This window comes from Falco rusticolus, chromosome 7 (genome assembly GCF_015220075.1).
Source record: "Falco rusticolus isolate bFalRus1 chromosome 7, bFalRus1.pri, whole genome shotgun sequence".
In the NCBI taxonomy this organism is placed as follows: domain Eukaryota; kingdom Metazoa; phylum Chordata; class Aves; order Falconiformes; family Falconidae; genus Falco; species Falco rusticolus.
The window spans coordinates 52,352,897-52,493,531 of record NC_051193.1 but is presented as its reverse complement, the minus strand read 5'-3'; the positions used below and the strand labels follow the sequence as shown (position 1 = coordinate 52,493,531).

Sequence of the window (140,635 nt, the reverse complement as noted above, 5' to 3'; positions counted from 1 at the left end):
CAGGTGTGTGTGGGGGGGCGAAATGACAATGGCATGACTAGTTTCCCCTAGTAGTCTCACTGAGAAGCAGGATGGTATCTCTCTGAAAAGTGAGAGAAAGCCTGAAGACACGCTGCTCCACACCACCATCTAGGGCAGAGTGAGCTCCTGTCCCAGTTCATCCTGATTCAGAGGAAACAGAGAATTTGTGGCCTGTGAATGTGGGAGAGAGGGATGCTGAGAATGGACTGGAAGGATGCTGCAAAGCATCAAGGTGGATTGAGTACAGATGTTCAACATCAGGCAGGATTTAGCCCCAAATTACACCAGTGAGCTCTTCTTCCAAAAGAGGGGAATTTGCTTCCTGCTTCTTGCAAACATTGGAGGTGAAATTGGATATATTCTTTCACTTCTTGGTGTAAATAACTGTGCAGACCATAACAGACAGATGCTCTGTATGGTACTCTGTCTTCCTGTGTCATATGATGCTCTTCATGTATGCTTTCAGACATCATAAACACAAATATAATTATCAGTATTGTTCTGCACCGTTCAGAGACATGTATTTACCTTGCCATGCATCACTTAAGTTAGAAAGATTTAAGCAGGCAAATACAGTAACATCCATGATTTTCAAAACCAGTGCAAGATGTCTCCATTTTTAGACTGTTTGGGAAACCAGGCTCAGGGCAGCCAGATCTGAGGAATCCAGGACTACCAGGCGCTTTGGAAATCCTTCTGGCTGTGCTTCATGATGAAGTGGTGGGGAATGCAAAATAGTCATATCACTCTGGAGAAATGGTAATGGACTTGAAGGAAACTTCCCCCACCATTCTGCACTGCGGAGAGGTACAGATGACTTAACTGGTTTCTGAGAAGCAGAGTGGAAGAATTTACATTGGGGAAACATGTAAATCATCAGGGTTTAAAGAGAAAAGGCCAGTTTTTATTTCTTACAGCCATTTGATGAACACCCAGTAACAGAAATTATGAACAGCTACAGCCTGATCACATGATAATTTAGAGACAGCAAATGTGTCTAACAGTTTTCCTACCTTCTAGTTTTTCTTATTTGTCAAGACACTTCCAACCTGCAGAATCTGGAAGAATATGAGAATTGGCAAATTCTGGGGGAAAAAAAAAGGAGGAGGGAAGCAAACACATTCCTTGAGAGAAGTCCTGGGCTTTGTATTTTAAGGCAGGGGGTCCTATTGTATTGCTTCCCCACTCTCATACTTTAAGAGCCCATTGTTGAAACCTACTTTTAACACCTCCCCAAATGTGGTGAGAGGTCTCAACTGCTGTTCAGCAAGTGAGGATTTTCAGCATTTTCCAGGAGATGCTCAGCACCATGGAGATCCAAGCCCTAAGACATGGCTTGCATTTCTGGATGCTGCCTCTTTGGTTCCTTGGAGTTGAGTTGCAAAGCAACAATCCCCATAGTCATAATGTTATACTTAGCTGTGTAAGATGCACCTAGTGATCTCTCTTACAGAGGTTGGTAGTACTACAAATAGAAAAATGTTATTAATTGCCAATATCCCACTCCTTTACCTATTCCTGCTTGCACAGCGCAGAGGATGGATTAGACGATTTAGTGTAAAACATCAGTGCAATAAAATGTAATAAAATCAAGAACAGCTGTGAGCTTTCTAGTATATTAGAGCCTCTTTCCTAATTGTCCTTGCCATTTGTATTTCTAACTTCATGATCCTCACTTCCCAAAACTCTTGCCTGGATTTCTGGGAAATGTCTTAATTTTTCACTCCTAACCCCATCCCAACTCTCTTAGCTTTTCATGGACTCCTTAACAAAAGTGAGAGTGTGTTCTTGGCCAGAGTCTCGTGAACCTACAGTGATGGGGGGAGATTGTTTCTAAACTTGGGATAGTTCCCAGATCCACTGGACCCTTGCCCTTGTGAAGAATTGTACCAGCACCACGAAGGGGAAGAGACTAGCTTGCAATGTGAGAGGGAGGCACAGCAGCAACAGGAGCTACAGAAGTCAGTGTTGCTGATGGGAAGGATGCCTGCCTGTAACTGCAGCAGCACTCTGGTTTTCCTTATTTAGTCTCCTAGAATTCTCTTCTCCTCTGTACAAGATTGCTGCTGATTTCTGTGCGTGTTATTCAAACCTTGCTGGACCCAGTGGGTCTCCAATAAAGTCTTTCTGATCCAATGGAAGGAAAGCAGGCTTTTTCCAGGGCAGCAGGCAGAGCCACTGTGGGAACAGTTAGACATACATCCTACTTTTCCAGCCTGCAACAGATGAAAAGAGGAGGGAGCCTGAGGGCATTGGGGTATTTCTGGTTACTGTTTTCTGCTCTTTGTGTGTAGCATATTAACTACAGGTCATGAGCTTCCCTGGGGAGATACCTGTTTTCTTGCCAAGAACATCCATAAGCTTCTGTAATGAGGCCCGGCAGGTGAGCTCGGTCACTGTACAACAATGAACAAGGCTGTGTTGAAGTGACCCTTGACTTCTGTTTTGGGAAGTCTCACAGCCAAGTTTCAGCATTTATATTCTGCAGATACACAAAAACTTTGTAGCTCTGGGATTTAGCACTTAAATTTGAACTGCATGTTGGGCTCTTACAGTACAGAATTCAACAAGTTACACTCTTTTTCATAATTTCTACTTCCCCCAGTCCAGGCCACTTTACCAGTAAGAACTCGGCACCTTTGAAATGCAGACATTAATTTGGTGGAGTTCAGTGGAGTATACCATGCTTCATGGGAGACTAGGGCAGGCCTCATGCCCAGAGATCAGGCGAAACTTGTGCTTTTAAGAAGTACCATGGAATAAATCCCATCATAATCCAGGGATAACTGGAAGCAAGGCAAAAAAGGGAACCAAAGCAGGGGTGATGTGTTTGGAGGAGAGGAAAAAGGGGCCTGAAAGAAGCTGCCAAGTACAAAACATCTCTCTCCTTCAGGGCCTCTTTATCTGAGTTGTATTCCCCTCCTACCCTGCCCTCACCATCCCAAGTCCTCTTTCCCTTTACTTTCTTTCCCATTTACCTGACCTTCCAAAATTGGCTCCTCAGCCCTGCATCCTGGAAGTAATGTGACTTCTGGGACTGCACAAGTACCTGAAGAAGGAGTTATGTCCTCCTGCTGACTGGGGGTCAGCTGTGCTTGTTCAAAGCACAAGCTTTAAGGCCAAAGTGACTTACAGAGCTGTCTTCACACAGCAAACATTTGCAAATATTGTTTGAAGTGTGTCATTTTGTGAAAATGATGTTTTTTTCCTCCTGTAAAAACCTTGATATTACATTTCTAGCAGAATATACCCTAGATTGCTTCCTTTGCTTTCACAGTGTCGCCTGAACAATAGAATCAGGAATTATACCTCCAGTCCCATATTCCTTGTATCACATACTCATTCTATCTACTTTCATCCTGCAAGGCAAATTGAGTAGTTGACCAACATTGCCCACATACTTCCGTTTGCTTCCTCCTTTCATCCCTGGAGGGGAAGCTGTTTGCTGCTCAGAAGTGCAAAGGAGCATCATGTGCAAGAGAAGCAGACTCAGCTCGGGCAGCTGCTGAGCTCGTTCTGCAGAGGGACATAGAGGGTAAAATCATCCGGTGGTACCTTACCTGCAGAGTCACATTAGATGCCCATGAAACACACTGTACAGCAAAATTGCCACCTCATTGGGGTTAGCATCCTTATTCTATAGTATGGGCACAGAGACCTTTAGTAACCCAAGGTTAGGGCTTTTTGTTTTCACATTTTACCTGCTAGTTGTCCTGTACTAAGGCAGGTATTTGTGGGCTTGTTTGCTCAGCACTTATGGGTTTCTGTGTCAGTCTTTAAAGGACATCCCATTTCACAGCCCTGGCACAGTACCTCCATCTGGTGCAAAAAATAAGGAGGCTCAGGGACCAGAGATGCTAAATACAACACCATTTTCCATGTTCCTACAAGAGTAAGGGAATGAACTAAAGTGCAGAAGAGAGCACAGTGGAAATCAGAGACCATAAAGCACAAATCCCTGACAACTGGTATACCTGTGTACTAACCAAAAGCTTGATCCAGGCCATGCTCAGTGCAGTCTCTTCTGGCAGAGGCAGCTGAAGGGGAAGAGGCTGCTCTGAGGCACAGAGGAAGCCATGGTGCAGCAGCAGGTACCCATCTCCACCAGCAGAGCTCTGAAAGGCAGAGCCAACCTGTGTTTTCCACATGGCCAAGGTAGTAAGAAAGCAGGAAAGCCTGGTTACTTCTCGAGACTGGATGAAATCTGGGCTGGTTCATTCCTGGTGCCACCAAGGGGGAGACTCAGGTTTGCATCTCTTGTTCTCATCCTCTGGCTGAGCAGAGCTTGCCAGATGACATACCCATGGCTTGCAGATGCAAGAGACAGAATTTGTTGCTTCTCTCACTTCCTGGGCCCAGACCAAAACTGGCCATGGAGCAAGTGTGACAAGCTTTGGAGGCAAGTGTTGTGAAGTCTTTCTGGAAACAGAACAGCAGCAAGGTGGTAGCGGGAAGGCAAGCACAGGGATTAGTCTCTTTCCAGCTCCACCCTTGCCCTCACAGAAAATCATTTCTTGTGAGAGAATCACTGAACTCTCAGACCTGTCATTATTTAGCCCCGGCTTAAAAACTTCCCTTAAAATCCCTTCCCTTCACTTTGATGTTCTCCGTAATTGCAAGTCTGTAATTTTGTAGCATAACACTTAAAAAACCCAAACAAACAGCCCTCCTCCATCTTCAAGTACATTACTGGTACGGTGGTATCCTCAGGCTGTTTTCAAGCAGAACCCCTTTTTGGCCATGGCTTGGAATGACTTTCCACAGAGAGAGCCAACAAATATTTAATTTCTTCTGAGCAGGGCAGCTTCCTCATCATACCACGCCATGCTGCACCAGCTTCCTTCCCACATGGCTCTACTGATAACCTGCAAGTCTAACATTGACCAGAGTAGCCATAGTCATTGTTATGCCATCTGTCACTGCTCTGGGACACGCTGGCTCCATTACTGTTAGAGCTGGTACAGTTAAGGCATGCAACAGCAGGTTACAGTTGTTGCAATAGTGTGCCAGCAATCCCTGCCCGACCAAAACCACCGCTATGCCTAGGTATGTTCAGAACAAAGTGGTTTGGGGATGCTTGCTCAAGTTTTCACAAGCTGTTTCAGTGGTCTGCAGCCGGCTGGAGACCCCAGGCTCCATCCATCCATCCATGGTGCAGTTTTGCACCAGATAAGCATCCCTGGGGGAGATCTGCAGGATACATGAAGCAGCCCGCTTCATGAAGAAGTCTGCTCCAGCATACACTGGGCCTGGCAAGGATAATGCCTCAGAAACGGATTACCAGAAAGCTCAGTGCTCTGGTCACACAGCCCCTCCATCCCTGACAGGCTGCTTATGCAGTGGCTGCAGAGAGCTGGTGTAAGACCTGATCACACATGAAGTTCATTTGTTTACAATTTTTGATCCCTGCGTGATGCAGGCCCGGGATGACCCCCATAGGGGGAACCATGGAGAGCGATTGATGGCAGAAATCTGATACAATGCAAAATGCAATACAAGCAGGCTACGCGGCTACTGCAATCTGATTCTAGGTGGAGTTGTTCATAGTGCGAGATGGCGTAACTTTGCATTGCATTGCTTTTGAGGCTGTTAGTTATATATGCAGAGCAAACACAGAAGAACAGATATCAACAGGTCTGGAGCAGTCTGTACTGTGAGCAGCCAGGGAACACTGTGCAATTACAGCAGCATGGCAAGATATGTGTGCTTTGCAGGCCATTGTAATGCCAAAGCTGCAGCTCTCTCAGGCCTTCCCCAGGAATTCCATGCCCAGAAGTGCACACACACAACAGTGTCATTTGTAGGACGTGAGAACAAAACCTTTTGTTCCCCTCGGCATTATAAGGCTGTGGATGGAGCACTGTGCCTGGCTCTGAGTGCAGTTTTTAAGAAAGATACTCATCAGTTGGAGAGAGTCCAAAGGAGAAGTAACAAGAAGGCTCAGAGGTCTAGAAAACCTGAGCTTTGAGGGGAGACTGAAAGAAGCACACTTGTTTAGTGTAGGGAAGAAAAAACTGAAGTGAGACACAGTAGCAGACCTCAAATACGTAAAAGTTTACTGCAAAGCAGAAGACACTGCACCGTTTGCTGTAGCCACCAGAGAATCTGCGAACGATCAGGATAGCAAAGCACTTGAGTAGATCACCAAAGGAAGCTGCTGAATCTCCACTGCTGGAGGCTTTAAAGAACAAGTAGCACAGCTATAAGAAAAGCTAAACTTCAAGGACAACTGATTCCACCATGAGCCTGGAGGATGAACCCTGTGTCATCCCCATCATGTGATGGGAAGGAACGGAAACAGGTCCCTGCTCAGGGAGGAAGCAGGCGAGTCACGTCCCGGCCTGCTTCACCTTCCCTGGTGCCCCTGTGCTACAGGTGTGCAGCTCTGGAACCTGAGGGCCAGGAAAGTGGCGATGTGGATGGAAGCCCATCCAGGCTGGAGGAGTTGCCCAGGGAGAGCCGCTCAGCCCCAGGCATCATGACCAGCTCTGCTGGCAAGAAACAATGGTGGATGTCATTGGTGACTCCACTCTGAGAGGAATGGAGGGCCCGGTATGCCGACCGGAGCCAACCCACAGAGAATCCTGCTCCTCCCCGGGGCCCAGGTAAGGGATGTTACTGGAAAACTCCCCTGGCTGGTACGGCCCTCAGTACTGCCCTACAAAGCCCAAATGACAAGGAGTCTGAGGGCAACCAAGAGAGACCTCAGGGCCTTGGGGCAACTGGTTGAGGGATCAGGAGCACAAGCAGTGTTTTCTCCGGTCCTGCCAGTTGCAGGGAATGATGGGGTGTGTAATTGGAAGGTCACACAGATCAATACCTGGATCCAGGCCTGGTGTCACTGGCTGAATTTTGGTTTCTTTGATCATGGGTCAGTTTACATGGCAGCAGGCCTGCTAGCAGCAGATGGGGTTCACCTGTCTCAAAGGGGGAGAAGGATCCTAGGTCAGGGGTTAGCAGGGCTCATTGAGAGAGCTTTACACTAGATTCCAAGGGGGAAGGGAATAAAACCGAGCTCATTAGAGATGAGCCAGCTGGTGGCATGCCAGGGCTGGAGGTGAGATTGATAGCACAGCTGAAGTGCATCTGTGCCCGTGCCCAAAGCATGGGCAACAAGCAGGAGGAGCTGGGAGCCAGCATGCAGCAGGAAGATGACATAGTTGCCATCATGGAAACATGGTGGGATAACTCGCATGCCTGGAGTGCTGCAATGGATGGCTACAAACTCTTCAGAAGGGATAAGCAAGGAAGGAGAAGTGGTGGGGTAGCTCTGTATGTCAGGGAGTGTTCCGACTGCCTAGAGCTGAATGATGGTGACAGCAGGGTTGAGTGCTCATGGGTAGAAATCAGGGGAAGCCAACAAGGCGGATATCATGGTGGGAGTCTGTTACAGACCACCCAACTGGGATGAAGCATTCTACAAGCAGCTGAGAGAAGTTGCAAGATCACTAGCCCTTGTTCTTATGGGGGACTTCAACCTACCAGATACCCACTTGAAATACAACACAGTGGAGAGGAAACAGTCCAGGAGCCTCAGGGGAGAACATTGCTCTCTACAACTGCCTGAAAGGAGGTTGTAAGCAGGTGGCTATTGGTCTCTTCTCCCAAATAACTAGCAATGGGATAAGAGGAAATGGCCTCAGGTTATGCCAGGGGAGGTTTAGACTGGATATTAGGAAAAATTTCTTCACTGAAAGGGTGGTCAAGCACTGGAACAGGCTGCCCGGGGACATGGTAGAATCACCATCCCTGGAGGTATTTAAAAAACGCATAGACGCAGTGCTTGGTGACAGGCTTAATGATGGACTTGGCAGTCCTGGGTTAACGGTTGGACTTGATGATCTCTAAGGTCTTTCACAACCTAAATGATTCTACGATTCTCTTTTGGGATCCCCTCTGGCTCTGTTTCACGGCCCTGCAACACAGTCAGCTTCAGAGGGTAAGGCAGTACCATGAAGTGACATGACATGGTTGTAAAGAGACTAATGACGAAAGAAAATCATTTATGGTTGAAGGGATGTAAAAACAGACATATGGAACCTGACCTAGAGAGTCCCATCAGAGGTCCATGTGTAAAGCACACTGAAGCATGACTGCAGCATGAGCTAGACTCAGCTGAGAGGTAATTAAGGTGAAAGGTGCTGTGAGAAAAAAATACAACCACATATTTATGTACACTTCCATGGACAAAAACCACTTTAAATCCACTGGTAGCTCTCACAAAGGAAGCAGCAGTTCTCTTTTGTGTTACAGCTGCCAGCAAAATTCACCATCAGCACTTCAAATGGTGAGGGGAGATGCTTCACTCCTAGTTTTGGCTTTCAGATGCACCTCTTGTGGCTGCACCATCTCTTCATGCTTTTAGCATCAATTGTTTATTTCAGTAGCAAGAACAGGTCACATTGACAGTGTCCTGCAAACTATACTCACAATCCATGCTTGGTTTTGAAGCCATGACAATAGATAGTTCATAAAGGCCTAATAAAATTAAGATTCATTATGACTGAAGGGTGGCCTAGCCTCATCATTAGTGTACCACCAGGATGAGTGCTCTTAAAATTAGGAGGAAGGGCGTGGGCTAATTCTTACCTGTTAGCTGTGATCTTCAGGACACTAATTGAGGCTCTTGTAATACCATGTAGTGCTGCAAAGCCGCTCTGGGAGAACAGGGAGAAAGAGCTGAGCTGCAGATTTTTGGTGTCTTCTGTACCATACCAAGCCACTCACCTCCACCAGCAGCAAAGGTGGCACAGCTTAGCACAGCGTGGTGTAGAGGAAGAGCTTGCTTCTTTCAGAAAAGTAGTTGGTACAGCTGAAAAACACACCAAACAGCCTTCCAGGGATGCCAGCTTTCCCTCAGCACATAGTGCCCATCAGTGAGCAGGGAACATGATGCTGAGTCAATGAGGCTGGCATGCAAATTCAGACTTGTCTCAGAAGTGGAGCAGGACCCACACACTGAGCCTAAAGCCACCGCTCCATTAATGTGCCTTCCTGAAGTACAGTTGCTGCAGCCTAAAGTTGTCCGTTGTATAAGGAGTGATGGTTAAGGACTTCGCCTGAAGAAGCCTTTTCATCCCACTTCTCTGGAGGGTGCAGGGAGCACCCGAGTGGTCAGCAGCCTGCCTGCCTCTGCAGAGCAGGTTAAGCTCCTGTGCTCTGCAAGTAAAAACTGCTGCATAGCAGCAGCTATGGGTTATACATGCTTTTGCACAGAAAATCATCTTGTGTTCATCATGCTTGTCTCCGAACTGGCTCATTCTCCTTGCTGTTTCTTCTCTGTACAGTGGGAGCAACCATGCACAGCTACCTCAAAACAAACTGTGCGGTACAAAGTTACCCCCTACATCAGAAAGCTTCTTTTCTAGGAAGCAGCAGCAAACCTCATACTCTCATGTTTGCAGTACCTCCACTGTCAGGAAGGTGACACTTGTGGAGCAATATGTCCAGTGTTGTAAAACGGAGCTTGAAGAAGACACAAGTGAGGAAGATGCTAGTGGGTGGCACCAACAGCACACAGCAGGAGCAGCCACTCAGCCAACAAACTAGGTAAGCTGCTTTCCCCAGCTTCCTTTCATTTCTTCTCTGGCAGGATTTCCCCCGCCCCTGCTCCCTATCTCACATAACATACACCTGTGATTTTGCTTCTAAGAGGAGGCTCCAAACCAGCAGTGCAAGCCCAGGGTTCCTCTGTAATGCTTTGCCTCTTGTGTTTTCTGGGCTGTGACTACTGGCTCATGCCTTCCTTCCAAGCCTACCATAAAACTAGCTTTGAAACACAGCAAGTAAAGAGGGATAAGAGAAATGCAGACAGTGGCACTTTTAGACCAAGGGAAGGAGGCTCTCGGGGCAGCCCAGCCACTACCACGTCCAGGCTGGGCTGCTGCATGTATGCACATGCCTGTGCTCTCTGTAGCTGTAGCCTAGCAGTCAGGGCCAGGGCTTGGAAGTCATCCTCGGTGTTTGGAGAGTTTGTCCCATAAGCAGGTCCTTCCCCATCTGTAACAGCTCCTCCCAGGGCATCCTGCTCTCCATTTATATATTCTGCTTTTTAACATTTTTTTTTTCTCTGAGAAAGCCTCATCTGTTTCCTCAATAGCAGAGAGGGTGGTGAAGGGGTTGAGGAATAATAAATAATGCAAAGTGGTAGAGCAGATCTCACTTTAAACCTGAAGTCTACCTGTCCAGACATCACTCTCTCATGCCTTTTGTTGGATCAACCAATTAACCCCTATGGGTACATGCTTCTTTGCTGGACTTCCTGAAGGACATCAGCAAAAAATCTAGACAATATTGATTTGGCTGGTTTTTTTTTTTGGCAGGGTAGGCATGAAGCAGAGTCCTTCCCTGCAGTTGTGCTCCTGTCATGGGAAGGACAATTTTTCTCCCATGAGAGATGCCTGGAAATCAAATTGTAGGCTTTTACATGACATCATTTGAAGCTTTAAATAGGAGTTTAGTGCAACTGCTGCCCAGCCCAGCAGTCAGTGACTTGACTGCGTCCTCCTGGATAAGTGATGCACACAAGCTGCATCTTGTGGACTGGACTCACTGTTACCCACTCCGTCTCTCCCTGGCTCCAGTGGTGGCTGCCACTGGGTACGGGGACAAGAGCTGAGTACCCCTGGTCATCCTGGTGAGTCATGCTACCTGCCTACCTGAGGTTTCCCCCATGCTAGGCAGCTCCAGAGCACTTGACTGGGAGCCTGAAGGTTTTCACAGCCATCTACAGTAAGTCTGGCTCCCAGGGGCACATCACTGGTGCCCTCTGGATGGCATCCCTTCCTTCCAGCATGTTGACCACACCACACAGCTTGGTATCGTTGGCAAACTTGCTGAGGGTGCACTTAATGCCACTGTCCATGTCGCTCATTAAGATGTCAAAGAGTGCCAGTCCCAGTACCAACTCCTGAGGAGCGCCACTCATCACTGGTCTCCACTGGGACATCAAGCCATTGACCACAACTCTTTGAGTGTGACCATCCAGCCAAATCCTTACCCAGTGAGTGTCCATCTGTCAAATCTGTGTCTCTCCAGTTTAGAGACAAGGATGTCATGTGGGACAGAGTCAAATGCTTTGCTCAAGTAGATGATGTCAGTTGCTCTTCCCTTATCCACCAATGTTGTAACCCCATTGTTGAAGGCCACCAGATCTGTCAGGCACGATTTACCCTTAGTGAAGCCATGGTGTCTGTCGCCAGTCCCCTTATTTTCTGTGTGCCTCAGCATAGTTTCCAGGAGGATCTGCTCCATGATCTTGCCAGGCACTGAGGTGAGGCTGACCGGCCTGTAGTTCCCCGGGTCATCGTTTTTTCTCTTGTTAATAACAGGGGTTATGTTTCTCCTTTTCCAGTCAGTGGGAACTTCACTGGACTGACACGACTTCTCAAATATGATGGAGAGTGTCTTAGCCACTTCATCCACCCATTCCCTCAGGACCCATGGATGCATCTCATCAGTCCCATGGACCTGTGCACCTTTAGGTTCCTTAGATGTTCTGGAACCTGATCTTCTCCTACAGCAGGTGGGTTTTCATTCTCCCAATCCCTGCCTTTGCCTTCTGTGGCTTGGGCAGTATGTCTGGAGCACATGCCAGTGAAGACCAAGGCAAAACCACTGCTGAGTAGCTCAGCCTTCTCCATATCCTGGGTAACCAGCTCTCCCATTTCCTTCCAGAGATGGCCCACATTTTCCCAGGTCTTCCTTTTATCACGGACATACCTAGAAAAGATTTTCTTGTTGCCCTTGATGTCCCTGGACAGATTAAATTCTATTGGGGCTTTAGCTTTCCTAACCTGATCTGTGGCTGCTTGGACAGTTTCTCTGGATTCCTCCCAGGCTACCTGTCCTTGCTTCCACCCTCTGTAGGCTGCTTTTTTGTGTATGAGTTTGTCGAGCAGCTCCTTGTTCATCCATGCAGGCCTCGTGGCATTTTTGCCTGACTTCTCTTTGCTGGGACACATCGCTGCTGAGTTTGGAGGAGGTGATCCTTGAATAGCAACCAGCTTTCTTGGCTTCGTCTTCCCTCCAGGGCTTTATCCCATGGTACTCTACCAAGCAGATCAATGAAGAGGCCAAAATATGATCTCCTGAAGTCCAGGGTAGTGAACTTGCTGTGCACCCTCCCCACTGCCCTAAGGGTCTTGAACTCCACCATTTCATGATCACTTCAGCCAAGGCTGCCCTTGTGCTTCACATTTCCCACCAGTTCCTCCTGAACACCTTGGTGAGAACAAAGTCCAACATAGCACCTCTCCTTGTTGGCTCCTCTATTACTTGGAGAAGGAAGTTATCATCAATGCATTCTGGGAACCTCCTGGATTACTTATGCTCTGCTGTGTTGTCTCTCCAACAGATACTAGGGTGGTTGAGGTCCCACATGAAGACCTGGGCTTGTGAATGCAAAGCCATTCCTGTCTGTCTACAGAAAGCCTCATCCACTCGGTTTCCTGGTTGGATGGCCTGTAGCACACCCCCACTATAATGTCACCTCTCCCTGCCCTCCCTTTAATCCTGACTCATAAGCTCTTGGTTGGCTCCTCATCCATCCCCAGGCAGAGCTCCATGCACCCCAGCTGGTCATTGACATAGAGGGTGACACCCGCTCTTTGTCTCCCCCATCTGTCCTTCCTACAGAGCCTGTATCCTTCCTTCTCAACACTACAGTCATAGCAGTCATCCCACCATGCTCCATGATGCCCATAAGATCATAGCCCTGCAGGTGTGCACGTGTCCCTTAACTCCTCTTGTTTACTCCCCATGCTACATGTGTTTGCATAGAGGCATTTAAGCTGGACCCCAATGAACCTGACTTACTGGCTGGAGTGGCTGGAATTCCTTTGTGCTGCCCTTCAGGTTCTCTCCCGCTGACCTGTGATCCCTCTGCAGGCTCTGGGCATCTTGCTGGCACTGGCATCAAATTGGTAGGAGTGGGATGGATTTAGGTTCTCCTGCCCTGGCAATTTTGATTTAAAACCCTCTTCACTAGCTTGGTAAGCCTATGAACTTAAGGTAAAGACTCTCGTGGTAAAGAGCCACAGGTACTCTCTACCCTCCTTCTTAAGGTTGAGCTACAAAGCATCTTTCAGGCACTGTATCAGCCAGGATTTTGAAAAGTAGTCATGAAAATAAAAGCCTTGGAAGAAAAAGAAAGTGACCCAATCTTACTGTAAGATCCAGCAGCTCTGGAGCTGAATTTGTGGCACTATCCTGTTCTTCTGAACACCCCTCTGATACCTGACGTTTCTGGGACACACTGTTCACAGAGCTGAAGTCTGGCAGAGAGGAACTGGAAATGCCAAGATACTGAGATTTTGTGAAATATCCTGATTGTTTCTTATAAGGTCCCGTTCCAGGTCCACTGCTGTATAGATGAACTTAGATGGCTCTCAAGACACCCCATGGGCAACAGCCCTAGATTATCATCTGTCTTTCTCTATAGCAACATCCACATAGAAGAAAAACCCTTGCGGCATAGTCTGCTTGTCTGTTTATAAAGGCAGTTTTTTCTTTCTGAATGGTAAGTAGCTTCTGAAGGGGAAAATGTGAAAAAATTGTGGGCTGCCAATTGTGTAAAATGAGTTAACAGTAATTGTTTGTGAAATACAGTGAAATATATTCTTTTCTACTGCAAATCACTACAACTACTACTAATACACACAGTTCTGTGTTTCCTAATGCTCATGGCCATCTCAGGTACAGAGCCGGAAATACGGTCCCAGAGAAACAATTCTAGTTCTCTGTTGATAGACCTCCACCCATAGCCGATGAAGCATATTGTAACCCCCCTCTCTGTTACTTTCAGATCCAAGCGTACCTTGAGTACCTGTAGTACCTGGTACTTTGAAGAATAGTGGAAATTGGAAACAAAAAAAAGTTTGAATATTTTACTAAAAACCTAAGGGAACTTACATGCAAATTACCCATTTGCAAAGTACTGCCAAGGCAGTGCCCAATTCAGCCCTAGCACAAATATGAACTTGGTTGATGAAGGGGTTTTGCTGGAAAGTTCTGGTTAAGTTCTGTTCTGACAGGACCTCGTTGGGGCACCCTGTGATTCTTAGCAGATGAAACTGGGAAGCAATTTCCATCATAGGTCTGTGCATAGACTCTGTTCCACATACTCATAATTTCTGAAACATAGAGTTTTGGAATTAATCATGTTTCCAGGCTCTTTATTCAAGGATGATTTTCTGCTTAGGCAAAAAAGTAACTAAACATCTGCCTCCATCCTCCCAATTCTTAACTTTCCATTCTTTGTATGACAGACAATGCAAAGAATACACAATTGACATGGTAGAACATAAAAATAAATAAATCTCTATCACTTGAGTCAAGTAAGTTTCCATTTTGGGTTTTGAAAGGTACCCAGGTCTGCCTTGTGCTGAGTTCAGTTTAGCACCATCGCTTGACTTGAGTGAGAGAGAAGGGGAGGATATATGAGTTTAAGGTTATTGGAATATCACTTTATAACATGCTCAAATAGCATCTGCTAATAGTAGAGCTGAGCAGAGCTCACAGCATGGTGGCATCTACGTGCACACCCCCTCCACCCAGGGGCTTGGGCTGGGGCTGTAGAGCTGCTGGAACAGGCTGTGTGGGTCTCACTGAAATGAAAACATAAATAACCGTGCTCCTCTCTGATCTTGTTTTCTTAAACCGGCAAATTAGCCACAAGTTATGTTGCCTTAGCTAAAAATAAAACGTAAGTATCACAGGGTTGTCTGTAGACATCTGGTCTTTTTGTCCCTGACACTTGAGATCCCTACAAGTGAAAAACAAAGTGGAGGGCACAAGGCTCCCCGTTTTCTCCATGCTTTTGTGGTTTGTTGTCTCTGGACATTTGTCAGCACTGTGCAATTGCTGAGTTTCCTCTCCAGGGCCAGTTTCCTTGTTTGCCCAGCCCTTTCAAATAGCTCCAGGGAGGGAAAGCCCAACCCCTCCTGTACGACCACCACAGACGAGAGGCAAGTCCCAGCCCAACTTCTTCTGGGGCATGACCAAGGCTGACGGTACTTGCACTTCTTTTGCAGTGCAGCAATGGCACAAAATCTTCACCGATGCCAGCTGGTTGGGGGTGAGTCCTCTAATCCTTCTTATTTTGCAGCACAGCCCATCTCAGGGCAGTTGCACCCTGGCCCTTGGGCGCTCCCTGGGAGTGACTCCCATTTGCATCATAGCTTTTGCACTCAAGTAATGAAAACTTTCACAAGGGAAAAAAACTACACAACAATAGTGGTAATTATGGAAAGAGCAATTTAAAAAAGAGAGAGGGAGAAAAAGGGTCTGGGACCAGTCCAGATTGTGTGTGCCCAATACGAAAACTACCATGACCTTCATCAGGACCGAGTGCTGGCGTCTTCCTGATTCCCAAATAAAGCTACAGAATAGGCACACCTTGGATTTATAGCAGCATTTTCTCTTGTACCGTCTTATCTGCTTTGTTCATTTATCTGTGATTTAGCATTTGTATTTACAAAGTTCAGCCCATCCAACAGGTTTCTGGGAGCATAGTGTATTGCATACATCTAGATCACCCTGAGAGAAGAAACCAGCTCCAAGAGCTTCTTAAACATCAATAGACTTCAGCTCTGCCAGAGCGTTATTACAGAGGAGTGCAAACAGCTGAAAGATTCCTGCCACTGTTCTCCAGCCTGGTTCAGCAGAAGCACCAACCTCTTTGCAGCAAACTCATCCTTCCTGATAGCAGGTCTGTTTCCCTCTGGTCTCTGCCCGCACAAGCAGCCCAGAGAGCTCCAGGCGTGCATGTTTCAAAGCAAGGACTGTGGTGTCCCCTGAGCACAGCCCTGGGCGGTGTGTGTTAGCACTCTCACATCTGCACCGTCCCCTTTTACTAGGCACAAGCTCAGACCAGCCGGCTCCTAGCATAGGTCTCTATTCTCAGATAAGCCCGGGATGGATGCCCTGAAGAAGGAACAGGGCCGGTATTTGCCTTTGACCTCCCCTGGAAGAGCAGAAGCAGCATTCGCTCTACACAGTCCTGTTAAGAAAAATTCAGGTCTTCCATTTTAATCTCTAAATACAGACACGACTCTCACTCCTTCCAGCTCCAGGGGTGAGACTTGGAAGGGTGAGGCTTGGAAAGAGCTACCACTGCAGGGTGTTGCCCTCAGGGACACGAACATGCATGGGCGGCTGGGTGGGAGGAACTGGCTGAGCCACAAAGCCGGGAGGGCTGGCTGGTGGGGAGCTCCGTACCAGGGAAGGCCCTGCCTGCTTCCACACAGTTTGTTTAAAAACAAAACCAGAAAACCACAACAGGTCCTGGGCTTATAATGTAAAAAGGCATTAGGAGCTTGAGTCTCATTCTGGTTTAATGTCTATGAAAATCCGGGACAAATTTTTCTGCAGACCAGTAGGAGTCTGTCATTGAGTTCAAATCAGGCAGTTCAGGTTGGAAGGGCCCCTTTGGAGGACATCTGTCCAGCTGCTGGCTGACAGTATGGACAGTTTTGATCAGGTTCCTCAGGCCAAAACCCCTTGATTCCACTAACACTTGCTTATACATCCTATCTGCTGGCTTGAGACTGGCTTGTGTTTTTACCACATTTTAGTCACATAGCGATGCAGAAACCACTGCAGCTCTTCCCAGCTAAGGAGTCAGGTTCTGTTTTATTTTTTCCCCTGGTTTATATAAAAATGGCTATTGGTAAGAGCCCAAACTGTCCTCAGCTCCACCAGAACAATGGCTATTGTTCTGGGAAAAAGCAAGTCACGCTGAGCCCCATTATGCTTGGGCCACATTGTCTTTGATAAAAATAACCCAGTGCTATTCTTTATAAAACATGCTCTGAGCTCCTCATGAAGGACAAGGTCTTTTGATAAAAAAAACATGCCTGAAAGACAGTATCTGCTGTAGCATGGCCTCATAGCACCACAACTAAAATACTAAAAAACTAAACTAGAACTAAAATACCGCTGGTGACCTCTTCTCATGGTACCCGGTTTGCATTGGAGATCTCCTGGCCAAACAGTGTGCCGGGTCTGCACTGCCTGGGGACCAGGTGAGCTGGTGGTCCTTCCCTCACAGCCCTCTGGCTTTGCCAGGAGTCCTGTGCTTTGTGACTGCTCGTGCTAGAGTTCATGGACCATGCAAGGGAAAATATGATGTGTGGCTCTCCATCATGCAGTGCTGGGTGGGATAAGCAGCATTTTGGCCAAGCATTGAGACCAGGCGAAAGGAAAGACGTGGAGAAGGAGAGGTTGTAAAGAACCACAGAAAGGGAAGGAGGAAGGATATATTGGGGCCATCAGGTTACGTGGTCCCAATGGGAAACTTAGCGATGTTTGGGTCTGTCTAGTTTTAGGAATGAAGTCCTGCCTCCTCCATGGAAACTTATGACTATGTGGAAAACATCTGCTCTGTGTGAAAGCAAGTTTCTTGCCTTCAATGTTTGAGTAAGACCTGGGTCTCTCCCCTGTATGTTCACAAGATGGACAACATCTCCTGCTGGTGCAAGACTGGTGGCCATGTGTCCTGCTGGTGGATTGGGCAGGGAAAGGGTCTGGTGGCAGATGGAGCTGCTTGCTGCCCTTGCCCTGCACCATGGTAAAGAAGTAAAACTGGAAAAACACAGCAGCAGTGGCACAAGGGATGGAAGCAGGAGGGGTTTGATGGGGAGATTAACGAGGGAGCATGCAGAGAGACACTGTCTAAAGTGATGTGTCAAGAGAAGCTGAGGAGGACACAGGCTTCTTACAACCTTGCAAGACTCTTCTAGCCAGGCTTTGAAAAGGGTACGGAGGAAATAGCTGGAATTTAACGCTTGGCATGCCTACATTCTATACAAGAAGTAGCATTTTTGTCTTTGCTTGTAAAGAAAACAAGCCATTTAAAACAAAGGTTTAAATGATTGAAAAATCTCTTCTGGGCATACTTTGTGGGTGTCTGGTAAGTGGCAAATGAACCATTTTGATAGCATAGCATCTTCCCCCACTGTATTTTAAAAGGCATAGAGGCTGCTACTCGCAGGAAAAATTGCCTGAGGGAAATGACAAATAACTGATAGATTGAAAGGCTTATGTCAAAATCCTCCCTCGCTTTCTCCCAATGCAATGTCACAGAGAGGTCAGAAATAGGGCTGGAACACTCTGAGGGTCCTAAGGACTTTGGATGTTGTCTCTTTGTCCTACAGTTGGCAGATTCAAGCTTCCAGTGAAGTGTTTCTAAAATTGCTGTTGTGTTGATGTCAATACAATCCCCCAAAGCAGAAAATAGGACACACTCAAGCAAGCAGGCAACTTTCCAGAGAGTCTGGCCTCTTTACATCATTTCCTCCTCATAACTCATCCTGCGTGTTGTACCTCTGATTTGCACATCTCCGGCTTCCTTTAGATAAGGGGGAAATTCTTCTGGTGTCACATGAACTTCTTCAGTTTTATCGCCAATCTCTCTGATAAGGGCTCACATGAAGCAATCCTTGCCATGCTCACATTCCAGTCTTCTCACAGCAGAACATGGAGCTTTCCCACCTTATAAGGATGAGTTTCACTGCTCGTCTGAAAGTTGCTGCAACTGCTTTAAAAGATTGCACAGCCCACGTGTTGTGAAAGGAATCGTACCTGTACCGGCCTTTCTGGATTAGCTGGCTACCTGCTGCTCCTGGGATGCTGTTTTGTGTGCCTGAGCAAAAGGTTTTTGTAAAGCTATATTATATACTTTTATTTTTTGTAGATAGATTTTTGTCCATCTACCAGCCTAAGCTAATGCTGGCTGTAGTTAATGCAGCAAGTCGGAAAATTTCTGCAGTGAATCAGAAATCTGTTTCGTAAATAGGGAATTCACTTTCCCCAAAGCCTGCTCTCCTCACTGGTGGTTGAACTCCTGAGGCTCTAAATGCATGTCTGCTACTGGTGCCTGAAAAACAAGCATGCTAATGTGCTTCTATCTAGAAGAACCCCAAAGAGTTCCTTTTTCACTGTGCGTGAAGAAAATTGGAATGTAAATGTATTAACAAAATAAGCATTGGCATTTAAAATGAAGCAGAGAAACCAGATGCTCCATCTCCTTCTTTATGCAAAGCAAGAAGTAACTGTCCCAAGGAACACCGAACAGTCCCTGTTGTAGGGAGACCAGGCTGCCTTTTCAGACTTCTATGCAATAAAATGAACACTTTAAAATACACCAAATAAGCAGTTCAGCCTTTTAATTTTCTTTCTTTTTTGTTTTGTTTCCAGTTTTCAGGTTAGAAGTCCTTGTTCTACTCACAGAAAAAAATATCTGCTTTGGGAACCAAGGACTAGGGGGGAGAGGAAAGGCTCCCTCTTTGGCAGCTTATTTGAACATCCCGGCTGCAGCGATGAGTGATGCACTATGACCGTTTCATCATGAGCTGGGCTGTTTTCACGAGGTTTCCTATTTCTCACAAGCCTCCCTGCTCGCAGCAAGGAAAGCTCAAGGGCAGAGCTGTGGAGCGCGCCAGGCTGCCCTTCCAGTGCTGGGTGGACGCTGGGCTGCGCAGTGCTGTCCTGAGAGAGCTCACCCGGTCCCTCTTTTCTTCCTCTCTGCGTTTTCCTTCCACATCCACCTGTGTGAGGCAACTCAGTAGGGAAGGTCAGGAAGGGCCAAGGACAGACCTGGGGGGTTACACTGAACAGCAAGGAGGCAGAAGGGTCGTCTCTGGGTGGGAGCAAGAGCGGATCAGAGAGGTTGGAGGCTTGTGTCCAATTCTAACTGCTTCAGCCAAAGATGTGACGCCAGGAGAAGGGTAAGTTATTTTTAATTAAACCAACAACAGAGAAGGACCCATGATATTGTTCTTGAATGGGAACTATTTAAAGGAATAAATCATCACCATGGAAACGGGGAGCTTTGCCAGAGCCAAGCAGGAAATGAAGTTCAGTGAGAGATGCCCGAGGAATTTTCAGCCATGGTATCAGCAGTAACCGCTCCTTTTGGGGTTGCACCTTTGGGCTAAGGGACCCCAGGTTGCCTTCTTGAGCCCACAGAGCATGTGGGAATCAATCGACCTAGGCGCTTGTGGTAGGGTGCAGCACCTCTTCAAGGTTACCCACCGGCACCACGTACACCTGAGGTGGGATGCGAGAAAGAACAGACCCTTTGACAGAGCCTGCAAAAGGGCTTTAGGAAGTAAAATTAACTACACATGGATTAGACCAAAATGAATCCAGAGGGCCTGAAAGCCTTGAAATGTTGTTATCAGCCTGGCTGCTCCTGTAAGTCCTGACTAGATCCAAAGGCCTGCTCTTTATCTTGAAGTCCTAAGAGGCAAAGACAAGAGTTTAGCTGAAGGCAACAATCCCTTCATCCCATTTAGGAGTTTCTTAGGTCGCCCACACTCATTCTACCACTAGGGAAGATAGAGACACCCCATTCTTGGCTGTTGCAATTGCAACAAATCTCCTTATTGCATAGGGTGGGTTATAGAGCTTACACAAACCTATCAGCACCTAGCCTTCCTCCCTGTGCTGTCAGCGAGGCTGACTCCTCAGTAGATCGTTTCATGCAGTATGGTTTTGGCCTTTTTTGAGCCATTTCCGTGCTCAGGAGTCCAACCTGGGCTCCTCCACTGCACTTGAAGCTAAGCAGGCTGTATGGGCAGCTGCTTCGTGTTGTTCTTTGTTGGGTGCCTTTTCAATGCAATTCCAACCATGGTTGGGTGTGCAAGCAGAACCAAATTTGAAGGTACAGAAAACCCAGAAAAGAAAAATCCAGTTGTATAGAACAAGCTGAAGAAGTGACAGCAGCAGTACTCCAGGCAACAATACGGTGGCAAGAAGGCTTAGGGAAGCCTGAAGGAGCAGCACCACCAATATGAGAGGAACCAGCAGCCACCATCTTCACTTGAGAGCAAGTGCATTGTTTGTCTGGCCTCCTTGACACGCTAGTATTTCATTTTGTAACAAGAAACTCCATCACTTGTGCATGAAAGCCAGTCAGTCTGTAGTGAGGGTGCTGGTGACCTCAGAAGTGACCTCAGTTTAAGTGGCAGTCATCTGCCTGCGAGTCAGCCCGGAGGCTTGCTGTCATGAACATGTGTCTGTAGGCACTTTGAAATCCATCTCGAGCAGCAGCTCTTGGCTGTGATGGAAGAATGTTCTCTGTGGTCAACACTTTCATGGGATCTAATGGCACTCACAGATCCCAGGATTAGTCCTCAGTAGGTCAGTCCTCCAGGTGGATTGAAGCAGAGCTGGGGAACCTGCTGCATCTGAGAAGCAGCTGGGGTTTTAGGTGCCTAAATGCAGAGGGGGTGTCTCTACTTCAGTGATCTCATTGTGTATCTCCTCTTCTTTTATGGGAGCAGCAGCCCTACAAGCACCCTGGGGACACACCACACCAGAGTGCCTGCGTTGGTCCTCAGGGCAGCTGGGCTGTCGCCAGACCCAAGCCAAGAAGGCAGCAGACCAGACGGAGGCTAATATTACTCTTCCCAGAGGTTCAGTAGGTCACTGCTTCATCCTGTGAGCAAGTCCAAATTTCAGGGCAGTGAGAGAATTGTTTACATTGGCTACTTGTATGAATGCTGGGGAAAAAAAAAAAAAAAAAAGATTATTATGGGACTTCTGTTCTTTAATTCCAAAAAGAAATCAAACATGTCTAGACTGTTGCATGCACGTGGCTTTCTTCCAGGCTTCTCCCACCTGGAGTAATAAGCAGGCTGGAAATTCTCCACAAAAGAGTTTTCAACAGCCATTTAAAAGCGCTCTCAGCCCCATGCACACTAGCCGGTATCGACCAGCTAAATCCTATTAGGAGGCAACATCAAATAGGGAAAAAGCGCCCAGGCACAGGTCACGGAAAGCCTCAGTGGTTTCCTCTTTCCCTTTCCACAGAGGGAGACTGAGGAACCAGACGACAGCTCGCCCACGGCCAGGGCACGGGCAGCGCAGGGGGGGCTGCCTGCCTTCCTGCAGGGGGGCTGCAGGGCGGCAGCCACGCACTTGCCCCACAGGGGACACGTGTCCCTCCTCCAGCCACAGCCCCATCCCCAGGGGCTCACCCTGGCACCCAACAATGTGAAACAGGGCTGCAGTTCATGTGTGGGGTTTTTATCTGGTGAACTCGAAATCGCTGCTGACAAGATGTCAGAGCTGGTCGTGGAGAAATACATTTTCCCTGTAGCTAGGAGGCTGCCCAAGTCCAGACTTCATTCATATCAGCTCACTGAGGAACTGCGATGGCAGAGGTGGGGGAGGACCAGCAGCGGGTGCTTGGCCCTTGCAGCCCATCCAGCCTGTCCTCTCCAATGAGGCTGACAGCCAGGGAGGGCTGTGGGAAACAACTAGCAGTAGGGACAAGGGAATCGCCGTGCTGATTGAAGCCTGAGGTCTACCTCATGTGGCAGGAGCCCTGTGAGGCGGTTCAGAGGGGAATGGAGAACTGTGCGGTCAAGCAGACACAGACTGTCACATACCTGAAGTCAGTCTTGGCCTTGTGTGAGGTTTGCTGAATCTCCTGAATACTGGAGCTCAAGCTACCGTGACCTTTGTTGTGTTAAATCTTCTCGCCAAGGGTAACCAGTCCCAGACTTTTCATTCTTTCCCCTCATGTTGCAGGCAAGATCCTTTTTAACTCAGTGCTGTAGACATCTGTTCAGCAGAGGCTGGGGTGAGACACCAAAGTACCTGCATAACCAGTCAGAGATGGGAACAACCGCAGGAGCTGGCTCCAGAAAGCTCCAGAGCCTCATTCCCTCCCTTTTCTTAACAGATCTATAGGGCTACCTTTAACTGGCTTCCCTGCATGCCCTTACTCACAAAGCCTCAACATTTTGCCACCACCACCATCACCCAGCCTTTCCAGAGCTGCCAGGGACATGGGTAGAGGGTTTAGCCCCATGGGGGGAAGAGGGCCAGAGAAAAAGGCAGTGGCTTCCACACTGCTTCAGTCCAAAAAAGTCCAGATCGTGTAATTTCATGGATGTGATGCCAAAGACAAATATTTGAGAGGTTTTGAGAGATCTGCTCCCACAAAGGTGAGTGGCTTCTGAACTCAGACAGCAAGTTTGGTCCCTGGATGAAATATTGCTTAGTGCTGGTGGAATGTTACTACACAGTAGTGGGGTGTAAGTAGGTCTAGATCATTGGATAGGAATCTTTCTAAAGCTATGAAGTTTGAAATAAACAGAGAGCTGGGGTCAGACTGGGTCAGTTCCCCAGGGCTCGGGACTATGGAGGAAGAACCCCCTGCTCAGGAAGGGGGTGCTGAGCCCATCTGCTGACAGCGTGCTCCACCTCACCTGCACAGACCTGGGGTCAGTCTGCATGGCTGAGGGCACCAGCCCTGCAAGTAGGTCATGCAGCCCTAGTCCTGCAACTACACTTTATGGACCTGCTAGCAGCTTTTCATAAGGAATAAAGGTAGAGCTGATCTCTATTTGGTGTTTTCTGACTACATCCACCAGGCAGGCGAGGAAGAGGGCCTTGGACCATGCCCATGTTCATTGCCCGGACTCCACCTGAATGAGACGAAGGCCACCCCTGTCTTGCTTCACCACAAACCCACCTCTGGAGTGCCCAGGCTCAACACTTGGCCAGCAGTGCTGTATTTCCCAACAATCTGCACGCTACAGCCTGAGCACACAGCCCTCTGTCTCCCAGCTGGCTGCAGCAGAGGCACCATGGCGCGCAGGCTGCAACGCGCCTGGGGCGAAGGGGGCTGCCTGCACAGGTCAGCCACTGCCCGAGCACCAGCACAGGTGCTGGGGCAGGACCCCCCAGCCTGCCTGCCCAGGAGAAAAGAGAGGACCGCTGCTGCTCCTTCAGCATTGCGCACAGGCTGGTGTCGCTGCACCCACCCTGATACTGATCCACCATGCCAGCGGTCTGAATCTCTCCCCCCTTTAACTACTGCAGCTGAGTAAAAGCACAAGCAGCCACCTCTCAGCAGGCCCCAGTCGGGCCCTGTGCCCGGGAAAGCCAGGAGCCATCCTCCCCAGCCACCTGTGACCGCAGTGGTCCCAGACGCGCTGTGCTGCCCTGGGGGTACTGCCTGGGGGTACTGCCTGCCTCCCGGGGCCAGCGTGTTACTAAACACTGGGGAAGGCTGGCCAGGGCAGGAGGGAGGGACAGGAGTCCTTTCTCTCCCAAGGGATGCTCATACTTGGAGTTTTTCTCCTCCTACAGCTGGGCCAGCTCCTCTGCTGGGGCAGGGACCATCCCATTCGGCAGCAACTGGGATCTCTGACACAGGAGGAAGACGCAGACCACAGATGGGCTGTGCAGGAGCAGACGTTTCCCATCTGGCAGAGCCGACAGCTCTTAGGTGGATGGATAACACTGTGGTTACACAGATACGCCATGTCCAATCAGCTATTCATATATAATTCAAGATGTATGTGGTGACATGCTTTAAGCCCTATAGAAGAATCCAAGATATGTATGAGATTACCAAGTACTTACTTTAACAGGTTATCCCAACCCACTGCCTCGGTGGCATGCTTGTGCTTTGCGCTAACGACATCCCCGCATCCAGCATCGCTTTGCCGCCACTGTAGTGTTTCATGGCTAGGCACAACCTGGACAGAACAAGGCAAGGAACAGGCAATTATCATCATTATCTAAAAATTATTTCTCTGGGAAGCTGAGTAATTTGATCAGATACTTCCATCTTCTTCTTCTGACTGCCCAGGGCCAAGCACATTGCTTTCCTCACCAGCAGGATGTGGCCTTGTTAATATTACAGGAGTTATAAAAGGATGAATGAGTGATACCTCATATCATTCCATTTCCTCCATGGAAAAAAATAATTAGATTTATTTAAGAAAAGAAGAACAACATATTATTCACCACAGAGCACTCCACCGAAAAGGTTACAGAGCAAGGGAGAAAAACCAAGCCCTAGAGTCAGCTCTTTGAGTTAAAGTAATGCAATTTCTCCAGGAACATTCATAGATCTCTCACTAATGCTAATTCAGCCTCTTCCTCTGTTTATGCAATGATGAATCCTCTGACTGATTAAACTGGCTCCCCCATCATACTTTTCATGAGAAGGGAACTTAAATCAGTTTGGTTTGTTGAAGTTAGTCAAGTACCACCATAAACAAAATCCAAGGTTTTGGAGAAAAATCCTCAAACTGCTACTTTTCAGAGATGAACCGATGAAGTGTATAATGACCTTGGTGAACATGACCATGACTGTTTGGTGAATTAGTTTATTATTTCTCCAAGCATTTGAATGCTGCCATGAAAGCATCACACAGAACAGATTCTGCAGTCAAAATTTCTGTATATCCCGCCCTTCCTCAGTCTGTTGCCATATAGAACTGAATGCCCCCATGGATTATTTTCCAGAGAACTGTCTGTGTTCATAGATTTGTAAGCATCAGTTAAAGGTTGGACTAACAAGAAACGGCACGGTCTCAGTGCAGTGCTCTGAGGAGCCCCTTGGAGACAGGAATCAATGATGTTATGATCAAACTTGGACTGTTACTGACCTTTTTCCCACCTCCTCTTCTAGTCATCATTTAGCACTGCTGAAACTCCTGCTGCTGTCCAGCAGGGTGCTGCCAGTGTGGCTGGCTCTAGCTGCCCGCTCGGTGGATACAAAGGGTGGGGGAACAGTGAAAAGAAGCTGCAAAAAAGAAGAATCACAACCTGCCTTAGTTTTGTCTCTGTATACGAGCAAATACGGCTTTCACACTAATCTAAAAAGCAGGCAACTGGACCAGCCAGCTATAGTACCTTAGGAATGGCATGTGTAGGTTTAATGTAGCTTCTGATGGATGCACGTAGCCTTGTTACCTGAAATGACATTTGAAATGCTTTTTCAGGAGTTCCTCTCTCCGCTTGCCTCTCCAGTACATCAGGCAGGTGCAGGTTCACATCTGCAGAGCACTAGGCATTGCACCATTAACTTCCAGCTAGAAACTGGGCTGTTTAATACAAGATTTACAGGGACAAATGCCTGTACTGCTCATGTCCCCATGGTACACCCGCCGAAGAGTCAGCATCACGCAGCCACCCAGCCACAGCGCTGCAAGCAAACTTGTATCTTTGTGAGAAACTCCCAGGTCTGACTTGTGCTGGGGCAGCCAAGGTGATCATCAGCACGGCAATTAAATGCAAGAATTGTAGGAACTGCTTGGAGCCTGATTTCATTTAATTATGCTAAAAGATGTTAGGAAAAGGTAACATTGAGCTACCTGTTTTACACCCCTCAAACATACAGATTCCTGCTTTTCTGGGATTTGTTTTCTTCCCATAGCCAAGTCCCCCAGGTCTACGTGCTTATTCCAGCCATGACATGAGATCCATGGTTTATGTCTCCTCTTACTCCATGATCTCGCCCCCAGCCCCGTGCTGCCGGTGCCTCCCCACACTGCTTCACTAAGGGGAGGAGATCCCTGTGGCCTGTCGGCACAGCAAGGTGGCACACCTTGTCCCCAAAAGCTGGGGGTGAAGCAGGGCGCAGCATTCCCATAACCAGCTCCCAGCAGCCAGGGCCATCTCAGGACTCGCACAGCTCCTCTCGCAGAAGGCTGTTAAGAAGCCAGCACAAGTGGCAGGTGAGTAAGAAGAGATAAAGCCTCGTGGTTCATCTTTTATCCAACAGCTGCTTTTCTCAGGAAATAGGGCCAGATTTGGCCTAAATGAGCACTTGTTTGGTCCCTGGTAACAAGCAATATCCAGGTGCTTCAGCATCACAGATGCTTTCATTTGCCAGCATCAGCCCTGTTCCTTTTTCCGTCCTTCCCGACCCACTGAGAGGCTCCTGCTTGTGCTGCCTCGAGAGTCACGGCTGTGCTGTATAGATCAGCTATTTAATCTTCGACAGGCCAAGGCTTCCAAACACCGGATCCTTTTATCACGTCTAGGATGTAAAAGATAGGGGTTCCTGCACCCTGCAAGCCAGTGCTGTACGTGCAGTAGTACAGCTTTTCCATACGCTTGGGTTTAGCACGTGAGGACAGCTCTGCTCTCCTCACAGTAAGCAGGCACCGGCTTTGGGGCTTAACTGATGCTGCCACAGCAGGCGTGTTTAAACAGAGCGGCATCTGTGTGCATAAACATAGAGCTATACATTTTCATAGAATACAAACATACACAGGCAAACAAAACCAACCTAAGGCATTTGAATGCATAAAGCATTTTTCCTGCTTCCATCTACCCTCTGGAGGGCTGAAGCCTGTGCTGCATTCCGTCTCCCCAGACCAGGCACAGTCCTGGGGGCCTCAGCAGGGACCCCTGGCACAATGCCTCAGCGTGGTCAGACCCCCAACCTGCTCTGAGCATCCAGCCCCGTGCCTGGCAGCGACCTGAAACCCAGCCCGGCTGGGAGGGCGATGGCACCCCGCTGGGGAGCCACCACAGCAGCCTCGTGACACGTCACAGGCTCTACCAGCAGCAGTGGTTGTCACTTGGGCGTCAGGACTAAGGAGACCAAACCTTTGCGAGGCTGAGCCTGGCTGCTGATGGCACCTCTGGGCATTCAGCACTGGTTCACTGCCCACGGTGCCGTTCTCTTGAGTGATGCTCTTGGGCTGTTAATCTGTGTCTGAGTGGTAGGTAGAGACGCCCAAGTCTTTTGCTCAGCTCCTGTATGGCCCACGGGTGCTGCGATGGTCTGGGGTGCCCCCGGCAACAGGGCCTGATCCAGGGCGGGCTGCTCAGCACGACGGGCTGCGGAGCCCCGTCCCCGCTGCTACCTTTCCTGCTTGTAATACAGGCTGCAAAGGACATAGTTATGCTTCCATGTGTTGCCCAAATATTAATAAAGATATTAATAGATATATCAGTACCTGTTTCAGGCTCTGCTGTCCACTGAAAGTGTCTCTAATGATTCCCTGCTTAGGGTTAACGTTGGTTAATGCTGAACACACTGAACGCACATTGCTCTGGTTTAATAGGCAATGCTTGGACCTTTCAACCCCCCAAAACAACTTCAACCTCTCCAGGAGCCCAAGCATCACTGCAACTTCTACATTTATCAGGCAAACCTGAAATATTGTAAAATATGCTTAGCTCAACACAGTTCATTTTCTACACCATTCCGTATCAATTTGTTTAATTAGCCATGATGATATTTTCTTGGGTTTTTTTAGTTCGTCCCGTATCAAACCTTCCATCATTCTGCTGGGACAGAAAGCAAGCAAACAGGACTGGAATTAGGTCATCCCATTTCCACAGCTGCTTCCCAGTCCCCAGAGGTCCCCTGAGCTCCAAGACTCATTAATAACCCCCCACCAGCACTCTATTAGCAGTTCAGAGATCTCTCCGTGTGGTTAGCTGAAAACCCCTGAGCGCAAATTATCCACTCCCGGTGGTTTGAAGATACCCAGCAAGAGCACCAGCTGCTGAGCAGCTTTCCTGCGGCGGGGGCATCTCACCCAGGGACCTGCACACCTGCCGCGCGCTGCTGCCCACGCTGTGCTGCCGCAGACAGACTGCGCTTTCAGCTAATCCTGGGCAGAGAACAGGTTCCTTCTGATCTGGATTTAACTGAACACTCCTTCTTGCCCTTTATTATTTCTTTTTTCCTTAGGACCTTTGTTTCCCTCATTACTTCCCCACATTTTCTCATTTCTAATTCATATTTATTGCAGTGAACTTCCCCTTGTCATTGTTTGCTAATTTTAAATATGTATTTTATGACTGCATTTACTGCCCCCGAACCCCAGCTCATTTGCAAACAACCAGCACCCCACTCTCTTAGTGTGGTTTTTAGACTTTCTGGGAAAACATCCTAAATAAACCCATTTTAAATCAGAGCTGGAAGGAAAGAAGCCACAGCTACGCTGGCCAGCTGCATTATATGCTGCTACCGGCAGCAGTGAAACGGGGTTTTCACATCCTGAAATCAAAAGCGAGGATGCCAAGTGGTGTCAGGGAGGGAGGGAAATGGAGTCCTGGTGCCTCCCCTCCCTCCCCAGGGCGTCACTCTTCCATAGGGCAATGCTTCTGTGGAAGAGCCTCCCCATTTCCCGGGGATGACAGAAGCCAGAACACCCTGCTTCCAGCCTGGCTCCCACCAAACACGCCTGCTGCTCCTTCTGGGATTTTCCTTGCAAGTGAACAAGCACGCTAACCCAAGAGAAACCTGTCAGCTTTCCACCAGCTTTGGAAGCTGAACTGGTTCCCATGGGAAGCCCAGCAGCATGGGACTGCCTGCCTCCGTCCCGGAGAAGAGGTTTCCCCTCTGCAGCGGTTTCATGGTAGCAGATCTCAGCTACTAATGAAACCATCAGCCTCCTTCTTACTCAGAGTTTGCAGTTTAAAATGTTTTTTTCCAACTGCACACAGATGAACTTCTTTTCAGGCAGCGTACTGGCTGTATAGTATGATCAGCTGAGGAATTCATTTGGTTTAAACTTCACGAAGTGTAATCAGCTAAGCAACACACTGACTTCAAGTTCTGTAATCATTTTCATCTGGCAAGAGTAAGACTGAAGTAGATTTGCCCTTGGGCTGGGAACAAACACTGACTTGGGAAACTGCAGCATAAAATTGTTAGAAACATGAAAAGTATTTCAGGCCCGGCAGCAGGAGACCTCAAGACGGGTCACTCAGACTGAAACCTCCAACGTTTGCACAGATTTTCAATTTAGAGAATAGTGAAGAGATTAACGAGCCATTACTACTGCTGTCTGCTGCAATTTGTGCTTCTCTAGCAAGGTGATCTACTGTCCCAACATGTTCATTAACTGTGGGGAGGCTGGGCCAGAAAGATCTGTATCTTTAGCATCTATATCATTAGTGGAGGGAATGAGAAAGTATGCCCTTCCTGGCCAAATACGAGGGAGATGAAAGGTGAAGAGCCCTTGAGTTGGGTGACAAACTGCAAAAGTTTTGACTTTAAAAGTCTGTGTAAGTAAATAAAAATCTCCATCTAAGGCTGTAAATTGCTTCCAGTGTTCCTCAGAGGCATTATCCTAGTCAGTCAGCCATTCAGGAATTCAAAACATTGCTACAGACTTTCCCAGCTTAAAAATAGTTTCTTCCACATCATCAGAAACATGTATGAGCTAAAAAAAGCTTTTTTATGGAAAGACTGGAGATCTGTCCCATCAGACGTACTGAATCAACTCTCAGATCCCAGTCTGAATCAAAGGGCACGCAGGACTGCCGCCACCGTCCCCACGCAGCACCAGCAGCCAGCCCCCCTGCAAGGAAAACCTTGGGAACACCGGGAGCTTGAGGAGGAGTGCATACGAACAGCTCCAATCATTTACTTCCTTTCATTCCAGGACTGTTGAAGCCCAGATCATCTTTCCCTTCTCTCCCTCCAAAGCTTAGACAGGTGGGAAGCAGACGACTTCTCATGCTTTGGAGAAAATTGTATTCAAGGATATAATCCAAGCCAGGAAATGCCAGATCTGGCCATAATATACCAGAGATGTCACTGAAGCAGAGAGCCTTGTGACATCCGGGGCTAGGGACAGTTTTTTGCTTTCTAGCCACCCAACACTGCAAGTCACTCTAGATCCTAGAGAAAAGAAAAATGTACAGGGCTTCTGACGGAGGAGTAGAATCCTCAGGGAGGGGAAGAGCAAGCTAGGGGCGGCTCCTGCCTTGGACTTCTCTGTTCCTCCTGTAAGGATGCATGAATTTTCTTTCCTCGGTTTATATAAGCTGCATAAAGATCACCCTGAAACGCAGACCCAGAACTTCCCTCCAAAGCTGAAAGGCAAACATGAACTAAACCCAAAGTGCTTTCCTCTAGGGTTCTAGACCAGACAGCTGTACAGACAATGGGACAGAACCAGCTGGGCCGCTGGGGCAGCCTTGCTGCTGGGCACCTCTCATCGTGTTCCCTGCAAGCCGAGACCGAAGTAGCAATGCCTACTGGGGAACACACGACGGCCAGCCCGCTCACTTGGCCTCTACGGGTCAGCCAAGCTCAAGTCACTTCTGTTAACGTATTGCTTAGGCTTTTAGGAGCCAGATTTAGTAGCAGGTGATGAAGTTATTCAGAACATAACTGGCATTGAGGATATGGGGTGTTGGATGGTTTGTGTTTAAACACATTTCAGCTTCTTTCCCCTTCCCTGACAGAATTCAGTTCTGAAGCTCATGCCATTTCTCTTTCTGCCATACATCCATGTTTAGAGTTCAAAATGTACCTCATGAGTATTTAACCTTAAATGCTGAGCGAAAGCCAAAGCTCTTTGAAAATGTGCATCAGGCTTTCCTTGAAGCAATTCTTGTTTCAGAGAAGGAGAACACGAACCTTTCAATCTTTGTTCAGGAAGGAGAATGCTTACACACGACTTTCCCAAAAAGCATATGGTTTGACCATTTCAAAATGACCAGAATGCAAACCCTGCAAGTAAGCAGGAGCTGGTGGTTTCAGCTGTTAATGCCGCTATAAACAGCTGTCGTTCATGAAGTACAATGCTGCAGACCACCGGCTCACAGTGATGTGGTCCTGGGGGTAGATTCTACCTAGAAATGTGCAGCTCCCCTAGCATCTGGTCACGGATGTGCTAGACGTCTAGCTAGAGGCACCATCTGGCTGTGAAGGACAACGGTCCCCCATCTAAAGTTGGAATTCAGGCAGTATGTATTTTTATAGGAACATACAAAATGTTTTTACTCCTTCAGACTACCTACATCCAAACAGCCAGCGTGCAAACGGCAGCTTCATCAAAGGGGCAACTCTGGTCGGCTCTAAAAGCAGCGACAATGCCAACCTACACGTTTGCAGCAACTCCAGAGGTGCTGGCCGATACTCAAGACTAGAACCAAACAGAAAAATATTCAGAAGACAGAAAAGCTGATGACCCTGCCAGCCATATTTCAGAACAAACAGTTCACTGGCCTGGGCATGCATTCAGGAGATAGGTATTATCTCTCAGGAAAACTATAATAAAAAAGAATAATCATACATACTCTGCCCATTTTGGAAAGGACAACTGTCCCATGTTCAAGACAAACGGGATGCATACAAGGCTGGGTTAGCATCTCTCTCTGGCTCCCTGGACCAAAGATTATACGAGGTGGAGAAGGGAGAAAGAATCCTCCAGCATTTTTCACAGCAAACTATAAACCAGCAGACCTGGGCCCAAGGCTCTGCTCCAGTATTTATGGAACTGTTTCCACTTCCCTTCCCCTTTGCATTTCAGACAAAAGAACAACAAAGCCCAGTCCTGAATAATGCAATAAGCTGATGCTTAGGATGCTCAAGTGAAAGGCAGGAAACCCAAGTGCAAGTCTTTGACTTGAGTCAAGCAGAGTACAAACATCAAATCCAGATTGCTTATTTCCTATGACAACGCAACACACGAACACTTCGTTTGAGATTTCATTACTTTTGATCTGCACGACCACTGGAGAACACTTCGGCAAACCTAGCATCTGCCATAACCACTGGATTTTTTGGTGGTTCCCGCTCCCCTCCCCCCGCACCCCTCCCCCCCCCCCGCACTGCCATTTGCTCAGTAGGTGCTTGAAACAGAGTTCATGTTCATATTAGTGTAGCATTAGCTGGGTTAATTAGTGCACGGCTGCAAGAGTGCACTAATGTGTTTTATAAATTATGTATGTGCTAGAATTAGCTTATTAAAGAATTCCTAAAGAACTATGTGCATATGCACGTAGTAATTCAGTTGTTGCTGCTATTTGCATTACTTTTTGGTACTCTGTGACCCCGCAGCAAAGCACTGAGCTCCCCAGGTCTGGCAAAGACAGTCAGAGAAATCTGAGTGGGTGAAAATGAGAGGAAGCATCAGGCGTGCAGGGTACCTATCTCAATAGTAGTGCCCAGGGAGGGGCAGAGATCTGAAAAACAACATGGAACATTTCAACTCAATGAGGTTACAACAAAAATCCTGTCTTGCTCCTGTCCACAAACAGCAAAATAAATTATAACTGCAAATGCATCCCAAGACCTTAGTAATATGATGGCCACAGTGGGCAAAAGACCCCTCTCTCTTCACTAGAATGTGACAATGCAACAAAGTACAAGACCTCAGAAGCTGACCTAACTGCGTTTGTCTTCCTTAAGTATCTGAGGAAGAGTGATTTTCTAGCTACCAAGTGACCTGGCTTATAAACAGAGATTAGGACCAGGTTTCAATCACTTAACTCTATTATGAAACTTAGTGGGGAAAAGAACCCACGGCAATTTTTGAAGAAAAGGTTCTGAAGTAAGTTCTCTTCCCAGTTACTACTCCAGCTGAGACAGGCTGGTTTTCAGAACATACTGCAATCAACTGGTATGCCCACGGTCAAAACTCTGTGCTCTTCCCTTCTCAAGGCAGCTGCATCTTTCTGCATGTACTTTGGAGAGCGAGCTGCTCCTCAGCACCAAAGCACGATCTCCACTGAGCCATCCACCTTGGAGAAGACTCACCAGCTTTGGCAAGAGGATCACTTGAGAGTTGGGAAAACCCCAGCAGAACTTCAGCTGACAGGCCTCGTATCCTCCTGCATCTTTGAAAGTGGTTAATACCCCAGCCCAGAAACGCCTCATGCCTGCCTGCTTCAGAGGAACAAGCAGCTTTGACTCCCACAAACAGGTTGCTTGACATTAATGCTTTAAACAGAGGAAGCTGCTGTAAGTAAATATGTAGCTTGTGAGCTTGTAGGGATAGCAGAAAGAATCTGTTTAAAGATCAGTCTTTCTCTGTTCAAACTGTTACAAAGAGACATACGGCAGTTTTTCTTTCCTACTTGTTGCAGTTTTCTGGAGATGAATTGTACAACCTGGCCTAGCAAATTTCCTGCTGTAAGAAGTTGCGATAAACAAACAGTGGCTAACTAACAAGTTAGTTCAATATTTACACAACCTTTTCATTTCTAAGTACGTGGCACAGATTATTAGAAAAGACGAAATCCCTTCAGATAAACACGTAAGATTTTCCACTGAACAGCTTGCTCCCTCCCCAGAAACAGGGAGCGACAATCCCCAGCGTACAGCAACACTCAGATCTAGCAGCTGGCATGGGATCCACAACAAAGCAAAGCAACCTACAAAGAGCAGCTCTTTTCATTGCTGGATACCTGCAGCAGGCAGGCATGCTACTGGTTGCTTGCATTTTTTTTTTAGTCTTTACCAGATAACGCAGCTGCCTACTGCTGATAACATTTATTTATGTGAGAAGGTGAACCCGCTGATTAGGAAGCTACAGTTCTTGTGTGCACTGAAATTTCCTGCGAACAAAAGGTTAAGATCGCAGCCTATCTTCCTCCTCCTGCTCGACAGAAACTGGAAATAACAAGCATACACACAGCATGGGAAGCCGTCTTTGGGGAAACCACAGCAAACCTTTACACCCAGAGCCTGTAGAGGAGGCGTGAACACCAGACCTGGGAACTTTTATTCTGCTCTTGAAAACAAACAAAAGAACCCAAAAGTGAGACCACAAGGCATTTGAGAAAACATTGAGAAAAGATGACCATGTCAAAGGAGAGTGGAGATGCTCATTCGTCAGCAATCTGGATATTCTTCAGAGGAGGGCAGAATTTACAGCTGAGAAAATTTTCCAATGTAAAGAACATTTTAAAAATAAAATCATAATAAAAAAGTTTTGACTCAGCAACCTCAAGGTTTTGGCTAAAACCCAGCATTTGCAGTAAGGTGTTTATACAACTGAGGAGAACACTCCTATAGTGATCTTGATTGTAGCGATCTAACATATAATCAGTACAGAACAATTTTTTCAATAAGGTAACAACATAACTGCTTGTTCTTATTGCCACTTTCACTCAGGTTTAAAAACATCTTTTTCCCTTTCAGCCATCTTACACACTTCAGAAATGCAACATCATATGCTTATTCCAAGTTCTCACCTAGCAAAGCTGACCAAGTAGGGGAAAGCAGTCTATGGCACACAGTAGCTGTAAGAAAATTTTTCAGCTCATGCTCTTCACTCACCCTCCTATACCTTTCCCTCCCAACATCCCTTCTGTAGTGCTCCTTTACTATCATCACGTTTTAACAGGGCATCTTCCTTCTTTCCCCAGGCACCAGGTAGCTGTGCATATGAAATAACTATTGAGACCAGTGCTCCACAGCGGTGTACTGCTGGAGTCGAACTGAAAGCAAAAATCTCCTATTCCTTAAAATAACCTAGCCCTTCCTCAGTGCTGGGCTTGAAAGCCTGTCACAATTACTGGGGTCAAAAGAAGCCTCTTCTGCTGCTGTCAGCACTGCAAAGCACAAACACATATTGTTTGCGTCCTTTATAGGTGGTTTCTTTTCCCTTCACACAATGACTCCTCTCACCTTTTTGCTAGGGGAGCAAGTGCAATTCCACCAACTCCAGCATGCCAGAACTGAGAAGACCCACTAGATACTCCGTCAAAAACAGAGCCCAGGCAAGAAAGGACTCTGTCCACCTGAACAGCATGCCGGTTCACGGCAGCCGGCAGCCAGAGGTATGCTCTTGCTCAAGTTCTGTTTGCCAGACTTGGAGTCCAGCTGACCTCACATGTGGGAATGCTTCTCTGAAGCTCCCCCTTACACACACCATGCGGTTGAATGCATCTGCCCATCTGCAGTTTTAAATATTTGCAGCACAGTGGTGGAAAATGAACCCCAACCTCCAACGCCAATCTATTTTAAGCTTTGGGCTAAAAAAAACTGCTAAAAAAAGCAGTTTTCAGACTTTACTAAGTGTTGCTGTTAACATGCAGTTACATTATCCATCCTTCTGCTATTTTCTGTTTGGCCTACTGCCTCCCAAAAGTAAGCACATGGGGGAAGGGGAGGGGGCACAGGCAAGACACATCCCAGCAGTTGGAGCCACATTCTTAATAATAATGAATGAATATGTGTTAAGCTCACAGAAAGGCACGTTTCAGTGCCTGATTTTTAATAGCTCTTGGTTAGAGTGAGGCCTAGAGAACAACAACTTCCTCCTGCCAAGCAATCACATTTTAGTATAGTGATGACACCATGTTATTCAGCTCTTTTCTTTAAAAAAACCCCACAAAATTGAATGTCTCCATGGGAACAGCCTAAAGTTGATTTTGGAAAGAGGCTCATTTCCTATAGCTTTTCTGTTGGCATAAAAATAATGTCACTGAACTGTATCCGAAGCAAGTGCTTTATGAAGTATCAAAAGATAGCAGTCAGTGCTGAAAATATCCTCCCTACGGTTGATTTTTTTTATTTTTTTTTTTCAGTTTCTGAAGCAGAATAAAGGGCCCAGAAAGGTTTCTGCCCTGTTTTTCTCAACAAGAAACACACCCCAAGTTACCACCAGTGTGATCTAATTAAATCATTCTTCAGCCTATAATGTGTAATAAGTGTCAGTATGGAAAAAATCCTTCTTAGAAGAACAATTATAACTTAAAGCGGTCATCCTGGTTGGCTGGCTGAACAAATGACACATGTTCACACAAGAATAATTCAGTCAACCGTCTTAATAAGGATTTACTTTAAACAGAACCTTGTATGGGTACACTAGACTCAGTCTCATTAAGGAGTAAGTTGGATTTTTATACAGCATGAACCACTGGCAATCTAAAACAGACCCACTGAAGAATGGAATGGAGAATCAAACGCAATGTTTCAGACCCAAGCTCTATGTGCCTTTAATACTTTCTTTCTCCTTTTCTTTTTTTTTTTTTTTTTTTGAGAGAGTGCACACTACGACAGACATTTGCATTTATCATGTTTTTAACTTCTTTTCTAAGGATGAACTCTCTGAATCTGCATCTTCCAACTCCGCTCTGTGTCTTTTCAGTCCTCCGAGAGACTGAGTGCTCTCACTGCCCGTAGGATGCAAGTCAGCAGTATCCTCTCTCGTGCTCACGCCGTAGCTGTTGCAGTCCACTTCAGACAGGCAGCAGTCTTTGTGCAAGGTCACACCCATCTGTACAAGGTTGCCATTATCAGCATTTGAGTGCACCTGTAGTCCTTGTGTCACAGTCTCCTGCTCTCCAAAACTCTGTCCATTGTTGAAGCATGAAGGGCGAAGATGCAAGTGGCCGTTATTGTGGTTAACACAGGAGGTGTCGAGGCTCCTCTCCTCACTGTCATCAGTCTGGTTTCTGGAGCAGTGACCCGACATGCTACAGATGGCAACAGTGGAGAATGGAGGGACCAGTGCGTGATGGCTTGATGCTGGTTGACAGTTCTGACTATTTTTCTGTTCTACAAGTCCTGCAGTCTGAATGCAAGATTCTTCAGTACAACTATTTAGCCCTTTGCAGTTAGCTTTTCCATTGAGCTTTTTAGTCTCAAAAGAATGCTCTATACCTCCGCTGCTAGCGTCTTCAGACGCATTTTCTTGACTCTCCATCCGCCGCTGATTGTCACATTCATGAGCTTGACCATTACTAGAATTTTCTATCAAGCCACATTCTTTTAAAGTTTCTCTGTTGTGGCTTTCAGTAGAAAGAGCTGGGGAGCCTTGAGGAACTACTGAACTCAAGTTCCTAACATCTTCCTTACTTAGCGAGTGTGCTGTACTGTGCCTTCCACTAGTTCCTGGTTTCCCCTCGTCATTCTCTCCATCTGCTTTGGAGGATTCACCATCTTTGCCAGCTGAGTACGATATGTAAGAATAATGAAGCCATTTGTAAGCTTTGTAAATCTTTCTCTCCACTGATTCGCTGTCTGAATAAGGAGATGTCCTTTCTTTGAGAACTTCTTTGTTGGCTGAACTCCTTTCTGGCGAAGAAGCTGGAGAAGAAGAGAGATCATCTACTTTGATCTGGGGGTAATCATAGATGTCCTCACCTACGTAGGGGGTCACACTTTCTGTGTTAGTGCTAGTCCTTTCCTCCTTTTGCACCTTCTGTCGGCGCCTCAGTGCATTGCGCTGCCTCATAGATGTGCGTCGTTCATTCAGTTCCTCTTCATCTTCCGTGCTGCTGCTGCTGCTGGAACTGCTGGATTCGTTCTCCTCAGGACTTGGGGACTGTGGCCGTGGGAAAAGGTCTGTATCTAGTTCTGCCTCACAGGTATTGTCATCAGAGTCAGACTCATTGGAAAGGGCCAGGAGACGTTTATCCTGATACTTCCTCAGTGCAGAGAGCCTCTGCTGACGGGAAGCCACATCTTCTCTGGCTGAGGGGGATGCAGTGGATCTTAAGGCCCTTAAGTTATAGGCAGTTTCATCAGACTCTTCAGCCACATGTGGTGGGGAGTGATGCAAAGAGGTGGAGGACTCTGACTCGCTGTAAGCAGAGCGTTCACTTACTCCTGCGTGGAGCTGCAGGATTGTGCTCTCACTGAGGTCACTGTCTGAGTCAGAACTCCAGCCCTCAATCTCGCGGCGCACCAGGGAGTCAAAAAAGGCCATCATCCGTGGATCCTCCTGAACTGACTGGTTGGCATAATCATGGGACAAACCACTACCACTATTCAACACAAGACTGATGTACTCTTCGTGAGTGTAGAGGCAACGTGAATCATCCTCAATTCTACCATCCAGGTCCCCTGTGCAGTCAGGCTGCTTGTAAGGACTCCAGATCTGTAACAGAAAACAAAAAAAAGCGCGCATGTCTTTGAATTCATAAACTATTGTAAACATTTGAAACAGAACAGTAGCGCAAATACCCAGAACAATTGCAGTGCAGACTGTTTTTATTAATTTTTACCCCTCAGACTCATCAGTATTCCAGAGATATAGGGTTTTTTCTCCCCCTTTACAAATGTTTTTTTTCCTGCATCTACTTCACCCATCCAGAACTTGAAAGCTCTCATACTGCAGATTGTCCATCATTTCAGTATTACATTGTGTAGTAATTTCTTCCAAATTGCAGGGCTCTATTTTTATGTAATAGGGGATGCTTACTCACTAACGGTGAGAATAGTTTGTTGCCTACAATGCAGCCTTAGCACTAATGAAAGCACTTGTTTCCCAGGAAACTAGAGTTGCTTGTGCCAGTGATGTAGAGTAACATTTCATCCAGCTGCATAGTCAGTCACACCTGATCAGCAGGCAGCGAGCTGAATGCACGGAAGTGAAAAGCAGAGCTGCACTACTCCCTTTAGGGAACAGTCACGAAGAAAAGAAAGCATCCAACATCCTCTCAAGACACAGCAGTTGTTTTAGTTAGTGGAGAAAGGTGAAGAAGTGTTTTACTGAAAGCTATTTCTGACATGGAGAGAGGTAGTAACATGGCAAAGTGTAACGATTTCACCAATAACAACAGCCTTGACTGTGCTTTCCTCAGTTTTCCTGGTGCGGAGGCGAAAAGGGAAAAAGAAAAAAAAAATCCCCAAAGAAGATCCACCAGTATCTGTAAGAAACTGATAATCCATAGCAAACATAAGAGTTGGATCTCCTCACCTTTCTCAGTTTTACTCAGATTTGGGGACAATATAACTAAGGCTCTCATTGGATAACCACTATCATTTCATTCTAGATTGATGGTTAACATTTATGTACAACACTTACTGTAAGCAGAGCTAGTATATTGCTTATTCACAATACTGTCTTAATGTTCCGCTTATAAAATATCCAATTTCAGTCATGCTTTGGTTTTACCATGTTAACAAGCTCAGGGAAAAAAAAATATCTATGCCAGCTGTCTATAGCAGGTTGGCCTTTTGGGATAGACTTTGGCACAAACATCTAACTCTTTTCCCCAACAGAAATTAGTCAAGTTTTGTTCCAAGTAGACAAAACCGCAAACAAAAAGTGTCTTTCCTCTGTAAATGGGATAATCAGCACTCATCTCACAGATGCATAGTTAACACATGCAACATAATCTGATACTACCATGACAAGCATTATAGAAAAAGCCCATGAGAATGCCAGTAATTCTGCATTCAGAGATTTTAAACAGTGTATGGTAAGACTACACCTTTAATATTGGAAGTAAAATGAAATAAATTATCTTGCACCTACTTTTTCAGCACAGCCAAATTTAAGATGTACAAGTAAAACCTTCATTCTGGAATTCTCCCAAACTTGAATGCCTTTACTTTGCATCCTCTGTAATTTATGGTTAACAGAGCTTCCACATATGATCTGCCTATGCAGATAAGAGACACTATTCCAAAACGAAAGTGGCTGCTGTACAGAAAAAGGTATACCTGCAATCATCAAGCAGCCTTTTCAGAGCAAAGACAAAGGAATTTTACATTGCATTACATAATGTAATGTAATTCCTAGGAACGTGCCTCAATATCACAGTGTGTTCACTACTTGTACTTAATTGCTATTTTTATTATTTGCAGTACTTAAATTGTCTTCCAGTACAGTTCGTTAACATAATACTTGAAACCAGAATGAAGACAGTCTCCATTGCTTAGTTCAAGCACTGCAGTTACTAGATACAGGGCTCAAGGGACAAGCATCAGGTTTGGATAAAGATATCAAAACCCAATCTAAGCCATGTAGAGACTTCCATCAACCGTACATTACCTTTTTGAATTCAAGAGAACACAACGAGTCTCTCCTTATGCTCTGATTATTTCTCATGCTACACTTCCTAAAGACAACGTAGAAGAGAGTCTTCTCTCGGTGGATGCATGACAGAGACTGTCGATTTGGGGATACATCAGTTTTTTTAAAAGAAAAATAGAACTCTGCTTGCTTAAAGGACTATTCGGAGTTGCTGCCTTCTTGATGATTTACCTAGCACACGTTCAGTACCTTCTCTCACAATTTTTCAGATGCTTTCCCCTCTTTGTCCCACCATTGAGCATTTCAGTGTGTAGATCAGATCTTTTTCTATTTAAGAAGCATATACCTTCTTATAAATGCTTCATACCGTATGCCTGGACAAGTAGAGTGGCATTCCTCAAACAGTCTTAGCAGTGTTAGATTGATCACTAGGCTTTATAAATTTTTTTTTAAGCAGGAGAATTAGAAAACTCTTAGATTCTGTATGAACTACTATAAATGGAGGAGAGGTAGAGTCTTCTCTGAAGTCCCACTTGGAAAAATCTGGGTTTTAATGAAAAGTCATCTAAAAAGGTACATAAAACATGCACAGAGAGATTCTGCATCCTTGTTAGTGCTACCAAATCTTTCTGCTAACTCTGCAAGCATCAGAGAAAATACAGCAATGTTAAATACTGACAAGATAGCTACAAAGAGTCTATAGCAAGGCTTTTTCCCTTCCGAGACAGATTTGTTCACAAAGGAGGAGCAAATGATAAAGAGAATTCAAGGGAATTCAGGATGAATACCTGTTTGTACAGGATCAGCTGTTTCTGTGGAGACTGATATTCCTACTTTCTAGACATTTTGCTATGAGGGATTGCGAGGGCCTGCCAGAGTTCCACAAAGAAATTAGACTAAGACTCTATCCTTGGCAGAACCAGGAAGTCTTTAAACTGGCAGCAACTGGTCCAGTGATCCCTGTGACATCTGAAACGTGCTTCTTTGTAAATAGAGTGTCTCTTGTCTTTTTCTCATCCTCTGACTGATGCCATGTTGAGGAAGAATGTGAGCAAATTGGAGAAAATAAGTTGGCAAATCATCCCACTGAACAACACTCTATCAAGTTCTTTCTCTGTCAGATTACTCACTGATGCCCTGAGTACAGATATAAAAATAGGAACAGAAACAGAAAAGGGGAGTGCAAAATTGGTTCTCTACTTCAGCTGAGATGCTTCAGAGAGAATCTTTGAATTGCTTGTATACCATGGTGGCAAACCCTCAAATTTTAAAACAAAAAAGTAGTTATGCTCGTAGCGTGAGAATAATTAAAACCAACTATATTAGATTATCTGATTAGGCAGAGGCGGCTAGCCACAATGACATTAATCTGTCACCATAGCAACATGGGCAAATAGACTTTTCTATCTTTGATATACTGATGATTTTTAAACAAATGGGACCTACAGCAGCTGTGCTCAGTTACACAGTATTCCATTTCCAATACAAAACAGTATTTTCTTTCAGAAAATCCTTACACACTTTATCTATTCTATCTTTTCTGGAACTGTCTTCTAACTGCATTGCATTACTCTCCACAGCCCTCCTCTAAGCCCCACACATCAGAGGGAATGGCTCATTTGTTTCTCCCACAATGCAATTAATTTTCCTGCCAGCACATCCCAACGTCTCACACACTTAACTGAGGGGAAAGTGGTATTTCTCTGTTTTATATTGCTTTAGCCCTCATGGTGAATGCTTGCTGCAAATGATGATTTTTAGTTCACAGCTGTGCTTTTCCATACAGCTTTACTGAGGTTCAGGTTTCTGAAATGGAGGGCAATGAACAATTCATCTGAGTTGATGTGTCCAGCGTACACTGTCTGGAGTGAAGGCTTCTAGTATCCTTTATTTATGAGCTTGCTGAGTCTTATTTTAGGTTTCTGAAACCTCCTCACTTGGATATTCACTGTTCCACCCCCTGCATCTTATCAACTATATTCTCAAACCTAGCAGAAATCAAACCCTGAACCACTGAGTTACTGAATTATATTCTTGTAGGTGCTGTACAACAAAATAAAACCAAAGCAAAAAAACCTCATAACCACAAAGGTCAAAATCATTTGTGTGAATACTATTCATTTCAGCAGGGCTAGACCTGAGATGAATTTGTATCTCATTTGCAATCAGCATTAAAATAGCAAGTGTGTTGGCAGAAGCACGTGGAATTACTGAATGGCTTGTCTGTATCATGCCTTGATGCTGCTGCTATCAGTTCCTCACTTCTAGAAGTACTAAATTTAGGGCAGCTCGTCTAAAAATTAAGGACTCGGATAAACAACTACTTACATCCACATTTTTAATTCATCACAGAGTTTCTAAAATTGAGGGTATGGAATATCAGCGAACCACAGTGAAGTTATCTTCTGTGATTTAATTCCAGAAAGATTTTTAGAAGACACTTGAAGGACAGTAAGAGGAAGGACACTTCTTAAAGAAGTGATTAAAACAAACAAACAAAACCCAACAAAACATAAAAAAACCCTAACTACAATTTTTATTTATTGCTCTTCCTCTTGCCACCTCAACTTCTCCGAGCAAGCAATCAAGCAATTACATGGGGGAAAGAAGGACAGCCAGGCAAGGGAAGGACTTGTCTTCCCAGCTGGGTTTAAGGCAGTAAATAGCCCCTCGGAACTGCTGCTGTTGTTTTTCCTGTTTTGCCCTTCTTCTAGTGGCAGTTACTAGCCTCCAGCCTATCTGTAGAAGTAGCTGGAATGAAGAAGAAACCACCATTGTATGGACACCCACAAACTGCTGTTCACGAAGACAGTACTTTTAAAGAGTGAAGTCATGCAGATCAGACAAGATGTGAGCCTTAGAACAACCTGATCCCCAAACAAAGCCCATTACAAGCTGAGACAAAATGACATACAACAAAGGAGTAAGAAGTTCTGGCTCGCTAATAAAGTTAATACATTAAACACCTTTCCCTTAATTTGTTTCTAGCTTACAATGTTTGGGGAATTCAGCTCCTTCAAAGCAACTACATGAGTTTCACTGCACATACTGTGACACACCAGGCATTCTCTTCTAAGGAAGCATTCAAGCAGAGGTGTCTTTGAAAGAGTTACACAACCTGTGACTGGAGCCTTAATCGAACTAACCTTTTAATCACTAGGCAAAAAAATAACCCTGCCAAAACCCTAGCAGAAGTACACAAAAGCAACACAGGGGATGTTTATACCAATGCTAATCCAACAGTCTAAGCACACTCACGCAGGAAGGATTCATAGGGTGAAGGGTCAACAGATCTAAAATCCAAAAGGGAGAATTCAAGCTGCATGAATCAAGTTCCCAAAGCAAAAGAAATGCCTCTGGCAAAACTGTTGTTAAACAGTGGCAGTTTGATTACTTGGAAATTGAAAAAATCAGTGACTTGGTAAGACTGTTCAATGCACTTTTGTTCAAACACTGTATTGATAGATTTGTGATCAAACCTGTCAGAGGGACACAGATGAAGAAAGAAGTAGAAAAGCAAACTAAAGTACCAGTGGAAGACAGAAGAGAAGGAAAGCTAAACTACAGTCAGAAGCCAACTGCTGACAATACTTGTCATGCAAGTGATGCAGCCTGGCATTGGGCCATGGTCCCAGGATTTTGGGCCAGTTCTGGTCCGTAAGTGGCAGACCAATAAAACATTCCTTTGTAGGAAAAGTTCATTCAGTCATCTTGTAGGTGACTGAAGTGTTTACTAATACTCAAGCAACCTCATTTAGTGCCACATGCAGGTAAGACTTTTATGAAGTCATTCACCAAAGTTAGAAGCAGCATCAGTTCTCATTATCCTACTTAAAAATTAAATCATTCTGGCTTCATACATCTTGTTGATAGACCTAAATTATAGCAAAATTTCTATGGAAGCAGAATGTAAAGTACATTAGTGTAGCATTTTTCTGCCTCCCCACCCTCAACCTCTGCTACTAGAAATGACAAAAAAGTTACTGCCTTGCTCACACAGTATTGGCTGTCTTTCCTTAATAAAAGAAAGTTTCAGAACCTAACAAAGTTTTTATCTCTTTACTTTCCACATAAAAAGGAACAAACTTTCTAAAAATACTGTACATTTTTTAGGGGATTAAAAAAAAAAATATCGTGGAAGGTATTAAGCGTCCTGTTTCCTCTGGAAGCCACAGGAAGGTATACTGAATTGATTCAATGCAGAAGTGTGTACAAAAATTATAGAAGGGCTCCTGAGGTAGCATTTGGGACAAATTCAGCTAGGTCAGGCTAGGCTAAGGCTCAACAATAGTCTTTGGAGAGATTTTTATCAAATTTTAGCCTAAAGTATCAGAAGTCTTACAAGATTATATTACATCTGTGACCAAATTCTCCTCAAGAATGACTGCGTGATATTTCAGTTATATAAGGAATGGAACTGGAAAAAATTTCCTTTTTCAAGGTAAAAAACTAGGAAATTCTGATCTTATCCCCTAACTCCAAAACCTTTAAAATTGAAATGGATTTTAAAGTTGAAATGCCCAATGAAAAATCTGTGTCAGTTTAGCCAGCAAATGAGACATACCACTTTACAAAAGACCAAGATGAGAAGACAGGATGGGTGTGGAAAAGAGCGATGCTGAGGAAAACAAAGCATTTCTTCCTGAAATATTGAAAGAGCACATTTTCTGATACTTAATCTTACCTTTATAATCTTTTCAACGCCAGAAGAACAGATCATGTAAGTGTGAGGATTAAACCGGACTTGGTTTACAATTGACCGATGACCTTTCAAGACCATAAAAGCACCATTGACAACCCTGCCAATGCCACCTAGGGGAAAAACAAGCACACACTTAAATGAATAATTAAATCTTCATATTGCTTTCATTCATAATCATTTAAAGTCATATTATATTTGACAATGCACTTCAGCTTTATTTTGCAATATTTTAAGGCCTGTGTTAGCTGCAGAATTCCAATTTTACGAGCAATGCCGCTATGAAAAGCTGCAAGTTTGATGAAAAGCATCCTTCCGGCAAATGAGGCCTTGGAGGCCAACTCTGATTCAACTATCTAAACAAACAATGAAAATTTTGACCTAATATGACAAGTATGTGAATAAGAACAACATACATACTTAATGAAATCATCAGTGAAACCACAGTGCCTAAGGCATGACACTGCTTACAGTTTGTAAATTTGAAGCAGAGGCAAATAAAGAGGTTCACTTTTTTAATAGCTATACTCTTCTTTATTTATTTTTTAAATCACCAATTCATTACTGTCATAGTTGACTCTAGTCTGATGGATGGGAATTTAAAGGAGGCAATCTTCAAGGCTACAAACTGAGTTACTAAACTACAGCTGTATTTAGTATAGCCTTGCCTAGACCAGTATCTATAACAACTCAATATTTCTGTGAATCAAGCTTAGAGAGGGACCTGAAATTATACCATCTGACCAGCGGGTTATATCATGCTTTGTCACAAGGCAGGGAATTAGCTGAAATGGAATGCTTTTGTGCTAATGGTAAAACTCAAAACAGAAGCCAGACAACTTTTCTGCTTGGTCATTGACTCTTACTAGGTCTATACACCAAAGCAAGAAACCGTCACACAGTGTTTTTTTTATATTAACAGACTCACATAATTCAAACCACAAATTTGCTAAAATGCACACCAGTGTATCTGAATAAACAAGTGTCAATCAACATGCTAGGACTAACATCTACAGTGAAAAAAACCAAAATGTTTCAAAGTAGGGAAGTAAAAACTCAAAACCACTTCAGAGGAAAACAATCACGCTATTTACAATTTCAAAGGTCATAAGAACACCTTACAGAAAGTTTAAATAATTTCATCAGCTTCTGTGCTACTTACAGTTGTCTTAACACTAAACAAGTAAACTTTAGGTTCTTCTTGCTGAAGATGTTTGCTACCCTCCTTTGACCTCAACAGGAGCTCTTTCAAGCTGAAATAGCTGCTGGTTTAAGCCCTAAGTCCAATGTTGAACTACCCGTCTTTTAAAACTGAGTCAGAGTTCTCCTGCAATGCATGTTTCTCAAAGAAAAGCTTGCATCAACACCGCAGGGTAGCAAGATACAAGGGTCAGGGAGAAAAAAAAAAAAAAGAAAAGAAGGCATTCCTCCATCACCTTCCATTTGTTAGGTTACATAAAGAGCTGCAGCTAGTGAGCTTGTTGTTCAGCCCCTCTCCTCTGAGAGATACTACTCTATCCCTTTCACTCATTATAACTACACTCTGAAGACCAGACTGATGTGTACATTGTGTACAAACGATGATACGGATTTAGAAATAAGGAGTCATCCAACTCCTAAAAATCTGCAGATAGATCTTTTTATTGCTTCTGGAAAGAGTTCTGTTGCACAAATCAATTTTTGCAGAGCAAACTGCAGTCTCACGGCACTTTGGGATAGAAAGATAATGTGCTTGAAGAAGGGAAAAGAGATGGCGAATAACTCCAAGGACCAAAACACATGGCCTTTTTAAAGACTTTGTATGTAGAATGACGTCTCATTTAAAATTAAGAAAACTTGAAAGGGACACTATCACTCTAGTTAACTTGTTCTCGTTTCAGTTTCACTGATAACTATATTGAGACGGAGATATCTGGAATGGTTCTTGTTTGGGTACATTTGTATTTTCTGTAAAGGTTCAGAGGTAAATTAGTGCCTTCAGCAGCTGGAGCAAGATTTCACCAATGTAAGCGAAGTTGACTGAGAAGTAACTGATTGGACAGCAAGCTCATTAAATGCCAAATTGGGTTCTTTTGATTTTCTTTCCCATTTTATGAGATTACTCATGTCCTTTTATTCTGCTCACCCTGCTAGACATTCATGACCACATGTATAGCTGATGGCAAGTTGCCCTACTCCCACAGCATTCCTTCCAGTCAAATCACAGTTGTCAATCCAATTCCCTCTATCAAGCCAATGGTAGATGGTATTATCCAGTCCAGTTCTCAACACGTTTGTCTTGACCTAGCAGACGATGCTCCAGGAAAGAGGGCCTCAGGAACGAAGAGACGTTTTGCTTAGGAAATGTTGCCAAGTAATGCCTAAACCAAGTTTTAACTGTCCATGGACTCTAGCTGCCTGAATTTAGTACAAAACAAGAACTATGCCCTATGAAACACTTACAAAAGAGTTAGAAGTTAGAGAGGCAATGAGTGAAGAAAGAATTATAATGGAGATGAAATACAAATTTAGCGCACCAATATCTTTGGGCTGCGTTTCCAAGTCAGTTTATCAATACACTAAGAGCACTGGATGAAAAGTACACGGCATGCAGTGTCTAGAACACAGCTCTCCCTAGGCTGTAGTCAAACCCAGCCAGCGTTGGAAGCCCAGAAAGCCAATCATATCCTGAACTGCATCAAAAGCAGCAAGACCAGCAGGCTGAGGGAGGTGGTTCTTCCCATCTGCTCCGCTCTTGTGAGACCTGACCTGGAGTTCAGCTCTGGGGGCCCCAGCACAAGAAAGACATGGACATGCTAGAACGGGTTTGGAGGACGGCCACAAAGATGATCAGAGGTGAACACCTCTCCCATAAGGAAAGGCTGATAGAGTTGGTGCTGTTCAGCCTGGAGAAAAGAAGGCTCCAGGGAGACCTCATAGCCACCTTTCAATAAAAGGGGCTTGTAAGAAAGACAGAGAGAGACTTTTTACCAAGGCCACTAGCGACAGAAGAAGGGGCAAATTTTTAAGTTGAAAGGGTGTACATTTATACTGGATATAAGGAAGAAATTTTTAACAATGAGGGTGGTGAGACACTGGAACAGGTTGCTCAGAAAAGCTGTAGATGCCCCATCCCTGGAAGTGTTCAAGGTCGGGTTGGATGAGGCCTCTTGCTCTAGTGAAAGATGTCCCTGCCCTTGGCAGGGGGCTTGGACTAGATGATCTTTAGAGGTCACTTCCAACCCAAACCATTCTTTGATTCCACGATTCTACAAAAGGAACTCCGAAGATATCTGCTTTAATACTGAAGTTTCCTAAATTCCTTCTGTTAACATTAAAATCAGAGGAAGCATAGTACTAGAACATACTTCACTCCGCTTAGAGTTAAGGTGAACTTCCCTACAAAGCCCCTTAAAACAACTCACTGCCCAATTACAAGAAAGTCCCCCAGGAGCAGATTACTGCAATCACAAATCTTAGCAGTCGGCTTTTTCCAGTAGTACAAGAGGCTTTAAGTATTTAGACCAAAAAGTATTGACTCCAGCAACACTCTGACAATCTTTGTGTCAAATATAATAGACTGTCCCAGAACCTCATTTTTGGACACCGCCTTGCTTGATGCAATTTTGGTCTACGTGCTTTAGCAGTGTCTCTAGGGAAGTGCTTAAGGCAGAACCTTATCCTCACAGCGGTCCCTTCATTTTACAGTAGTCCAGCAAAGCTGGTACGGTGTTACACGTGTGCCTGGGTGGCAGACTGTGCCTGTGTCCAGACTTGCCTGGACCTGGAATCCCCCTGGTCTCCCAGCAGAGGCTGAGCTGCAGCCATACAGCTTCGAGCCATCTCACAGTGTGAGTTGAGTTTGCTCATGTCTGCTGGCAAAAAAAAGGTGCATCTGTACATTAAGTGGAGGCTGGCCATAAACTGCTCAAATTCCTGAGGCCATCTTCCTTTTTACGCGTGTAACAATTCCTATTTCTTTTTGGTGTCTTTGCTTGAACTGGTATTTTCATTTGTATTGTTTCAGCAGAATTGACCTCTGCTATCACAACAGCACTCCAATTTTGCTTCTGAGGTTTAGGGTTGGTTTTTTTTTTAGAAGACAGGGGTGTTGTTTGTTTGCTTTTGAATTTAGTGGCACGCACAAGTCCTGCAATTGCTTTTAGCACGGCAGCTTTTATATTCTTAGATAGTTACCACGTGTATAAGCAGCACTTATACAGAAGCCATTAGCTTTCATATATGTTATTAATAGTATTAATTAAAAAAAAAAAGTCTTCAAGTCTTCAGAGGCTGATTATGCAGATTTTAGAAGGTTTCTAACTTTCTAATCTCTACTAGACTGGAGGGATGGAAGGAAGCTGGTTTTGCAATACTTTCCAAAAATTGCTATGCTTAATAACAGTTTAGAGTAGTGGTTCAGCGTTTTTAACTGTGCTGGTTGTTGGTTTTTTGGTCAGCTTTTATTTGATACACAAAATGAAATATCAAGAAAATCCCTCTTCCTCTGCACCGTGCAAATAAGTGCTCCAAAGTGAGGCAATACAGAGTCTCAAAAAAAAGTCTTTAAATAATATCCTGCTATAATACCTGGAAGAAGGCTAACTCTAAAGTGTACATTTTAAAAGAGGTTTCCCCTACACACATTTGACAAGAATATCATGGCAACACAAGGCCTATCTACAGGCTGCAATAAAGACAGGAGGAAGGAATAATACAATGCCTCAAATACCTCAAAAGGTAGTAGATGTCTACGAAGTTGCTGTACTATTTTAGGTTTTAAATATTATGCTAATGAAATCCTTGTTAATTATTCAGTTTTGTAAATATTTATGCAAATGAGTTGACATTTCACATATTGAGAACATGCTGGATGGTATATACCAACACATTTTAAATAACACTGGTAGATCATAATGGAGAGTGAGATACTGGGACAGCAATCTGACTTGCCATGTGCAAGTTCCATAACATGTATCGGTGTTTAAAAAAACCAGAAGAATGAATTATTTGAAGGATAAGGAAAATAGGGAAGTGACAGATTATTAGAAAAAGCACCCTAGGGCAGAAATCCTGTAAGAACGCAGACAGCCTCTAAACTAATGGAAGCTGCATCGTTCCAAACATCTAAAAAACTGTCAAAGCGCCAGAGAACTTGCTGGGATAAGGAACAATCCTCCACCGGCTCTGTAACAGAGGAATTAAACGACCTCATTAAGAAGAGGACCCTTCTATCTAGGGCTCTGAAAAAAAAAAAAAAAAAAAAAAAAAAAAAAAAAGAGTCCCACTGGTTGTTCATATAAGGTAGAAATGTTCTACAGACTAAAGCATAACTTCATACAAGCCTTGTGAATTACTCAAAGTGCTGAAAATTCCTGAGAAGAACCAGATATTTGCAGCTGCTGCCAGTGTGCCATAGCATACCATTCCACTGTAGTACTTGGCACTACAGTGGAAAGCTCATTTTAAATTAATTCAGTTTTCATTAATAATAATCCAGGACACATTTAGACTGTAGGCCACTGCCCCTGCGTTTGGATCCTATGAGGTCACGATGCACTAATGGAAAAGAGATACCATAATTTGGAAAGCAAATGCACAGCACAACGCAAGCAAATATGCATAGCATATAGGACCTCTGCCTTCAACGCATCAGATTATGTTTAGACTCTTTAAAAAGTCTCTCTCTGGTCGGTCACACACCTGTAATTGTTTTGTACAATGCATGCCAGCAGATGGCTTTGCTCCTCAGAGACCTGCCTGTGGAGAAGCTACACGGAAATACAAGCACTCCTGCCCTGAGAGCACAGGGCCCTCCCTTCCAGTGGGATCAGGAATCTTAACTCCAGCAGCCAGACCAACTTCCAGGTTTCTCAGCAGCACAGGCAAAACTGACTTTGGTTACAACAAATATAGGGTGACAACAGCAAGGGTTGGCCATGATCCTTTCTCCTTCCAGCATGGTAAGAGGATACAGTTTGGAGGAGTCACCAGGGGACTCCAGCTTCGGACTTCTGCTACTACAAGACAGAGCGAAAGGGAGTGTCTCCCCATAAGAAAGCAGCTCCAACTCTGCCTGCAGGCTGCTTCCCTTGTCACCTTCGAACCCACCCTCCACCTCCCAGGCCAGGTAAAAGCATCCGTGTGGCCTTGCAGAGCTTCAGTGAAAGCACAAGGAGTAGGCTGGTGTCAGCACTTGCTTCAGGCAACCTGCTCTTCCAAGCAATCACCCACTTTGCCTAGCCTACGGCTAGAACCAGCCCTGTGGTGGTCTTGTACCTCTGCAGAAGTTCCAAAAGCCAAAGAAAAAAAATCATATTTAAATATCTAAAGACTACGCAGAAAGCTGTAGTGGTAGTAGCTATTTTTGGACGTATATTTTCTCCCTTCTTGTGTTGCTGCTAAATATCTGCCTTATCTATCTATGCCTTATCTATACCAATACTCCCACTGTTGTTATCACCAGTAGAGCTGAAGAACAATATGAAAGCTAAGACAAAATTACTATAGAAATAAACTTTGGCACACACTTTCCACTCTGTCACTCTCCCAGTCTGAGAGAGACTGCTCTTTCTGTGCGTTTAACTACACAGGTCACAATGTTTTTTACGGTGTTACTGGAACTACACAAATTACCAACAGCTAGGCTTTCTGAACACGAAGGGACTAAAATAAGTGAAATTATCATACAACCAGTAGCTGGGGGGTTGGGTTTTTTTTTAAATGGCAGTGTGAAAACCGCTTGCCTGTGCATTTGTTTTGTACTGGTAGCTGCAAACATGTTCAATACAATAAAGAGGAAAAAGCTTTGGCACAATCAGATGGATAACTGCTGGGGACTAAGGCTTCTCCAGTTTATCCCAGTGCTCAGTGCTACCTTCAGCTTTCTATTGCTAAATTAGAAATTAAACAGGTTAAGAGGCTGGTGAGAGAAACACTCATGGATGCTGAATCTTGGCTACAGCACTACAAAGCACCCAACACTGCCTTGTTTTCTGATAGATGCCATCTAGCTAGGACATATCCACAGGTTTCTGGTATTACAATCTACATGACGTGGAAACCAGTCCACTAAATACAAAGAATCTCTTCTACACTGCTCCATCACTCACTTGCTGTGATAATCAAAATAATTGTTCCATAGCACACCATGGTCAACACTGACCTGAAGGAAGAGACAAACTACAGTCTTAAACAGTTTAGATCCTAAGACCACAATTCAGAAAAATATTTTTTTAAAAAAATACAAACCTTCCAGACCATGCTCCCCATTGGGCCAGATGGCTTCTCCCCACCCCAACCCAATTGGTGTGTGTATATATATATCTGTATATATCTGCATGTTTCCCCTTATATAAAAAAATCTCAAAAATAGCTAAAGACATTAAGAAACACTTAATCATCTATTATTCATCTTTACTTATCAGCCTGGAACTTTGAGAACTTAAACCACAAGCTGTCTCAAATGAGATAACCCTGTTCAAATGTTGTGAAAAGATCTGTTGCTAAATTCTTCAAGCCTAAAGAGGTGTCCGCACTTACAGGGACCAACAAGGAGAAAAAAAAGGGAAGAAAAATTGCACCAATTCTGCTGAAAATTGGTGCAATTTAATTTAGTAACTGGACCACAATGACAGGCCCTTTCTTGCTCACAGTTACAAAGACAGAATTAAAAAGGGGTTTTGAAATGCAGTTTGCTGTTCTGATTTAGTGAAGAAGCTTTCAGAAGTCTGGTGACAGCCTGCTCACGTAAACTGAAGGTTCCCCAACTGTCTTCTCAGTCACAACTAAATATCATATCCCTCACACAGCATCTCTGAGCAACATTTCAAAAGCAAGAAACAAGCTCCGAGTTGCAAAGATGATTCAGAGTAGTGGGTGAGGAATGTAAATTCTATTTTGCAAAACATTTGGTCTACTAAGCCCTCTATTACCCCACAAGACATGTCAGGTTCTGTCTTGAACAGGGATTCTTTACCACTAAGAAAGAGATCGTGTTTATAGGAGTCAGGTTTGAATACTGCCTAAAGTACTTGTAACTTAACAGTCTTGCTGGACAGATTATGTAGAGCTGGTGTCTCTTCTCACTTCTAGCCTGCCTTGGCGACAAGTAAAAGAAACTCAGGACTGCTTTTCTTCTGCCAGACTACTCTATGAATTTTGCTAGAAACTCTGCCTCTGAGGAAGAATGGGATATGTACTTTAAAGAGAAAAACTGGCTAACAAATTCACCAAACAATCAGCAATTACTTCTGAAGCACAGTGGAAAGCTGGTAGTACTTGGATGGAGAATAAGGTGGAAAAACACGCAAACTATTCTATCGTCAAGAAAGGACAAAAGGTGGTAAAAAAGCAACTGACCTTGTGGCATAGGAAATTCTGGCCTGTTCAGAATAATCTGAAGTTGTGGAAGAAGACAGCCAATAAAACTCTTCAACAGAATAGCTTCCTAACCAACTTAGAAAATACCTTTTTTCACAGAACTCCCCACCCCAAAGTAAATCCTGTCTAATAACTGGACCAAACAAAACCGCTGGCAAAGTTTCCAGCTAAAGGGCAATGATTCAATGCAACCTACTGGGAAGACACCTCTAAATTAAGATTTGAAAAAAAACCCAGAATTTGTTGCATTTTCCTGGCAAAATACCAACGCAGGTAACCACATTCCTCCAACCTGAAATACATTTGCAGTTGTCTGACTGGTGTGTTCCCACTTTTCTTCATCTTTTGTGTAGTACTGCTGCTAACCATTAGATAGCTAGTACTTACTGTGCACCTGTACTTAAGCAAAATAATCTATTTAAGAGTTGGATGCAGCTCTGTTAAAAATCTATGCTTGCAGAAAAGTTGGTATTTGCCAATAGCTGATATAATTTAAGAGAGTTGTATCATAAATATTTATAGCAACACAATGTCTAAATTCAACTGGAAGGTAGAAATCAGTGAAGAGATATTTTTATTTAAAATACCATCCAACGGTACAGGACATTACATCATCCTGTCTAGTTTGTGCAATATTTCAAATGAAAGACCACATTCCACCTCCTCAGGTCGCAGACCCAAAGACACTCCTATTTTAAGCTAGAACATGAGAAGCAGTAGCTTTCCAAGTCTCTGCATCCTTACAGCAAGACTCTTTCTCCCAAGAAGGAAGCACAGCAACCTTCCTAGCTAAACAATTGTTCTGAATCATAGGATGAGATTTAACAAAGGGTATTTCACCACATTCAAAACAGGCACAACCCTTCAAGAAAAGCTGAATGAAGAACTTCAATAAGCCCATCACAGGTGCTGTGGATGCCTAGTGAGTTATTTGCCACAGAAGCTGTATCTTTAGGTCTAACAAAACAAAGCTGGTGAGTTCTCCTGAAGTGTTTCCGTAAGAGAGCTACTCAAGTTACAAGAGACTAAGACATACACACTGGGTCTTCAGAGCTCATTACCCAACCACTGAGGGCAATTGACATTAAGTAAATAATTTTGTAACTGCAATGTTGCAAGTTTACTGACACCCTTCCTCAAGTTACAAGAACCAGAAACAAGAAAGCTGACCAAAACACATATGACATTGTTTTGTGGTAATTTTAGCTATCGCTCCTTGTGCAAAGGTTCCAAATAAAAAGTTTGTCAACTACAGCTGCCTGGGAAAACAAGTTTTCAAGAACATCACAGCCAAATAAACACAAACCCTCAAGTCCAGAATTTACAAGTGGAGTCATGACAAGTGTAGTAACATGCATAGAATGTAACTCTGCAGTCCATACAAAAACTTAGAGATAAATAACCAATCTAAACGTGTGTAACCTTTGTTTTAACCAAGAGGAAATTTCAACAGTAGTAGTAAGCAGTGTCAAATGTAAAAGAAAATCATACAAATTAAAAGGAAAGCAGGGAGAAGTCTCTGCAAACCCTACATAAAGATAGAGGTCAAGGTACTGATATACTTAGCAGGACCATCTTAGAAGACTTCTGGACTGCAACACTAAATGTTGGTTAAATAAGCAATCAAAAAGTTAGAATGGCATTTTCCTCAAAACCCTGCCATTAACCAAACTTTTTAGAGGCTAGTTATCCTCTCAGCTGTGGATTACAGAGCTATGATTAACAGCCTTTGAAAATGAAACAAAATATTTTCATTTTACCTCTAACACAGCTTGTAATTTGCTCTCACTGTTGCTAGAGCACCTGAGACCACAGGATAGCACTCAATTCTATGCAATACAGTTGTAATGTACAGTCTAAACTGCTGGAGCCATTAAAAATAGAAATGGTAGTACATTTCCTAAAGTCTTGTGTCTTTCAATCAAGATTCAACACCCTTCTAAAAGAGAACAGAGATTTGTTTCAACAGAAGAGATATGCTGATGTTGTATGGCTTAGACCGCGGTATTGCCAAACACTACAAAATACTAGATGGTATCAAATTAGACACTGACCAACTGTGGCATCCACAGCAGTACTGTTATAGCCCACACATACTGCTGCTTTACTTTAACATCCCCCTCCTATACTTTCACACAGAGTTGAGCTAGTGCTATTTGCTTAGCATGTCTGCCCCAGCATGGGAAAGGGTCAGAAGTGGTCATTTCCACCACTGATAGCAGTCCTCCACCGAGAAAGTAACAGATCATAACTGCTCTGCATTAGAAATCAGTGGGAGGATTTTGGTGTAAAAGGAAAGAAAGAAGGGAAGAGAGGCCAGTGCACTGGAGCTGTAACAACCAGTCTGTGCATGCAGCACCAGTTTATGCTGCAAGCTTCTTGTGAGATGAAATATCTTAGTACACATGATCCTAAGTTCCTCAGTGAACTCAGATCTGCTTAGAAGCAAGTGTGGGTAGACAAGAGGGAGGAGAGACACACCCTGCTCCAGCCACAACTCTTTCTCTTCAAAAGCTCATCTAGAAGATTTAAATGATCATAATACGAGAAGAGAAATACAATTAGCATGATAAGATTGCATTGGCGTTGTTAACCAGAGACTGGATTAGGCATTTGCAAACTCTTCCCCATCCAGCCTTCATCAGAATTGCTCTGATTGTGAGGCTGAGTGACAAAAGCAATTTTTCAAATTTTTCAAACCCAACTAGTATTTGTCAGACACCTGTCCCATCCCAAACAACAAAACTTACCTGCTTCTGGATCTGGAGGAATCCTCCACATATACAAATTGAAGTCATCAGAGCCCGAAAGGATGTACTGTTAGGAATAAAAATAAAAGCAGTTTACCAGAAAGTATCACTTGAATTATGTTATGTTATTTTATTGTTCATCTAGTTTCTTCAAACCAAAAATGAGGGGAAAAAAGATAATTTGTATCATTCTTTACACCTTGGTGATCAACTTACCTTTAAACGGGGGTATCAACACCAAAATGTTGCATGAATATAATGAGACCAAAATTTAAAAGCATGCTTCATGTACCTGATGCCTACTGCCCAAAGCGTATGTTTTCTTTGCTAAATAAGGTTATAGATTTTGGTTGGCTTTAATACAAGCGTGTCTAGATCAAGCTCTCATATCTCACAGCCTGCAACTCTGGTCTTTTCTTAACGTCAAAGTCTTTCATCTTTTCTTCTCATCTCTTGAACTACCACAGCAAACTCTATCAAACACATACCTAAGAAAAGAGCTAGCATGTCCATTACACAAAAAGCACAACAGATTAAGTCTGGCTTAATCAGTCTACCAAGACCATCAAAAGTCAGTCACTGAGGAAAACCTTGAAAACTGAACAAAACCAAAGCTAAAAATTCACTATCAGCAAGTCTCAAGTGATTTAAAAAAAAAAAAACACCAACAAAAAACAACCAACCAACAAACCACCACATTTATCACACTGTTCATTTTTTTCCTGGTTATAGTTACTCTGGAGAGATGGAAAGCTGCCATTTTTCAACAGTGCATGAAAGATAAGCAATCTCTTTATTGTACAGAAGTTTAGGCAATATGCAATTTGAAGTAGCTTAATATACTACAAACATGCAGTAGAATAACAGGTGACATGTGATATGGTAAAAAGCTTATGCCTCTCAGTTATCAGAGGTCACAAACTGTGTCTCCAAGTATCTCTTCTCCAATAAACTGTACTCCCTGTCATTTATTTCTCCCTCAAATTAGAGATGAGATGACATGTAGTAGAGCCAAGGGAAGATTCCAGTTCTAGTTATACCGGTGTAGACAGTGTAAATAAATCTCTAGCCCTCAAGTGACTTAAGGCTTCTGCTTAATCAGTACAGTCAAGAAGCTGGGTTTCTCATTTTGTTGTTATTAGGGTAGAAGGAAGCGAGAAAAAGAAATGGAGCAAGTCTGTCCCTCTTCTAACCTTTGATAGGAGACAAATTCTGTTTTGTTTGGCTCAGATATAACTGGTTTCTGTCATTCATCCTCCAGGGATACATAAACTCATCGGGCAAAGTAACATCAAGCAGTGAGGAGACAAGTCCTGGAATAACACAGGACTGAGAAGCAAATAAAAATACACTCTAACACTGAGAAAATGGCTATAAATGTGCATACATTCCGTTTGCAATGCTAATTAAGTTAGTGCAGTGTTCAGATGTTTCCAGCCACAAAAATGCAATAACCAACCACTGAAATCCCTTCTCTGGTTTCCTACTATCACAGTCCAAGCATTCTTTTTTCTCTTATTTTTAAGGATGTAGGATGTCAGTAAGCAGTTATGAATGCAATTATGCTAATTTTCTGATAGATACGAAGCACTGATCAAACAGAAATGCCTTTAAAAACTTGTGCACACTAGTTCTGCATCACTTATAAACCCATACTTTCCAAGCCAGAAAGTTATGTCTACAAGTCAACATGTTCAAGCACTTAGGCAGCTTACCTCTGCCAAACTGACCTGATCAGTGCCAGAAATATGCGCTTCCCTTTCATTTGACTGCTCATAAATGTTAGCCCACAGCAGGCTGAGCCACTGTGCCAAAACTACACATATTAGGGCTCATATAGGCAACCTCCCAGCGATCAGAAAGCAAGCACCTCTAAAATGCTTTGTTACAGAGGAAACGCTACACAGGAGGGAAAAAAAAAAAAAAAGGTCTTGTTTAAAGTTATAAAGATGTTGCACATTTTTAGTAATTATTACCAAATTGAATGGCTGAAGCAGCAATTGATTTGCCTAGGACATGTGGGGGAAAATGGAGACTTCTAAAATAGCTAGAAAGCTCGTATCTTGAATTTATGATCTTAACACCCTTTAAAAAAAATAATCAAATGAGTTCTAACAACTTAATATGAGAGTCATTCAGCATTTCACGTCCTAAATTAAACAAACCTACCAACAATGACAGGCCCCAAAGTGACAGATTTCAGATATCCTGCACAAGGCACAAACCAGAAAAATCACAGTACATACGTGCAGGGAATAAAATGTTTGTGAGACTCTTCAAATCAGCTTCCAAACTGATTTGCAGAGGAACACAGTGTATGCTGTAAGGCTCAATGGCTAACTGTCTAGGAAATCTGGTGTATCACTGTCCACTACAAAAGAACATACTACCTACAAAGACCACCCATCTGAATATACTCTGTTTCGGTTTGGAGATAGCAAAATTTAGAGTGCCCTTGCAGTGATGGGGACTAAAAGTAATTTGACTGCACTATCAACAGTGGAACCAGGAGGTCTAGTATGTGATTATTACCCTTACCTGGCCATACTTTTGAGGCCATACCTGGAGTATTATGTTCAATTTGGGTCCCCCAATACAAGAGCAACACTAATGAACTGGACAGTGCAGGAGGGCTGCTGGGGCTGAAGGCACATGACCTGTGAGGAAAAGCTGAAGGAACTGGGCTTATTTAGCCAGAAGAGAAAATGAAGACACAGAGTGGACCTCAAGAGTCTCCCACTGTTTGAAGGAATACAGAGCAGCTGGGGACAGACTCTTCTCAGAGGCATGCAGTGGACACTCAGGAAGCAACAGTCACAAGTCACAGCAAGGGAAATTGCAGCTGAACACAAAGGAACAGCATGTTTAGGAGGAGCGTAACAAACGCTACAACTTGTCCCCAGAAAGGCAGTGGAATCTCTGCCCTTGCAGATCCAAAATTTACCTGGACAAATAATTCCCTGAGCAACCTGATCTGACTTTGAAGATGTTCTGCTCTGAGAAGCAGCTTAAGTCAGATGACCTCCAGAGCTCTCTTCTGATTCTATTTTCTCAAAGATTACCAAAGTAAGAAGGGAAATAATCATCTTGGTGGATTGGGGCTGTTTTGGGGGTTGGGGATGGGAAGGTGGGATGTGGGGAGAGAATGGGCAGTGTCAGGAAAATGCCCACCTGAAACCTTTACACTGCATCACCGCTTCATGGAAACTCCAATGGGAAAACAAGCTTAGGCCACATACACAGGGGCATAAACTACAGTTCAGCACATACACTTGCATGAATTCAGGTGGTCACAATTTGGGGAATTTAAAGAAAGAAATTGGCTAAGTATCTTAAAGTAGTTCACAGAATCAGAGAACGGCTGAGGTTGGGAGGGACCTCCAGAGGTTATTTGGTCCAACCACCCTGCTCAAGCAGGGTCACCTAGAGCTGACTGCCCAGGACCATGTCCAGACAGCTCTTGAATATCTCCAATGGCACTGATACTCAACCCAATTATCTCCAGTTAAGATAGTTCCTACCTACTTAAAAGCACCATGAAGTCCTATGCTTCATTACAGTCTTCTAGCCTAACGTCATTTGCACCAATCAAATACACTTGGCCAAAGTATTCTGGAGTGAATTAAGAGAAAACAAGTAGGAATGAGTAAAGCATCTACACTGCAATTTATGTCTAGTCACAGAACAAAACTCAGCTCACGATCTGAGCTGTTCTGAAGAAGTACTTATGGGTTTAATCTTGCAATTGAGACAGCCAACAGTAACTGCCAAAAACAATTGATAAAGTCATCACACAAGTTTGATGCTGTAAGCAATGGGCTGTGAGTTACAAGCTTTTAATATAAATTTATATTTCATTTCAATGGCTAGCTCTGCCAATAATTATCAGAAATAGATTATATTCCACAAAATATCCAACTACTTGGTATTTCTGCCACTCCACTGCCACCACTGTAGCACAGTTTTCTACTCTTTTTCCCTGTTAGGATACCTCTGAGGTACATGTTTTCCTGCTGTTCTCACAATATAGAATTGAAGCCCCAAATGCATTCCCTTTGTCCTTTTCTGTAAGACCAGGTGACAGGGGTCTGAGAAGTAGAATTTGGCTTTTCAGACAGAAACCAAGAGATTGCCAGAAGCACAACTTTATGACTGCAGCTATTGCAAGAAAGATGTGCCAGCTGAAGCTTCAAGAGCAGATGCACAAGCTGCTAAAAGCCAGAAACATGTCTCTTCCATGACATTTGAAAAAGAAACTAAATTCCAGTTAGTACTCTCAGCACAAGACAATGGGAACCCAAGGCCTCTGGAGAGCACAGCTGGACTGACATTACTAGGACATTTACAAGAGGATCTGTGAAAATTTTTCTTTGATGTATTCATTATTAGTGTAACAATAAGCCAATAGTTTTACACAGTAGTTGAAAGTTACAGAATAAGGATTGAAAAAACGCAAAAGTCAGTCCCTACTACCAGAAAATTCAAAGAAATAATTGCTATCAAGTGTACCAAGCCCTAGTTAATACGACTGAAATCATGAGGGAAAGGAGTAGATTAAAAGAGAGGAACAGAAAGAAAAGAAAAAGAAGGGGTTGGGGTGGGGTAGATGAAAGAACGTCATGCTGCATATGCTTAGGCTCCACTTCAATTGTGGCCAAGGATTTTTGGTCCTGAGATGTGTAAAACGTAATTCCTGGCAGACTACCTTCTACTTACTCTAAGAACAAAAGCCCAGATAATCGAATCACAGAGGCAAGCCAGTAAGAGGCAAAACCATGCACATTCACAGAGACAAGTAAATGGCTAAAGTAAATGCACTCTCCCTCCTCCCCCCAACCAAAAGACAAACTCTAAGGAGAACATAACCTCAGGAACCAGTGCAGTGCTGAATTCTGAATCAGAGCAGACACCGTGTGAGCAGCTCAGATGCTCAGATGTCTGGCAGGAGAGACCAATATTAAAACCACCTGCCTCATTGTCTGCATTTTTGCTGCTGTATCTGACCAGGACTTCGGAAATTAACATTCACAATATTCACATGAACATGAGATTAGACAGAAGAACAGTTGCTAATAATTAATATCAGAGTTTTTTTAGAAGGGAAGAATCAGCTTCTATGTCTAGCTGTTAGCAACAATGACAGGAAAAGGCTTCCAGACGACTACAAGCTGCTGATTCAGAAGTTTGCCTTAGAAGGAAGAAAACTCTCAGGCGTGGTTAGAGTCTGCAGCTGGAGAAAACACAAGTTCAGTCTGAGCTTCAAGTACGCATAAAATGAACTATCATCAGGAATCTGGCAGAATTACTTCGGACTAGGGCTCCCCACTCATTCCACTGTAACTCTTCTCATTTTCTCTCTCCCCAAGGAAATTACAGCAGTTGATATAAATAAATGGGAGATCTAATCTGCTGCAGCTTTAGTCTTGTAACAGTAGCATTAGCATTGCATTTTGCAGAGTACTACCATTCTGGGGAATTTATTTTTATTCTTACCACTGCCAGTTTGAAAGCTTTCGAAATCCCACAAACTCTATTTCCTCAGGTGCTACTAGAGTATTTCAATAAAACTGTATCTAAATCAAATCTTATTTTACAGTTTCCAACATGCACATTTCCTGCTTCCATAAAATTTCCTCTTACTTATGACCTATATCAGCGACATTTTAAAGCTTTTGACCCTGGATGAGAGACCAGCAGACATGGATCACTTTTCCAAAATTATCAGCAAGTCTTTTGAATGGCCCTACTAACGTAGGGAAGAAGGGAAAGAATGTAGGAGAATTTGCCTTAAAAGCACAAACCAAAAAGCACCATCATCATATAAATAGATGAATGAGGTCATGAGTAATGGTACAGAGATGATAAACATTTGATAAGTGATTGCTGCTAAGTTACTAACAGGAAAATGCTTGTTAGACTCAAATTCCATGCTGCTGCTTACAGCTTTACTAACCAGTCAGCTCTGACAGAGACTAAACTTCTTAAATCTCAGTTCCCACGCACTTGAACATGTCTGTCCTTTCCTCAGAGGGGCCAATGAAACCCGGGGCAGAAAAGATCAGAGAAGTCAGAATTTTCCTCAGGCTTTTAGCAAGCTGTCCCTTAGCTTCTTAAAGTAATGCAAAATCCACACACTAGGGAAGCAGCATAGAGGCATCCAAATCTGAAACAGTTCTGCTGGTGCTTTGCACAGCTCCTTTAACAGGCAGGAGGTACAGTTCCTCCATATATTGCCTGTAATATAATATAACTCATGGGCGGGGTGTAGGCTTTTGCTTTTTTTCTCTGTGACAACAGATAATCTGTATAGGTGACAAGCTGCTAGGCTGAAGTCTTAACTCCTCTTGAGCATACGAGAAGAGCTGCCTTGCACACCTCCATGGTGGGACATGCACTGAGGAAACCACGTTTCTACATGAAGCATCACTGAAGTCTGAAACACATTGATTTTCGCTTGTTTGTCAAAAAGAGATCGAAATTCATAGCAATCAGAACTTCGGAGGATTCAATTTACACAAAACACATTAAAAATGTATTTTTTCAAGGAGGAAAGGTTTCCTAAGGAAACAGGGCTTATGCTCTTTTGATCCTTGTGGCATCTCTCTGTCTCCAAGAACTTTTTCCAAATTAAAAAAAAAAAAAAAGAGGCCAATTTCAAATTTGATAGAGGACCTGAGGGTTCCAGAATTATGGACTGCTTAGAAATACTCTTTTACAAACAGGCAGCCACACAGAGGAGAGTGCGAGACCCTGTAAGTAGCCACTGAGTACAAAGCAGTACCAAAATTACATCACCCTACTAAACATCAGGAAACCCAAATGCTAATTCATCCTTGAACCCAACAAAATCCCAATGATATCACCACAACCTGCTTCTCATGGAACTATTTCAAAGGGGCTAAGGCGGCAAGCTATAAATAAATACAAGCAAAAAGTAAGAGAGGTTCACCTCATATACACATATGTATTTGTATGTGTGCTTGTTTATGCATCTATATATGTATCACAACCATGAACACAGGTCTTACTGTATTACATAGTTTGAATGACAAATTTTGACAGAACACACTCAGAGGTTTTTTTATACCTCCTTCTGGACCTTTTGTGATGCCAGGACTGCACTGCACATCTTCCTGATAAATGAGGGGCCCAAGAAAGCTGGTTGCTATTCAAGGATCACCTCCTCCAAACTCAGCAGCGATGTGTCCCAGCAAAGAGAAGTCAGGCAAAAATGCCACGAGGCCTGCATGGATGAACAAGGAGCTGCTCGACAAACTCATACACAAAAAAGCAGCCTACAGAGGGTGGAAGCAAGGACAGGTAGCCTGGGAGGAATCCAGAGAAACTGTCCAAGCAGCCACAGATCAGGTTAGGAAAGCTAAAGCCCCGATAGAATTTAATCTGTCCAGGGACATCAAGGGCAACAAGAAAATCTTTTCTAGGTATGTCTGTGATAAAAGGAAGACCTGGGAAAATGTGGGCCATCTCTGGAAGGAAATGGGAGAGCTGGTTACCCAGGATATGGAGAAGGCTGAGCTACTACTACAAAACCAAGGCAGTGGTTTTGCCTTGGTCTTCACTGGCATGTGCTCCAGACATACTGCCCAAGCCACAGAAGGCAAAGGCAGGGACTTGGGTGTGTTGGTGGACAAGAAGCTCAACATGTCCTGTCAACGTGCGTTTGCAGCCCAGACAGCCAGCTGTATCCCTGGGCTGCATCAAAAGAAGCGTGACCAGCAGGTCGAGGGAGGTGATTCTTTCCCTCTACTCGGTTCTTGTGAGACCCCACCTGCAGCACTGCGTTCAGCTCTGGGGCTCCCAACATAGGAAGGACACGGACCTGTTGCTGCAAGTCCAGAGGAGGGCCACAAAGATGATCAGAGGGCTGGAGCACCTCTCCTATGAAGACAGGCTGAGAGAGTTGGGGTTGTTCAGTCTGGGGAAGAGAAGGCTCTGAGGAGACCCCATAGCAGCCTTCCAGTACCTAAAGAGGGCATACAAGAAAGCTGGAGAGGGACTTTTTACAAGGGTACGTAGTGGTAGGACAAGAGGGAATGGCTATAAGCCAAAGAAGGGCAGATTTAGATTAAATATTAGAAAGAAATTTTTCACTGTGAGGGTGGTGAGGCACTGGAACTGATTGCCCAGAGAAGCTGTGGATACCCCATCCCTGGAAGTGTTCAAGGCCAGGCTGGAAGGAGCTTTGAGCAACCTGGTCTAGTGGAGGGCGTACCTGCCCATGGCAGGGGGATTGGAACTAGATGATCTTTAAGGTCCCTTCCAACCCAAGCCATTCTATGATGAGACCTCCCCTGCTATCTTCTCCATTTTTAAGAAATTATTGATACTTAATTTACCATTTGGTCAGAATTTATTGTTAGCCTGCATTTCCTGCAGGTAGAAAACCCACAGATTTGTTTTCAGATCATCTTTCTATTGTTACAGTACCCACTGACCAGAAGGGAAACCAGGTAAGGCCACATCAATGAAGGAGGAAAAGTCTTTTTCCTATTCAAAAAGCAACAAGAAGCAAACGAACAAGGAATCAGCAAGATAATACAGCTTGTTTCAGATTGGAAATACCAGTGGTATAAAAGAAAAAACCTAGGATCTCCCACAGAGCAGAGCACTCCTTTCCTTTCCTTAAACAACTGTCAATTGGTCGAGTATTTCTCTCTGCAATTCCTGATCTTTCTGTCAGGCTGTTACATTTATGTTAATGAATCTAGGCTTTTAGTATAGGGTTCCCACCGAGTACACCTTGGAAAGCTGCTCTAATGATCATCTGCTGACCTTCTCCCTAGCTATGTTCCCACCTACACCCCTTGTGCCAACATCAGTGCTCATGACACAGACACATTAGCTAGAACAGTAAAAACCCATACAAACTGCAATCAGTCATTCAATGTATTTCTTCTCATTTATGTATTTCAACCAGCTTCTGCAGGGGTCAGGTGGGTGCCAGCACAACCCAAGTAAAGAACAGGACCTCCCCTCTCAATGGCATACTGCCTTGTTTGTACCTCAGACTGCAATCCCAGTCTGAGTGGCGGCTGCTTCTTTTAGAAGCTCTCACTGTTACCATCTAAGTTCCTCTCCCCAAGGCAGTTACCAGGGTGTAGGGTCCAAAAGAGGTAAAGAACAGTCACCTGGGCAGGCTACAAACCTCTTGAGGCTGTCCCTCAATGAGAAAACCTAAAGAAGAGACATAACTGAGGAAGCTATTTCTGAAATGTGTTTTGGAAAACTTGCAGTTAAGAAAATTTACCTACAAGAACAGATACCTATACGTTCTTTTATCTTCTGCTTTGTAATAAGCTCTGGGGCACAAATCATACCTTTTGTACAATGTTTTAATAAATTTAAAGAGTAATCTACCACTAGGGCTAACAGTGTTGTGGTGTTAAGAAAACAAAAAATTGTTTTGAGAACAGCTGTCTTTTTTCATACTAGCCAGGGAAGCAGCTTGCAACCTGTACTGTTTGAGACTGTTTTTCAGGAAGGTTGAAACTGGCACAAAAAAGAGTTTAGAAGTTTTCCATCTCGGCCCGAAAATCAAGCAGATACGTCCAAAGGCTTTTTACAACAGAAACTTTGCTCCTTGGTAAGAAGCATGCCTGTCTCATGAACTGGAAAAAGAAAATCTGTGACACAGCAGACTGGAGGAACACAAGTTGCTTCTAGGACATAAAATTCAAAGCCAAAAATTTGTATTCCCACTCCCTAAATCCCTAATCTTACAAGCAGCCAACTCTGTGTGCGGCAGTTTTAAATGCTTACAGAAGCATCATCGGGAACAATCCATCAACATTTTTACAGCTGCCTCTTTGCCATGCAGAAAGGCCGTAACACTAATTTTATTCATGAACAAAAGCAACTTAGAAACCCTGATTGAGGATTTCTATGGCAGGGAAAATATTCTTATTACATTCCAAAGAAAGCAACAATTTATCTGAGCATATGAAGGGGACTCTCCTGTACATGGCTGAAGCTGCATGTACCCCAATTGCACTCTTTTGTTTTCTTCAGTCATCTGTTACTTTACTTTTTCAAATACACATTAAATCAAATATTCTATTAGTCAAAATGGTTTGGAATTCATGGTCGCTTTTTCAGCATCTAGACAAAGCCTAGTTTTAACAGTTCAACAAGAAACACTGTCAGTGCATCGCCCATCGCGTGTCATGTTTAGCAGTGCATTCCTGCTCACTCTCCCTTCCCTCTCCCATCGTTGCACGAGGGATCCTACCAAACTGCAGATCTCCGGTGGTGCACTATGAGGAACACAAAACCTGCAAACCTCAAAGTCTCCTGAATTAGGGTTTCACTCCACCAGAATTTAGCTTCAGTGTGGGTCACTTTGGACTGATGCATTACTGTCCAGAGGTCTAAAAACATCCCCCCCCAATGGCTTACAGAAATGAAGAAGAGAAAGGAGACAGGAAACAGGGCTGGCAGGATGCCCCAGGGAATCGGGAAAGAAGAGATCAGAGTAAAAAGGTTGACGAAAACTCCCAACCCCTTCTGTCAAGACCTTGACTCTAAGAGACACTTTCAGTATGATCCTCCCACATCAATTACAAAAGTAACAGGGAAGATATGAATAAATAATTTCATAGCCAGATAAATTACTCATGTATGTATTTTATATATATGCAATGTTATGCATATAGCTGGGATTTAAAACTGCCATTTAGATAAAGCTAAAAAACCCCAACAAAACAACAAACAACCTCATCAAGCAATCCTTGGAAGAAGCCAATTTAAGACAGAGCAAGACATTGATTTTCTTTTTATCCAAACACAGCAACATATTTGGACACTGGGTGCTTCTCCTATATTAAGAAATACTGACTGCAATAAGCTACTATTCATTAAAAAGTCTTCTGTGCACAGGAAACTCACAATATGTTCTTTAGAAAAATAATTCCCTTTCTTCTTTTTCATTTTTAAAGCTAGACATTGAGAAATACTATGTCCTGAGATAAATGGCTTTTAAGTTAGATGACACAAAGAACACAGAAGAAAAGTTCTATTTCTTTACAAAGGCAATGCACAACCATATAAGACCCCTGGCACCTATACAGCTAATCCTCTTCTTGGAAGGGTTACATTCATGCAATAATTCTGTCCTAAAAACCAGGTTGTCCCTAACCAGGGCTATTAGGCACACAGACTTCAACATAATGAAGGCTGTAACTTTATAGGGAGTTGGAGCAGTCTGCAGTACCATGAGCGGTGCATTCCTGAAACTCTCCTATACCAGTGTAATGTCAACAGAAAAGGCTGAGTGGTGATGTAATGTCTGAGGGCATGCCAGAGTCAAGACACTTTTTGTTTGATTCACAGGGTACAAGTTATTTCTCTCCACCCCCACCTTTTTTAAAGCAGGCAATAAGCAGTTATTTTACAGCTACAAGCATTATAGAGCCTCACATTATCTGCACAGTGAAAAAAAGGAATGAGCTGATAGCATTCATCATTGTGACACAGACAACAATTCCTGAGCAAGAAAAGCTTTTGATCTATTTTAGTTTGGAGGGGGGGTTGTGTTTGGTTGTGTGTTTTGTGGGTCTTTTTTTGCTGCTGCCCATCACCATGGCCTCTGAGGCTCCTACACTTAAAAAAGCATTTGGGTACATGAAGCCCTTCAATACTTCCTGTATCCTCAGATCCAAGAAGATACTTTCCACACCAGTCTAGCAACTAAAACCCTGAGTATATGAACAACATTTCCCAAATTCTAATGCTGACAAGAAGAATGAAAACTCCCCCAGTACCCTGACACAACTCCAGATTCTCACACATTCTATGATTTGTATGTACACAAACACTTGCGTGCACTAGGGTAAAGTCAGTGGGAGTTAGGTGCATAAAAAAACTGCCTTTAAAATTCTGGGCCTGGATGCCCATACCAGAAGGATGGATAAATTATGCACTTACATAAATCTCTATAGCCAACAGAGGGAGTGGGCAGCTGAGCATCATGCTTGATCCATCTAGCCTACCCTACTCTTCCTCCCTTCCACAGCTGTATGACTCAAGCAAGCTCCCAGATAACACAAATGGCATACGATTTTAAATGCATTTATCTAGCAACATCAGAGCTCTCCTAGAAAGAAAAGAAAAATTGGTGTCATGCAAATGAGGTCATTACACTCATGACATGGACAAAAACAGCATTCTGAGAGGAGCAAGAAGGCAATTATAAATGGGTGCAAGTAAAACATTGCCTCTCAAGCTCTGGTAGTTGTAAGAAACAAGAAAAGTCTGACTGTGGCATTTCTAGGAAAAATGCTTGCATATACTGCTGGCTGATTTTCAAATCAGATTCACAAGGACTAGGGCAATAATGCTTTTGGAGGAAAACAACAGTGTGCAAAGACACAGAAAGAAACAAAGTTGTTCATCTTCCAAGATCCCCTCACCTAGCTCATGCTACAACTCACACACCCATAAAAATACCTGCAACAACTCAAAACCATCATAGCAATTCAGAACGTGCTCTTTTAAACTTGAAAAAAAATATCATTGGGGTTAACAGCTGAATCCTTCTGAGTTTCGTTCCTTAAAGCATTAATGGTATTTCATTCTTTGTTAAGCGGTTTCAATGTACTTGCATCGGAGATGCTCCAAAAAAACGAGCTGGTACACAGATCACTGCACACCTGCTGGTAGCAGGTTCCCCTCTGGTATGACAAGTCAGGAGTTCTGGACACAAGTCCTGTTGAGTACCTGTCACAATCTGTGGAGTCTAAAAAGGCAATACTGAGAAAAGATTAGTATTGAGAGCCTAACTGCTGTCAACAGACAAATCAATCACTGTTCCCCTACTAGTAGCCTGTTTTATATGTGCAAAGAAATTGTATTAATTTAACACACACACCTTGTCAAAGTAAGACTAACACATCTGATTATCATGGAAATTTAAGTATTTAATTTCTTAAAATATAAGGTGATCTCTAAAGGAACTCATAAGTTGTGTGCTTGCAGCTCAGACTGCCATACTACAATCCAACAGCTCCATATGGGACTGTGTTATTTACCTAGATTTTCACCACTGTGTAACAGCCAACTTCCAAAGGCAAGTACTGAGATACTAACAGCTGTGGGTTTTAAACCCTGGTGGTCATGATTTACAGGAAAACTTCCTGCAAGTAAACCATTTTCCATGTACAAACTTCATAGAAAGATTAGCAAAGACTAGTGTGAGGAGCTGGCTCCCACAGCACTGAAAAGGCCTCTCTCCATCTCTCACCTACCCTCTGATCCCTTCCTTATATTGCATTCAAACACTGGCCTAGAGCTCTCTGAGTGTCAGTATAAGTCATTAACCCAGAAAAAAAAAGTAAATGCTTCTGCCAGGTTAGGAAGCTGATCATAAAAGGTCTTGCATCACATCTGCTGGATAAGAAAGGCCTCCCCCTTTCAGCAGTTCATCTTTTTCCCAGTGCAACCGCATTCTAAGCGCTGATGAGTTAAGGATATCCCTTTCTTGCTAGGATTAAAATATAAAATGGAAATGCAACTTTATCAGATTAACTACCTGTGAAGACAACATAATTTGTGAACACAGGGAAGTCACATTTTAAAATTACCAGGCTCTGTATGAAGTATTAAAACCTAACTATTTAAGACAGGTTAAAAGAGAAAAAAAAAAAAAGATTGAGTTATCAGTACAATAAAGATGAAAACAAAATTCAAAGCCAGAGAAAATCAGAGGTGCAATGAGAGATAATTTCTGAAGAAGTCTTCCTACCACAAGGGCCGCTCATAATTTGAGCACAACTTTCTTATCCTTAGATCCCTTCAAACGAGCCTTAGCCCACACAAAGTTTTGATCCTACAAGGAAATAAAAGCAAGAAATTCTATGAAGCTGACTTTGTATGGATCCCGAATGAAAGACGTTCTTTATTAAGACAAGGGAAGCAATATTAAATGGGAGAGGGGGTTGGAACCAGATTAAATTGGAAACAGATTTACTACTTTTTTTGGTGGATTCTGATTTGCTGAGGGGAGTCTTGTATACATTATTTCATACTCACAAAACTCACCAAAAAGCAAACCCATACTAGTTGTATAGAACATGTTCTATGCAGAACATATAGAACTAGTTGCATGAACATTACATACTTTTTCATTCATCTTGTGTATCTTAACAGTAGGTTCCAACTCTAACCTTTTCTAGTTAGACCTGGAATTGGATTCTCCCTAAGGGCTATCCATAGCATTGACAATCTTAGTCAGCTGAATTTGAGTGTTACTGAGCAGTTTCAGACCTATACAGTTGGACTACACGTTGGCATTTTCTGTGACTTCATTATCTTTTTTCCTTCCAGTTGGAGGATGGGTATAAGCAGGTATCTAAATGTTAAAATCCACACCTCTAATATTCCACATTAAACTTCATCTGATTTCTAACTGGTTAGTAGCATTATGTCCTGCAACTTATCTGAACAGAAAGTCCATTAAAGCCAAAAGAATATCAAGTTTTTTAAAAATGCAGGCTTCTGAAGTGCTGCATCAACCTGATACAGAACAGCCAAATTATTCCCATTAAAATAACACCACATCTATAAGAAAATGGCCTAGAAACAACAGACATTAAGGCTTTTTCAAGATCTTCAGTAACAGATGAGAAGCTAAACTCTGTGTCAGAGTGTACACAGTCCACTCTGACTTCCAGAGGAGAAAAAGCGTCATCTTTAAGCTGACTAAATAATAGACCACAAATCACCAGCAGTTTTCTTCTTAAACAATACATGTGTTTGGCCATTTCTTATAGTAAACCACTATTTTTTTCAGGATGGTTTAATTATTGCATTTTTATATTCCTCCTGCCAAAAACTATGTAAAACTCAGAAACACTGCTCAAGTTCAGTGATGTAAATGTATTTCCTACTTGCAATCTGAAAGAAGCTCAACTCTGCCTCCTGCAGCAGCAGCAGTAGAATTAATTACCAAATTCTGACCACAGGAATTTTCTTGACGACAGCAAAGAAATTTTCAGATCTTAGTTCTATACTATCATGGCTTTCAAATACATTTTTTTGTCCTTAAACATTATTAGTGCTTATTAAACACAGCTGTGCAAAGACAATATCCAGCTCTAGAATCATGGACAGAGTCCTGCCTCGGTGCAGTAACAAACTATTCCTAACCACCTGCCATCACAACTTACAGCACACTGAACTATAAAGACCTATACTCTAATCCAGTAGTATAGTATTAAAGGAGAAACATTATAATTTGAAGTAAGAATCAACCACTCCGTAAATCCACAATATTTAAGTTTTGTGTGATTGCCTCTACTGTAACATCAGGAGCAATACTGAAATGCAAGGAATATGCCTCCTTATAATATCTAGATAATACTGTCTACTCATGGTTCTCAAATCATATTAATGGGGCCTAAAAAGCCTCTGCAAATATTTTTCTTGTGAATATTATATTCCAAGTATTAGAACACATCAAATAAGAGGTAAAATTTATCACGTGCTTTGCAATGTTTTTCTTCTTTCAGAGCCTTGCAAAACAGCTCTGAGGTAAGCCTACATGCGTCCTGCGTCCTGTTTTAGCTCCTGAATCAGAAAAAAAAATATATATCCTTATTACAGAGGTGTTTTCAAACATTCATGGAAACTGGAGACATGGGACAGCCGTTGCTTGCTTATTACCTGATCACGATCACCTGCAAAACAGCAGCTCTTCATAGTACATGAGTTGAAGTACCCTTGGTTGTCAAACTGGAAGACAGGCAGTCGGCAGTGGATGTCGTAGAGGACAGGGGGAAGGCGCCGACGCAGTGCCAGCAGCTGGGTTCCATTGCTGTTGAACCGGACACTCATGGCACTCTGAAGGGAGAGGTTTCCACCATAGCGGAGCAGTGAACTGGGAAAAGAGAAGAAACAAGTGAGTTGGGTCATGCATATGAACTGAACTACTTAAAGACAGAACTCTAACTTTACTGAGTCATTTCAAACAAACGAGCCCACTAACCTATAATCCTATGTAGTTTCTGCCTCAAAGCATCAATTCCTGAGCAAACTTGATCCAAAATCTGAATGACAAACTACCAAAATACTAAGACTATAAAGTCTTCAGAACAGGAAAGTTAAAGACTGTGAGTAAATTTGTTAATAACAAATACATTTCCTGCACAGCAGCAAAGTCTCACAGAGTAGCCTTAGCCTTAAAAAGGCTATTCTTGTAGTTCTGCCATATCTGCATTTGAGATTGACCCTACCAGTAGTCAGCTCTTTTTGTTCAGCTGCTGCCTGAATCCAAGTAGCCCAACCTTTTTTTTTTTTTTTTTTCCTTTCTTTCCTGCTCTGGCATGGGATGGCATTTTCTCTGATTGTAGATACTCTGACCATTATCTCACTTCTGCTTCTATTTACATTTCTACAAGGCATCAGAGGATGTTTGAACTCTACAATCAGTTCCAGTTGTCTTAAAAGGCCATTTTACTAACAAGTCATTGCAAGAAACGCTAAAATAAGTCACTTGGCTAACCTCAGACTTGCTTCATCCAAAAATATTGCCAAGTAGGAAAGGCAATTATGCTACCACATGACACTATTACCTAAAACTCTCACATGGTTGAATTAGCTGGTTTCTTTGTCCCATATAAGGCTGTATGATCAGAGCTGGAGTATCTGCATCAGTTCATATTGACATTCATAAGACAAAAACCAAAGGGTCTCAAGTTTCCAGGCTCTCTCTAAAACAGTAACAGAATATGGAATTTGCTCCATCCAGGAACCTGAAGATCATCAAAGCATACCTGAAATTCAACTTGCATTGTATGGGCTTTCTGGTTTTTTCGAAGATTTAATTCAATCCCTGTACTTGAAATGACTGCGTGCATGAAACGGGAGACAAAGAAGGAAAACATTTTATCCCTTTTCTGTTCAGTGATCACCAAAACCTCCTTAAGCAGTACCAGAGCTCAACCTTTTGTTAACAGGTTTTGAGCAAGCCCCATCAAATCTTTTTAAGAGCTGTTTCTGTGTGCTTTCTGGACCAGAAAAGGCATGCCAGCACAGAATTTGCAGATTCTAGAAGGAAGTTTCTTCACAGATTTTAATGCATTACACTGCCTGATGTAGCCCTCTGTCCCAACATTTGTGAAAAATGAGTCACTCCACATGGATGGGAAGCCACATTCCATGCAGGTTGAAACATGCATCATTGCATGAGATACTGTAAAGTTAAAAAAACCTACTGTTCCTAAGCCAGAGTTTAAAAAAAAAAAAAAAAAAGGCAAAATAGAAGAGTCCATACAATGAATGCACTAGAAATACACTGCTCTCACACACATGCATTTTGTGAACTGAACAGTTAAAGCCAGGGTGCCACAAAGGAATCAGAAGTTACACTTCCAAAGTAACTAGTAAGAGCTTCTAGCTGGGCACCAAAACTTCGGAATGCCTGTATCAGCAGAAAGAGTACTGCTAACATGTGAGTTCTCCTCCTCCTAAGCAAAGCCACTGAGCTTCTTAATAGTATTTATGGTTTCTAATGAAAATAAAAGAAAATGTAATACTAGAAACTACCCTTAGAGACAAGGATTTATGATACTCCTCACCACCTCTAGTTTCTGTTCAAGATCAATGAAGTACTTAGCCATCTCAAAATACTCAGGCAGGCACAAAAATAACCCAAACAAACCCCCCAAAACCCCCAAAATACACAACTTCCCCCCCCTCTTCTCCCCACCGAATAGGTCTGTGTAAGCCAAGAATTTTTTCTATGGAAGTTTCCACTTCATTAAAAAAAACAAAAACAAAACAAAAAAAAACTACAGCAAAACACCACCACTCTGCCCCCCCCCCAATCACACAAATTAATAAAAAAACAAAACCCAACCAAAACCTCAACCCAAAAATCAGGCAGAAGTAATAAACTCAGAATTTTTTGGCTAAGAAAGGTCAATTTTTCTATAAAAATACACACAAGTTCTCCACCATGGATAAGAACACCATAACATACATGTACCAGCCAGGCATAACATTAAGGTGCAGCCACTGGTGCACCAAAACTAAGCCCCTCTCCTCATTACCAGTTCTCCTCCTCAATCTAAACCACAACCCAGAATTCTCTCCTGTCTACAAGCAAGTGAGCCTACCAGATGCCCCATCCTTTCAAATCTTCAGGCAAAGTTTCCATGGTTACTGTTATTATGCCCTGCCTGAAATATTTTGAGATTATATTTTATAGTAATAGTAGTGTAACATCAAACTAGCTTCCATTCTGCTTACAGATGTTTTCATTAAGCTACGGCAGTCAAAGCTATCAAAGAAAACACCTTTTGGAGTTGAATTCCATACTGTGCTTCAATGATTTTAGTGTAACAAAGCCCTATAAAAGAATACTTCAGAAATTAAATGAGTAAAAAAGGCTACAACTTCAGAAAATATGATCATATACACACATAAGATGACTAGAATTAAGGAACTGCATAGTTAAGACCCCTAAAAAGATCCACAGCTTTGCCTACCTCATACCCTCGCTCCACACAATTCAGCCACATGTGTAGTGGAAATACAGTCTGTGCTGCAGTTCCTTGGACATTTGGCTCAAAAGAGAAAGAAAAAGACCAAACAAAACCAACCAAACAAACCCCCCAAACCTCACATTAATAAAAAAGGCAGTGGGCTAAGTCTGGCTGATAGAGAAAGAAATGCTAAAATAGCTATTTGCCATGCGTATATAAGGGGAAAGCAGTTTTTAAGCATGTTCAGTGTCCAAATTACTATTTCCACTTCCCCAGTTGTACCATGGTGCTGCTCTGTACCTTCAGGCAGTGCTACTTCTGGATTTTTTCACACAGGATTATGTGGGGCAGTGTAGACATGCTCGAATATGTTGCTCATGTTAGAACTGCCACTTCTGCCTGCTCCTTATTGCATGCTCCAGCAAAGGAATGCCAGAGGCAACACCTTCTTGCAGTTACTAAAAAGTTTACTGATGCATCAGCCTAAAGCAATACTCTCTTCTTGAAGACACAGACCATGACAGCTAGCGAGAAATCTGAAGACAATCCCAAAAGGGCACCTCTGAATAAGATGGTTGCCCCTTCTGCCCGAGGCATTATCTTTATGAAACCAGACTCAGACTACTCTGGGATTTAGTCTGCTTCCAAATTTGGCTTGTCCAGTCAGCTGTGGAATGCTGATGTTGCCTACCAGCTCGGGAAGCAATATAGAGAGACACACATGCCTTTCTGAGTAGTTGGTGGGTTTTGGTTGTTGTTGTTTTGTTATTAAAAAAAAAAAGTCATCTTGTATGATTAAGAGAAATATTTAGTCCACAGACGGAACTTTACAATCCAAACACACATGCTGGTGCTGGAGGGAGGCTGAGGAGGGAGAGAATGGACAGTTATGTGCAATATGGTCATTTCCGCAGTTGAATACGCTGCGCACAGGCAGCACTCAAGTGTTAACTAAATACCAGCTCAGCCAAACAATGGAAGGCTTTCAATCCAAGAGTAGCACGGCTAATGTAAATAAATCCATTTCTACTGGCAGCTAGTGGGGTGAGGGAAGAAGTAGTCTCACTGCACTCAATCTGCAGAAGTCGTCTATACCTGAAACAAGCATTTTCCTCTCCTCCTTTCTCCCCTTTTCTAAACAAAGAAGTTGTTTCATTCTTTTTTAAAAAAGTCAACTGCTGTAGTGGTAACATAAGCTTAACACAGGCTATTCAAAAAGTTAGCTTGGCAACAGACAGTGGCCATTAAAACTGAGAGAAGATCAGTGTCTCGGTGGAAATAAAATAAAAGCAGCATGCATGACAGCATTAAATAGAACCGTTAAAAACCCCATTGAATAGCTTCTCTTGATAAACTACGAATCTGACAATGAACTGCAGTACAGACACTGTCCTTGGGAAATGAGTGTCATTTAAGAGGGAGAAGGAAGGAAGGAAGGAAGGGAGAAAGTGTTGATATCATAAACAGCAGTGTGTGAAACTAACTTAATGAAAGAATGACCTTAAAAGGAAAAAATGAATTGAATGCTCGTAACTAATACACACCATTACATACAACTGTGTTTGTCAGCATTTCTGTAACCACAAAATTGAGGAACTTCTAACTGTGCAAAAAAAACTGGAATGAAACTTGGCAAACAGAATCTTGGCCTGGAAAACTCCAGAAAGGCTTGGGTTTTTATTTGGAAGAAAGTTATTCTGTGTGTGTAAAACCAATGGAAAGAGCCAAATTAACCAATAACAGAAAAGCAAGCACAAGATCAATTAACATACATACTTAAAAAAAAGTAGATTACAACTTTCACAAAAATCTCAAGACAGTTTCTTTAAAAAGCAGGTAAGTCATGTCGAAGCGTATGGAGTTTCTCTGCATGTATTCAGAAGTGTTAACAACTGTGAAGGAAGTCCACCAGTGTCTTAAGATGAAAAAGGTACACAAGCTATACCCAGAATTTTATTATTTCTCAGTAACATGCTCATTTTTCTAAATTCTGTCATCACTATTTCAGATTATCTCACTACCTTTACAAGAATCCTTAACAGGAAGTAAGGGGTATTTGCTTGGACTTTAAAGAATAACCAAGTAAAACAAAGGCTGTGTATTGTCAGCAAAACTAAACACCTTTGTTTTCCTTCAAAAACATACAACTAAAATCAACTGCATCCACCACAACTGGAAAAGTAGGGAATTTAGGGTGAAGATTCTGAGTGTTCAAGGATGTGTCATTCCTCCTGCTCTTTTCTGTTAGGTTCAGTAACATGTAAGTTAGGGGCTTGCTTTTTACACTACCATAAATAAACTTTCATGTGCGGCAATCTCTGAGGTGAACAGAAGCTTCACTTTTTCCTCCAAACATGGAGGGCAATAATTGACTAGGGTTTTTTAGTAAGAGAGATTGTTATCCGATAACTGACTTCAGAATCTGGAGCCTTCAGAGTGTCAAACATGACCAGATTTATGTACCCAGAGCAGCCAGACCTCAAAATGGCAAAAGCTTGCATGTTTTGGTCCTTATGATCTAATTGAATCACTGTATGCTAATATTGCTTCACCAGAGATCCCAGGCAGTTCTCCAGAAAGCATTGTTCTCCTTTTTTCTGCCTTCATTCACAGGAATAAAACTACAGAATTTCAGTATTTTGAGGAAGATGACAAAATCAGAGACATAAAGTATATTAAACTCTTCCCCTCATCTGTATTACTTGTATCTTTTTAGGACTTAAGGCTTACCTCTGTCATTATAGCGATTAAACAGTAGCAAATGACAACAAATGACAAAGAAAAACCCTATTTGTTTGAATGTTTCACATCCTCTTCCAGCTGTATCCAAAGTTTGTTTTGGTCTTATTACAGACCTGTTCCCAAACATTCTCCCTGTCATAGGCTTGCCCTCACTACAGAACTGCAAGTCAGCAGGCACAAGATTCTCCTATTCTCCTCTCTGCTTGAATCATCTAGGTGTTACTGTAATGTAAGTAATAAATGAGATCTAACAGACAGTAAAATAGTTTTGCAGGAAAAGCACACACATACCCACCCCCCATTTAACAAGATTAAAAAAAGAAGAGCAAGTAGAGAATACAAAGTAAAGAGCAACTGTTTAACAACCACAAGCAAGCTAGCTAAACCACTTGATCATTTTCCTCCTTCTCTAATCTCTACATTCCACAGTCAGAGTCCATTATTCAGCTTGTTTAGAAATAGTACCTTGTAGGATGGAGTACAGACTGTGAGAGAGAACACTGCTCAGCTAAATCCAGCAAAACACAAAGGAGTATGTTCCATCAGATAACCGGACAGAGAAGATTCAAATACAGTCAGACATGGCATGGGAAGATGACCTTTAGGCCAAATGAAGGAACAGGAGCTGTTCCCAAAATGAAGCACACACCAAAGTCAGTATAACACAAAGAACACAGACAGCAGAGAATGTCACCTCAGAAAAATAAGCTGAGTGTAAAGGTTGGTAATTCCTTCTTAAGAGTAAATCCATTTTCACACCTTAGTGTCTATGCAAAATCAGTCACATACCAATACTGCAGACTTACAACACATTTCTTATGTACATTTCTGTGCTGCAATTCTTGTATTGCATTAAAAAAGCTGAGTAACATCAGCCACACATCTGTTCTCTCATCCAGTAATATACATGCACTCACTCCCCTTCTCTTCCCTAGCAAAGCTCCATGAATTTTTAATTTTAGCAAAGCTAAAAGAGCTGAAATTAAAGAAAAGTACAGCAACACGAAAGTAGGCCTTTCTTCTGACAGGAAAAGTGGGAGATCCAAAATGCTCCTGCAGAAGCACAGTCCTGCCTCAAATCAGTAAAGTTTTTGCCTTTAATAGGTACAAGATGAATAAAAATTATCACATAAAGCTAACTGAATGCAACCGCACACACAACTTTGGCCTCACCAAGCTGGTTCCACCAGTTTCCCATGGACTGACATTTCAAAGACTAATTCTCTTGTCTTACAATATGGTTGAACTAACATTTCATATGTTCTCCCAGTAAATGCACTAAGAGGATCTCTCCCTTGTACTCAGTCACCAATAATTATTTTGTAAATTTTATTTTCTTTTTTAAAACCAAAAATGGTATCTCTTAACTCGTTATTTTAATTCCCTCCTCACTGAAACGAAGCATAAAGGTGATTAGGGCAAGGCTTATATATATGATCACAGACCTATCTCCTTAAGAAAGCATGCTACAAAAGCCCATGAAATCAGAGCTTCTTTTGAACAACAAATTACTATCTTATACTTTTTAAATTTGCACTGTAAGGACAATACTTTGCACTTCAAATTCTTGCTTTAGAAAGACCAGTGTGTTAGAGAATTTCAAAGCTTACAAAAAAACTTAAACATCATGAGGCTACTGAAGTAGGCAGTATTCCCATTCCTTGATACAGGAAAAAATAAGGGCAAGAGAGGTCAATCAACAGACCAATACAACACTGTGAAACAAAACCAGGTTTCCTGACTTCTTGTTTACTGCATAAAGCTACTTATATTCTTGAAAAGTATAAACATGAATACCACCACTGCTTCTGGGAGCAAGCAACATCCCACAGAGAAAAGGGACAGTACCTAGCTTAAAGTGCCGGACCAGAACCAAAGCAGGGCTAGTGTGGGAATGCTAGTAGGTATGCGTTGCAGCACAAATTAGTAGGCTGCAACAAAGCTTTTACCATGGGTCAGATTCTACCATCCAGGCTGTTTCTCCTTCCTCCAGAAGACAGACCACACTACTCCCACTCCTCCACCACCCAACCACCTCTCCCACCCTCCTCAGTGCTATTTAAGCACTTAGCAGGAACGAGCTACAGCAGCACATCGTCCATGTCAATCAACCCACTGCCTTCGAGGCAAGGCCACAGCTGCACGTTATCAATGCTAATCAACGCACTGCCTTCATTCCTCTACAGGTATGGAAGTTTAATCTTCAAATCAGAAAAAACCCATGCATACCATCTGCAATGGACAGTGTGATTTTAACAAATGAAGGTTTGAGAAAACTACTAAATCAAGACAGGAAACACTTAACAGATGAAACACCATAGCCCTGTCTGAGAACAGCAAAGAATTAAAAGCTGAACTACTAACAATACACATTTTTATTATACAATTTGAACCTCAATGCTCCAAAACTCAGTTGTGTATCTGATCAACAGATCTGGGGATGCTAGAAGAAAGTGAAAAATCTTCCATTGTGTCATTGAAAAAACCTTCAAATATTCAGTTTGTACATCAGTGGACTAACCTGAATACACCCCACTACAGGAAGGATACCAGCCTAAACATAGAAAAAGCTAAGCTAAATCGTCTGTCCCAAGAGGGGCTGACAAGGCCAGACATAAAGTAGGACTGCAAATGAGAGATGGAATATGTAAATCTGAAACAGAAGCTAAGTGAGTTAATTCCGCAACAAGGACAGACATAAAGGTGGGAAAAACAGACTACAGCACCTTTTTCACATACTTAAATATTAGGCAGTATCTGGCAGACTTGCACACTTACTTAAGTATTTCTAGACTACCTATTAGTTGGTGCTCACACCAGCAACAGAAAAGATTACTTGCTTTATAGTAAAAAATATCTAGCAATAAATTCACTGATTTACATCTTTTGCAACTTTAGTGCAGCACTTCTGTCTTTAAAAGGGAAAAAGAAAACAAAGAAAAAAGCATCAACTGGCTGCAAGTAGCAACCACAAAAAAGTAGTCCATACGCAGAGAAGTGCACTCAGCAGAAATACCATTTAAGCCATAAGCATGACTAAAGCCTTAATCATTGTCACCATCTCTCTTTGCCCGAAGTCAAAAAGGCTTATTTGCAACTACTCCCTCTTTTCTTCAGTGGCCCCCTATTAGAAAGGCAGAGGAGACTACCTTAGATGTTTCTAAAAATAAAGTAGTAATTTGATTTTGATAAACCTGTGGCTAAGTTCAGAGATCTATTTATGGTTACGATGAGGAAAACAAAGCCAAAAACCACCCCAAAAAATACCATTCCCCCAGATGCCACTACCACTCAAAAGTTCCTTCAACACATCCCAAAGATTTCCAGAAAAGAATAATTCAAACCCTACGAACTTATGCAACAATCAGCTCACTTTCCATGACATTAAAAGGGACTTTTAAGAAATAATGGAAAACAAATAGAGGAAAAAAATATCCAAGTTTAGGTTCTGTGTTATTTGAGGCACATATGCCAAAACAGATGAGGATGGTACATGTGTGGGATGAGTTGTATTTCCTGAACTGTGAAAGAAGAGAGTTACTTGAACTATTTGAGGTGGTGTGCTTGATCCATACTGGTGAGTGCCTAAATAGCACTTAAAATTCGTTATACTGTAACCTAGCTAAATTAATTACTTTAAGCAGTATAAAGTTAGCCAAGACTCACAGTACATGGTTCAGCTGGGAAGGGAAAGAAATGAAAAAGTAGTTGCCAAGATCCACACATTTTTCCTGCATTCATTAATACAGTGCTCTGCTTAGAGTAGGACTGACAAAGGTCTCTGAACAGAAGCATGCAGCACACTTCTATTGCACTGAAGTAATTTAAACAGACAGTTGCCAATTCAGTGATGTAGAGGACTCCTTCATCTGCAGGGGCTTTGACAATCCCAAAGTACATGCATTAGAAGCGATTAGAATCACAAGCTTTTTTCCTTTATGTGCAGGGTCAAAATGCAAAACAAAGAAAAACCTTAAATCTCCACATACTATTCCTGCCATTCCACTCCTGTAGCCATCATGTAATATCTTATTAAAAACCTGTAAGGAAAAAAAAACATTACAACCAAAGATGCCACTTTGAGAAAATTCCCAATCCACCAGTCCTAGCCTCTAAAGAGGCTCAAGAACCTCGCTGAGCTCATTGTCAAAAACAAACCCTTGTGGTTACTTTCCTGGATTAATATCTCCTGCAACACAGTCAACAATACTGGATCCCCTCATGTGCACTTCCAGAAGCTCAGTATTTCAGCCAACACACCAGATATTGTGGTAACACAGTTAAAACTAGCAACAGCTACCTTTCAGAGTGAGCTCAGGAAGGTAAACTGGAAAGTATAAAACTCAGCATGTGCATCACCATTTCACAGAAAATAAATGCTGTCTCTGTTCTTCTGGTATGGCCTTTAAGGATCAAACACCTTGAAGGTATGAGCCTGGAAACTAAAACTGGCAGCTGTTGGAGATCTGAATCTATGGACTTGGACTCAGTTACAATCCTGGTTTTATGACCTTAGAATACCTTCCACCTCACCACACAGTTTTCTAAAGTCCTCTCTATGCAACAGGCTATAAATATCACCTGTGGTACAGACAGAGCTGCAAATACTCATCTCCCTTTCCTTTGCACTCCCACCCATTAACAAAAACCCCAACAAAATAAACCATGCCTCTATTCACAGTTAATACTAGCCCTCTTTTGCAAAGATGGTCTATTACACAAGCACCCACCAAACTCTGAAGAACTGTTCTCAAACTGCCTGTAGTTCTGGCAGCTACCACTTCTATTTCAAAACTGACAAAGGACTAGTGAACCTCAAACCTAGCTTTTCCAACTACATGTCACATGCCAGTCTAACATAAACCACATAAACAACTACAAGACTCCTACTCCTTAGACTAGAGATACTCCACACCCCTCTGTAGAAAGAATTAGTGTAGTATATACAGTGTTTTCCTCTTGTCATCGGGCCACCACTGATCCAGAAATAAGAAGGTAATACTCATCAGGTCTTTAAAAGACTGTGAACAAGCGAATGAAACAAGTGAAACTATATATAAAGACAAAGCAATCAGGAGCCAAGAACTGTACAGAAGTACTAAGTAACTGTGATTTTTCAATAGATTTGGACCAGAAGTTATGCATCCAGTACATTGTTTTAATAGTTGGATTGTGTTTTCTTGCAGCACAACTAAGCTGAACACCTAGTAATTAGCACTCAGCAGAAAAAGCTCTGTTCATGACAAAGACTTGAGGGAACATACTGTCAGTTGGAGACCAGCAGCACAGTACAGCCACATCCTTCAAAGCTCTTCACATGTTGGCAAGATCAACATACCCTGACATTCATAGACATGCTAAGAGTTGTCCTCCCTCAAGAACCCCCTGAATCTAATTGGTCTATTACAGGGAAGAAATCTCCATCTCTATATTTTGCTCACTATTTAATAAGCTAATCAGTAGGTGAGTCAATAATATCTAACAACAGGTATTCTTCATCCACAGCTTGGGAGTTTGCTTCCTCTGAATTCTCAGTGCAGGAGGCAAATCTGACTTAGTCCATTAAGAGAGTCTTCTTGACTGGTGTTTTTTGAGACACAAATATTCATTTAATGTGAACTAAAGATGTTTGCTTAAAAGGACTCTGAGCTGCAGTTACTCCTCAGAGAAAGAAATCAAAGTTGAATTAACGTTCCTGTTTGGCTTTGTCAGTAAAGCATTGATGAAAAACACTGAAATTGACACTCCTTTAACTTGGGCTTATTATGACTTGTATGATCAAGTTAGCTTTTAAAATATGCTATAAAATTTACAGTCACCAAGGAATACCAAGTTTGCTCTGGTTGTCAAGGATTTTTTTTAACTCATCATTGGGCTTTTTGAGTACATTGACCAACTACGCAGACAGCACAGGCCTCCTGAACTTTCAGAAGAATTTTAAAAAGGTCTGTTGCATGTAATCATTTCTACTTCACTCAGAGCTTGAATTCAATACTTAAGTTGTGGGGACTAAAGTGTTCCCAGCACTCAACACTCAAGACCAGTGTCCTGTTGTTGTACTGCATGAACATAAAAAGTGAAGTGTCAGGCAGAAACACTGCTTATAGTTTATTCCCATGGAACAGGCAGCTTTGGAAGGTAAAACACCCCCAACTTTGGTTATGTTTCACCTCTTCTACTTTGTAAAAAGCCACCAGGAATGCTTCCAAGGAACATGCCGATGAGACAAAAAAAGGGGAAGGAAGGTTAGTGTAGCAAAAGAAGCTGAAGCAAGTAAAACAGTAATGCCACAAACTGCTGAACATACCTAGTAGTTCACTGTTCCTCAAATAAGAAAGGTCTTGCTTCCTTTTTATCTCCTGTTCTCAGCCCTACAGGCCTCCCTCGCCTCCATCACCTGTGCTATTCACTGGGCCCTCCCTGAACGTAGTTCAACTTGCTAGGCTATAAGCAAGCTACCAAGCTTTTCCAGGTTAGTTTTCCGACTTCGAGCATGATGAGTTGGCTTAAAAACCACAGGTCAACCACAGAATTAGTGCAATGAACATAGCAAGAATGAGGGCCTGGGAGCTTTTAAATAAGCCCTCCCAAGCTCACAAACATTCCTTGAGATACGTATTTCTGATACTGACCCACGACTTAGCATTTTAATCTTTGAGCTGGACACACAAATGGATCCCACTGTGTAAAAAGCACAGGCTCAACACTCCCATCACAAGCAGAAAACACTTCTCTGAATAGCCTTTCTGTAGTATGAAAACTAGTTTAAAAGTACGTGATGGTCATTAATAGAACAGGCCAGCAATCACTTTGATCTCAAAAACCTTTAGATTAGTTGATGTAAGTGGAGGGGAGCGGGAACACAGGAAAATAAATAATTAAGGGGATCATGATCATATTTTCTTAGGGAAAAAGCAGCCTTCTGATTTCAGTAAAACGCAGATGGGGCTGTGTAGAAAAGGGGAAGAAGGCAGAACATGAGTACCTAAAAGTAACTGGAGTCACATAGTCATCGCTTGAAATATATATGTAAACTGACTTACTGAGTTGCCCCCAGCAATTCTGTAACAACACATATTTGCAATACTTACTTTATTGTAAACAGTTTAAGATGCAGACTTGCCTTTTTTTGATTTTCTTAAAGGCACAGTTTCCAGACCCCATCTAGTGGTGCGAGTGCCTTACAACAGCCTCATTAATAAAGACCACATTTAAGCTTTTCAATGCACTGTTTTTTAAAAAAGAAACAATACAGGGTTGGTTTCAGTTTAACGTCCACCTGAAAGAATGTCAGTAGTCACACCTGCTAAAAACATAAAACAAGATTTCCAGAATTACTAGTTAACTTGTAATCCTGCTGGACTTATATCAATTCTACTTTAACAGTTCTTCATACACTGTCTTTGAGGAACCAGCCCACCACATTCAGATCTAATTAGTATACTAGGAAAGAAGGGGGGAATATCAATTGCTGCACTGAATCTGAGACAGAATAAATATCAAGCTGTGAATGAACTTTGGGAAAAAGCAAAAAGAATTCGCCTCTATATCCTGACTCAGTCAGCAAGACTAATCAAATTATGACTATCTGAAGTGAGCTAAACTTTTCACAATTCAGAGCTATGCAACTGTCTCTAAATTTCCCCATGTATGCCAGGAAATGCTGGCTTTTCAATTACCTTCTTCACTGTAGTAGCCAAGCATGAAGCACTCCCAGCTTCCCATCAGAAAGTTAACCAATTTCACAGTATATGAAAATTACTCATAACCAGGACTTTTTTTCCTAACCCTAAAAATACTTTCTTTTTAATTTGTAGATGTGTTTAGTGTTGCCTGACTAAAAGAAGTGGATAAAACAAACTCTTCTGGCTGGAGGCATGTAACAGTAAGCTACAAGATAAATCCTCCTACAACTCAACTGGAGAAGAGCCATGCATTCTGGAGAAAAATATTCGGGTGTAAAAATCCTCAAATTTTCCAGCTAAATAAATAGATTCAGGTCATTTGTTTCTGACAAGCAGTGGAATCTATATCTGAATTCTCCAATCTACAAGGATATCACTACTCCATTCAAAATTTTGAAAATTTAGAGCTATTAGTTTAAAACTGCACAATTAGCCGTACTCCACTGACTGCCATCCAAGTTTAGAAGTTAACAGCAAATCAACCCTTTTCTGACAGTGCATCATCAAGCTGAAAAAAAGTTAAATAAAAGCTATACCTCACCTGAGGAGCCTCTGCTGATTAAAACTGGAAATTCAGCATCAACCCTGATCCCCGTCAAATGAGTAAAGGCCAGCTGAACCCTGTGAATTTACCAAACCTCACCTATATCTGTAAAGAGTATTACTGCACTAGTGCTGCTGGCCTTAATATGCATTATGTGAAAGTACTGCTAGCTACAGTACTGCTATTGACCACAAACAGCTGGTCTTCCGAATTCCAAGCTTTTAATTTACTTTCTGGATTTCGCAGGGGAGCAGCAACAGGATCCTCCAGAACACTCTCCAGTTATGAAGCAAATCAAGAAGTAGTGGCTGCACCAGTTTAACTCTGCCTCCATCTAAGAACTGACAGAGAACACGACAGTAGTTGGGGGAAATGAGTTTTACATGAAGTATTTTATTAGCAGCAAATTGTTAACTGCATGTAATCATTTCACCTTTCCCATACCGCAGGAGTGCTGCAGCCCTGCTTAACTCACTGTAAGTTATTTTGGCAATCTACAGCAAACATCTACACTTCTTTCTACCCATTCAACCCCTCATCAAAACTCCACTACCACACAACATGACAGAACAGCTAAATCTAGTAATTTCTGCTAGCACCACAGTGATAGGACTGAAATAACTCCCACGATGGCCACAGTATTATGAAGGATTCCATCAATACTGAAGGAAAGGAGGAATTTCCCTTTATAGATCATGGCATAAAATAAAATCCCTCACAAGTGAGCTTCATATGCAGCAATGGAAATATAGTAGGTTAAGGAAGGAATAGTATGTAACTACAGTACAAAACTGCTGTATCTGTCTGTGCTATTCAACAATCCCAGCAAGTTAATACTTCCATATTGTGCCCCGCAAAAGGCTCTATTCCCTCATCCTTCCTACACCTCAGGCAGTGTTAAATTTTCTTGGATACTGATGACAGCGTAAGAGAGAGCTACAAACCTGTAGAGAAGCAAGGATTTCCACCCCTACCAGATATTTTGACAATGAGAAAAGTAGCCCTTCTTTTCTGTACTAGTGTTATGACATGCAAGTTACACCAGCAGCTTCCTGTTTATCCCTAGATTATGGAGAATTTCAGGGCTGTTTAATCCATTCTGTCTATAAAACTCATCAGCCAAATGCTTTTGGCACACATCTTACCTGCAACTACAGTTTCTGTTCTTTATTATTAATAAGAATATGGAAAATATACACAAACTGTCTCACATACCAGCTTCAGTTCTACGTAAAGTCTATCACAGGTACTTACAGCATTACATGGATTACTTCATCCTTAGAAAAAAAAAATAATCATTTTTCCTGGTAAATTCACAGTGTATTTTCATCAAAAGAGACTATAAAAAACTAAAAAAACCCACAGATGAAAATCTAAATTCTGGCTTCCAATTCCTCACTGAGGTGAGGTATATCTTAACTAATCTACAAATGAATAAAATTGTTTCCTCATAAGACAAAGTGAATTGGCCCCAAATACATTAAAATTCGAGTTCCATATTTCTAGATTAGCTTACTAGATCTGCAGAGACCAGTGGGAGTTTTGGCAAATGCTCCATTATTTTAATAAAGACTAAAAATCCTAATTTATTAAAATATGAGGGACTGGCTTTGGCAGGCCACTCGCAGGACACAGTTCATTCTGAAAGAGACCTCTTCCCTGAGAGTTTCCTGGGAACAAACTAGTGGCAGCAGAGTGCTTTAGGCCATTTTCTTGCCTTCAACCAAGCAAACCCTTCTTGTCATATTTTGGGCACATCCCTGATCAAGCAAAGGAGGAAAGCTGATGGCTGTCCCAGAAAAGAAGCAGCTGAAAGCAGACTTATCATCTGCATTTTTTAAGTTACACCTTGCTCAGCCTCAAGTCTGAGGTTCTACATCTCAGCCAACAGCATTTAGTCTACAGGGAGCAGCCTGTTTCCTACTATGCCCTTTCCTGTTTCTGAGTCCTCTGGGAGGAGTGGGCTGCAGGCAGGAAGCATGTGCCTATTTCACGCAACACATCACACCTAGCAGGTGCAAATGCTTTAAATTCAGTGCTTAAGGGAATAGCTGCATGGTATACACAGTGCACGTCCAGCTGCACAGCATGGGTGTTGCACATGTTCCCCTGCGCAGCAAAAGTGGTGTTACCTGTCCACCTCAGAATTTCAGCACTGGAATTCCGATGTACGATGTTTAACTATCAACCTTTAGGTTTTTAATTGGAAAAATTTACTTTGATCAGATTAGGACCAGAAAGAGGTAGCTCTTGTCCACCAGATATAAGCATATGAGCTTCCACTCATTTAACTTATTCAAGGCCTTCAAGATGACCCAGAGGTTATAACATAAGGAACCATTTCCCCACTCCTTCCATCATTCAAAAAAAGACTGTAGAATTGACTGTAGAATTGAGATTTGTCAAAGGTTATTAAGTCTTTCATACAGGCACTAAACCTGGAGAAATACAACTTACTTGCTCAGAAGCATACCAATTAAATTCTGTTATAGCTATATTATATCTGGCATTAGGAAGAACAATACCACAATACAGCTAAAAATGTGTGTCCTTAAATGTGTGAGCACAGACTGTTATCCCGTACACACACAGTAGCTCCCAACAAGCTCACAGCAAGCACTCTTCCTTAACCTTGTGGTTAAGACTGAAGAAGGCAAAAAAGCATCTAGACCTGAGACCTTTTGAGTTTCCTTGATCTGATAGCTGCTACTACCCCATGCAATAAATCATCAACACTTTTATATGTAAGACTAAGAAACTTTTGGAGATCGATGTTTTAATGAGTATAGCTAAAAATAAGGAAAAGGAATGATTTCCACTATTAGAAAGAAGCTGTCAAAAATTTGTAAGAGGAGAATCCCTTACTCAAGTAATCTGCTCCTGCATTTATCAGGGTCAATGCCTGCATCCTTAGTGATACTTAGAACAGAATCATACAATTACAGAATTGTTTCAGTTGGAAAAGACCTTTAAGATCACAGAGTCCAGCCGTTAACCTAACACTGCCAAGTCCACAACTAAACCATGTCCCTAAGCACAACATCTACAGCCCTTTTAAAATGCCTCCAGGGATGGTGACTCAACCACTCCCCTGGGCAACCTGTTCCAATGCTGGACAACCCTTTCAGTGAAGACATTTTTTCCTAATATCCAATCTAAACCTCCCTTGGTGCAACTTGAGGCCGTTTCCTCTCATCCTATTGCTTGTTACTTGACAGAGGAGACCAACACTCACCTCACTACAACCTCCTTGCAGGCAGTTGTAGAGACTGATAAGGTCTCCCCTGAGACTCCTTTTCTCCAGGCTAACCAACTCCAGTTCCCTCAGCAGCTCCTCACTGGACTTGCTCCCTAGACCCTTCACAGCAGCTTTGCCGCCCTTCTCTGGATACTTCCTCTCTCTATTCCTGTTAGCCTTGTACAATCTTTCCAGCTACATGGGGTGATACCATTCCAGTTTGCTACCCAAATGAAAGACTTCCTCTAAATTTTGCTTCAATGTAGAATTTCCATATATATAAGCTATACCACTCTACCAACATCATTCCTTCTATATTCATATTCTGAGAATAAACGTGAAGAGATAAATGTTTTGGTTTAACTCCCTTTCGAAAACAACACAAACTCAACCTGCAGAAATTCTTAAATCACAAAATTGAGGTAGAAGCTGAAAAACAAAGGATCCTGCAAAACCAGTATGGGGTCAGCTGGCTTGGCCAGAGGAAGGCAGCTTTGTCCATATTAGTTCACAAGGGAAAATCAGTCACAAACTGAAGTTAAAATGACAGAAATTTTATGGGGAAAAAAGAACGTGTTTTGGAAGAGCAAAATAACCCTAGCATCTTGTATTTCTCTCCCTCTATACAGCAAATGCTGAAGTCATTGTGATGTTAGAAAGTTACTTACTAAGACCTAGGCATAGAGTTTGACAGGGATACAAGAAGATAAGCTTAGGCAACTCTCGATCTCCCTTCCAGTTACATTTTATCAAACCTAAATTTAACAGCAGACTGTACAACAGCTGCCAACAAGGGCTCTGGCAAACTTTACAAACATGAGCAAGCTCTAAAGCCGCCAACACCAGCAAGCAAATTCTGATTTAAGCTTAAAAATGAAAATCAATTCAAACCATTAATATTTACAGTTTAAGAACAATAAACCCTTCTGAAACCATAATTTGGTTGCTATTTAATGGATGTCTAAACATCTTACAATATTTTTAGGCCAGTTATAATTAATGTCATATGAGACTGCTTTTTCTGTCTGTATAGTACAAACCCAAGAAGAATTTTTAGTGATATGCATTTCTAGATTTGCCAAGAAATTCACCAATAAGGGGAGAGTCTAATGTATGCTGCAGAACATTTGAAATAGCTGAGGCTACTGCACTGTAAAAGAAGTACTACCTGTTTTCCCCTCTTTTCACTTTTTTGAAATTATCCTTTCTATGCTTACACTCATAACTGAAAACATGTAAACATAAAATTTGGAGGGAGGTGAGAAACACTTGAGGTGCTCAATTTTTTTCTGATTATTCTTGTTAAAAAAAAATACTTTCAAAATCTGAAAAACTGAAAAATACTTTAAAAAAAGCTTAAACTCTCATGCATGCCAAACTCTAGTGCCAGACACTGCATACAACCACTTTATAACCCAGCCTAACTACACTTCATGCTGCAAACTTATTCTTTTCATTTGTTTAAAGTCCTAACGCAAATCTGGAACCACGTTATGCAGCCAAACTGATTATTCAGGTGTCTATATTATCCAGGAAGTCATATAAACTCTTAAGCACCGAGTAAAAAGCTGCCTTGACCACAATCTCTAGTCAGCCACTGAAAACTGAGCTGGATAGAAAAAACAAACTGTAAAACAGGCAGTGCCCACTATGGCTTCTTCCAGTATAAGCAAGCCAGTGCTAAACACAATGGTAAAAACTTGACACAACAATCTGAGTTAATCTGCAGTGGTGAGGCCAGGCAGTCTTCTAGAAAAATCACTTACCTTAACACTGAAGATCTAGCCCCATTTTAAATCAAAATAAATCATATGTATGAAGAATAATGTTAACTATGCATAATAACTTCATTCAGCATTGCTAACACTGCTGTTAATTTTGTTCTGCATCTTTTCTTAATATCATATGTTCTGACTTAAAAAAAGAGTGGCATGCCACCACCTCTCAAGGGAAAGAAATAGCACAACATAAGACAAGGACAGCCAGATCATACCTCTGAGGTTTACGAATATCCCAGAGTCCCACACCTTCCTTAGAGTTGGCAGTAGCCAGTAATCTGGGTTCTACTGGATTAAACATCACACTGTGAAAGGCTGATGGATAGTGTGCCAAGCAGAAGGGCTCTGTTGAAAAAGTTGAGATTTCAGACATAAGAACAAACAATGCATACAACTGTTTGATGCAATGAGTTTGGCAGCTTAGCATGGAAACAGCCTATCAAGATCTGAAGATATGGAGGCATGTTCAAACCACTTCTCAAGCAAACACATCCAAAGCAATATAAAGCCTGAGGTTTAAAAATCCACCCACATGTGCCTTCACTTTGTCTAAATATGGAAAAGGACACATACTGGATTTCAAGACACCATTTTGCTTACGGAAGGTTATCTAAGTTTAAAACTAGCCACTCAAAGACAAAGTATTTTAATCTTCTTAAGGTTCTCAACCAAACAGACATATTTTGAGCCAGGGACTATGCCAGACTTCTCCATTCACTGCTTGCTTTGATGCAACCACTGTGCTGCTCACATGCTTGGGTGACTCTGTAACTGCCCTCCACAAGCACCTCCAAATGTACTTCATTTTCTTTCCTCATATCCGTCATTAAGACGGATAAAACACGGTTGAACAAATAACCCTCCCAAATTCCCAATACCTTCTGAAACTACTGTCCATCAAACAGCTAAGACACAATTAATGTTTACTTGTCCTGCACCATTTGTATCCTCCCCTTAGGATGTATTACAAGGTTTTTGACACAGGGACTTTCCTTTTTAGCAGTGATGAAAACAAAGGTCTCTGACCATGGCTGAAGTTCCCTGGTGCTATTAATTGTCATAGGAGGCAGAGGTAAAACGAAGAACAGGCACAAACTTTTGTTCTGCCAGCCTGCCCAAATGCTTTCGAGATTGCTGTTGGTCTGCTGGCAGCTCCAAACAAGGTTTAACACCAAAACTGACCTTCTACATTTGCATTATAAAATCAGATCCCTGCTGGGACAGAAAAGGCTGTGGTATTAAAATGGCAGCCCCCACTGAGGAGCAATGGCCTGCATTAGCTGAATGGAAAGGCAAAATATCATCAGATTACTAAATAAATAAAGGAATTATTTCTTTATTTAAAATAAAGTTTTAATTTGTGTATATTTGTTTAGTCAAATCATTGCCACTAATTACTGATGTTTTCCTTCACACCTTTATTATAAATAACCTGGCCTGGTACCACAGTTTTTTCCAAGATATCAAAATTTGCCCTTCAGCCTGTCAAAGACAGATGACAGGAGCTAAACTAATGAGGCATTAGGTCACTTTAATGAAAAGCAGGGAGATTACTACTTTGTTGTTCTTTATATTCATTCACAATTGTAGCTTGTATCCACTGGAGTATGAAAATGTTTCTCAACACCATCTCTTCACAAAAATTAAAAATGCATTTATAAAAAATACTGCATAAATGACTTGGCAGTGAAAGATGGGGAGAAACAGAACAGGAATGAAACAATTTTTCCAGCCTCTTTTAATGCACTATTTTAAACTAGGATGTTATTTGCAAGATTTTAGTGAGCTGTCCACTCAGGGTAATTAACTATACTCACGCTAGCAGGCACAGTGACTATTCCCATGAAAACACCATTGCAGACAAGGGGATTATGCCACTGACAAGCATTATATTGTAGCAAACATTGGCAGGGTTCACATATAAATGCTGACTCAGGACTCCTATATAAGAATGCAAAAGCCATTTATTTAAAATTCAGAGAGCTAAGACACTACTCCAAAAAAGCCACGAATGTACCACAGCCAGCACTTCTTCACTTCACTGGTGCAGCCTTCTCATTCAAAGTCTCAGCAACAGTAAAAGTAGTAGCAAGGTTTAACTACAACAAAGAAGGGCAAACCTCATTTCATACAACTTCAGAAACTCAGATCAGATTGGACATTAACTTATGATACTGAGCGGCTTCACACAGATGCATTTAAGCATCCAGTCCCACCAATTGTTGACATCCATTACCAGCAACAGGTAGTTCTAGTAAAGACAGATTTTTATGGTATAGAGTTCAGGATAAGGCAATAAAGCAGCATTTCACCATTTCCAATTTGGAAGCCATATTCAGTGTCTAGTCTCATCACTTGGACATTATGAAAACAGAAAAATAGGGATGAAGTGACTTGGATTTATCAAAGGTAAATTAGTCACATCAGACTAATGTGATTGCCTTCTTTGATAAAGTAACAGACCTCTTATACAGGGGAAAAGTTGTAGAACTAATGAGGACTAAATTCACATGTGGTATAGTATCAAGTTTAGCTACAGGCAGTTGCAAAGGGAGTTGCACAGGGTGAGAAACTGGCTGAAGTGAAGACAACAGTTCATTGTGCTAGTAAGGGACTTCTGAGTAAGAGACAAGTTATTAACAAGTTCCTCAAAGACAGAGAAGAGACATCATAAATATTTTTATTAAAGTCCGTGATACACATACACTGTGTGCACTGTTTTTCAAAATGTTTTAATAAAATTACCAGATGGGAAAGAGATAAGGGGTATCACAATTGCACAAGAGAATCAGAATTCACAGTAAGAATCAGACCAGTGAAAACTGAATGCAGTGCTAATATGCTGAATTTTTATTTATACAAAGGCATGTATAAATATGCCTGGGGTAGGGAGAGCATCAATAAGCAATCTACTCTGAGTATTCTGGTGAGACTTATCAAGAGAGACCTAATTCTGGTTACTCACATTCAATAAAGCCCTCATGATACCAGTGGCTCTAAAAGACTCCTATGAGACTATAAAGTATGTCTTGTTTCAGCTTTCATTTCCTCAACAAAAAGGGACAGAATCACAGTCTAGAAAAGTTACCAAATTCACTAGGTATGGAAAAAGCTAAATCAGTTAAACTGCAACTTTCACCCAACAACGAATGTGTACAAATTGCCACAAAATACATAAGCTGGATTTTAGTGCCATAACCAATATTCCTGTAAGACAAATAGAAATTATGAATTGAGGCAACTGCATTTAATTAGCTGACAAAAAAAAAAGTTTATTTTAGCTATGAAGGAAAGAAACCCGATTCTGTACTCCTGCAGATTGCTCAGTTTTAAATTCTTAGCTTTGTGGTCTTTAGGATAGTGTAAACTCACAATTTCATTTACAGAAGTATTATTTAAGTATTCGTATACAGAAATTCAATTACTGAAGTATTCCCCTCCAAATTTATGTAACTACAGTTATAAACTGAGATTCTCCAGCCTTAAAACTGCAGCTGTAAAAACACAGATTACAGTGTTTTGAGAAGCTGCAGGTTTGTTATATAAATCAACAGTATTCAGTTCTGGTTTAGAAAACAAAATTGAAGTAATCGTTTAACTTCCCTGTTACCACATAAGGGCTCTAAGTTTCCATACAACCAGAAAACATTTGCATAAGAACAATTCTCAGTGTCACGGGGAAGTATATAAATAGTTTTGGAAAACTATTCAAATCAAAGTAACAGCTTTCTAAACATCCAGAATTTCTTATCCCAGGCTATAGACAAAACCAAAGAAAATCCACATTTCTCATTGATTTCAAGTTTAGCAAGATGCTTTCATTGAAGAAACATGTCCTCCACTGCTTCTTTACTCAAGTTAAAACTTACTCATACAAAGTTCTATCCTAGCCTATGCTATATGGTGGTACTTTACGAAGTCATTTAAGACGGTAACACTGAACTGTAAATATCAGGTCTTGCCTATCACAAGCCTCAAGAATTATGCCTCTGTCTCACCCTTCTCCAATGCTCCCTGTCTCAATTGTCCCAGATAAATGTAACTTTTCCCTTCCCTGCCTTGCATAAACTCTTCCTAAATCAATGATCTTTTCCATCTAGAGATCTCACCTCCGTGGGAAGACTCTCGGATGTCCCAAATAAGAACCCGGCCATCATCTGATGAACTGGCAAAGATGTTGTCATTTACTGGGCTCACTGAAAGTCCATACACTGCATCTTCATGGACAAACACATCCAAGGTCTCAGTGCTGGAAGAGAGACACACAATATTATTGTTCTTCCTTCTTTTGTTGTTGTTTTAAAAAGCAAAGTATTCACAGCTTTATCTACCTAGTAAAACTTAGTGACAAGGTATATGTAACTTCATAAAAAGACTCTTCTGTTTAATTGGAGTAAAAAACAAACAAAACACCCATGCAGAGTGACCAAGATGTCATGCTATGAGGAAAAAAAACCACCTCAGATAAAAACCCACACATTAAAAACTCCAGATACTGCAAAATGCTATGGAAATCATGTTGTAACAGATTAAGCTTAGGAGAAAGTAATGGGAAAGGGAAAGAAATCTTGGGACCTGTGGACTACATTTTTATTACTAAATGTAAAATGGAAAACAAGACAGAAGTTCATTCTTTAATACAGGCTTCTGTATCATCCAAAAGTTCAGCTGAAGCTCACAAAAGAGCTATTTTCCAGCTGGCTTTTTTAGTAAGTTTTCTTGGTTCTCCAGGATAGACCAGACCTATATTTTTCCCATGTAGAAAAAGCAGCAAATAACAACAAAATAAAAATAAGTCCCCTTCAAGTACCTACATTTCAGCCATTCTGCAGCTACAAAAAAGAAAAAGCCAATTCTCTGGTTCTTTTCCTAACTTTTTAGATCATTTAGAAAAGAGGAAAGAGTGGCATGGAGAGGCCAAAAGCTAAAATACTAAGATAGAAAATTCTGGGATTGTTTCACTTTGGCAAAAGACCTTTATTTCTTTAGAGAATATACTTTGTATACAATTCCTATACCTCATGAAAACTCCACCAAAGAGTTCCTACATAAAATCGGTGTTTTGCTTACATCGCAATTGATGTTCACAGTGACAGTTCTACAAATTCTGTCTCCTGGATCATTAACAGAAAGGCCAAAAAAGCAGTAATGGAAAAAGCCATTTAAAAGTATGAAAAGGCAGTTCATGTCACCATTCAAGAAGACAAAGTAACTTTCTATAGAAATCAATCAGAATTCAATGCGTCAGACTTTCTTTCAGAAGATCACACAAATATCCTTATAGGAATGAAATCTGTATGCATTACAACTGAACTTAGCACACCTAAAAAAATCCCTGATAACAAAAGCACATTAAAAATACATACACATCAAAAAGACTTGTTAAAAAACTTAAGTAAAACAGCAGGAAAAGATGTATTATATAGAAAAATTGTCAATTACAAAGATCTTGTAGAAGCTTAAAAATTTAGAACATAGTAAGGACCATCATCTGAAATTTTGACATTTCCACATTTATTTAAAACAACAACAAAACACCAAACAAAAAACATTCCCAAAAATGAACACCCCCAACCCCCCAAAAAAGCACAAAACCCACCCCTCCAAAACAAAAATAATCAACCCCTCAGAAAGTCAAACCACCACAACAAAAAAACCCACCAACAAACATCAAACAAAATAGTATTCCTGAGAAAGCATTAGAAGAGTTAGACAAAGTTACTTTTGCCTAGCTCTCATGTACAATTTAAACAAGTATATATAAGGTATGACAGAAGGCAGATACACACTGATCAGTTCAATGCAAAACGCTTTGGACAAATCTAGCAAGAAATATGTCCAAACTATGTTAACAAGGATTCAGGCAACTCTAAAGATTTAAGGTTTTGTATAACTCTGTTCTTACATGTATCTTTTCCTGCTTTTTCTTTATACTTGATTTTCTTGAGTTCATGTTATTTAAACAGTCATTGCTTAAATCTGTAGAAGCTACTAGTACAGACCAAAATTTTAACTTTATAGTCTACTTCAAAAGCAGTAAGCCCAAAAGACATGATATCTAGAGAACTCCAATCTAATACATTACCACTACTGTATTAATTATATTTCAACTAACACATGATGTAGCAACAACAAAGCCTAAGTCCCAACTGCTTTGCAGTTTTAATAAAAAGCAAGTATCAAATAAATATGGTTCACATTAGTGTGGAGAATCAGGTAGCTGCACCCAAAGTTTTAAAAGGCAGCTAGGCAGGCCGGGCACTAGCCATCTTAAATACAAGTCAGGTGAGTATTTTGGAAAACAAACAAACAAACAAAAACCCAACCAAAAAGCCCATACATGCCACAATACTTGTACATGCTTCAGAATAATCTGGTTCTGAATCTACTCAGAACCTACCATACTGCCTGCAGGACAGCGTATGTATTTCATAAACACTCTCTTTCCCAAGGTCAAAACAATGCAGAACCCAAGTGCTGAAAACAAACGGGGTGACAGGGCATGCTTCATTCCAGATATTAATTTATAAAATAAAAAGCATGTTTCAGGATTAAATAACTGTACTTTTCTACCAGACCATTAATAATAACAAAAAGTGCCTCCAGTGAGTTGACCCTAAGGGAGCTCTTGAAGCAGTGGAACCACAAACTGTGTATTTACCTTTCAACATCATGGAGTATAACTTGCTCATCATTGCCTAAAAAGAGAAATATGAACACTTAACATCATGTTGTAGTGATTAAAAAGCATTATAGTGAGGAAAAAAACCCAGCCTTTTTAAAATAAATTTTCTATTTCAAAACCAAAACTGAAGCAGAGAGAAGACCAGTTCAGTTGCCAAGTGGTCAGCCCTCTGCTCCATTATGTGAAAGGCTCCATGTAACATTTCCAGTCATGATCAAATGCACCAATCCATTCCAACTGCTACTGCTCAACAAATAATTTTACTTAACTGTGTTAATGATTATTCTTTGTTTAGTTTGAGCTTTTGGGGCATCTGCAGTGAAAAGAATATTATATGAAGCAGCAGAACACCTTTAACTCTCATGCAAATACACTTTCTTCCTGCGCAGAGGATCGTCCATAAAAAGGTAACAGAAGGTAAAAAGAGATGCCATAAGCAAAATGCACTGGCCTCCCAGCTCAAATGCCACCAGTTCACACTGTCAGCGTTCAGGGTTTTGCAACCATTGAGAAGGCATGACCGTGTAAGCCAGTATAATTTCTTTTGTAGTAACAAAAACCAAAGCAAGTAACCAGATGATCACTTATCTTTGACCACATCCATTGAATACAATGGAAACTAAATGCATGCATGCAGACTAAGAGGGTCATAGCTACCGAGTAACTCCACTGGTTCATGCCGTGTTTTTTCAAGCTATAGCAACAGAGTATGTTTTTAGTCTCTCCACTGAATATTAATTTAATTAAGTTGGCAGCCTCTCTTTAGATATATTTAAGGAAATGCACATTTATATTTAATCCAGAATAAAAAACCAGAAAGGCCACAAAGTCCTATTTTTATGTTCAGTATGTCTTTGTAGTTGCGGTATCAAGTTGTGAAGCTTTCCTAATGTAGAGGCCCAGAAGCAGGATTTCCTGTTATGATTCTTAAGTGTTCAGTTGACTCAGTTTTCATTTATCCCATACACATTTCAATTGTATTCTGTCCCAACAGAAGAAATATGCAAAAGCTTCTCTTTGACTAATGAGGTGTAAGATTTTTCTACATCCACTTGCTCTTTGCACAGGCTCCTAGATAAATTGTGTCAGCCTCAGATTACTGCAGTAGCTCATCTTTTCCATGGTACGCTAAACAAGTCACTTATGTGTAAGTGTCCTTTGACCATTAATTGCAATGGAAACTGCCCATTATACATTACAGGCAAGGTTTATACCTAGTAAAACTACTCCAGTGCCTGTGTATTTCACCAGTGAAAAATTCAGCCTAGTTTCTCCAGTGACAAAATCTCCTCCAGCAGACACTGCTCCTCCTCACTCTCCATGGAACAGGAACGTGAGAATCATTCTAGAGGCCTGGCTTCAAGCCTCTAGTCATTATGGGATCAACCTTCCCTTCCAACACAAGCTCCAAAATCAGAAAGAATGAAAGGAGGGGGTGTGAGGAACAACCACTGCTTCTCTCCATTTTGTGTGTATGAGGAGAAGGGGGTGACAAAAATCTAACCAGAAACTGCTTGGTTGCTGCTGGTAAGGCTTCATCCCTGCAGAAAACGTTACTGCTGTTCAGCCCAGTAGAGTTCCCACTTAGAGCATTCTAACACAGAAGAATTCATTCTTCATTGAGAATGATTGGGTTATAATTGTATACGCAACTCTGCCATTTATAATCTCTCCTGCTTTGATAACTGCAGTTACGATGATCAGAAAGACAAGAAGTATCTGCCATTCCATTCAATTGTATCTAACGGGATGAAATACTGCAGAGCATATACCGAGGAGCACAGTTAAGGTGGCCTAAAGCCTGTATCTGTCACCTCAGGCCTCTACAGGCACAAATGCAGTTCCCTGTAGGCTTATTTCAGCTTTTCATATATCAAACATTAAATGCAAAAAAAAATTAAAAAATGCATGCAGTTTACTAAGAGGGGATCTTTCATTTCAAATGCTGCTCTACTCTCAGTATGTGTGGACAGAGAAGGGTGACAGTATTCTTCAAGGATGGGAATTTCTTTGATATCTTGAGACAGCTTTTTTCTCCAGAGATTACATGCAACACACTGTCCACTCAGTTCCTGCCTTCCATTTTTGTCATGGCTACACATGTGCTCCTTCAAAGCAAAGAGCTCTGAAATTCCTTGGATGCAATCCAGTTTGTACTGAAGTGGAAAATCTTTTCTCCTCTGCTATCAAGAGCTGCTTTAGGGAAAGGTCATCAGATCCTAAGTCATTAGTCATTGGCAGCTTTTATTTACAGACTGAATTGAGCTCTGTGCACCTTGTGCTAGTTTTCATACTCTGATTTTTAGGACAGTTTTTAAGTATTCCAACTTCCGTGATTTAAATACAACTCTAGCTTCAGTATTGGAGGGGTGGGGGTGGGGGTGTGACAACCAATAGATCTTAGGACACACAATCCTTTCAGATCTTTTCAGAATCTCCCAGAACACTGTTGAGTGAATAAATATAGTTAGCTCCATTTTACTGACAGAGATAAAACAGATGGTACATCTAGGCCATGCAGCAAAATGACTCTTTACAAGGGATCCAAGAGTCAGACTCACAGCCCTTGCACATGAGCTCTGTGAATCTTGGTGGAGCAGCTGAAAGAGTTCCTGACTCTTCCAATGGAAATAATTTCTGGCAAAGACACAGTGTGTTTATGCAAACTGCAGGAGGAAAAAGAGACAAGAACGGCCAGTTTGTCTGTGCATCAGCTGTCACAGCTCATCTAACCCGGCATTTTAGCAAAAATCCACCATAATCAATGATGTAAGTCTTTAACTGCAGGTTATTTAAAAATATGAAGAATATCAAGGCCAATCACAGCCCAATGTGTCAACAGTTCTAAAAGGCAGACTCTTATCTAGTGAGGACTGAAATGAGGTTTGAGAATAAGTAATCCACCAATAGATGGCAATAGTCCTTCATTAGCCGTCTAAAGGTGCATTAAAATCAACTAGCAGCAGCAGAGATTTTCAAGCATCAGGTCTGAGTGCCGGAGACAATACAGGGTCTACTCTCAGTACAGCTAAAGGGAATAACAAAGACCATGTTCCAGAGTCTGTAGCACAAGTATGGGCACACTGGACCCAGGATTCTCAGGATAGCTCGTGACACAATGTGCTTACACCAGGGTTTAAGAAAAGAAGCATGACAAAACTGAAAATACTGTGCTAGCTGAAGAATTCCCTATTCCCAAAGAACACCTTCTAGATCCTTAGGAGTCTTATGGGAAAGAGCAGGATGTCGCTCATGGCTTCTACTCTAAGGCATTCACAACATAAACTCCTGTGAAATCAGGATGCTCTTCCTTCCTTACCTCCAGAGAACACTTTCGTATTGCCACTGTTGAAAGCTAGGCAGAAGATATTAGAGTGATGCTCCCCTTTCAGCTGAACTGGTTTGACTCTTGAGTGGATGGCTTCTTCCATATGCCAAAGTAAGACCCGGCGGTCATCCCCTCCTGGAAGAAAGAAAGGAAGTGTGTATTACTGCCTCAGTGGTGTGTAAGTTGATGAGAAAAATTATTTAACCCCGCAGTTACTCATAGAACACTTTGCTGAACCCCTAATCAGCATAAAAAACTTATAACTTGCAAGGGTTTGGATATATAGACATGCATTCACATTAAGATGCCATGAAGTCAGATATTCAATTAATATTAATGAAAACAAGAGGAATCATCAGGAAAAGTTTGGATTAAACAGCTGCCATTCTGCCAGCACACAGTGACAACCTATAGTAACCTTGAGACTCAAAATTTTACTGGTATCTAAAATTCTGTGGCAAGCTGTAGATTAATTACATGCCAAATTAACATATGCATTTTGGCAAAAGGCTTCTACACCAACTCTTCATTCCCAGCATCGTTTGTGTTATTCATAAAACAGGAACTTTTTTCTCCTTTCACTAACAACTGTATCTTCTCTAGCAGTCTTCCCAAAGCCTTCATAGCATAGGTTGGCTACTGGACTGACATGTGGCCATAAAACAATTTTACTGAAGCATTCATAAGTCTCCAGTATGCACAGTTATGTCATGCTTCTACATCTGTAAAGGTTAAGACAGAAATTTCTGAGGTGAACTCCTGACAAAGAGAGTAACTGGGAAAAAGAAGTTCAACTCCTTCTTGCTTTACATCTTGTTGTACTACTTTGAATTGCTTGCCTAAGTGCAACTCTCAGTTCAGAGCTCTAAACACAAACATATTTAAGTGCCTCCTTCTTTGTCTAGTATAAAAGAACTATATATATATAAAAAATATAAATAAAAAAGACTCTGTTCATGCTTCAATTGCATTAAAGTATTATTAGGAAGTAAAAAAAAATCCAAGATGCTATTGTATTGGACAGCACTCTCAACATCAATTTCGGAAGGCTGCAAATATCTTCTTCAAGTCAGACTCAAAATATTTTTGTTACCTGTCTCTAATAAGAAATGAAGGAGAATAGCATCGCAAGTCAAAGGTGCCACTAGAAACCTGATGATTTCAGTTAAAACATTTTACTGCTTCTTTGCATAATCAAAAGCATAAACTTAATGCCTTCTGAGCTGCTATCTAGAAGGTAAAAGGCATGAAATAGAGACAAAAGGAAACTGAAATTAATTGGTCTGTGGTTTACTTCAAGAAGAGGTAAATGCATAAACAGAATTTATGACTCCCGTTAATCAGATTTCTTAAAACTTTTCACATCACATGATGATATTAAGAAGTTTTCCCATGGGACTGAGTTATGTCAAACATCCTTTAAGTTAAGTCTCCCAGCCTTTAAGTCTCCTAACAGATTTTATGACAATCACTTTGATAGACACTACAGCTGCATGTTATGCTTACCCATGCTCCATAAAATTAATTGCATATTCCTCCTCCTGATTTTGTATTTCACAGAGCAAACAAGAATACAAGCTAAAAAAGATTTGCCATGCACTTGGTAACTACTGGGAATAAGAGACAAATGTGATGGGTCCAGAAAAACTCACAGTAATTTATGGTCAACTAAACTGATGGGAGCTTAGATCCCCTTCTATCTAGAAATAGGAAAGTTGTAATTGCACCCTAGTGGTTGCAGATGGGGTAGTAATACAGAGACATAGAAATACACAACTACTGAAACGTACAACCACATTAGTCACGCTAAAACAAAGAAGTGATTGTCAAACTTAAAGTGGTTACTTTCCAAAACTACCAACAGCCAGGTCTTAATGTTTATCACTACCTGGCAGACGCTTTAGGCAACATTTAAGGCTGGTGAACACCAACATTGCTTCTCTCAGACTACATTTATTGTCTTTCACAAGCCTTCTGTAAAAGACATTTCAGGGTGAAACATAGTAACATACTGTTGTTAATTGTTACCAGAGCAAACCAATTCCCCAACCAACTGCAGTACTACACATCCTCCTACCTGACAGCACAACCATCTAGGTGTCTTACTTTAACAGCAAACTCATATACATTTCCACTACCCACCTAGTCCAGATATAAACAAAAATAAAGAAGATAACCAAAGACAACAAACATAACTGAGGTTTCCAGCACACTTACAGTACAGTAGGAGCAGGAAAAATTGCAACCTGTGTAGAAAAGTCTTTCACAGTGTTAAAAAGTTGTTAGTACCTTCTTTTTTTATAAGTTCCTATACCTTAGTGCCAGCTTCCTCTGCCTCCATCTTTGAAACAACTCTTCCTACTGAATCCAGGTATCTCTCTCTTTCCAGACTAGATCTCCATGAGACTTTGGTACAAAGGGCCCCACTATTGTGTATCCAATGCTACATGTGGCGGCACAAAGTTTAGCAGCTTCTAAATGCTCCCCACACTCATGCAACACTGTCACTTCGCCATCTATGTACTGTCTTGCACATACTTATTTTTGAGAATTTCTACAACCCTGTTTCATGCCTCAGGTTTATTCCTCTCATACCCCACTGAGACAGAGAAGTTTAATAAAATTATAATGTTAACTGGCTGGAAAGCATTTTCCCTTCTAACTTCAATTCAGCTATTCCAAAAATACTTCTGACTTAAAGCCAGCTCTACCAGAAAGCAAAAGCCTTACCAATGTGTGCAGTCACAAAGGAGGATTTGTGGCAGTAAGACACTTTACAAGTGTCTACATCCTCATACGAAAGAGCAAGAAGTGTTGTTAAGTCACAGGCAAATATACCCAAGAAAGGCAAGTCTTATGTGACTAAAACCAGGAGAGGGCAAACCAGCAAATGCAGTCTCTGCTACCAAAACCTAAACCTAACTCACAGAAGTCAGAGGGAAGAACTGAGAGAGGTACACATGTATGGATAGGTATACAGGAAAACAGCAAAGAAAATGTGAACATACAGAGCTTTTACACTCTGTAGAAAGGAACCACGATTCATCAGACACAAAGTGCATGCACATTCTGCAATGTAAGTTACAAGTCTGAAAATTACAGGAAACTTCAGGTCTGTAGTACTCGTCCTGTACAGTTGATCCTGAATGAAGATTAATTAAGATGCTATCAATTTAGCACAGATTTATTGTGCATGTACACCAATTCCACATACATGCAAAGAAGCCACTCAACAGTTTTCAAAAAGCACTGGACCCACTGCACAAACTTGTTGCAACTCCACAATGCTCCCCAAAAGAGAGTAACTGTGTATGACAAGGGTATGTTCTTGACATGATACTGAGCACATACTAACAGCAATAGGTTTACTATACATCTGGGAAAACTGAATATATGGCCTCACATGAAAATACCTTAGCCACCAAAGCTCCACATTTGGATTTTCTAGAAACTTAAGTCCCACATAAAGTCTGGAATTTGTAATTTTTCAGTTCATGGTGTCAGAAGTAATAAATTTGACATCTACTAAGTTTCACTTCCATCTTATTTTGCTGATTCTGTTTAGAACTGCTTGACTGACAATTTGAAAAGTAAAAGTTTGTGTGACCCAGCTAAGAATCATACAATGCCATTCTACAGTTACTTTTCAAAAAGGAACCACATTTTAAACGGTTTAATTAGTCAAGTACTTCAGTGTTCATTATGGGTGAAAACTGCTTCTACATTCAAAATTAAAGTGAGAGAGGAAGACAAGTCAGGCCAAAGTAGGTGGTCAGAGAGGCTGAAAATTTTATGACCTTCCCATATAACTCCTGATGTAGAGAAAAGCAGTATTTCTTTTCCTTTTTTTTCTTTTACAAGCACACGTGAATAAAAAAATAACACACACACACGTTTCTTCCCTGCCCCAAGTCACTGGAATACTTTGTTAATGCTTTGGGCCTTCTGACTAATGTTGACGAGAGACACAGGCAGGATTAGGGAATTCTGCCCAGAAGATACATAACTGAGCATACCTAAAAGGAAAGCTTGCATTTCAACTCTTGGAATAGTTATCATGAAATAGGTTCTTATGCAGACAAATGCTTTGTGTTCACCCATGACAATCTTCTATCTCCTGAGAAGAATTAAAAGTGTCTTGTCTTCTTCACAGTTTGCCCACTTCAGAATGGGTTGCACATGCTGCATACCCCAAGACTGGAAGGGGGAAGGCTCCCCAAAAAAAGTTCTTTTGTTTTGTTTTGGCTTGGGGTTTTTTGTTTGTTTTTTAATACAGCACAGACAAAGGCTATAGGTAGAACATGCCTGTTCTAGATAACTGAACAGGTCCCAAATGACTCAGCATGGCATATATTTCAGCAAACAGTTCACTGCCTCTACAGTGCCTAAATGAAAGCATTCTAGTTTTGCCCTGCTTTTGGACTAGATATTCCCCAAAACACTTTCTGATCTAGTTACCTCCTAAACGGGTAATCACTAAATTTATACACAATTAAATTCTGGAAGAGGAGTCTACCTCACAGTAACAGTAGTGTACTTGTAGTCCAGGACTGTTCTTATTAGTCCTAAAACGGTTCTAAGGGGGCCAGAACATACCCTTGCCAAAAGCAAATCTAGTCTAAAAAGTATCTGCACAGCTCATGAAACACACTTGAGCTCGTGTGCTAACAGAAACACTTCAAAATCATACCAGTCAGGACTTAAAACCTGCAGTTTCAAAGTACATTAAATGAGCTGACTGTGGACAATGCTGAAGACCACTACTCCTCTTTGTCTCCCATACACCAGGTACAGTCACTGAAGAACCTACATGGCAAGCGGGCAACACTTCCAAATCATAACATAAAAGATTAATCTTAATGCTTTTATCTACTCAAGAAGTTACACAAATCACGAAGAGTGGGAGACTGGATGGTATTTCAAGAAGATGATCACTTAGTTGACCCTGGTCATGGGCAAAAGGCCAGACTGTGACAGAATTATTCCCAGTAGATGTGTGTCTCATTTGTTCTTAAAAACCACAGAGGTAGATTTCACACCCTCGTTAGGCAGCCTATTTCAGTGCTTCATTATCCTTGCCATTAGGCAGATTATCCTAATATCTACCCTGAGGGTGCAGTTTGACGTTGCATGTAATCCCACTCCCCCTTGCCATGTGCTCCTGCTGTTTTCCCTCCCACTGAATTCAGTGGTGATGCAGCCAGAGGGTGAGTAGGTTAAAGATGTTGACCTGACAGAAAATCAACTGTCAGATAAACAACCTCTCCCCTCCTGTTCCTTCCCCCTCTTTAGATGCTTCCATCATACCAACTTACAACTTTAAGCCATAAAAGTGCCATGTTACAAACAATGGAGAGGAGAAATAAGTGAATGAACCACAGGATGAAGGGGAAGTGTAAAATCAAACAGCATCCTAAAATCTTTCTTCCTATAATTTAACACCATTTCTTAGTCCTATTTCCAGTGGACAAAGAATTTACAACTTTATGTCATAATAATGTCATAATAAAAAAAACAATTTTATGCAGCTTGAGACTTGTGTCTCTACTCAGCTTTTCTTTCTGTAGACTAAATGGGCCTTTTTCTTTCAGCCTTTCATTTTTCTAGACCTCTGATCATTCTTTATACCCTCTTCTGAACTTTCTCTAGTTTGGCCACATCCTTCTTAAAGCACAGCGCCCAAAATTGAGCACAGCACTCCATCAACAGCATCAAATACAGCAGGATTACTTCACATGCTTTATCATGTCTGAAGGTATTTATGTTGTGATCTGCTATCACATTTGGATCCTCTTCTACATGGCTATGGTCTAGTCTCCACAGTGTATTTGTAGAGTTGACCACTTTTACTCACATGCTGTAGTTTGCACTTGTCCCTATCAAACCACATGACCTTTTTTCCCCGGGTAATGTCTCTTAATTAACTTTAAATTGAATTCCTATCCTCTGAAATTATTGCTGCCTTTCTTGGTATCACCTTTAAATTTCGTAATTTCTCAAGACATTAATGAAAACATTGCATAGTAACTGGATCGAATGTCTATCCTCACACAGAATTCTGCCTGATAAAAAGAGACTAAGATCAAGACTGCCCCTCTTCAAAACATATTTGATACAGAATCTCTTACTTCAGAAGTAACAATCTACACCTTTGCTAAAGTCACCTCATTCCTCTGTTTTAGGATCATGCTCCTTCAGACTTACATGGTAACCAAATGGCATGAATTTCCAGTACTTTCTCGCGTCCCTACAAATTTACAATCATAGAAGACCTATTAATTTTTGCATTATCTGGTGTGGGAAAGAGAAGCCAAGAGAAAAGAACATATGCATAAATTAAGCCTCAGATTACTGTACTTCCCAGAAGTTATCTTGAAAGTGCAGTTTAAAGTAGGAGAAAAAAAGTGGGTAGTTCTGATAAAGATACTCATGTTTGTAAGAGATAGTAGGCATGAAAAATGAGTCAGATAAACAAATAGGAAAACATCCACTAAACCTGAGGATGGCAGAAAGAAAGACTATTACACAGACTAAGTAAAGATTATTTTTAAGAAGTTAAATTGCCTGGCATATCTGAAGGAAGAAGTCAGTTGCATATCATTGCATGGTGAATTTAATTTCCATGCATGGACAGTCATGTGTTTCTCAAACTGTTAACAGAAAAATAGCACCACCTAGAATATAGAGTGTTGCAAAGACACATTTTGTCCAATGAGATCTTCCAACTCCATCCAAAGCAGCCAGTTCAACTAATTTCAGTCCACTTATTTCTTGTATGTTAAGCTTTCATCTTCCCTTGTGTCATTCTACAGATAGGTCTTTTCTACTTATCACATCTTCTCCTGAGTACCCATCTCCTCCTTTAATTTCTCTTAATTTTCTTTATTTCTTGTCCTTATGCCTGTCCCTTCTTCTAGCACTCCGGCCCCAAAACACTAGTGCCTCTCTCTCTTTCTCCCCCTCTCTAAAATGACACTGTTGAGTTCCACACAGGTACAGCAAAAGCCTACAGACTAGCCCTCAACCCAACCTGTAGACCTCAACTTTTTCACTTGAAAACGTGGCTAGGAACAAAATTAATTATGTAATCTCTAATACAAGATTTGAAGAAGATACCAGAAAGTTTCAAACATGTTTTCAAAAGTCCTGCTGAGGCTTATCTACACTGAAGTTCTTCCCAAAATCCTAACAGGAAAACTATCTGGAACTGTAATACAAACCCTGTTTAAGCAGTTTGAAATGTTTACTGAAACAGTAGTCATTAGTCTTACAGGCTTGCTTCTGGGAGATACATCAAAAAAAAAAAAAAAAAAAAAGTGACACATACCCAAGAAAAGCATTCCTGCCAATACTGATTAGAACAGCACTAATTTGGACACAGACAAGCATTTAAATGGCATCAGTATAGCCACGACAAATGCACTATACCAGCTGTATTTAAAACAGCTCTAACAAGGTCTAAGTTGTGAATAAGTCAATTAGCTGAAGCAGACTTCTCTAGGTTAAGAACATACATATTACTTAAGACTGAACAACTGAAAAGACGGCTTGCACTCTCCCTTTTCAGACACTCCAATATCCCTGTTAACTCTCTTAGCTGCTGTAAGACCAGATGGAAGCATCTAACATCTCATCCTTACCTTAGCACACTGGCTGTTTTGAGGGGCAAGAGAACCACATGCCATCTATTCTAAGGCTTTACCTGCATTTGTAAGTCTTCTGAAGCAACTCTACTAGAAAACTTCAGATTAGAAGCAGCTTATACCCTTCCTTTATCTTTCATCTGAGCTCTCCTAGTATTTTCTCCTGCTTTTGCTGCTTCTCAGAGTTTCAAGATTAAGCATGACCTTAAAAAAAGGAGTGGCTTGAGTGTTATTTTAATGAATACTGGGTTTATAATGGCATGAAATTTAACAGAGTATCCATAATTTTTTTGCCTTTTAATTTCTTATTCTTGACTGAAGACCAAAACACCTGCCTTTGTTGCTATGTCATATAAAGCATTCTAGATCCTATGGCCATGGAAAACCTAAAACTTTTTTACAAACTGTTACCATAATTAAAGCTCTTCATTTTCTCAGGGCATGGATAAGGTCAGACTTAAAGTAGTCTGTTCTTCAATATCCAAAATTTGTGCACTGCTAACACCTGTAACTTAAGCATCCCATTCCCACCTACCCCCACCTTTTTTTCATTGCTTCCTAGTAATTTCATGAAAATTTAGGAGGGTAGAACTCTAGTACCATTTATCTCCTACATATGGAGGAAAAGCTTACCCCCTCTAAACATTCTATAGCTTTATTGAGAAGCTAGGAAATTGAAAACTGGCAATAGCTTGAAAGCCTTCTTTTTACTTATTGCTTCTTTAGACACTACTCAATGGGAAATGTGCCTCCATTCTCTCACTGCACCTACTTTGACTCAGGCAGTTTGGACAAAATTAATTCTTAAAAGTCTCTTTCAGCCCCCAGCTTTTTTATGCTTCTGCCTAAAGAATGTCAACATCGGTAAGTGCATCGATGATACGACAAGACCTGAAGTGTCTCCTGAGATTTTCTTGAGTAAAAACAAAAAATACTGATGGTGTTTCCATCACTTATTATGGAAAATAAAAAAGCAACAATGGATGTGCTTGACCTGTCTAGCACTCTAAGTAGAAATACATAGCTCTGCTTTTGACTGGTGAAGCACCAGTGCAAACCAGCATGACAACTCTAGCACACCTGGGAACTTTACCATAGATGAATCAGCATTCCCTTCCAACACATACACATGCATATATGTACATGTAAGTATATACATATATACGTATAGTCACAAGACACATGGATGTCCATTTCAAAAGCTGTGTGTGCATATAGAGAAAAGAATCCCCAAGAGCAACACAAGATTCTTCACCGACCCTTCTTCCAGAAATCAGTGGACTTAACACTTGTAAGTTTCTTCAGCTAAGAAAGCTAAATTTCAGAAGATCTATCAGCTTCCACTCTAGGTTTTTAAGGTGATTTTATTCTGCCCTTGCATAAAGGTAACCAAACTGCCGTAATAACTTTTTACTGAAACCCCACATTATTTCTGGAGTAATTACTGACACCTTTGTGCAACAGAGCCCGCTTCTGCCCAAACACCACAGCAAGGCAATATGCAGCCGGCCCAGCCGTGACCCATCGCCTTCCCCAACAGTCCCTGTGGCTGTTTACAGCCCACCAGAGGGTGTCCAAGCAAAACAGAGACCCCCTCGCACCTCGGCTGAGAATCAGGCCGTTACCCTCTTGCAAGGGGAGAGACCCCTCTCAACAAAGCTGCCACGGAGCTCTGCAGTTCCCCCGAGGGCCGTCGCCCCACACGACAGGGAACGCGCCCTCCCTGCTGCGGCCCGTCTGCGGGGGAGGGAGCTGCCGGCAGCCCCAGCCCGCGGGACGGCAGAGGAAGGCAGGGGACGGCAGGCCGCTCCCTCCAGCTCGCTTCCCCCGAGGGCGTGGGGCGGCCACACGACGCCCCCCGCCCGCGGCCTGCACCGGACACCGCGCTCAGCGGCCTGGCCACCCCCGGGGCGGCGCGGCAGGCGCAGGGGCAGCCCCCCCGGACTGGCAGCCCGCTCCCCGCCGCCCCGAAGGGCTCTGCCCTCTCGCAGCGGGGCGCGGGGTCCGTCGGCTCGGCGGGAGAGCAGCGCCGCGGCCGCTCAAGGCCCCATGCCCCGGGGCGCCGCGCCGTGCCCCGCCGCGGGCGGGATAGGCCCTCGATTCCCCGGCCTGTCGCTAAGAGCCGCCCGAGGAGAGCGCGGCCTGCAGCGCCCGGCCAGGCCCCGGCCTGAAGTTGCGTCCTTTCCCCGCCACCCCTCCGAGCCCGGAGGCGGGGAAGGAAGAAGAGGCACCTGCGCCAAGCACTGCTGGAGGGGGGAGGCGAGCAAGCCGGCCGCCGAGCCCCGCAGCCCCTCCCCGGCTGGGGGGAAGGGGGTACACAGCCTTTCCCCGTCCTCGGTGTCGCAGCTGATGTCAAGCCCTCGCCTCCCTCCTACCTGACAGCATCCCCCCACCCCCCTGGCGGGCGAGCAACAGCGGGGAGTCGAACCCCAAAAACATCACCAAGGAAATAATCCACACACACACCCCCAAACGCACCCTGCAAGGGGAGGGAGGAGGAAAAACAAAACAAAACCCTACTCCCCTCCCTCAAAAGAAGACGGAGAACGGGGGTGATCCTAAAGTGACCAGTCCCTCAATTAAACCGATCCGGTTCCCCACCCGAAACCGAGCGCGACCACAGCCCCCCCGGCCAAACTCCGGCCCGCCGCCCGCCCGTCCCCCGGCAGCGCCCGCTGCGCCCGCCCGCCCCCCGGCGAGGCGGCCCGGGCACGGCGGTGACAAATGTCACCCACAATGCACGCGCGGGGCTGTGTCCCCTCTGTCGTCGTCCCCCCCCAAAAAAAATAAAATCCCCTCTTAAGGGGCAAAACACGCAAGCCATCAAATAAAGGGGCACCCCTAGCTTCCACCGCCAGCGCCCGGGAAACACTCTCGTAAAAACTTTGTCCAGGGCTCCCCCCCCAATAATAGAATTTAAAACCTGTCAACCATTTTAGATCTGTACTTGGGAAACATTATTCCCGGGCACCGGTGGGTTTGAGAAACGACTCCGAGCGCCGCCGCGGCTCCCCTCCCCCCGGGCCGCGGGGGAGGCGGCCGAGGAGGAGGAGGAGGAGGAGGAAGATGCTTTCTGGGGAGGGGGCGGCGGGAGGGGACGAGGGACGGGGAGCATTCGCTTTACCTGAGACCAGCCACTGGCCTCCATTGTTGGAGAATTCAATGGCATTGACACAGCCGAAGTGGCCCAGGAGGTCCTTCTTGTAGAGGTTCCTGCAGCCCCGCAGGCGTCTCCGCTGGAAGTCGTGGGTGAGCAGGGGGTCCCCCTCCAAGCCCCGCTGGGACAGGAACCCCACCACCGACCGCATGCTGCCCCCCCGGCCGCCTCTCCTCTTCATGCTGCCGCCTGCGCCGCTCCCCGCCGCTCCTTCCCCCGCCGCCGCCTCCCCTCCCCCGCTTCCCCCCTTGTTATGGTTATGATGATTTTTCTTTAGCCAGCCATGGCAGAGAGGTGTTAGACACTCCGCCGCTTCCTGATCCCGCTGGCTCCTCCCCGCTCCCCTCAGCAGCTGATCCTCAGCTGCAGCCCGCGCCTCCCGGCCCGGCTCTAGTGTGGCGCCACCGCCGCTTTCTAACTCGCTCCTGAACGGTGCGGGGGGACGGGTAAACTGGCCGCTCCGAGGACCGGCGGGCGGGCGGGCTGACGGTGCCCGCCGCCGCTGCTGGCGGCCGCGCCGCGCTGCCTGAGGCCGGCCCGGCCCGGCCCGGCCCGCCTGAGGGGCTCGCTGCCGCCCGCCGCCGGCTGCGAGGTGGCGACGGCCGGCCGGGCAGGTGGTGCCGCGGCCGGGAGCCGTCCCCGATGGAGGTGAAGGGCCCTGCCGGGAGCCGCCGCCGGCCCGCCCTGGGCTGCCCCGCCGGGCCCGCCCGGCCGCCGCGGGGAGGGTGAGGGGAAAAAGTCCCCCAAGTTCGTGTGGTTTGCAGCGGAGTTTGTCCGCCTTAAGTGCTGAGTGATTTCTGCGGGATTTCCAAAAATTATGTCTGTAGAGTTTTGTTGGGTTTTTTTCTCTTTAAGATAGTTTTTATGGCACTCTCTGAGGTTTTATTGCTTGCTCTCTCCTGCTCCTACCTGAGCAACACTGAAAGTAGGAGGGTTGCCCCTTCTCAGTTAAGCGGACCTCTCCTGCGGCCCCAAAAGACTGTTGGAAATGCAGAAGAATTTTCTTCTTACCCTTCAGTATCAACAAAACCCCAAAAAGCAGTTGGCTGGACAGGTGAAACTGATCTGCTTGGTCCTTCACCGTTTTACAACACCCTAACCTATGTGTTGGTGGGGAAAAAGATCTTCTGTCTTTCACAGGACCCTGTCCCTCACGTGTAACACCTGGCGCCACGTAAGACAACCGGAGCGTTGTCCGAGGGGAGCACCTCTGTAGCACGGCCTGCAGTCCTGCCTTGCGCTGTCCGACCACATCCCCCCCGCACACGAGGTGAGCCGTCCTGCGCCTGCAGCTCGGAACTTCCAGGTCTGTATTTCCCCACAGACACAGGTGAACTGCTGGCAGTGCCTAGGGCACCTACCGTTTTCAGAAGGTGAGGAATTAGCCTGACAGTCCTGGCCACCTTTGTGTGTAACTGCACCTGCCAGGCTCCAGGCTTTAAAAGAAACAAACAAAAAACCCTTTCTGACATAAACTGTGGTATCACAACATCACTGAGTACTGGTAGACTGTTGCCATGTTCCACTCACAGCGTTTCAATAGAAATTGAAATTATTTCATTATAGCAAGTCAGTTAAGTACTTTGGGATTCTTCTTGGTTAAGGTTATAGAAAGAATGTGAAATCCTATAAACCATGCTTTTTGGTTGACAACACTATAGCCTTACTTTTAACATATAACAAAAGAAAATGGCAAACTTTTCAGAAAAAAAGAAGTAAGAAAATTTATAAAAAGCATAGAACATTTCTTACGTGTCAACTTTTTATATATATAAAAAACCTATATATGATATCAATAGGTATAAATATCAGTACTTAATTACAGGTATAATAATAATTTGAGAGGAATATCCGGACACGTTTTGTTAACTGTTTTCTGTTAGAATGATAATTAATAATTTTAATATTGAAGTGAAAACGAACAGTTAGTTGCTTCTGCATCTGAGCTGTATGAAGATTTTGTTTTTCTAGTTACAGTTGTTGATAGCCAGCTATTGCTATGTAACATGTCTAGGAGGCATTGGTATAGAGAGGCAAAGACCCTGTCTGTCATGATTTGTGTTTATAACTTTAGCTTCAGCCACAGGTGAGTTGCAGTGGTATAAAATAATATTTTATATCTCTTTTGCTTGCATGCCATGAAATTCTGCACCATTAAAATTATATCAGAAACTGTTGCTCATTTCTGAATCCTTAACATAGGTGTCATTACATTTTTCTACCTATAGATTCTAAACTGACTCCACTAGTTTGTATTCCTTTCTCTCCTCATAATTTTCATACAGATCACATCACCATATGATTTGAGAGCCTTCCAGAAATACATTATGGAATCATGGAATTGTAGAATGGTTTGGGTTGGAAGGAACCTTAAAGACCATTTAGTTCCACCCCCCCTGCCATGGGCAGGGACACCTTCCACTAGACAACCTGGCCTTGAACGCTGCAGCTGTTGCTTTTGTCATATGTGGTTCGTTTTTTCCTCTTTCCTAAAGTATTGTTCAGGTTGGATATCTTTCATTTCTGTATTGAGATAAATAGGTGTAGAAGCCTTCCGTTTGAAATGTGACAGAATAAAATCTCTGGTGCTTTTTCCCCATCTTCTGGATCTGGTCTCTAGGAAAGCTGTGTACTTACTGGACAAATAAAATAATATTATTCCCTAAACCTCCAGTGCTAGATTTTCAGGAAAGATTGAACTGAAGGGTTTTTAATCACATTTATAAGCAGTCAGAAGGTTTCATGTTGTCAGAATTTGAAAGAAAAATAATAAAGACTGCCAATTGCTAAATGCCGTATTATCTCATATGACCATATAGGTTAAAAAAAAAAGCATTGGTAAGCATTCTTTTTGCTTTCCTTTGTTTGAATTAATTTTGAATATAACACTTAAGGAAATTATCATGACCTATACTCTTAACATCTTCCTTTGAAAATAACATGTTGCTGTGTTAGTAATGCCAGAGTGCTGTAATCTCTTCAAAACACATACACTGTTAGCCTGAGTCATGCTGAAGTAGCGTCAATGAAGCATCGTTTTCTACTTTAATAGGAACTTTCCACAGCTTGGAATGGAAGTATGGACGGTACTTTGTCAAACAGATTTGACTTTGTCAAGTTACTCTTCTGTTGGACATGTTATCTCATGGATGCTGTACTGAGACTCTTTGAATTTCACAGACCAAACTGGATTGAGCCTGGCCAGACTCAATGGGCAGAGTAACTCAGGGTGTGTTTATGCACTGCTTGAGCAGCTTAATTCTGTAGGATGTTTATAGTCTCCTCCATGCCTCAAAAGCAGGATGAAATAAAGCACAAAAAATGTTTTGATTGGAATTTCAACAAGTGGGCAATAGAGAGGAGGAGTCGACTATAAAGGAAATGGGAGATAACAGGGTGGTGACTTTCTGTAGATGCTTTTGGAAATGAAGATGAGTAAATAATGTTTGATGCAATACAGAAGAAGGAACTAGCAGAATGCTTCAGAAAAGAGATGTGGTCAGGGTAATGGTCTACATAAACAATCTTGGGTTGCGGTTTCAGTGTTGCTAATTCCAGGGCTGTGCATGGCCCAGTCTCCCAGCAGTACTAAATTGATTTGGATCAGGTATGACCATGGTGTCACATTGCTCTCACATTAGCTTCTGCCCATGCTGCAGAGTTTTTGTTCAGCTTCTGGAAGGACTGACAATACCTGATCTGGTTTTAATATCTGCTGGTACAAAATTATCCCTTCAGTGTTTTTTCTGAACAAATTTGAATTGGCAGAATTGGTTAAATTGCATTAGTGGTTTCCATTTGATGGCTGTGGTGTATTTGATTATTAATAGGAGGCCTGCAGTCAGCTTTATTGTTGGATTTACAGCATTTACAGCAGTTGATGGCTGTTGTGTTATGAGCTGTGCTGGTTAATGCGGAAGGGAGAGGTATTGGGCCAGCCTAGGTATGGAAGCAAGAGACCTAAACAAGGGTCTTAGTTGCATGGATGGATCAAAGGACTTTGTCTTAGAGATGCCATCTAGAAGAAGTCTAAAATTTAGATGTACCCTTGGTGCTAGGATCTACAAAGAGGTTTCAGTCAGAGCTAAGTTGACGTACAAGCGTGAGTGACAGGTAGACTCGTGATGTTATCTACAGATATGCACAAAGATAATAGGAGGACTTTCAGAGAAGAGGAAGAACCATGTTCTACCTCTACTGAGGTTTATCTTCCTGCTAGTCATCCAAAGAAAGGAGAAAAAAGGCTATGATTTGAGTTTAGATAGAGGGAGATAGCTCTGGGAAGAGGAGCAGGTCTGTAAATCATCTGCAGAGAGATCTTAGTTGTATTTGTATTTCAGATGAGATAAATCAGAGATAATGTGGGAGGATAAAAGGAGAAGACCAAGGATACAGTCCTCTGAGAGTCTGTCAAAGAGCACTTGGAAGGAGGGCTTAAAGAGGTAAAAATCTTAAGTGAAGCATGGTTGATTGTATCAGGTCAGGTTTAAATAATTTTTTTTTGAGCTCTGTTGAACCTTTGAATGGCTTTGGTTAACCCAGAGTGGAAATGAAGTCTTGACACTGGTAGTTAGATGTCTGTGGAGTGAGTTGGGGATGGGGGTTGCAGAGAGGTCATAGTTATTAGGAAAGTGGGGCTGAGTCAAGGCTTTTATTCTTATGTTTGTTTATACATTTTTTTTATTATTTTTGAGGGGAAATAGAAACAAAAGGAGGGCAAACCAAGAAGACTATGGCATATTTTAGCCAAACAATTTTTTAAAAATAATTTTGCTTGTGGAATTTACTCTGTATAGTGGAAGTTAGATGGCTTCTGGGCTTTCTCCTTTTACTTACTAATCTCATGAACCAGAAAGGTGGGAAGAATAAGCATTGATCTCTCAAACATCTCCCCTTGGGGCTGTTCAGCTAAAGGTGTAGCTTTAACATGCTGCTGAACCAATCTAATGACTTATGGCCACTGAAAGTGGCTTTGTTTTTCATGGCTAAGTGTTCTGTTCCTTTCTTTGTAGTGATGCTGCTGCTCACTGGACCTGCATGTCTGCTGTTCTACTGAGTTCCTTTGGCTCCTGAAAGTGTCCCAATGAATGCCAAAATCAGTACAGGCTAGTCAGGAGCACCCAGCCAAGAGTGCAGTTTTGCGAGGTGGGGTATGTCACCTTCTTAGTAGCCATGAACTGTGAGGCCAACTTAGTGTGTCTTCTGGAGCTGAACCACTGGGGTAAGTTAAGCAGCTCTTCAAGAAATGGAATTGTGAAATTCCTCTCTATTACTACATGAGCAATGAAAGTTGGCAAGTAATGAAGAAATATGTTGATGATGATCAATGTTAATACAGCTCATCCTCATGGGATCAATCTGGCAGCTCGCACCTCTGAGAGTTTTTTCAGATTCTTTGTAAAACCTGCAAACTGGCAGATCCCTGCAGTGCATTACTGCTGATTCATTCTTTGGCTGAGGATGTAGTTTCACTGAGATCTGGCTTTATGGTGGGCTGATTCAAGGAGTTAAACCAGAAGAAAACTGCATTTTTTGCTGTGCTAGCTTTCTGCTTGCCTAATTCCTTGAATCAAACTGGCACCAGTGTTTGTAGAAGAATGCCTACAGGTAGAAGGGGGAAGCAGAACTGCCTTTTCAACAGGACCTAAACCTTCTGTCCACCCCATTGCAGCGTGAAGCTCCACCTTTAGGATGTGGCTTCACAGTTGATTGAAACTGATCTCATTCTGACTTTTTGATGAAAGAAGCGGTCCTACTGCCTCCCCGGTACCAGCCCTGTTAAAACAAACCCTGCTCAGAATGACTTGTTTGAATATGCAGTCATGGGGTTACTAGCATGGATACAAGGGAGATAAATCACATTAGGAGTTGAAATGTGAGTTTGGTTTTCTTCTGTAGCTTGGGATGGGGCCCCGAATAGAGTGTTGTTAATGAGCTAGTGGGGACTACACACAGCTCTCTGCTCATTGTCTGCTAACAGCAATTTAAATCTTCACTGGAGCCTCTTTCCTTTGATATTCTGCGATCACTGATTTTTCTTTGAACACTGAGTCATTTAGCCTAGTCTTCTCCCTGTCAAAGGATGAGCTAATGTGATTATAATAATAATCTTTTTTCCTGTGATCAGCAGAACAAGTGAAGCCTGGTTTCCTGTGGACTTGTCCTGATGTGGCACTGCTGTGTGGATTCTTATATGTATATTGAGCAGTGTCTGCACATGCTTGCCATTTTATCAGTGACAGCTTTATGAGGATGTTTCATCGATTTGGCTTTGCATTTCACAGAAGTTACCTTTGTACAAATTTAGACGGAATTGGGCAATGGCTTAAACATGCTCTTTTGGCAAGGAAAGGGGGGAAGAAAGGGGACCCACAGGCAGAAATACCAACAGACACTGTAATTGCATAAGCCTTTTTTCCTTAGGAAATCAGGCTAAAAATGAGTCTTTTGACAGAGACCTCTGCAGAGATCTCTGATCGGGCTACAAAGACAGAAAGAAAGAAGTAAACCTTACTGTTTACCATGTAAAGGCTTCCAGTTACCTGCTGCAACAGATTTCTCATAAGTAAGGCTAAGACAGCAGTTGGTGTTTATTCACTTGGTTACCTTCTCATCTTCAGCAATGTCCCCATCCGTCTTTGGGAACTTGTTTTTTTGCCAGAGTGCACTCATGCATCAGTTGCTTTCATTTATTTTTAATTTAACCTTTATACTTGAATAAATGGCTATGTAGGTAGTAAGACAAGCTGTTAGAGAGACTTGTTGTTTACAGGACTGTTTATGTCGGTGATGCCATGAAAAATAAAGGCTTCAAATACAGCCAAGGATACGATCCTGTTACTGTAGAAAAGTTAGACTTGGGGGTTCCATTATGTAGCATCTTCTCTGTGAGACTTTCACCATGTAATAAATTCTGGGGTATTTTATTGTGTTCCTCTTTTGTAACTTTACATTTAAGCTGCTATTACCTCAAAACTAAACTAAACAATTTGTAAAAGGAAAAACTGGCCTGTTTTAAGATTTCTGGATGGATGCCAGTTTATTACAAATGGGTCCAGCCACAAACAAACTTTGTGGTCACTATTCTGAGCTCATCTTGAGCTCGGGTAAGAGTTCTCTTAGGAATGTTTTGCCTGCCTTGTAACAGGGCGGCTGGATCCTGGAGCCCAGCCATGTCAGCTTCTTTGGTCTCCTTCCAGTTAGTTGGGCCTTGAAATGTCTGTTATGTCCCCAGATGTTAACTTTTTTCCTTGCATTAGTTTACAGCTGGATCATTTCCCTGATTATCTGACGCTGTCATTACAGAAGTGCTGGAGCAAGGGAGCAGGGAGTGAGCAGTTGATCAGGTTGAACAGGAAGTGTGGGACTACCCTTCCCAGTGGCCATCCAGGTTTATGCTAGATTACAATGACTATGTAGAACAAAGCATTATACATTGGGGCGTGGGGGGTGGTGAAGGGAAGAGGGAGGGAGAGGAGGAGGGACAACTTGTCCATCTGACTGGGAACTCAGTTACAGCCAAACCCCTCCAGCTCTTTTTTCCTGAGTATGCACGTGATGCACTTTTTTCCTGAGCATGAGTCATGTGATGTGTTTTGGAGCAGTGCTGGCTCCTGTTTTGTGACCTCCTTTTCAGCTGGTCAGCTCTGCCTGGCACATCGGATCATAGGGGATGGATGGAGAAGCTGTGCCCGGGTTGTGTCTGTAGGGGAGGTGCAGACCTTCCCTGTAGAGGGGAATGAACCAGAGACAAGATGTGTGAGTTACTGCAGTGGGTGATTGCAGTGCTTTGTAACCCCCAGTGGATGAATATAAAAATGGATAAAAATGTCTTCGCTGTAGAGCAAGATCAAGGGTCTTTGCAGAAAGATGACTTATACTGCTGTAACTCCCAGGTATAAAGCATTTGTACGTCCAAAATACAGACACAAGTTAATGGAAAACAAAACTTTCCTGATGTGACCCCACCACCAGTAAGATTTGACATGATCGTACCATCCTGTCTTAGACCAGGTCCTTGGACCAAGCAGCTGCTCGAGTTTTAATGGCCTGGTAGAGAAGAGGGGCCTTACTTGCTCAGAGGAGTGGTCTTCTGGCAACCAGCTGTGCTCCCTGTTTGCTATCAATTGGTGCCTAACTCATTCCTGAGTTACAAAAAAAATGGGAGGTCGGGGGGTGGGTGGAAAAAGCAAGCATTTACCTGCAGACAGAAAAAATACTGCTTCTGTATAGTTTTTCCCTGATGACAGCCATTAGCTGCTTTGTTGCACCCCTTGGACAATCTGTCTGCTAAGTGCTGAGTCTCTCCCAGGGAGATCTTCCTAGCCTGATGATTACAAGATGGCAAAGTTAAAATGACATTTGACACTGACTGTCAAATTGTCAAAGCGATTTAAAGCAACACTTCCCATGGTTTCAGTGTCTCCTTCAAACAGATGCAGCTACCTGGGATTCTAACAGCACAAAAAATGGGAAATATGGGGAGAAATCGGGTGTGCAGATCTCTTTAACTTGCAATGGAAATAGGGCTGCAAACTTGTTTGCTTTTTGACAATCTTTGTCTCAAGACTTGGGGTGATGACCCCCGGCATGGCAGCTGGCTGTGTACTCATCCGTGCGTTGTGGCATCACGGTTCTCACATCCATACTTTTCCCACGGACCCGAGCTTTGTCATAATTATTCCTGTTAAACTCTTTAACCCTTTTCACTTGATTTTTCCCTCTGTTTTCTTCCAGTTTGCTACTTTGGAGGTAGCTACGCTTTGTTTGTCATTTTCCGGGATGCCTTTGTTCGTTACCCTCCCTTGCCCCTGTTCCCCGGCTCCCGCCGCGTTCCCCAGTGCCGAGGGCCGCCGCCGGTCCCCGCTCTGCCCGTCCGCCTGCCGCGGCTTCCCGGGGCGGGGCGGCTGCTCCCAGCCCGGTGCTGCCGGCGGGCCGGGCCCCCCCCCCCCGCCCCGCCAGCAGCGGGCCTCTCCCCCCGCCCCGGATATCTTCTGAACAGAGCTCGCTTTCCAGTGTCCGTACCAACATTTGACATCACGGTATTATTTGTGAGGCGGCACCCGCTGGCTGAAGGCCCGTTCAGGGACTCGGACGCGGCCACCGTAACCCCGCCGGCTCCGCCCGTCTCCGGGCCGCCGCCCCGAGCACCGTGCCGGGGCCCCGGCCGCGTCCTGCCGGCCCGGGAGCGACCAAGCAGCCACACAGGCGCTCCGCGGGCGCGACCGGCGGCCCCGAGCGGCACAGGCGGCAGCACACGCCTCCCGTCGAGGATGCAGCGCGGGGCCCCGGCGGGGCCCTCTGCCGCAGGCCGGGCCGGACCCACAGCCGCCGCGCCCCCGCCTCAGCCGCCGGCTGCCGTACAACATGGCGGCACCCACCGCCCGCTCGCACCGCCGGGAAAGAGGAAGCGTCCGCCACTCTAAGCCTCCCGGTGTGCGCGGCGACTACCCTACGGGGGGTTCCAGCCGCCGGAGACGGCCGTTCTGCGGAGACGCAGGTAGCGGGCGGGCAGGTGGGTGCCCCGGCGGGGCGCCTGTAGGCCGAGCGGCGGCGCGGCGAGGCCCGGGGGGGGGGAAGCGGGGAGGCTGCTGGGCGCATCCCGGCGCGGGCCAGGACGGCAGGTGCCCCGGCTGCGCAGGCCGGAGTGGTCGGCGGCCTCCCCGGCCGGGCCCTCGGCTCTTCCCGCCTGCGCGCTCCCCGCGGGGCCGGCACCCGGGCCTCTTCCCGGTGAAGGCCCGAGCACGCCGACAACGGGCAGCGCCTGCCCCCTGCCGCTAAGGGGAGCCGCGGCCCGGAGGAGCGCTCGTTGCTCCCTGCGGGGGCGCCAGCGGCGGCCCGGCCCGACACCGGCCTGTCCCCCGCGGCCCGCACGCCTCCCCCACGGCGGGCGGGCTGGGCCTGCTCGGGCCGGCGGGCGGCCCCGCACTGCGGCGGGGCAGGGGCCGATGTGTCCGGTCGTAGCCTCCTGCCGGGCCGGGGCGGGGGATCCCACACGCGGGCTGCCTGAGACCGCAGCCTGCACCGGCATCCCGGCTCCCGGAGGGCGACGGCTGCTGGATGGAGGAGAGGCCGCAGCGCCCTCCGGGCTCTCGGTTTTCTCGCTCACTTCAAAAGTGGGAGTGTTAACGGTGACCGCACAAGCGCCCAGGCCGGAGGCCGTGCCCATACTCTCAGTGCTGTTAACGGTTGCGCAGGGCTGTAGTAGCACCGATGCTACAGCTTCTGCTTGTGCCGAAAAGCCATAAGAGCAGACCTTAAAAAATAACGCGGTGGGCTGGGGAGGTGGGGGTAAGGGTTGATTTCAGTTTACTGGAGGGGGACCCGAGCTTTGGTATGATAGAGGGAAAGCTATGTTACAAGTAGATGCTGTTTCTTTGGGGCTTTTCAATGCCTGAAGAGCCATTTGACCATAGTACAGATGTGAATGTAATGGGCAATGCCTATTACTTACTAATGCATGAACAGACATGCTTGTTCTGCGGTAATTTTGTCTTGGCCTTGTTTAGGTTGACCTGGCTCCAAACTGAGATAAAAGATGTTGATAATAGCCCTGACTAGCTTATTTTTGGAATATCAGAGTTTGTGTAAGCGTCTGCTTGCACCAGTATAAATCGGTGGATTCCCCTTAACATTTTTGGTGATGTGATCGACAGCAGCATTCTGTCTCCTCTTACTGCCCAGTCCACCACCGCAGCAGTCTGTCCCCCGACCCCCAATCTATCAAAGTGGGACCCAGTCCTTTTTCTGTCAGGATGGCGAGTTGTGTGGCTAGAACCTTGTTATGATACCAGTGGGTGTATTTAATGCCTCTAAATATGTTTCATTAAGTTGTCTTTAATTTCCACCTCTCTCATTTTTCTTTGCAGGCCATGATAAAATCCTACAATGATGTTTTGAATGGGTGAAGTGAAGAGGGGAAAAGGGGAATAAAAAAAATGCCCAAGCAAACTGCAGTGACGATTACTTTGGCGACCCTGCTGGGTGTTGCAGTAGGGGGCCTGGTTTTATGGAAAGCAACCCAGCGTCGGAAAGGAAAAGCATGCTGTAGTAGTCAGCAAGAGGAAGCAGTTGTAAACTCGGGAGATGAGAAACTGATTAAGGCAGAGGATAAGGAGGTGCTTTCCTTATTCAGATCTCCCACTTTCTCCTGGGTAGAGAGGACCCTTGGTGCAGACATAGTGATAGTTTCAGAGCAGGAGGAGTGGGATTGTGTTGAACCTTTGCTGAAGAAGGAGCTGGAGAAGTGGCCAGTGCTCGGAATGGATTGTGAATGGGTGAGTGATCAAGAAGCACATCTCCTTTGGATTGCAAATTGCAATCGAAAATCATTGAGGGTGGAATGATTCCTTTGCTTAAATGGATACAGCAGGACTGACTCTTGAAACTGCCTGTGTGATTATCTGTCACACAGCAGTGAAGTGGCTGCTAGTTTTGATTGTTCTCACGTTTAAGTGTGCTGACTTAAGTTTTGCATTCACTAGTTATATTTGTTTACTGAACTGTGATAAATCGTTGATACTAAATATAGTGGTAACTGTGTGGCTTATTATAGCATTATGTGTTTTGTATAATTTCTGTTTAAATGTGATTTACTGGAAGTAGTTTAGGTTTACACGGTTTTAAATCCAGCTACGTATGTCAGAAACCATTGCTTGAGAATAATAAATCCAAAAAGGAGGATAATACTGATCTGTAGATGTAACTCACTGGGACTAACAGAAAGCAAAGTTCCTCATCCACTTGTGTGGACATTTGCCTGTGTGAACTCTCAAAACAGGCTTTGCGTCATTTGTAGAGCCTAGCTTTGCCATTATATTGGGTGAAAAAGTATTTACCCTGCAGTCGATAGTATAATCCACAGTTAAACAGTGTGTTTGCCATAAACATTTATGTAGTGGGTGGCTTTGTGCTGATGTGGATTAAGAAATGGTGTCTGATTTCTTCCACCAGATAGCTATGAGGGGGAAAAGTGAAAGGGGGAAAGTTTCTCCTGTAGGAGTGTGGCAAGAAGTAGCTTGGGGACAATAGTACTGTACAACAGATCACATAATTTGCAGTAAAATGTGAGAGACATGTAACAATACTTGATTGCATAAACTGAGAGGTATTTCCTGTCTTCAGTGGCCTCTTGCGGTTTGTTCCAGCTCCAGTGTTGCTAATAGTACTGCAACTCAGACTCTAATTTTTGTCTTTATTTCAGGTGTCTGTGGAGGGAAAAGCAAATCCTGTATCCCTCCTGCAGATGGCTTCCTCCAGTGGCCTCTGCGTTCTTGTTCGGTTGCCCAGACTGGTTGCCAGTGGACAGACTATCCCGAGGACCCTGTTGGACATCATGGCAGATAGTGCTGTGTTGAAAGTTGGGGTAGGATGCTGGGAAGATGCTTGCAAGTTACTTAATGATTATGGTCTTCCAGTCAAAGGGAGCATGGATCTCCGGTATTTAGCCATGAAACAGCGGTGAGTTTCTAAAGACAGAGGCAGCTCTATTTAAGGCATCATTTAAGTTGGAAATGTTTTAAAAGTAATTGGTGTATGCTGAATGGTGCCAGGCAGGTAGGTCTGGAGTTCTCGTGATGGTTTTAGAGGATGGGCATTGACAGCCGCAGCCCAAGAACATGTCATGCTTCTATTTTGTGGTCTTAATGGAAATGAAATCTTAATGAAGATTTTATATGCTAATTGTGTCTGTTAGTCTTCTCATGCAACACCCTTATGGATTTTTATCTGAGTACCATGATTCGGCCTTTAAGAAGTCCAGGCACAGTGATGTTATACAGTGAGAGTGATCACTGTATCAACAGATGTTTGAATATACTGCGTAGAAGTATGGGGTAAACGTACCAGGGGCATATAAGTGGAACTGCTGAATTACAGGATTTCTTGAAAAATTACTAAATAAACCAGCTCTGATTTTCTCTTTTAATAACAATGCTTCCATTGAAAGGTTACAGTTATGATACTGTTTACTCATCCTTCATTCTTTCTAAAATAAATAATTTTACTTACGAATATTCTTCATGTACAGTGTATATATGCCTTATGTACAGTGTGTGTATGCCTGGGTGTGTTGTTAGTGATGTGGAGCATGGGTTTGCTGACCTGATGGTGCGTTTTTAGCACTGAGGATGGACTTGTCTCTGGTGGCCAGGATTCCTGGGTAATTTCTGGCTCTCATGCTCCTCGTGAATCCCTGGAGGCAGGCTGTCCATCACTGTGTGTTAGACCTCTTCAGTTCAGAGCCAAACACTTCAGCCTTAAGTGTTACTAACTCCCAGCCTTTTCTGTTTTGCATATCGCAGACACTAGATAATTACTAAATCTAGAAACAACATTTTAGTGGAGGGGAGGGAGAGGGCCTGTAAAGCTGACAGGCAGCTGTGTGCTGTTTGAGTGGGAGTCATGCGTCGTGTGCATTGTGTTCTGGCAGGTTGAGGGTGTATGAGGCCATCTGAATTTGCATGGGTGATAGCTTCATTTTTAATATGTTTGTTTCACTTTCTTTGTTAAAATGAAGGAAGGATCTACTTCACAACTGCCTTAGCCTTAAGTCTTTAGCTGAAAAAGTCCTGAACTATCCGCTTGACAAGTCTCCTCGTGTACGTTGCAGCAACTGGGAGGCAGAACAACTAACACAAGATCAGGTGTGTCTTCAACTTAGTATTTTGGGAGGAAAAGCAACCTTCTTCATAGAGAAGAAGCATTACAAAAGGGAGATCTGAGCCTTCTTCAAGTTCTGCCTCAAAACTTTATGTGTGACTGTGATCTGAAGTTAATTTCAGGCTCTGTGCCTGCGTTTCCCTCCTTTTCTGTGAAGATAATTTTCTGCTGTTCTCCCTGGATTCTTGACCCTTGTTTTCCTTTAGTCCTGAAAGGTCTAGAAGGCAAAATCCATTAAGGAAGTGTTTGTGCACCCAAAACCTCACCTTTTGTATTATTTTCTTTTCTCCAATCTATAGCAGTCAGTGCAATATTAGAGAGCCACCTTGGAAACCTTGTTCACCATCTTTAGACCTTTATGGTTTTCCCCATTACACTCTTTACCATCATGCTGCACATGTCTACAAAATCAGTGACCAGTAGAGGGGGTGACAGGATAAATAACCTCGCTGAATATTTGTGGGCAGTGTGTTAAAAGGGAGCTGTTCATTGTTTGGAGAAGACTTGGTGGGGCAGAAGGGTGTTTAAGGCCTGGTTGACCTGAATTTTTTTTCAGTCCCTTGCAGTTCCTGGGGGGCATCCATGAGTATTTCAAGTCTGACTGACCTTTTATGTAGAGGGTGGTGATGTTATGCAAGTGTCACTCAACTGCCAGAACTTTACGTGAATCTCAAAAGGAAATAAATCCAGCTCTGGCTTTACTGTACCAAGTGTTAAAGACTGCTGATGTTTGGGATGATGTTTGCTGTTTGTCAGCATCTTGATGTCTGTGTTTTTCTGCAGGTTCTCTATGCTGCTAGGGATGCCCAAGTCTCACTGGCTCTGTTTTTCCATTTGCTGGGATTTGCCACCCTCCCTGCTATATCTGATGGTGAAAACTCTGTTGCTGCTTGGGAAAAAGCACTGGCTAAATGCCGGGCCTTTGTGGATATCCCATTTAGAGGAAGAAGGATTGGTAGCACAGGAGAGGAGAAGAGTGGAGAGGGACGCTCTCCTCAGAAAACAAAGACTCGGAAATCATCGGTGAATGGCCAGCCCTCTGGCTGTCAGCAAGTGAAAGATCCTCGGAGGCAAAAGAGAAAGCCTCTGGGTGTGGGATATTCTGCACGGTAAGTCTGTGAGCACATTTTGCTCTTTGCACCCCAGATGGAAAATCTTGAATGATGCCTCATATGCTGTTCATCAAACAAAGTGGATAACATGAGCTGGGAAAGGAAACAGGACCTAACAGTCACGGGAGCCAGATCCTGTTTCTGTTTACCTCATTACCTCTAGGTGGTATTGAAAGAGAGGCAGCACTTGGATCTGTACTAGGTCATGAGCAGATTAAGGGGTCATCTTCAGCTTTTGCCTTTGATTCTCCTCTGGAGGAACTAGCTGGAGGGCAGAGTCCCTGCAGGAGGCAGCTGGCTGTCTGGGTTGCATTTACAGCCCAAACAGCTGTGCCCTGTCTCCTCCAGGGAAAAGGTGGCAAGTGCTTGTCCTTTCAGCAGGGTCTGCCTCATGCACTGCTGTTTGTACTGTGCTGGCCCCGGTCACTGTGGCCACAGAGGTGTCAGGGTGCTGAGCAGAGCTGAAAGGTAAGGTTAGGAGGGGTAAGACACATTATGTGAGGTGTGAGAGGCCACAGAAGGAACAGTCTGTGGCAGCATCAAAACGCTGCATTTCGGTGTTGGCCAGGGAGAGAGAGGAGGGACTGGTACTACTTTTGGCCTCACAGAGGCAGCTATTGCTGGATTCAGGTCATTTTGTGGAGCAAATCCTAAATTCTTATGGCCTTCTGCTAATGGGAGTTCAGTTGTTTTTAAATTCAGACAAATTGGAGAAGTCTCTTCAAGCTCAGTGGAAGATGTGGAGATCTAGTATGTTTGGTTTTGTTCGGATACAATCTAATAAGATTTATCACTGGATGTAAGAACTAAAATTGTCTGTAATTACAATTTGGAAAGAAAACCAGACATTTTAGTGTGTGTTTTCTCCTTTTCAAGTTGATTGGATTAGCAACAGAGATGTTCTAATGTAGTCAATAATACTGATTTCATTAGCAGTCATTAACAGTATTGTGTTGTACACAGCAAGTCCCTCCAGATTTATTTATTAGTTGGAGCCTGTGTCATACAAAACAGAAGGACTGCACCTCATGGGAGGATTAGAAGTTGAACAAAATTGAATTCCAAGCTAAATTGAGATCTCCTCATGTTTGTTTATTTACTGTTTTTAACCATGCTTGACTTCGTGATAGATCACTAGTTTTTACAATATCTCCAGCAGTGTGGCTCTGGTCTGTAACAAGACTGGATGTGATTTCAAAAGTAATTTTCCACTCTTCCTTTCTATAAGACTGTTCAGTTTTAATGTTTATTCATTTAGAGTTGGGAAGTACTCAGCTTATCTTGGTGATTGGGCTGAACTGCTGATGTTCAGTGGATGGAGACCTTCTATATCATTATTGTTTTGTTGGGTTTTTCCCCCCCATGGACCTCAGAAGAAGTCCTTTTGTCAGATTATGCAGCCTGTGAATCAACCTTTTTAGCTGGTAGAGCTCTGCAGAGTACTTACACGATCTCACTGGAGAGAAGAAAGAAAACTTTTCCACAGTGTATTGTGACGTGTCTGTATCCCTGGCCGGTTCTTCCCAGATGCTCCCAGAGCCTAGCCTGATCTGCTTTTCAGTTTAAAGGAGGTTGGCAGGGTAATGAAATGTTTGCTGCAGAACAGAGTCCTTCCGAACACTGCTACAAACCACCAGAGACTGGTCTCATACAGGACTTTTCGCCACTGGCAGGGTTACGTGCCTATGTTTCAGAAGGCCTCGGCTCAACTTTGTTGCTCCCCTGGACTCGTGTGTTTGGGCTCCTAGTGCTGCAAGAGCCTTTTTGAACCATTTATCTTGGATGAATGAAGTAATTGCCGTTCACGCTAAGTTTTAGAAAAGTCATCTTAATAAAACATTAAAGTACGGGCTTAGGCAGCTGGTCCTTGAAACTGCCTTGCCTTTAAGTTGGCTCTTTTAGCATACTCTTAGCTCATTGTCCTTCTTGACTTCAGTAGTCTTTTGTTTTCTAATGTAACTTTTTTTTGAAAATGCTGTTGTCATTGATGGCATCTCTTGAAAACTGGGATTCAGCATTACAATTCTGTTGGCAGGGGGCGATACCTTACAGTCAGTTGGTAAACCCCAGGTAAGTTTTTGGACGTTCTGCTCCCCTTAGCAGCAGGCTGTGCAGTGTGCTTAGAAGCCTTAAGTGTGTGTTTAGAGGCACTGCTGTGTTTTGGAGGAGACTGCATGAACTGCAGTGTGGAACACATGCCTATAGAGAGCTCTGGTTTTTTGGCATACTGTTACGGTTGCTGTAACGCTGCCCTTGTTTCATAGAAAGTCTCCACTGTATGACAACTGCTTCCTGCATGCACCAGATGGACAGCCCCTGTGCACTTGTGATCGCAAGAAGGCTCAGTGGTATCTGGACAAGGGGATTGGAGGTGAGCATACCAGTTGTTTGTTGGTATTTGAAATACAGCTCTTTTTTTTTTTTTTTTTTTTGTGTGGCTTGTTTCTTAGATAACTGGGCATGATTTTTTTTGTATTCTTTCTGATTGGAGATATTTTTGGGGATTCACTAGGATGACTCCTGTGTTTTAGCACAGTTATTTTAGCTTTCAAATACAAATTTGCCTTGAATATTCTCTATTTGCCTTTACCCTTTCAGAGCTAGTTAGCACAGACCCATTTGTGGTGAAACTGCGGTTTGAGCCTTCAGGACGTCCTGAGTCTCAAGTTGATTATTATCTGACAGTCAAAGAGAACCTGTGTGTTGTATGTGGCAAGCGAGAATCCTATATCCGGTGAGTTGTTTGGTGGGTAGGAGATAAACGCATCTTTTAAAACAGGACTGAGGTCTGCATCTAGTTGGCATCCATAAGTTTGGTTCATGGCCATGAACATTGTGCTTGTTCACATTCTGGATGGGCTATCACTGTTTGAATACTCTGTAGTTTTACGTGTCTGTTTAAGTTTGACGCTGAACAGGCCAGTCTTTCCTTTCCTTGCAGAGGCAGGAGGTGTTGGTCCTTGGAGAGAACAAAGCGTACGGAACATGTATTTGCGTAGTTGGCGTGACAGGGGGCAGCCAACGCATGCTGTTCTGATGGCATCCCGTTCTGATATAGCTGTACTGTTCCTTCCACTACTTAATCCTTATGTTTTTGAAAGGTTTCAGTGAGCCTGAAGCCCATGAGGTCACAAAGGGTGAGATTTTTGCCTTTGCTACTGTTTCTCATAGCGCGTTGCTTTATTTTTTATGGGTTTTTTACAGTATGAATCACAATAAATCACAAATAATTGCAAATAAAGAGAAGTTGCAGAACCTATTGCTGCCCTGAGGGTCCTGACTCTGGTGACCTTTGTTTTCCTGGACTTTTAGTATTAGTTGACCCTTTGTAGACCAGGAAGAGGAGGAACTGAGGAGCAGCAGCTCCAGGCAAATGTAATGAGCTGGCTGCTTTGTCTTCCTAGGAAGAACATTGTTCCTCACGAATACCGAAGACACTTCCCCATCCAGATGAAGGACCACAATTCCCATGATGTGCTCCTGCTCTGCACATCCTGCCATGCCATCTCCAATTACTATGACAACCATCTCAAGCAGCAGCTGGCTGAGGAGTTTGGTGCCCCCATCGGCTCGGAAGAAGGCGTGCGTTTGCTGGAGGACCCTCTGCGCAGGCAAGTGCGCTCGGGGGCCCGAGCACTGCTGAATGCAGACAGCCTGCCTAACCCTCGAAGGGCAGAGCTTCTGCAAAGCATCAAGGACTTCTTTAACACAGAGACAGTCACCCCCGAGATGCTCCAGGAAGCAGCTGGTCTGGAAACCAGGTATAACAAGCCCATCAATAGATGTAGCATTTTAGTTATTTATGTTGGCACGTAAGTTCAACAAAAAGTTGTCTACACGCAGTACCTTGGGTAAATATTACTGCAGCAAAAGAAAAGAAAATCCAGCAGGATTTGCAGAGTTGAGGATCACATATGCTGAATCCTCCCACCCCCCAAAGCTTTTTAATGAAAATAAGACAAAACTTGTTCCTGGTCTTGGGCTATTGATGCATCTTCCCTAAAATAATGGTGTCAAGTTAAGGATTGTCTGAATTTGAGGCTACTAGTAGTTGGTCTGCACAGGAGAAATGAGCCCCTAAAACCTTAAATGAATCACTTGTATAAGCCTAGAGAGTCTGGTTTTATGGTGCTTTGATACATTTAATTAGAAAGCAAGAATAGGAAGAATTGTTTGTGGTGTATCCTAAGGCTCTAAGCAGACAAACACACTGCATTTCTTACTGTGTTTTTGTTTTTGTTTACCCACTTCACTGTTGGGTTGAGGGGAGGTCTGTGAACTGTAGCTCTTGTTTATCCCCTTTCCCTTTCTTTTCCAGTCATCTCCTTCTGTTCTTGATCTCCATCTTCCCCTCCACTATTTTATACTTATTTTGAAGGACAGATCAGGGAAGATGACTGAAAGACAATCGTATCAGAAGCCTCCTCTCCTCCTCTTTCTCAAAGCCTCCACAGATATCTTTCCTTAATGAGTATCTGGTCTCTGTCTGCATGAAGTCAGTATTTTTTCCTTGTTATGCTCACTGTTGTTTGTAATATGCCAATGTTATAAGTAGGAACCTATCCAGGTAGGGAATTCAGTGGCAGGATCAGGGCTCTGGGATGTCATACAGTTCTTACCTTGAGAAATTTGCGATCTGTCTCCTGAGGAGCTTGTAATGGACCTTGAGAGCTCTGTTTAGTATTGCTATAAAAGAACACTTTCTCAGTTCAAAGAAACTTCCTAGTGTAACTGTTCCAGAAAGCAGTCTGGCATCGAAGCAGAGCTTAAAACTGTCCCTCTTGGTTTGTTTACCACGTATCTGTAATGAAACTCTGCAGCTGAAAGTATCTTCAGTGTCTTGCTGTTCATTGGAGACAGGTCTAGAGGCTGACAGTGGGCTTATGTGAAAACAAACTCTGCTTGTGTCCTGGCAGGATCTGCAATGAGAGCTACATGCCACATGGACTGAAGGTGGTGCAGTGTTTTGCTAAAGGAGGCCTGCGCTCCCTCATGCAGTTGGAGAGACGCTGGCGGCAGCATTTCTTGGACAGCATGCAGCCCAAGCACCTCCCAGAGCAATGGTCAGTGGACCATAACCACATGAAGCTGATCCGAAAGTATGGGGAGGATCTTCAGATTGAGCTGTCGTGAAACTACCTTCCTGGACTCTAGACAGTGTCTAATGGACATATGTAACTGAAGGCGGAAGGACTGTTTTTATTTCTATGTTTCCACTAAAATCTGGGCCTGGGTTTGCAAACAGGCATCAGTAGATTATAGAGTTAAATCCATTGACTTGAATTTTCAGGTGGTTTGGAATTTTTGATCCTATTTTGTCAGTGACTAGTTCAGTGCAAGAGTGATATGCTGAGGGAACCTGTCTTCTCAAAGTGACTATGGAGTTATTTTCTCCCCCCCAGGATGTCTGAGGCCTCCAGACTGTCTCTCTTACTACAGAGCACAATAAATGAATATTTCCAGGTTTTCTGATATAAAGGATAGCCAGGGGTGTAGAAATATCTGCACCCTTGGCTATACTTTGAGAACCTCCTGATAAAAGTCTGTCTTTGCTTTCAGTGTAGTTGTACGCATATGAGTTGTTCTCAGAGAAGACTCCCTGCCAGGGAGAGATTCCTTGTTTGGAAGTGGCAAAGAAACCTTATATTTTTTTGCAGATTCTGAGCTGTATCAGCATTGCAGACAGGTCTCAGTGAGTTTCCTGGTGGCGGGTGCCTGATGAGAAGTAACACTCTGACTCTGGCCGTATGGAAGCACCCATGTCGGTCAAGTCTTTTCTGAAAGAGCTTCCAGCAACACACAGTCTGTTGAGGGGAGGAAAAAAAAAAAAAAGTTCTTTCCCGATTCCACTTGTCTATTATGAATAGCTCTTGATGGGTACCTTTTCATATCAGACTGAAATGAGGTCAAGTGTCTTAAAAGCGATGAGAGGAGACAAATTTAATTTACAGACCAACATCTTTTAAGAGGTCACACCAGGTGTGGCAGAAAACTGAAAAATCCGATATTCTGTTCCTGGATTTGACATGTGTCGTGGCAAGCAGGTCATACTCTCTCCATGCCTGTTTCCCTGTCTCTAAAATGGGACTAATAATGCTTAACTATCTCACAAGGGTGTTGTGAGGCTTAATTAAATAACGTTTTTCTAAAATGCTTTGAAAATATAAACCAGTGTGTGCTAATTATTACTGTTGTTTTTTAAAATGTGTTGTTGTCTGACTTTCTTAAATATTCGTGGTTTTTGCCTGTTGCTAGACTTTAGTTAAATATAACTTTTTAAAAATATATACCCCTTTCTGTGAAATCACTTTTGATGAATTTGATTGCACGAGGTGAGTGTGCTTCTCCTGAATGATGAAGCTGTGCTCAACTTTTATAGGTCTCTGTAAAGAAGTTTCAGTGAAACCCTCACTGTACTTAACACGACTGCATATAGCACAGTTGACCCATATTTTGTTATAACATTTGGGCAGAATCCTGGACCTGCTGTGATCATGGCTCAAACTCTCCTTTATCAGATAATTCATGAAATTCCACAGTCCAGGGGTGAAAAACCTGTTTGTAGCAGAGACTGAGATAAGTGGAAGTCGCAGAGAAATGGTATGTTAATACCATCCCAGAGGAGCTGCAGTAGCAGCCTAAGCACAAGGAATCAAAGATTCATGATAAATACTACTTATCACAGAGCTGCAAATAAGACCATTTTCATTCTAAGGGCAATTTTATTCCTTTCCTGTACCACTGACAGGTCTTGACAAAAACTGATCTAGCCAAATATGTTCTGTTTCTATGCTCATTCACACAGCTGTTTATAATCTCAGCAAGAACCTCCTGTCCACAGCAGCAGCTTGGATGTAACTATTTCTCTCCAAAGCATTTTGTGCATGTGTTGAGATAGTGCTGTCTCCTGTGTTTAGTGCATCTGTTCAGGGTGGTGAGAGCTCCTTGCATGGCTCAGAAACTCCTTTTCAACTATCAGGAATACAGCATGTTCATCTCACTTCTTTGTTCTGCTTTGGGTTTTCTCCATTTGTTCTGATAGAGGAACTCCTGATAAAGCTGTCCTTGTTTAATGGAACCAATGGGCTGACCACAGGGCTGCTGTCTTTTATGTTTGTTGAGACAAGAAAATGATGTTGAGACAAGATTTGGACTACAAGCCCTCTAAATTTAAGGAGTCAGTGTTATCATTGAAGAATTTTGTAGGGTTGTTGTCCAAATCGGTTGTTCAGAAATAGAAATTTGCAAGGAAAACTTCCTTCATAAGTACTTTTTTAACTAAGATTCTTTGCTTTCAAGATATTCTTAAGTTGCATCATTTTAAGTTGACCTGAAAGGAGGAGGGGAAGCAATATATTTATTGTGCAGAAATAGATTATTTTTATATAATTACGATTTAAAATTTTCTGCTAGTCTATAGATAAAACTTTCTTGTATGTCTTCAGTGCTAATTGTTACATTCAGTAAAAATCTGTTCTTTTACCAGACTAACCACTATTGAAGCTTCTTTCTCCTTTTTGGCATGCCTGCTTTTTCTCTTTTTTTTTCCCTGTGTCTCACCCTGTCCTTATGAGTCCATGGTTCCTTACAGTAACACCTGGACCTCATCCTCTGAGTTTCCCTTTCCAGTGCCTTCCCTGATCTATCTGTAAGAGATCAGCTGGGGAAGAGCCCGTGCTGGCAGCAATACCATACTCCTAAGCAAAGCAATAGCAAGTTTGCTCAGGTATACTTGAATTGTTGTTCTGAGGTTCTCAGTGGGTTCAGGTGCTGTCCTTGGCCTGGTTGTGTTGGTCAGTCATGATGGCTACAGATCTGCATTTTTTAAAATAAAAACTTAGATTTTGCTCAACCAGAGCACTCATCTAGGCTGCCCCAAGTATGTTACCTATATTAGGACCTTCCTGCACTAAACCATGCACATCCACTTTGTCTGCAGAGGAGAGAATTGCCGTGCCTCTCTGTGTGGGCTGGCTTTCACAACATGGGACTTTTCTTTTTGTCGCTTGTCGCTTTATGTTGTTAAGTTTGCCCAAGGTACATTGCCTGAGATGGGGGAGAGAAATTTTCCCTTTTATGTGGTGCTCGATGCCACCTGCCTAAGTCTGGTTCTTGAGGCTAGTGGGAAGCATGTTCCAGCTGCTGAGGTCCCCAAACCTGTCTTGGTTTATGAATTCACTTCAGAACTTGCCCCCATCCTTTTTGTTTCAGGTGTTTTGCCCATGTGAAACAGATGTGCTTTTCTAAGAATACAACTGGGTACATGTTTCGAGCCACTCCTCTGGAGTGGGAGTACCAGCATCCGCTGTGGTAGGTTATCTTGCCTTCCCCTATGGACTAAAAACTGATTTCTGCCTTCCCAAACACTACAGTTTACATTATTCTTGGATTTGCAGTAACTTAGATGTTACTGCAATGTATAGGAATTACCAGCCAAGCAGCATTTTTGATAGTCTGGCAGTTGGAAGGCGCAGTAAGTCCTGCGTTTCTGAGCAGACCATACATGACATGTTAATTATGCTGCTGATAGACTTGACATTTGGAGTGCCTTGGTTTCCCTCTTCTGACAGTTCTTTAAGGTCCCAGCTGTCACATCGATGACTGACAGGACTGAAGACAACATATCCCTGAGGCCTTCTGGCATTTTTCTGTTTGCTATTTGCTAACTGCAGGCATGGGAAGCTGTCTTCCTGTTGCATTTCTATTCCTCTGGTTCCCTGTGGAGTATCTGAACTCCACACTATCTGTAATGTGGTTTTGGTGGGGTTTTTTTAGGTGAAGGCGATGTCGTTAGTGTTGTGAAGTACCTCGTTGCCTTGGCCCTGTGCCTAAATGCCTTTGAGGAACTGGCCCTTTTGCTTGTGCAGAGGGACCCTCTGTAATAAGGAGTCACCAGCAGCCCTGGCCAGCGTGCAATGTTCTGTACTGATTTAGAGGCACCTCCAGTCTGAACCAGTAGGTCAGTTCCTATCACTGTTCCTTGATCTCCTTCCTTCAGGCCTCCACAGTAGTCCAGAAATAAATTGCCTCCTTCATTCTCACATTCTGACACAAACTGTCATCCCCTTGATATTCTTTGGGAATAAGGGCTATTTTAAAGCCCTTTCTGTCATTTTTATGTAGTTTTGTGTTTAGTGTTATTGGCATAAGAGCTTTTCCCCAACCTCAGGGGTACATTGTTTTGGGGAAAGGGAGAGGCAGTCTGAGCTAAGTGCAGAGATGTATCCAGCTTTCTCTTCAAGTTATTAAGGGAGCCACAGTGTGCCCCCTCATATTAGCCCCACATCGAGAGAGTTTTGTTAAATGCTTTTACAGGTAGAGAGGGCAATGCGAGAGAGCCAACATGGTTAAGCTTAGCAAGGGGGAAAAAAACCCACAAAAAAGCCAAAACAAACATGCATGGAACATAATTTTCCATATTGAAAACAGATTCCTCCATCACTGTGAATTCCACCATGAAGAGCAGGCAGCTGTGGCAAGGATTTTCTGCGCCAAGGTTAGTGCTGCATCCTCTCTTCCCATTGAACTATCACGGTGCTTGTTTCTGCCTTGAACTAGCCAGCATGATACTTCTTGGGGTCTCAGTGGTGTTGGTCGCCAGGAAACAGAGCAAAACCATCTTTCTTTTATTATTCTTCTTTGCAAGCTTTTGGATAAAGTAGTTTCTGAGATGGGAGGAGTAAAGAGAACTGGAAAAAAAAAGGATGGAAGCTTTTACTGTAGAATAGAGATGTGATCTTCAGATAAGAAACCATTTTATTGTACAGGAAAGATGCCAACTTCAGCTATAGATGATATAAAATATGGCTTCTATCTTTCTTTGCTTAAAAAATGGAAAGACTGTGCAGTGGTTAAGGAGCAAAAAAGAGAAGACATTTATATATCTCAGCACAAATGTGACAAATCTGGGAAAAAGGTACTAGACAGCTGTCAGAAATACAGAGAAAGACGTAAGAAAAAAACTTCCTGTCCAAACTCTCTGCAAAAAACCTGCTGCTCTAAGAGCTTTGGAAAAAAATGCAAAAAACCTGCTTTGCATTGTAGTGTGCTCTGTGGGGATCTGACATGTATCTGTTTCACATGGATTCACAGCAAGTCCTTTCCAATTGATTGTCCTTTGAAAAATGCCAAACAGTACTTTGCATCTGCTGAGCTGTGCCAGTTGCTCTATCCTTTTTCCTCTGTGCCCCAACTCTGTCCAGGACTTCTAACCATAAATAAAAGCAGAGAGACTGACTGCCGGTGGCATGTGAAAATGAGAGTGGGACCCCCTTTCAATGTGCTGTGAATAAAAAAATATCATTATCCCTACTTGTCCAGCAAGGGCTATGGAGAACCCAAATCTGAGCTATGACCGTGTGTATATAGTCAGATTTTTGCTATTCAGGTAATGTTTTCCATATGTTTTAAAAGCATTACATCATCTTTTGTCTCTCTCTTGGTTCTGTGACATGGGTAGAGATACTAGATGTTGTTCAGCTGCGTGTCTCAAATCACTGTGCTGATGTCTTAAAGACCAGCTCTATTTTACAGATATTTTCCTCACACTAGAAGGGGAAGTCATGCCAAGCAGTAAAATTGGAACCTAAGAAATCCTTACAGAGCTCTGGAAAATATGACTGGACTGACCATCTCTTGACAAATCAGTTACGGGAGAGAAAACTGCCTTCAAGTGCATGTTCTGTGGCAACAGCCATAGGTGGTGCTGAATTAGGCTCTCAAGAACACACAAGTGCCTTTTTCTCCCTTTGTTTTGCAAATGGGTATTAGGACTCTTAATGCCACTGGGCTCTGGCCCCATTAACTCCATGTCCCCAGTTCTGCTCTACCATTTTCAAGTTTTCCAGTGTGTAGTGAAATACTGGAGGGTGCTCTTTCTACCAGCAGTGTGGGAGCCCTGCTGCAACATTGGACAAAGAAGCCACGAGGTGAGATAAATACAGGTAGATAGATGTAAGAACCAGAAAAAGTGGGTTATCTTTATTTCACTCAATTGGAATAATCACCAGTTAAAACCAGAAAGACTTCCTCCTTTAGTTGGATGTGTTTCACCACCAACTGTGGCTAGTCAGTGGGTTCATAGCAAAAGCTTATTTCTCCTGATGTGCTGCAGCAGGGGACAAGGAAGAGAAATTGCTGTCTCTAGCAGGTTTGCACCTGGGTGATAACCCCAACCATCTCTTAGCCTGCCTTGCCCTAACCTTGGAGAGAAAGGAGCTGAGGGAAGCCCAGACGGGTCCTTGTCCTCCTCGCTGCCTCTTTTGCTCAGGACCTGTCACTCTGGAAGGTGAGTCTTGTGCTCTGCAGGGGACACCAGCGTGGAAATGTGGCTTATGGGCAAATGCCAGAACTGAGTTTGTCTAGCTCGGGGGAAACAGAGGGACGAGGAGATAGATAAGGAAAATATTGTGGTGAAGAGGAGGGGGATTTTTGTGGTCCTATCTAGACTAGAAAGCAGGCAGGAGGTTATGGACGTAAATGTCAGCAAAGGAGGTTTGGGCTAATCATGAAGAAAAACTTCCTTATGGTACACATTGGTTCATGACACAGGTCACATTGCTTCCTTACAAGCACACGGGCTGGCTCACCAGCTGTAAACCATCTGGGCTGGCCACTGACAAACCTGGAGGTGATAAAACCTAAAATGTTTTAGCTAACTGTCCACGGGCGTCCTGCTCCCATGCGCACTACATGCCCTTCAGTCACTTGCTGCCAAGACTGACACGCAGCACTTCTCTCTGAACTGCTTTAATTAATGTGTGCCTGCTCTGGATTTTTATAGCTCTTAAAAAGTGGCTGTGAGTGGTATCTTATATCAGAGGGAAGTTTTATAGCACTGCTGTGAAGCTTGCCATTGCTACTGCTGAGGAGGTGACCTTGGCACGTGTTCCCTCCCCTTCGCTCCTCTCCCTATGTGTTAGCACCATGCTTTGCTCTTCCAGTCAAATACTTCAAAAAAGGGACACATGAGCCAAGTGAGGATTTTCTTGAAAAATTCAACTTAGTCGCTTTCCAAAAATCCCTGCTCCCTCGAGAAGAAATACAAGAGCAGACCTCCAGACCTAAAATAACTTCCTCTTGCTAAATGGGTGCTCATTTTTAAAAATCTCAGAACTTCATTTAGGAGAGAGGATGGAGTCAGTAACCTCACCAGCCTTATTTTTCTGTAAATCCCTGTGAGTGAGTTTGGGGAATTTTTTTGGTGTTTGTTTTTGGATTTTCCCCGGGAAGTTAAATGGAACTGCTGTACAAAGAAGCAAATGGTGCTGGAATCAAGATGGAAAACACATGCTGGTAAAACCAGTGTGGTTTTCTCACTTCTATCTTACAGAACTATACTTGCATCTTGAACAAAGGGTGAAGGTGAACAGGTGAAGCCTGGAAAACACAGTCAACTTGAAGGGGATTCCAAAAGCCACGGGGTGCTGTGTGTTAGGTACACTGCAATAAAATATCCAAATACCCCAAATAATCCATGATGGTGAGGATGGGTGTGTAGGAGTTGCTGTGCTGAACCAAAGCCAAAGTCTAGTTAGTTCAAGACAGTTTCTGTGACTTTAGTGTTCAGTAGTGAGAGCTTGGTTCTCCCTAGATAGTTTGTTTTTTGCACTTCGTATTTTCAGGATGAAAATTTCAGGGTGATTGATATTTCTTGTGGTAGTCTGAGAAGAGCTAGGCAGAGTTTTTCTAGCAAGTCTCCTGTCACCAAGACATGGCAGTGCCTGCCTTGCTGGGGGTGAGCTGTATCATCATCAGGATTTCATGTCACCTTCCCTTCTCTAAATACCCAACAGTGAGTAGACTCTCAATGAGTTGGCTGTCTGAAAAATGTCAGCTAAAGTGGCTGCATGTGTTTCTACCAACAAAAATTTCCAAACTGCATTTCGGGTTTGAGGAGTGGGGAGAAAGACCCTGATTGATATGACACTGCTTTGGTTTGCTTCAGAAAGGCTGCGCAGAGGGGCTGTTTGTTAGGTAACAACACATTTTATAGGGAAGAAATTCCAAGGCTTCACATGGATTGATCTTTGGAGTACTCTGTTCCCTAGATGGCTCTTCGTTTCTTCTAAGGATGGGAGATGCAGGGAGTGATGTTAAACACAGTAAGGGTGTCTGTGGAATGAAGTGCTGGTGTTCAGGCAGATTGGTGCTAAGCTGCACAAGCTATTTTGTATGTTTTAAGCCCAAAGACTTCAATGCTCTAGGTGTGCTGGTTTGATAAGGCAAAAAGAGCTTCCCCACCCTCCTTCCTGTATCTGTCGGTGGATTGTGGTGATAGTGACATAAAAAGGTGTTGGGAAACAGTGTCAGAGTCACATAACCTGACTTCCCAATTACGTGTGGCACAGGAGCAGAATGCTCCCTCTACATGTGTGCTAGCCTTGCTGCTCTGCAAATCTGACGTGGAGAAGACAAGGAATTCAAGCTGCTTTTGCGGTCCTCATTGCTTCTGCTGAAACCATGCCTGCCCATCAACAGCTGCACTGTGCAAACAGAACCCTTGTAAGGTAACTTGATGAGCCAGCTGGGGAGATGGACAATAGTGGTAAGGAGAAAGATGAGCAGATATCATCTGTTGAGGCTTAAGGAACACCATGGATGTGTCTTCAGCAGTGAAGTACTTAAATGTCAGCGGTCCTTACTAGCTATGCCTATTAATGCCTACTGAGATGTATCAAATGACCTATTTTCTAAGCTACTACAGACTGTCTGAAGAGGGCTCTCTGGATGCATGTGTCTCTGCCATCAACAGCCAGAAACTGAGACCTCGCTTATGTGGTGTTAACTATTATTTTGACTGGGGGTGGATTTTTGGATGGTCTTTTTGTTTGTCTAACCGAGATTTGATCTGATGCTGTCAAGGGGAGTGTGAAGATCTGTTCTGTGGCTATAGCTCATTCCCCTGGCAATGCAGGGCTATAAACACCTCGAATCCGGCAGCTGTGTCCATCCTGAGGGAGCTGCACTGGTTTAACACTGTCAGTGTATTAAAGCAGTACTACTTGTATATCAACAAGCTCCTCTTCCTTTGAAGAGTGAAAATGTGTGGTAAGTAAATTACTTTTTTCTGACAACAGAGAATAAAAGGCATTAAATCTGTGTGCCTCCACCTCAGGGTCAGGGCTTGGTGCATTTATGCACTGCTGGCAGCCTGGGCCCCTGCTGTGACCCAGCAGGCTTGTACAACGGACCCTGCTGAGGAGCTGGGCACTGGAGTGTCACTACACTGAGGTGGGATGTTGTTGAAGCCTGGGGGCCGGCCTGCCTCAGGGGCAAAGAAGTAAAAGGTATAAAAGGTAGTCCTGGGGAACAGAGTGCCTCTGATTCCCATTTCAGCCGTTACGACCTCACAATTTCACCTTTGGCACCGGTTTCCTGTTAATTTCACATCAAGGAGACCCAAAACACACATGATGAATGTAGGAAACGTGTCACTGCTCCTTCAGACAGGTCCCATGGGGAAGCTTGTTCTTGTCATTTCTAAAACCTCAAGTCCCTAG

The 140,635-nt window shown here is 43.0% G+C and overlaps 2 protein-coding genes and 1 long non-coding RNA gene across 22 annotated transcripts; 1 reads left to right on the top strand and 2 right to left on the bottom strand.

The window, feature by feature from the left end:
- Window positions 1–34,239: 34,239 nt before the first annotated feature.
- Window positions 34,240–111,819, bottom strand: DCAF5 (DDB1 and CUL4 associated factor 5). 4 transcript variants are annotated; one of them, XM_037395939.1, is made up of 9 exons: window positions 111,331–111,819; window positions 100,555–100,698; window positions 97,212–97,248; window positions 94,660–94,799; window positions 90,766–90,895; window positions 71,742–71,955; window positions 56,064–56,130; window positions 44,938–45,065; window positions 34,240–38,369 (listed from the first exon to the last, which is right to left on the bottom strand). In XM_037395939.1, the coding sequence occupies exons 1-9, from the start codon at window positions 111,542–111,544 to the stop codon at window positions 36,561–36,563; spliced, it is 2,883 nt and encodes a 960-aa protein (XP_037251836.1). In that variant the 5' UTR covers window positions 111,545–111,819; the 3' UTR covers window positions 34,240–36,560. The 4 variants fall into 4 exon arrangements, with proteins under 4 accessions (XP_037251836.1, XP_037251839.1, XP_037251838.1 ...); XM_037395942.1 differs by lacking the exon at window positions 111,331–111,819 and adding an exon at window positions 108,266–109,862 and having other exon boundaries at window positions 36,561–38,369; XM_037395941.1 differs by lacking the exon at window positions 111,331–111,819 and adding an exon at window positions 108,204–108,311 and having other exon boundaries at window positions 36,561–38,369.
- Window positions 111,345–132,419, top strand: EXD2 (exonuclease 3'-5' domain containing 2). Of its 17 annotated transcripts, none has more exons than XM_037395952.1 (12): window positions 111,345–111,455; window positions 112,504–112,633; window positions 115,704–115,805; window positions 116,376–116,584; window positions 122,232–122,639; window positions 123,566–123,822; window positions 124,880–125,006; window positions 125,806–126,131; window positions 128,399–128,505; window positions 128,733–128,868; window positions 129,539–129,895; window positions 131,051–132,419. In XM_037395952.1, the coding sequence occupies exons 5-12, from the start codon at window positions 122,301–122,303 to the stop codon at window positions 131,265–131,267; spliced, it is 1,866 nt and encodes a 621-aa protein (XP_037251849.1). In that variant the 5' UTR covers window positions 111,345–111,455; window positions 112,504–112,633; window positions 115,704–115,805; window positions 116,376–116,584; window positions 122,232–122,300; the 3' UTR covers window positions 131,268–132,419. The 17 variants fall into 17 exon arrangements, with proteins under 17 accessions (XP_037251849.1, XP_037251846.1, XP_037251844.1 ...); XM_037395949.1 differs by having other exon boundaries at window positions 114,416–115,805; XM_037395947.1 differs by having other exon boundaries at window positions 113,649–115,805.
- On the bottom strand, window positions 117,746–120,475 carry LOC119151722. The gene is made up of 3 exons (XR_005105522.1): window positions 120,388–120,475; window positions 119,564–119,689; window positions 117,746–119,089 (listed from the first exon to the last, which is right to left on the bottom strand). It is a non-coding gene; the product is annotated as an uncharacterized LOC119151722 (long non-coding RNA).
- Window positions 132,420–140,635: the final 8,216 nt, after the last annotated feature.

Coding starts and splice junctions, on each gene's coding strand:
- EXD2 (XM_037395955.1), top strand. CDS start 122,301: ATGCCCAAGCAAACTGCAGTGACGATTACTTTGGCGACCCTGCTGGGT. Junction 125,007..125,805: donor AACAACTAACACAAGATCAG/GTGTGTCTTCAA, acceptor GTTTTTCTGCAG/GTTCTCTATGCTGCTAGGGA. Junction 129,896..131,050: donor GCAGCTGGTCTGGAAACCAG/GTATAACAAGCC, acceptor GTGTCCTGGCAG/GATCTGCAATGAGAGCTACA.
- DCAF5 (XM_037395939.1), bottom strand. CDS start 111,544: ATGAAGAGGAGAGGCGGCCGGGGGGGCAGCATGCGGTCGGTGGTGGGG. Junction 71,956..90,765: donor GATATTCGTAAACCTCAGAG/GTATGATCTGGC, acceptor CTCTTTTCCCAG/TTCACTGCTCCGCTATGGTG. Junction 45,066..56,063: donor TCCTCCAGATCCAGAAGCAG/GTAAGTTTTGTT, acceptor TTTTTCCCCTAG/GTGGCATTGGCAGGGTTGTC.